At 38.0% G+C, this 110,063-nt stretch overlaps 2 protein-coding genes and 1 long non-coding RNA gene across 3 annotated transcripts in view; all 3 read right to left on the reverse strand.

The window, feature by feature from the left end:
• Positions 1-421: 421 nt before the first annotated feature.
• Positions 422-82,587, reverse strand: SLC16A10 (solute carrier family 16 member 10). Its single transcript, XM_067293849.1, has 6 exons — positions 82,063-82,587; positions 36,487-36,631; positions 31,310-31,748; positions 9,229-9,372; positions 6,521-6,749; positions 422-5,337 (listed from the first exon to the last, which is right to left on the reverse strand). Exons 1-6 carry the CDS (start codon positions 82,418-82,420, stop codon positions 5,102-5,104), a joined length of 1,551 nt encoding a protein of 516 aa, XP_067149950.1. The 5' UTR covers positions 82,421-82,587; the 3' UTR covers positions 422-5,101.
• Positions 64,012-76,448, reverse strand: LOC106489637 (uncharacterized). Its single transcript, XR_001293426.2, has 3 exons — positions 76,408-76,448; positions 65,827-66,005; positions 64,012-64,961 (listed from the first exon to the last, which is right to left on the reverse strand). It is a non-coding gene; the product is annotated as an uncharacterized lncRNA (long non-coding RNA).
• A 25,729-nt stretch (positions 82,588-108,316) lies between the features above and the next one.
• RPF2 (ribosome production factor 2 homolog) overlaps positions 108,317-110,063 on the reverse strand; it is a 15,939-nt gene continuing 14,192 nt past the window's right edge. Inside the window, exons 9-10 of the mRNA XM_067293850.1 lie at positions 109,336-109,480; positions 108,317-108,972 (exon numbers count right to left, since the gene is read on the reverse strand). Coding sequence (XP_067149951.1) covers positions 108,790-108,972; positions 109,336-109,480 — 328 coding nt within the window. The 3' untranslated portion in view covers positions 108,317-108,789. The remainder of the gene's footprint in view (positions 108,973-109,335; positions 109,481-110,063) is intronic.

The following is a 110,063-nucleotide window of genomic DNA, read 5'->3' on the forward strand; positions in this document are numbered from 1 at the left end:
CCTTCCTCCATTTTACTTCTGCTTTTTGTGAATGCAGCTCTTCTATATATTATCTATAAGTCAAATACATTTTAAAGCAATCTTATTAAACCCCAGAAGGGAAAATATAGTGGATAAAATTCGCAGAAGTATGTAAATAACTCTGGAAGCGTGTAGTTTAGGCTTGTAAAAACCATTGTGTTTAAAATGAATACTCAGTACAATTAGAATGAAATACGTTGCACCATGTATCAGTTTCGGGGTAAATGTAATAGAGATGTTCTAGTTCAAATACAGTTGTAATAAACGGCATAAGGGCTTTTATATGAGTCTACACATGAGATTCAATAATATATCGTAACACAAAATTACTTAAAAAAAAATTACAAGTTTAACAAGAGAACAAGACCTAAAAAATGATGTGTGATACCAGATGGGGCACTTAAGAACTACATTTTTATTCTGAAAAATTTGAGACTGATCACAGTTATTTTAGCACCATGAATAACATTACACATTCATTTCTTATGCTTATAACAAAGCAGAATTTTAAAGAATGGAGTTAAGGCTAGCAAAATGTATACCCTTTAATATCAAAAACAACATACAAAATGTGATGTAGTATCTTTATAGATGTCAGTGTCATCAATATTAGCACACATTTTAGTATAAAATATTATCAGTCTAATCTTAGCGTACACAGTTCTGAAACATTAAAAATGTTGACACAATATATAAGACTAAAAGGCATACTAAAAATATGCCAAAGTTTACATTAATAAAAACCTCACTCACTGTGTGGAATTTTAATGGTGCTATGTTTGTCAATAATGAAACATATGAATGGAAATTATTACTTTTTCTCAACTATTAATCTCTAAACACTTTCTCCCACATTCCAGTGCCATAGCTCCTATAGCAAATGCGCAATGTTTGTATGCCCTGGTGAAAATATATTGTATTTATATATACATACACGCATACACACACAACCTTGTAATATCAGAGGGTCAGTTCCAATAGAAGAGTTAGGATGCCTAAGAGTCAGTTTCTGAAACACCTAATTTCTAGACTGCAGTTCTCTGGAGCGCAATCCAGACCCCAGGTGTGGTGGCAGCTCTGCTCTCTGCTCAGAGAGGATGGCTGAGCCCCTCCACACGGGCTCCCACAGCGTAAGCAGTGAAGCAGGGAGCAGCCCCGTGCCCGCACAGCCAGAACATGGCTGCTCAAACTAACCCGTAAGGACAATCCTAATGATGGTGGCATCCGGAGATACTTCATTCAGGGCTGCAAGGAAGCATCTCCTGTCCCTTTGGCATGTACTACCTGATGCAAGTAACCGAGCAGGGTGTTCTGGCTTTCAGGTGATAGTATCCACCTTTCATGTAATAAGCATGTGATCCAAGCATTCATCTAGTACGTGTGAAAACGCGGTTCAGTCTCTTCTCTCTGAGATGATTCAACTTCAGTCTCCCACCTCATGAAAAAGTGCCTTATCAGGCTATGGCTATTCAAAAGTTTAATGCAGAGAGGAAGTTTGAGAAAGCAAGGCTGAAGAAGTACTATCTATATTCAATATGGTATGCATCAGCTTTTAAAGTCCAGTGTCTCTAAAGGGAATCTAGGAATGTGCATGCCCCGGCATTACGTATGAAGAGCCAAAGGAGAAAGATGCCATTATTTACCTCATCTGATACTGAATATACACTTAAAAGATGACCATGATGAAAATGATATATTAAATTATAGCACAAAGAGTAGGACTGTAAATTTCATCACAGTGGCATCTTAAATTAACCTCTTTCTACCCAATTTCTTCTGAAGCTTACCCTGAAAATGTCTATGAAAAGCACTTCATGAACTGCTCAAAAGAGGATTACATTTGGATCTCTGAACATTTTAAGAGGTTTTTTTTTGGAACTAGTTTTTTAATTTTAGAATCAATCCCCAACAAGATTAAAATTAGCATAAATTAGGTCATCAAAATATGAGTTTAGTATATTTCAAACAAATGGGTTTTCCCACCTAAAATTAAGTTTTCTGACAAAAATTTATTTACATTTATTCAGCCAAAATAAAATTGAATTTCTGGTGCTTTTCTGTTTCAGTTTTCAGAATAAACACCGCCTAAGAGGAAATTCTGTGTCATACCATGATTATTGTATTGGCTTTTTTTGTTTTTGAAAAGAGAGCTAATCTCATTTATAAAACTTCAGGCACATAAAATCCAGTATATCTCTCAATCAGTTTCTCAATAGTTAATTAGCCTCACTACTAACAATTTGAACTTTATTTCCATTTTAAATTAATCTAATTTAACTTTAGGGCACAATCTTGTTACAATCATGACCAATAAAGAGCTTTTCCTATTGGAAACTGACAGTGACGATGCCAGCAGAATCATCTCTTAAATATAACTTGTTTTCTAGCTGTTCTGAAATTTTGTTTTTTTCTGCAGTCTTTCCAATTTTACTGTTGTAAAACAAGCATTGACATCTGAAATAGGTTCATTATTCCAACATCATCACACAAACATGACTTCCTTACTCCTAACTCTGCATCCCTCTCCTCTGGCATCCCAAGCTCAATAGCTGCTTTTGACATCGTGACTCAGCCATCCCCTTCGTACAGTTGTTGTTTTTTTAATGCTGTCTTTTATCTTGTAAGCATTAACTTACATTTTTAGCTACTCCAGTATAAGAATTTGCATTTTTCTGTACATTTTTAAAGGGTTCAGCAAGAACTAATCCTTACTACTGTTATGCTATTTCTGTATCATTTATAAAATTTAACAGCAGTTATTTCATATTCTATCCCAGATCATTTATATAGATATTATAGAGCACCAGGTCAGGAAGATGCCACAGTTAGGTCGAGATGTCTGATAACAACAATTTCAAATTGCATTACTGCTAAAATGCAGCTTAATTTTTGGTTAAAAACTCATAAAGCTACAACACATGAAAAATAAGAACTGTGATAAATATTAATTTCTCATAACAAAGCAATATGAAATAAAAGGCTTTCATCACACATAACATCTTTTGCATTGCCCAGATAGATAGAATACTGAATAACACATTCTACAGAAATACGCCAAACAAGAACAGTGTAGGCTGTTAACATCATTTTTAGTCATTTGTAGTCATTTTAATTGACAATAATACTAATATTTTAAGGAAATTTTCAGAAATACTTATGACATTCAGAAGAACAAGTCCCAGTGAAACAAAAAGGGACCTCTGTTCTTAATGTGTTTTTTTTCCACTCCCAAAACGCTCTTACACCTCATTATCATTTCAGTTCTTTTAAGCCTCACTCACATGGGGCAGTGATTGAAATTCTGCAATATAAACAAGGTATGAGCTCTGGTCATCAATAATTAGGAAGCCTGCATGATTATGTTGAAAGGATTTTTGAAAATTAATGTATGTAAACTTTCTAAGTAATAGTATTGCTAACAATGTTTTGTATGACAGCTGTACATGGGCTTTCTGAGCAATTTAATACAATTCTAGAAGAAGGAAAAATTACAAAAATAGGATGTTACAGGTTCTATTTTTAAAGCAATACACCCTCTGTAGCTTATGTAAAGAACAGGTATTGTTGCTAATTAAGAAAATGCACTAAAATGCGCGTTTAGTCTTAAAATCATGTTTAGTTTGCCCTTTGCTAAAGGGCACATCTTAACAGGAAAACAAAAATTGTTGGTGTTGAATGGATCTGAAATAAAGCATGTTTAAGTATTCCATTGTACTGCTGGTTCAATATCCACAAATAAACTATGCACTTGGAAGTGTTTTATGATAAACTGAAAAGCACACTGTCCTTTTCATCTCAGGCAAAGTATTGTTTTCAAATATTTTTCAGAGAAAGAGGTGTTTCAAAAATACGGGCTTGACAAACATTATGTAATACCTAGGAATATGTAAGTAACGGAAATATTTTAGTATGTTAAGCAAGTAATAGGGTATGCAAAGTCATTTCTTTATATTTCAATAAAACATGGCGCTGTATCCTACATGCAATTTAACATAGCTATAAAGACCCATAAATAAAGCTGCATGTTCACTTAGTGCAAAAATCTTTTCAATTGTTGAATGTCATTTTAATAGCTCATGTGAATATCTCCACATGTTAAAACAACTCAATATTATTGCACTTAAAATGTATTCTTTAAAGCTGTCTTGTGTATAAGAATTAAAAACAATAAGAACCTAAAGATAAAACAGAAGAATTTTAAATTTAGTCTGATTCACAATACTGCTTCAAAGTACTGCTGTCAGTACAATTTCAAAACTATCAATTATTTTGAAGTTTAGCTGAAAATATATATATATGTTAATAGTACTGCCTTGGCAGAAAAAAACATTACAACAATCTATCATTCAGCAGCTTTACTTCTGAATGTATTTGCTTTCTGAGCTTAGGTGGCGCATATTCAAAACCTGTGCACATCACAAATTTCATCCTTAATGTTCTTTGTTCATGATACTGTGAAAAAGGTGAATCAATGCAAGAATAGGTCAATGTTTAAGCAAACTGAGCATGCTGAAGTATTAAGAGAAAATAAAACAGATGCTTTGTTTAACAATTTAGCTTTCTAATACAAAATGATTTCAGCAAGAGTTAAGGGAATCAAAAAGATGTATATGCACATTCATGATACATAATTTTGAAAGATTTTAAAACAGCACAAGAAACTTTAAAAAATAAATCAGTCATAAGAGCTACTAAATGTTCGACTATAAACACCTAAGGGTGTTGCCTGCATTGGATGGACCATAAAGTTATTGAAGAGTCCTGGGTCAGTGAATCAGAAACAGCTTTCACGCTTCCAGAAATATGTTCTGATAAATTAGAAAAATATTCTCTTCACACACAGAATCACTATGCATGTACACACTAATGCTAAAAAACTTCAAATACCTTAAAAATGTGGCTTGAAATCAAACTCAAGGACTTGTCAAAAAAAAAAAAAAAGCATTCAATGGTATAAAAGATTCTTGCAATTTGAGCAGTAGTTCAAAACTTCTTTAGTATCATAATATTTTCAGCCAAAACCTAGAAATCTGATCTAGCTTTTGTAGGAGAAGGGTAGGCTAGTAGAGGAAAGAAAGCATCAAAGACCAGATTCTGTTTCTTTGACTGGCTTTTCTGCAGCGTCTGACACGAAAGTGCTTTCATTTACCAGCATTTTCTCAGTAGTTTCTCCATCAACAGTTTTTGCTCTTTCTTTTAACTTCTGCCGTTCATGGACCCATGGGATAAAACATAATATAGCACCGCCAATAAGGGGAGGAACTCCAGCCAAGTAGAATGCTACATCATAGGTACCTAGGTGGTCACGCAGTAAACCTGGAAAGACAGAAAATGATCACTGATACACAATGGGACCTTGAGAATCTATTAAAAGAGTGTTCATTCTTTGGACTCAGAAAATTGAGGGCTGGCATGGATTACTATAATCACTAATCTGACTACTTGAAGGCCAAATACAAGCATATCTTTTTAGAAAGGCAGTCCAGAGTTGATTTAAAGGCTTCAAGTATTGAAAGAATCATGTTACCACTCAACTGCTTCATTACCATCCATTGTTAAAAATGTTTATTTTATTTCCTATTTTAATGTTGCTCATTTCAACTTCTCCAGCATCTGAATCTTGTAATCACTGACAAATTCCCACTTTTAGTAACAGCTGCCTTTGATCAAGGTGCCTCTTATTTTAGATATACTGCATATATTGCATCTCCTGGTAGCCTCTTACTTAAAAAGCAGGTTTTCCAACCTCTTCCAAATAGCCAAATGCTAGTTAAGTATCAATAGCTGAGATAGTGTATCCAGGAATCACCTAGTTAATGCTATTCTAGCTTTAAAATTTGCTCTCTATAATGCTGCATAGTTCAGTTACATCTTACTAAGTATCTTTCAGTAGCACTCACAAGACCTTAGGATAAACTATGGTCAAAAAAGATTTTAGCTTAAGCAACCCTCACCTCCCAAGAAACTTCAACTTTCATCTTTAAAAATCTGTATTTTGTCCAGCAGTCTTCCATTAAGGAATGAAACAAAAGCCAGTGCTTCTGTTTATAAAAAGCAATTAAAATGACTGGAGCTTTTACAGGCTCATCCTCAGCTTATCCTCACAACTGTTTTCACATGAGCAAGTTTTGGAATCTAGTTAAATTTCAAATTCTAACTTGGAGTCCTGTAATACAATCAACATTTAGGCTATCCACTCAACTGTATGGAAAATGTCAGGTCCTCAATCCAATCTGGAAGCCTATATTTCTTTGGAGAGGAATGGTTTACCTCTACATTATTTAATAAAAAAAGACTGAAGCAAACTTTAAACAGTAATAGTATATCAATAACCCAGGAGCAGCAGGTAAACTCATCATATATGCTGGAGCAAGGAAAGAGAAGACATCCAATTTAACTGCACTGCATATGATGTGGGAACAGAAAAACTGGCAATAACAAAACAACTCCATACAACTCTAAAAACATATTTACAGCTACAGACTTGACCTACGCTTACCTGCAATGGGTGGACCAACTGTCATAGGTATTGACATGAGTCCTAGCAGAAATCCTATGGCCTGGGAGACATCCTGAGCACCAACAAGCTCAAAGGCAATAGGAGCCATAATGCAAATGAAGCATCCATCAAACAGGCCCATGAAGAGACAGACAGCAATGAGACCTCCAAAGACGTGGCACAGTGGAATCATCATAGACATCAGGCCAATGAAGAAGAATGAGGTCACCTAAACATTATCAAGGAAAAATATAAAAACATATTTCATCAAATCAGCAAAGATAAGGAAGTAGATGAGTTTTCTTGCATTTGTAAGGAATTAAATTGTCTGCCCCTATTTCCTTTAAAATAAATATTAGTACCCTCCATGGATTACCACCATCAGAAGTTACAAACCAAGATAAAACAAACACTTAGGACTGTCATAGCATACAGTCAAAGAAACTCAACTACCCATTTCAGTTTTTTCAAATGTCTTTTTCATTATCTATCCTGCAATAGATATATAATGAAGTCATTTCCTGTGCACCGACATTTTTTTTGGAAGTTACTCTTTAGCCTTTTTACAAATAAAAGCTGCAAAAGATTAAAAATTTGATACAGCCAAAATACTCACATAATTAGGCATCTCACAGTTGTCATTAAACATTGTAATTTAAGTAAAAATATCAGTATTATTATGAGTGATTACTTCAGGCTTCATACAGGCAACAGAGGTGGGTTTTGAAAGTCTCATTTCAATTTTTTCACATCAACCCACCTTGCTGTATTTCTGTAGCCATGTTTATATTTGTATATTTATAGTCTTATCAGCACTGTATTTAAGATTATTCTTTGTTTGTAGTAAGTTAAAGGAATCAAACTCCATCTTTCAGGAAAACGAAGCAGAAGTTAATCAAAAGAAAATCAAAAAGAAAAAAAATCAAAAGAAAGTTTTGTTTGTGCATCATCCATAGGTCAACATAACACACCACCTAACCGCACAAACAGGTTTTCCAAACAAGATATCTGCATTATGCATTCATCACCTGTAGACCATTAAAACAAAAACAAGGTCACTTGAAAACTACATATCACAAGTTTTTGAAGGATAAGTGACATCAAATATATGAGTTCACTAGGAGAAGTCTGCAAGCAGACACCTGGATAAGACTTAATTTTCTGGACAGCATAAAAAATTCTTTTAGGTAATGTTATGTTATTTAGCATACTAAAGAAAACTGTTGTGAAATATCTGCAGTATGATATACAGAAATAGAAACAATTAAGGAACTGGGTTGCTTATAGAAATGTAAGGATAGAGGTGAAGGAATTCTTAGTTCTTCTGGGAATTATGTTACATAAAATATAGAAGGCTATTTAAGATGAGGAGTTTATATCTAAGAAATAATGTGGTTATCTGCAGACGAATTGTAGACAAGACATTGTTGACCACATTAGTTTTTTTTGCCATATTATGACAAAAGGAGCACTAAAAACAGAATCACTAAACTCTTCAGATCAAAAAGACAGAAAGCATTATTCTATTACTAAACATGATTTACAAAGCAGAATTCAACAAAAGAGCTCCTTAAGAAGGGATTCAGAAAAGGAAGGATAATGGTTAAATTTGCAGAACAGACTTGTTCATTAACCAGTGTAAGTTGTTCAACTGTGAGACTCAAGTTCTGAGTGGAAATACACTTTCATTTGCATTTGTCAAATTTAATTCTGAACCAATTTTTGCAAGGACACATTTCAGTGTTGCCTTTTCACTGTTTGTCCTAATAATAATGAAATTTCTTAAAAATGTAAGAATAGGTAGTGAATCAATCCAAATGAATGAGATACAGTCCCAGTCTCTTTTACTAGGGAGGCTAAATTTATGTAACTATGGCAACAAATGCTGCATGTTCAGAAAGGTTGTTCTTTTTCAGTTTTTGTTCTCAATGATGTAGTACAGGTAATAGCCATTAGATGTCGCCCTTGTCATTTCTTTTTTAAAACAAACGAACAACAGTGGTCAGTAACATGTAAGCTATCACAACTAAAGCTTTTCTAAAAATCTGCACTAAAACTACCACTTTCTCAAAAAATAATGTTTATAAGCGCGGAAGAAAAAATGTATAGCCTCCTCCATCCCCAAACTTCAGCATTTCTGGAAGCTGGAAGAACGGTAATTTATCTCCTCCCATGTGACTTTCTATTACTCTCATCATTGAAGATGCCAAGTAACCCACTACATTCAGCAAAATCTCCTCAAGTGAGCATCTCTAATATTCCGATGGCTTTATTAGCATGTGATATGCACAGGACGTACTTGCCACCTAGTTATCACCTAACAAAAATCAAGAAAAAAAGATCCAAAATCCTTAGTAGAGGCACATGAAGAAATCTATCTGTAAAAAACATGAAATCATGGGATAAATGGCAAAGCAGAATCTAGAGAATCCCCAAAGGTTTTGTCACTCCCATGCTAAACATTAATGTTTCTTTCATTTTCAACTGAGAACAGCCAGGAGGCGGTACCTACGTTTTATTAGCATTAAAAAAAAAAAAAAAGATCAGCAATAGAGATTCATGAACTTTGCACTGAAGGCCCCTTGTACCAAAAGCTGTATGTTCAGTTTCTAAAGGTTTGAAATTTCTCAAATTTGAATATCCAGTTAATTCTGATTATTTACAGCACCTGCAACCAAAACTTCCTTCACAATTGTGTGAAGACATACCTGTAAATAGACCTTTTTTGCACCAGGAATATAATCTGCAACTCTGCCAAAAATTAATCGGCCAATTCCTGAAGTAATGCCCAGACACAGCAGAAGCACCTCTTCTGGCACGCTGTCACCAAATCTGTCTTTTACATGCTTCATCTGTTTAAAAAGAGGAATGAGAAAATAAATTGGCTTTAGAATGAAAAACAGGAGAAACCTTAGAAAACTTGTATTAAACAGAAGTAATCCATGAATCTCTGAGACTTAAAGTATAGCTACAAGTAATAAACTTGCTTATTCTGCTTTTACAGATGTTAGAATAATTTTTGCACTGGCATATCAGTGTCAAGTATGACATCAGCAACAACAATCTGAAAATATGTTAGTTTATTCACAACTATTAAGGAACTTAGTTCAAGAAAACAACGCGGCTACATCTAATACAGAAATGTTCCTCCAAGCACATATATTTTACTAGCAATAGATGTAACCTAGTGCGGAATCCACAAAAGATGATCTCTAGAAGAACTGGTTGCTTCACTGGCCAGGGTATACTCTGAGGTCTGAAGGCACTGAATGATTAATGATTATCACTGCAATACTGTTCTGTGCACTAAGACAAAGATACGTACTATCAAATTTGTAACAGTTCAGGGCAGAAGCAAGAAGCAGAGGGGCAGAGAGCTGGAGATCAGACTCTAATCACTCCAGTCTTCAAAAAGGGCAAGGAAGAGGACCCAGGGAAGCACAGGCCAGTCAGCCTCACCTCCATCCCTGGAAAGGTGATGCAACAGCTCATCCTACATGCCATCTCCATGCATGTGAAGGATAAGAAGGTGAATCAGGAGTAGTCAGCATGGATTCACCAAGGGGAAATCACGCTCAACCAATCTGATAGCCTTCTCTGATGGGAGGACTGGCTGGATAGATGAGGGGAGAGCAGTGGATGTTGTCTACCTCAATTCCAGTAAGGCTTTCAACACTGTCTCCCACAACATCCTCATAGGCAAGCTCAGGAAGGGCAGGCTAGATGAGTGGACAGTGAGGGGGATTGAGAACTGGCTGAATGGCAGAGCTCAGAGGGTTGCGATCAGTGGCACAAAGTCTAGTTGGAGGCCTGTAGCTAGCAGTGTCCCCCAGCAGGCAACACTGGGTCCAATCCTGTTCAGCTTATTCATCAATGACCTGGATGAAGGGACAGAGTGCACCCTCAGCAAGTTTGCTGAGCATACAAAACTGGGAGGAGTGGCTGATACACCAGAGGGCTGAGGGACTTCAACAGGCTGGAGGGATGGGCAGAGAGGAACCTCATGAAGTTCAACAAAGGGAAGGGCAGAGTCCTGCACCTAACGAGGAATAACCCCATGCACCAGTACAGGCTGGGGGTTGAACTGCTGGAAAGCAGCTCTGCTGAGAAGGACCTGGGAGTGCTGGTGGACAACAGGTTGACCATGAGCCAGCAACGTGCCCTTGTGGCAAAGAAGGCCAATGGTATCCTGGGCTGCATTAGGCAGAACATTGCCAGCAGGTCAAGGGAAGTGATCCTCCCCCTCTACTCAGCCCTGGTGAGGCCACACTTGGAGCACTGGGTCCTGTGCTGGGCTCCCCAATACAAGAGGGACATGGAGCTACTGGAGCGAGTCCAGCTACAAAGATGATTAGGGGACTGGAGCATCTCTCCTATGAGGAGAGGCTGAGAGAGCTGGGACTCTCGAGCCTGGAGAAGAGAAGGCTGAGGGGGGATCTTATCAATGTGCATAAATATCTGAAGGGAGGTGTCAAGAGAATGGGGCCAGGCTCTTTTCAGTGGTGCCCAGTAACAGCAGAGGCAACGGGCCCAAACTGAAACACAGGCAGTTCCATCTGAACATGAGGAAAAGCTGCTTTACAGTGAGGTGACTGAGCACTGGAACAGGTTGCCCAGAGAGGTTGTGGAGTCTCCTTCCTTGGACATATTCAAAAGCTGTCTGGACACAATCCTGGGTAATGTGCTCTAGGTGACCCTGCTTGAGCAGGGGGCTTAGACTAGATGACCTTTAAAGGTGCCTTCTAACCTCAACCATTCTGTGTGACTCTGTGAGACAGTGCACAGAAGAGGGGCACTGCAGACTGACTCATCCTGTGGTCACCATGCCTTAAAGGGCAAGGGAAGAGGAGCAGGAACCCCCTGCAGTGCCCACCGTCAGAACATGCAATTCCAGGAGATGGTGCAGCAACAGCAGCAAGGAACAAGGCCAACTGGAAGGCTGATTTAACAGCCTCTTTGGCCAAAAAAAAAAAAAAAAAGGCAAAAAACAAACACCAAGACTGGCTTGATGCATTTGGATTTTTTTTTTTTTTTGGTATTCTTTCTGGTTCCAGAGCCTTGGCAGCATAAGATTTTCATTTTTTTTCTTATCAACTACAAAGAACAGAAATTACCTATACGTAAGACTCTCACACAATCACTTTTTGAAACACTGGTGGCAATACCACATAAGCTAAAGTGAGCATGAGGAGAAACAGAAATTATCTGCATAGTCCTGCAATTTCTAGGTTCTAGTTGTAAAAGTACAGACCAACCGGATTGAAAACAGCTTCTGAACAAGAAGCTGTGAAGACTCAGAGGCGTGAAGAAGCATACTGAAAAAATAGATTTTAAAGGAAGATGTGGTAACAAGATTTGAGAAACAAGGTGACCACAGGCTGACAGACATGGATAGCAAAGGCTGCACAATGATTTTTGTTACCAATTCTGATTATGTGATATCATTTTAAACTAAAAACCTCTTATTTCCCTTGTCTATACAATTGAAAACTCCAATTTTAATAAATACTTATAGAATGAAATAGTCAGTATTATTTTTTGGCCAGAGTACTACACAAAAGCAGAGCTACTTCTTCAAAATAAACAGCATTTGCTGAGTGGTGGTGATTTTCTTAGGCATATATATATATATATTTTTTAGTTTACATATCACAGAAACTCTATTTATTATTAATTTGCCAAATATAATTGATTTTGTCAGAAAGGAAGAAAAAATAACGGTTTTCTTTTGTGTTTTAAGAACAACCTCTAACTTCAGTTGAAAGACAGATGCTTGCTCTTTGCAGTTTTGAGGTTATTTTTTCTTTGCTTTTTAAGACATATTTGGGAAAAGAATCTGATTAAATTTCTCTCCTGCAAAGATATTTAAACATAAAAGATAAATTGTTTAATTCATTCCCTTTCTGGCAAAGGGGAGAAGAAGAAAAGCTGATAGTTTTCCGACGTCCATGTCCATGTGTCTGCCAACACCTGCTGCCCCAGGTGGCAAGATAAGTATAGGATTCTTCTGCCACTCTTTTCACCTGTTCCACTTTCACATTTCTGCCATGTCTAGCTTGTTTAATTAGCAGATCTGATTCATCCACTCCCCAGAGGCTCTTCAAGAGGGAAGATACAGCTCTACATCTAGGTAACTATTAATGCTGTACTTACAACTGAGTAACTGGATTTCTCAAAGCAAACTCAGAGGGTGAAATGCTGTCCTCTCTCAGATCAATGGGGTAAATACTGAATTCAATCCACTCCTTAAGTATGAAAATAACTGTTACTCCTCTTGAGCATCAAATATCTAAATTACTATTTATTTTTCAGCCTTCACTCCTCTTAAGCGCACCATAGCCTGCAAGAGAGCTTCCAGCTGGATGCAAGGAGAAACTTTTCCAGCATGAAGGCAGTGGAGCAGGTTGCCCAGAGAGGTTGGAGGTTTTCAAGACCCGGCTGAACAAAGCCCTGAGCAACCTGGTCGGATCTCATGGCTGACCCTGCTTGAGCAGGGCTTGGACTAGAGATCTCCTGAGCTCCTCTCCAACCTCAATTATCTTCTGATCCTATGCTATGATATTCAATCTCAGTGATACAGTCACTAGTAACCTCTAAGTAATAACAGCATTACTAACTGAATACCTGAAAATACATCAATTAAGAATTAATTTAGAATTATAAGTGCTAACTCATTACAGACTTAAAGAAATTTCTTGTAACCACAGGTTGTAAGTTCATTTATTTATGATTAAGTAGCTTAAATGAAATGCCTCCAGAATTCAGATTTCCCTAGATTTTTAACTCTAACAGAACTGCTCAAAAATCCCACAATGGGTAATGACTTGTGAACTTTCTCAGCCAATGTCTCATACATCAACATTCTTTTTCCATTAGAGAACTATACAGGCTATAAATATACGACTCTCTATATACGACTAATTGGTCGTCTTAGTCTGCAATTTTGAATCCAGACACCCAGAACAATTCTAGACTTATGCATAAAATTTAGCCATCAAACTAGGTATGGCAATACCAACATAATCTATTTATTTAACTGTCTATTGCTACCATGACCTTCACAAAACTATTCAGTGTTATCACAAGACAAAATGATCTTGTAAGTCCATCACTCACAGATAAAAATACATGGTTTCTTTTCAAGCTAAAGGTGCAAGAAAGGGAAAAGGCAAAGGCAAACTAAGTGCATGTCCAAATAAAGATATTAGCAACTGACAGGACACAACTGGATGGGTACACGTAGAAAAATTATACTGCTGCTCATCTACAAGAAGACAATTAAATCTTCAAAATTCCAGAAAACTAAAAGCTTGGGTTTATTTCACACACATCTCCTGAGAAAAGAACAGCCTTCCTGATGATGTACATGCCCTTCTACTCTGTTAGTGCCATGGTTTTATCAGACAGTAGCCTTGCTCCAACGAACAAGTCATCTACATGCCTGAACAAACTGATTCCTTCAAAGGCCTGGAGAAAAATCCTAACTCTTGCCTTGACAAAGATATAGCAAGAACTTTGAAGAGAACTGTCCTGAAAGGTTGAAAGTTTCAGAATGTCCTGAAAAACAGAGCACAAAATAACCCTGGGTAAGTCACTGTTTACTCTGCAACAAAAGGACTCTACAAGAAAAACAGGAAGGAAAAAAAAAAACACAGGAAGAAAGTTGGTTGCCAGAGAACAATACAGATATTTGGCACAAGGGAAAGCATTTAACGTAAATTTAATGGAAATACATTTCTGATCCAGACTCCACTGGAGAAACCTTTACTGATGATCACAAAACTAGCAATGAACCAGCAACTCCTGAAATGATCCTGACTCCTGAACATCAGCTGCACTCTGATCTTCATGAGATCTGCATATGAAATTACACTACCTATAGCTAATGTAGATCCATTTCAAAGGGAATCTGCTATCATTTTGATATAAATAAAGTAGCATTTTTTAAAAATTAAGGCTTTCCACATGACAATGAAAAATACCCATATATACCTCTTCCAGATAATTCCTGTTTACCTACCTGCCACAAAATAACAGTGATGCTTCCTCTTTCTATCTCTGGTCAATCTTAATCTATATAATTTTTCTTACATTCATCACAGTAAGATCTCTACCTTGGTTGACATATTTTACTTAAGAGTTCGTGAGAATGAAATACAGGAAGATTTCTTGCCAGAGCCAATGGGGCAGTGAACAAGGACAGAATGAAAGAAACAAGATGATTATTGTATGAAAATCAGGAAATTTTCTATTATTCTACCAACTAAAGCAGATAAAACAGAATAATTCCTACATCATTAAGATTCAGAACAAACATAATCTGAAATTCTTCAGTAAAACTGAACATAACAGTTACTAGATTAACTGTTAAGCTCCTTTAACATAAAAAAGGGATAAGAATTCAGGCTAGATTAGGGAAAATTCAGATTAACAACTAGGTAGATTTCTCTCCCCCCACCCCCAAATAGCCAGTCCTGAACAAATTTACCCCCCCAAAAAGGAATCTTAGAGCTGTTAATATTATCTTTAAGAACTTGCGGAGAACAAGTATGATCCCAGAGATCAAAATAGACAACAGATAGCACAAAACCTAAAAAGGGGAGAAAACCAGACAAGGGCTGTTAACCAATAACCAATTTTTCTACTTATTAGAGTCAGAAATGTTTTAAAAGAATTAAACCAGTTCTCAGGTGTTGAGAGGACACCTGCCAACTGAGAGGCCTGAAAGATATTAAGGGAATGGTGCAAGAAACCATGCTGGAGATTGAAAGGAGCCAGCAACAGGCAGCACAGCCACATTGCAGCATGAGACAGTCCATGACTTCTGCTTTCCTCCTCTACTTCTTTATCTCTCAGGATACTTTCAGGTCCTTCCTCCACTAATAGCTCCTGGAGATGCCAAAAGAGACAGTGGAAAGAAACAGGCAGATGAATACTGGTGGATTGACCTGGCTTGAGCAGAACCAAGACATACAGGAAAGGGCACACATCTATCAGTGGAAGCTCACAGTGACCCACGAACAAGGTTGAGGACTAAAGCCAGGGATGCATAAGAGCTGAAGTGTCATATACACATGAGGGAAGAGAGTGTTACATCTTCAAATAACTTACCTTTTAACCATTTTTTCTATTTGATTATCATTTTTGATAACAGTCCACATATTATAATATTAGTTCTATCAGTTCCTTGTGGCCCTAAAGTAGTGTTTCCTGAGCCTATCTTATTCTCAAAACTGAACTAGCCACTGTGTCCAAAATTAACAACTATTGGTGAGTCCTAGAGAGTTACAGACATGTCATGTTAACTTGAATTTCCAGAATGACAACTGAATAGTAAACAAACAAAACTATTCATAAACATCAAACAAATAATATCATAAGCTTATGATCAACATAGATTTGTCAGAAACAAATCATGCAGAACAAACGTAACTTTTCCTTATTACATGGTGGGTAGCAAATGTTGGCAATAGAGAGAAGGATAGATGAAACTTATCTTGACCTTAATTGGCCTTTTGAAATCTCTCAAACATAACAATTCTCATGAGCCAGTTTAATACATGATCTAGATGAAACAACTGCAAAGATGGATTCTCAACTGTTTGAAAAAGCTTTTTTTCAAAGAGCAGCTATTAGTGATTCACTGTAAAAACTGAAGAATATGCCAAAGAGGGCTCTGTAAAAACATGCCTCCAATCTAGCACTATGTAACATTTTCATTAACGATATGGACAGTGAAATACAGAATATATTTACTAAATTTTCAAATTACATCAAACGATGGGTATTGCAAGCCTTTTGAGGAAAAAGACTAGAATTCAACATGATCTTGGCATATCAAGTAGTGCAACACAAATAAAATTCATTTCCATAAAAACATTGTATGAGGTAAGTAATATTACAAAAAACACTACGAGATAAAAATCAGATGCATAAATAAAAAATGGGAGAATGACCAGACAACAGTTCTTTACAAAGGGTTTAGCAAGTTTAGCAGATCAAACTTCAACATGTTCCAACAATGCCACCATATTGCAAAACCAAAAAACCATAATGGAACACATCAGTTCATGAGACACATGATCTGATATTCCCATCCATTCAGTACCAGTAAGGCCTCAGATGGATTATTATGTCTCATTTTGGACATTAATCGTTACAATGTGGACCAGCTGGACAGAATCCAAAAGAAAGATTTGGCAATAAGCAGAATTTTGATATGCATAATTTATGAAAAAAGATTCAAAAAACCAGATGTCCTTCACCAAAGTAAGTCTGAAAGATACTGAGGCACTCAGAAAATGGGTAGCAAATTGTTCCTGCAATGTCAGTGACACTAGAACAACAAGTAATCAGCTTAAGCTGCAACAAAGGAAATTCTAAATCGGACATTAGGAAGCACTTTCTAAATTGCAGGACAACTGCAGGCTAGCAGTGACACTCTAAAGAGGCTGTGGAGATTTTTAATACTAGTTAAGCTACAGTTAAAATGAATGAGGTACTGGGATAGCTACAGTCTGCTTTTCTGTCATTCTGTGAAGTGATTTGATCGATGTCTACAGTACAGTCACAAACTTAACTGACTGTTATAACTTGAGGGTGGGGGGGGTTGGCTTTTTAGCTCTAGCTTGGTAAAACTCCACTGTAATTTGATTAAAAATAAGCTTATGATTGAAGGAAGCAATTTCCTGACATCACCTCTTACTTAGTTTAGAAGGAAAAAAAGAAGTGTAATATAAATTATTCTTTTCAACTCATTGTACCATTTACTAATATGATAAAATATGTTCTTTAATCAGGCTATACCATGTGTAATTAAAACAAATGTACTATATGTTATGCTATGATTAAGACATTATGAAGCATCAAAGCAATGAATCAAAATATCCTGTACAAATATGCAAAGTAACAAGAAAATACTCCAATAATCACTAATGATTAACATTGTATGCATGGGACTTAAAAAAAAAATTTGGTTAATTGTTTTAAATACAATTTAACATGGATTCTCAAGCAGCTAATAGGAATGCAGCTACTGAAAGACAACAGAACAAATTCTTCCTTTTTATAATGCTGAATTAAAAACTTATACAATGAATTAATTTTTTTCAGCATACTTAATAAGTAAAGTTGTAACATGAATTTGCTGCTACATGTCCAGTTTAGTCTTTCCCTGACTTTAAAAAAATATATCTATTGTACTATTCTGTATCCTGATGATAATGCCTTGGCCTTGACTTCTAAACAAATACAAGGTCAAACTTACCAGCCTAGCTAAAATAATAATACAAAAAAAAAATACTGATGAAGAGGAATAAAAGAGCATATGATATTTGTCCAGAAATAAATACAAATATGTCTTAATAAGAGTGTTTTTAAACAAAGAATTGTTATTAATTATAGTGCTGTAATTCTTCAGTTAAAAACCTTATTTCCTTTATGATTTTTGCCTAAGTTAGAACATTGCTGAAAGTATTAGAGAAAGCATATATTTAGTTTCTGACAATGCAATACAAATGTCATAAGCTATATAGTAACAGTCTAATTTATGTCTGGCTGAGTAACATCATGTCTCTGGAAAGTAAAGTTTTCTGTGTCTAGTCATTTCTTGCGACAAAACAAGGGGGAAGTCTCAACAACCTGAGGCAGCTCAGTCACCTCAGTTAACAGAAAGGTGTAAAGAAAATTTCATAGAACTGTTGGATCAGTATGTGCAGAGGAACACTTCAGATACCAGTTCATTTGTATTTTTAGTTTACTCATAAAAATAAAGTGATCTTTAAGACACAATAATTTATTTTCTCTTTTGCTGTGTTTTTTTCTAAATGAAAATAAAAACGTATTACACATGAACTTTACTGGGAGCTGTTTGTCTTCCGGCCTTTGGTTCCATTTCTAGCACAGAGGCAGCTTATTAGGAGAACGCACTTTTCTCAGTTCAAGTAAAAGAAAGTCATTTATCTAGCAGAACTGTGACGACACCAAGACATCTGCTGGCGCAGATATACTGCAGAAATATACATTCCAGTGGCTATTACTCTGCTAACAAGTTTTTTAGTGTTGATTTTTACCTATTTATTCAATATGGAATAAATCAATTAGAATGAATCAGTGCTGACTTCCTTCATATCCTCAAAAACATTTTGTCCTCTTTCTCCTTATGCTTTAAAAGATTTTTTTTCAGTTCAGTAGCCATCATACTTAAAAAAAACCTGATTGCTAATATTTCCACACTTCAAACACACACAAAGCAAAACTTTATTATAGAGACTATAGAGCTATAAAGCAGCAACTAGTATTCATTTTTAAAAGATTATACTGTAAAAGGGATATAAAATCTCTGTATTTTTACATCACACATCTTTTGTAGTAATCTGTACGTAATAAATACACTAAATAAATTTTTTTTCTGAACTCTTAAACTAAACTGAAATTTCACTGCTATCCGTTTTAAAAACAAGCTACATTAGGCCTTTGAGTTCAAAATTCTGCTCCTCAAGTGAAAAAGGAAACTGACTGACTGGAAGGATGACTTCTCCTGCCAAAACACACAGCAACCTAGAAGAATCTATTTTAAGTGAAATGAATTGTCATTTTTGCCTACTTCTATTAAATCAACATGAATCTACCAGTTTTGTTTACATAGCATCACCTATCACCTGCTTCTTGGAGTGCCATCTAATCACTCAGAGTGTCCACAAAGACTGGAGATAAAGGAATTTGCCTTGCATATTTCTGTAAGCTTCAAAGTTCAGTTTAATTTCGCAGGCTTCTCACAGATCAACTTAACACAAATTTAATCTTCGTAAATTACAGATGAGAATGAAGGACAATCTACAAAGCATCATCACAGGTGACCATTTTTATCAAAAACAAACATCTATGCATCAATCAAAATCTTCACAATATAGAGCATATAGAAAAATACTTTAGGCACAATATTATGCAGTATTTTTGTCAATGATCTTGAAGAAAGCAAAAGCAAAATTAAAGTCTGAAAAGATCTCAAATTTGAATTTTGGCAATATCAGGGTCAGTTCTAGAGTGATCTTGATCACATGGTAAGATAAATTTACCCAACAATGTGTTGTAGTGTGAGGAAACACAAAGCCATATTGTCTAGGCACAAGAATACATGTCACATTTACAGGAGTGTGCACTGTATTTTTAAAAACAAATCATAAAAGCATGTTTTGGGGCATAGTAGATAGCAAGCTGAATGTAAACTCTCAGTTCACTTTGTGAGAGAACATATAGGACTTGCTGTGTATTAACCAAGTAAATGGAGTAGTAAATGGAAAAGGGAAGTGTTAATAGCACTATAATACAACATTAACAAGACCTTTACTAGATCTTTACTGTGCTAGTTGTGGTATTCACACTTCACAGAAGAATGCGTTCTCTTAAGATGCCTACAGTAGCCATCCTAACTGATGGAAAAAAGATGTTCTTTGAGGTGTGATTCAGAAGCCTGAACCAGATGCTCCAAAGTGCTCTCTGAAGGACCTTCTCATTTGTCAGACCATATGAGCTAGTCAGTCAGAAAGGAAGGTGCTTCAAGTCAAGTAATGCAAGTACCCCTCAAACTGAAAAACATTCTGAAGGACAGATAAAAGAGACTTCAAGGTCTCTGGAATCTGCCCTATTGAAAAACTAAACATGTTCGTTATCTTTATTTCATGAGAGAGCTCATATTCTGTAACCACTCAGATAGGAAGATGACAAACACTGGAAGCTGGACAAAAATCAGAATAAAAATAAGTGGGGTTTTTTGTACAGTGAAAGCAATTAGCCTAGGAACAATTAAGAGTTAAATTAAAAGCTTTTGTAAAAAGTTCAGTTTCCATTTTACATAATAATGCTGTACCTCAAGACAATTTTTCAAATCAACAGTAGAATTAGCAATAAGATCAAGGGACATGACTATATGATTCATTCATGTCAGAAAAGAAAGCAGGTGTAGTAGTAGTCCCTTTTAACCTAAAATCTATGAATATACTTAAGATTTTATTTTTTATATATCTTGAGGAACAACACAATATGCAACTAACTTGATGGAGGGAGCTGACTGGTGAATAAATAGAGATCTATTCATTTACTTGCATAACTTTTCAGCCAGAAAATGTCGCAACACTACTGTCAAATCATCTGAGACAGGCTGACTTCCTTACTCCACAACAGAACTTGTGCTACCTTTATCAAGTCTTAGGACTATAAACCACAGGGTTTAGGTGGGTAAATTCAAAATACAGATTTCTCAAGCCTTTATTCAGCTGCCAAGTAATTCTGAGGGCATCCATAATGCTTTAACTTTAGAGATCTACTTGTGGACATGCTCATAACCACCTCAGCTTTGACAGGACTGAGTAAAGCGTCTGTCTCATTCCACTGGGGATACACAGAAAAACCTTCTCTCAAGAGTTTCAATCCTAGAAGGCATTCCCAAATACACTGCCATATGTCTACCAGACCAGGGTCCAGATAAAATGAAGCAGTAGTTGTATTTTCCTTTAAAACACAACAAAAAGATGATAATGATAGTGCCCCCTCCTCTTCTTTTACAGACATCTAGCCCTTACTCAGGATATAAAGGTTTATGTTCAATTCCCTTTTCTTCCTGGAGGGATCCCAAACCACATCTCCCTTTTCCTAGGAAATACTACACTCAGTAGTAATGACTTAAGTATTAACTCAATCAGCAGAAAGGAATCTGAGTAATAAACCATGGTTTGATGATTAAAGGCAACCAGGTGGAAAGGGAAGAGCTAGGTTCCAGGATTTCCTCAAAGAAAAATGCTCTTGGAGCAGAAATTGAACACGTAAAAACTGATCTGAATTTGAGTGAAGGAAAGTTCTTCACTTAATTCTGTATGAGGGTAGTAGGAAAAAGTCAATTGTGATCCCAGGTTTCTGAAGACTTGTGAAGCTTGAAGATTTTAGTTCTGTTCAAGCACCCAAAGATACGAGGCTGAATTCCACCATTAAAAATGTAAGGCTGAGTTCTACCATTAAAATAGCATTTTCTAAAAAAATAGGAGAACTCACTTTACAATTTTATTCTCTGATTTTGAACTGTATACTCTGCTTCCTATTAGAATGGTTTTTTATTACCCAAAAGTATATTAACAAGTGTGCTGTTAGAGACAGATACAAAGGAAATCATAATATAACTCACACCCTTTTCAATCTGCTAATATGGCATAGACCTGAGGAAGACTGCTATGCTCTTATCCTTCAACAGCTGTTTACTGCATATACCTGAGTACACCTACCACCTAAAATAATATTTTTTCCAGTAAATTTTTATTTACTTTTACTTCTGTAAAATAATTTGATTTCTTCTTTTCAGTTTCTATTCTTTCTATATATGATTTTTATTCTTCTTCTCCAGTACTTCTTTGGAAAATATAGCTTAAATATACTTTCATAACAATTACAAATATAAAGTAGGAAAATAATTTTCTCCCTTTTTTTTGCCCCGCCCCATATCCAAAAATGGACAATCTCATCAAGAATAAATACTGCCAGATCAACATTGAGGAATATTGGGGAAGAAATGGGTGCACAGGATAATTACAGAAGTGGATAAAGGGGGAAAATTTCACTAACCTGGGCAGTCAAACTGCAGCAGATGTTGAGATCTGAAGGGAGATAAATGCAAAGATTAGAAAAGCAAGTAAAGCACGGGGAGCCACTGAAGATCTGGGGTCTAAGAAATACCTGCTTAATAATTACATCGGACCTTTACAAAACCAGTGCCTTGTTAGTTTTTCGTGCTGGAGACAGAAATATGGTAGATAAAGTGGATGAGAAAGACGACAGTGCTAAAACTGACAGCCATGCCTGTAGTTTTAACTTTTTCAGATTATCTACCATATGGAGAAATATCTGTCTGACACAATTATCTGCTGATACTGAACATCATTTAAAAGATCTATCCTATCTTTACAAAACAGACTAACAGCAACTTCTGGGAAATAAAAGACGTAGTAGACTTCAGGAAAATGAATGACAGGGGAAAACTGAAGAATGAACAGCTTTCTTGAACAGAAGCCAAAGAAAGCAAACAAACATGGTGACGGAGGTGGGGGTTTTTTGAGTTTCAGAGTAAAAAAAAAATCTAGACCTACCAATTAACTAGACATTAAACATTATTTTACACCATATTTTTAAAGTAGCAAATTTATGAAATAATAGAAGTGGTTCACAAAAGAGAGACAGTACTTACCTTACAAAAACTGAATTTCTTCAATATGTGCTATTTGTATGTACTTCCCACTGTAGATATGCATGTGCTTTATATGTTTAGGTTTAGAGATTTTTGGTTACTAGAGTCCATACAGTACACATCATACTTTTCATCATGCTTTGCACTCAGGCATAAAGGACAGTGTTTATATATATGTTTCTACTTGTCTCCACTATGGAATCTGGGGGTATAGGATTTAAAAAAAAGGAAAGAAGTGCAGGATTAGGCATGTGCATGCCAAATGCACAGCCTGAAGAGCTGCAGTTATTGCAGGGTACCTAACTTAGTTCTACTTTGATTCCTTGAGCATATGCACATTGCACTGTGGAGAACACAAAGGAACTGCCGCCATCTATGCAGAGATGAGCACTCTTCCGAGAACAACAGCTGAAACACTGTTTTCTCAAAAGAAGAGCATCATTAGAGATCTCAAACCTGACAATAGTTAAGGAACATAGCATTTGCAGGTTGGCCTTGAGGAATTACAAAAATATCTGTGAGCAGTGTTATGGACGATGCCTCAGGTCTAGTGGGCAGAACACTAACTACCGCAGCAGGATTCATCCTGACTATCCTATAGCTTGTCCAGATACCTACATCAGATCAGATCTACTTGGAGAACCGTGGGTGGATCACTATTCCCCTCATTTTCCAGTATGGCTATAATTTTTTTTAATGACCCCAAAGCTTTTGATTGGAAGAGCGGGGAACAGGGAGCTTACAAGCAGAAAGTGGCCATTCTTCTGACTGTGCAGAATGGAGACACTATTTAGTCCTGAATAAATAAGGTCTTTCAGAAACTGAATAAACTGCAGTGAATATAGTCTTCAAAGTACATAGCAAGGGCTTTGAATACGTTCCTAGGGAAACTGCAGGTACAGAGAAACTCTTATAAGAGCTTTGTTTCTCGTTCCTCTCCAATTGAGTTGATGGCACAGGAAGACATTTTTCATTGACAAGCGTTCTAGGGGACGCAGGCTCAAACAGGTATAAGGACTAGATTGACGCTGCACAGAGGAATCAGATCTCTTATTAGCAAAACCATGGCACATCAGTGCTCCATAGTGAGAAAGAGGTGGCTAAGAAGTCAAAACAGTTGATAAAGAACAGAGCTTAAGGACAAAATCATTGCTGGTTCAGTTTAAGACAGCCCAACATGGTAAAACAATTGTCTCGCAGGAAGGCAAGGGTCTTACGCTACAGAGGCAAAAAAAACAAATCTCCTTGGCAACAGAAACCTGCATCATCTTTTATCCACATGAGCAAGCCCTCCTGTTCACTATGTTGTCTCTAAAATGAAAAAGATGACAACTTTCCTTTGCTAAAGCACAGGAACAAAATGGATGTTCCAACAGAAGATAGGAAATTTATAGCAGTAGACAGTGCTATCTTTTTGTCCGAGGACAGACTGTCTGGGCGTACCAACTAGGCCTTGCAACTTCAAGGTAAAAAACACAGAAGATCTGGAAACAGACTAAGCCACACAGAGGAGATAAAAATAAGTCTATCTGAACTGTCCAATATTGTGACGCATTCTGGAAAATGAGAACATTCATTTATATGGATAAAAAAAGTTCTTGTGACTAACAAAGTATTTAACAGAGACTCCAATTATCTCCATGTCTCTCTCAGGAATAAAAGACCTGGTCCTCATCAAAATGGTAAAGAGTTAAAACTCCACTTAGACAATCTTCTCAGATTGAGACTAATCATCTTAACTTATGTATTTTAAACTTTGCCTATGACAGCAAAAAACATTTATATATAGTAAGTGTTTGTCATCTATTCTGATGAGATATATGTGAAATAAATGATCCAGTTCCATATCTTTAAGGCCTTTAAAGTCCTGATCTCTTCTTAATAATAGAAAACATAATTTCAGCATTGCCCATAATTATCTTTAAGCCCAGAGACACGCTAGAGAAAGAATTCATGAGTTCTCAGGACAGTCCTGAGTTCCAGGACACTGTATCTGTCACCGAAACCCACAGCTACCTGTGAGCTTCCCCCAGTAAACTAATCACCAGCACCATTGCCCTGGATGTCAAGAGAGTCTTCCTCACAGACACTTACTAAACTCTTCCAGAATTTCAAGGAAGACAGAGGCACATACAACATATACTGTAGTACCTGCCTATGGACAAGGCCAACTTTCAACAGGACACATGCATCAGATACAGCCTGGTACATGGCACAATGCGTATTTTTATTGTAGTATTGTTGTATGCCAATTAGTTTTGACCTGCGAGCTTGAACAGGCTCTGAAACTTACTGGAAGAGAAGTATGTCCTGGTAAATGTGGAAACCAAAGAGGCCACAATAAATTTCATTACGCCAAGGAAAAAGGCTTAATTTCTGAGGTTTAAAATCCTACTCGGCCTTGATGATCAGGTCTCTAAATATTTCACCACTGAAGATTTTCTGTAGAGAAGATCTGTTTTTATTAGTCAGCTATGTCAAAGACCTGGGTTATAATCCTCAAAGTTGTCAATAATTCAAATGACCAGCACCCTGTATTGCTAATGGCTTTGACCTACTACAGTCTAAGAAAATTCACACCTGATAGTAGGATGGAAATGTGACAACGTGAAAGTTAAGAAATAAGAGCTAATCTCTCAATTACACAGAGCAGATTATAGTAACTTCAGTTTGGAGATGAACAGGTTTCCCCAAATCCCCCAAACCTATTCTTTTTCAGAGTGAAAAGTGAGTAATTTCCTATTTCCTACAAAACTTCCTATTGTAAGAAGATATCATTAGTAGGAGAGCTGAAAGACCGCAGAAGGGAGAATGGAAAACAGGTAATGAACTGAACCAAAAGAAGTATCCAGATGAAAGAGAGCTCAAGATAAATAGGCATGTTGGGTAATGGAGACCCAAATGCCCAAAGAGGACCAAGCAGTCTCCAAAGGGTAATGTAGCAAGGCGCTCCAAATCTCTGTCACAACTGTTTGAGAACCGAGTGGAGGGCAGGATGACCAGCCTGGTAAGAATGCTTGTCATCACCAGCACTTCTTCCCAGCCATTCCTAAAATCTATAAAAAGGGAAGGAGGCTGAATTGATTACCTCAGTGAGCAAGGAGTCGTCTTTGAATTTTTCCAAATGTAGTATCTTCCTGTTTTTTATACAAAAAAGCTCTGCACCACAAAGGCCATACATTCTGTTTTTATTTCCCAGTGAAAACCAAGGTTTCTCCTTCTACAGTGATCGCAAGTGCACAGAATAGAGTCCACTGCTGGCAGTCAGGCCTATTTACCAGCTAATATTCGCAACTTCAGATCCTTCACTCTACTATTGCAGAGTTTCCCCAAGAATCTGAAAGGCAGTTTACCAATGGAGGTAGTGAAGATCCTACATTTTCAAATGATGTAAGCTGCCAGCAGAGCCTGAGAGTCTGTATTTAAGAACTGTCCTGGAGCTGAGATATCATTTTGAAACATTTTTTAGCTGGCCAGCTGCTCTGCAAACTCCCCTTACTTTTCATTCTGTGAAAATCTTAACAGCAGAGTGCAAGCTGATGCTTTGCATCTCAGTGGCAACTTCTAGAAGCTGAGGCAGTATCTACATATTTATTCCAGGAGGTAAGCCTGTAATCCCACTTCTCTGCTCCTTGAAGGTCCAACTGAACCTATTCCTGGTATGCGAGGATTCACTGAAGCAATAAATTGAATCTTACTATCCAGCATGGAGGAGAATAAACCCAGTAGTTGAATCTGGCTACTCCCAAGGAAGTTGTTTCATTAGAAAAAAGGACTTATTCTTGGTACTTTTTTTTTTTTTTTAAAGAAGAAAAAACGCAGGTTCCCAAACATGAAGCACACGGAGGCACAGAACACACTCACTCCATACTGCTAACCAAAAATCTCTACATATGCAAACATGCACCCAACATGGACTATGAATGTGGATAAGCATCAAAAGGAAGAGTCAGATTCACGTTTTTAAGTGAATTAAGAAATAGCCAGGAAAGCAGGGTGAAAAATAATGAAAGCTATCATTTTCTGACCTATTTTGGGGGTTTTTTTGTTTTATTTTAGGAAGAGTACCATCAGCAGTATGGTAACTTTCAGATTGCATATCAATTATATTCTGCAGAGCTAGGGTGAGTAGCTTTGTATACAACTCCATAAACATATTTAAACAGTAAGTCTATTTTTTCAAATACAATTCAGGCCATACTTTACAAGTACATATTTTCATTATTAAAAAAACTTAGACTTTGTATAGGACAAAATTAAGATAGAAAGGTAAACCGTATCAATATGCATTTTTGATGCACTGCCTACCATCCAGTTTAAAAAGTAAAATGTGTAATAAATATTTGCACTAAGTATTTTGTTTAATGGTCTATCAGTGGGATTTGCCTAATGCCAACTAGAAATTGGAACGTTTGAACAAGACAAAACTCCTTTGTAAAACAGACAAAATATTTGCCTGTGGTATACTGAAAATAGCAGTAGAAATACTAAAGTTTTAAGTACACAACATTGGCAATTCAAGTCCTGATTATTCAACACAACTTTTCATCCTACATTTAAAACACAGGATTAAAAAAAATGTTAAGTACTCCAAAAAAGAAAAGACCTACCATTAGCAACAAGATGCATTCAATAATAGTAACTGCTAAACTGAACTGCACATCTTTGCTTGAAACAATGCATCTCCACTGAATTTATGCAGATACTGTAAAAATTCCAGGGCAAATTACTAAGAAACTAAAATATTGTACAGAAAATGTTAAAATGGCATTGTCAGTTCTATCAATATTCCTAATATTGGCTGAATATTGCCATCAAAAGATAATAAGACAGTACTGGTCCACATTTTGTGTGAACATGTCATAGCTGATATTGTCTTAAAATCCCATTGAACCTACCCCAGAAAAGACTGCAATGACATCATCCATTTTAAGCAATATTTCTTTTCACTAAGCTAAATAAAGCACAAAAAGCAGGAGCATCACTTTTAAACTACCTAGCATGCCTTGTGTCTCAAATCACATTTTAACAAAGCCTAATAAGCTCATATGAATTAATGATGTATGATCCTGAAAAAGGAGGTACTCTTAGCTTTCTTAAAGGGTAACGAAGAACAGCACTGAAATCCTTAATAGAAAAGACTGGCATCCCTGGAAAATGGAAGTCCTCTGTTTATTAACAGAACGAGCATGGCACGAGAAATTGCACAAAGACTGGGTACTTTCAAATCCTTTCAGATATACTTAATATTCAAACATACTTAATCATTTCCTTTAGTGAAATGGTCTGCATTAAGAACTGCTTGGAGAGATGTGTGTCAATCAGACAGATTTCTGTTGTGGACACACAATTTAAAACTGACTAAACTAGTTTTTATTTGGCTCTATATAGACATCAAAAGAAAAACTTTCTCAATTACTGGATTTAAAATTGAGAGGATTAACAACTATTTGATTTAGTAATCCCATGAATTGGCTCCTTGATATGAATGCTAGCTAGCACACCATATAATTAATTTGTTTAATTTTAGTTAGGGCTTAATTCATGGACAAGTTCTTTTCTCTTGTTTTACCAGCTTTTACTCTATCTAGCAAATATGGTGAGGCTGGTATATTTTTGAAGACCTGACTAATTGTATTATTCCAAAGCCTGAATTAAACTTTTATTTGTTTCTTATTACAAGTTTTACAACATGCATCTTCCTTTTCAATACACTTCAATAAATACAAAAGAGACAAGAGAAATCAGGGCTGGCCTCCGAAGCATTCAGAGGCCCTGTGTGGACCTCCCAGGCTCTTCTGCTGTACCAGGTCGCGTGCAGCGACTGTAGTGTGCAAAGCCTACACCCTTCCGTTACCATGGCCCCAGTGACACACAGTAGCCTGCCACTGGTACAGCCTGCGGTGCCTGTGCCCGTCTCACCACATGTTCAAGAGCATTCGACGCAGTGTCAGGGACTGCCCTTCTAGGTACAGAAAATGGGACTTGATAAATAAGGGAACCTGGCGCGAGGAATACGTGGGCATGAGGCGGCTGAGGTAGGAGGGAGGAAGAACGAGGCCAGATGTCCCGGCTTGGCCATTTTAATGGCACTCCAGGAGAACTAAGGGACACTGGTTTGCTGTTTGGTGATTCACGGGAACGCAAAGTTGAAATCCTGATTTAGAGTGGTGTGTGGGTAGAGAAGATGGCTAGGCATAATTTTCTATTTGGATAGGCCCAAGGCAGCCATTCTCAGCAGCAACAGAGACCCATATTTTTACTTTCGGAAGAATAATTTAAGACCCCATCTCTAAATCTTTCTTGGAGTGCCATATATACATTTGTTTTCTTAGGACATTTGCAACTAACAGTCTAGCAGCTACTTCAGGACTATTGTAGGCCATCCCTAATGAAGGAAAAATTTCAGGAGTTTCAGCATAATGAAAGCTGTAACTCACCCAAGTACCAAATCCTTTTTCCAGTATCACATACAATTTTCAAAACACAGTATGCAATGGAATAATAGTAACTTTCATTTTCAACAAAACAGAAGAAATTAAGCTCTAGTTCAGGAGATGTACCAGCAAAAAGTTATTTTTCTCTTATAGTCTTCCATTTATCCAGAGCTTTTGGAAGTACATAAAACATGTTTTTAATCAAAAGCAGATAAAACTAGGTTAAAACAGAAAACAAAAAACTCCCCCCCCCCCAAAAAAAAAAAAAGATCTTGAACTTCCTGCCTGATAAGTATCTACTAAAGTTTAAGCATCTGTGTTGAAGGGCAGAATCCATGCTCTTCCTATACTTTTACAAAGGTATTCTCAAACACTGATCTATTCATGCTTTCTCAAATATAGTTCCACAAAGATTATCTAAGGTTTTAAGCAGTCCTCCTAGCATATATCACTGCCTACCAAATATTAATATTATTCTGAGTGAAGACTCATTTATGTTTTCACAAAAGTAAATTCCTCTTTCAAGTGGTCAACTAATAACTTTTTCCTTTCTTTTTGGAATGATTAAATTTAAGTTAGGGGTAAGTGTGTATGCTTGGTTTCAAAAGCAAAGTTTTAGTAGAGCTAAACTCGTGAAGGAGTTTAGGTTTGTGTACAAATAATTACAGAAATGGTGTTTTTAGCTGTGAGAACACCTCATTATTTAATCGCAGCAGCAATCGGTAGGTTTACTACCAATGATACTGCCTCATTCTCTAACCCAGTGATTCCAACTCCTGCATCCTGTCACAAAGATTCCTGCTATTGGGGATAGAGCAGTCCTTGATACATACAAAATAATTATCAAGTAATTTTTTTTTAACAAACATATGACCTTCAGGTATTAAACTCTTTTCTTTCTGATCACTGATCCAAGACTGAGAATTAGAAAATTTTAGTTACTTAAACTGCCTGGCAGTTGAAATAATACTGCTGTTTATGAAATACAGGACTAATTTCCCATTTTTTTACTGGTGATTTTCTTCTAACACACGTACTTTCTTTGATTTAAAGATCAGTAGAGCTAGAGATTATTCTGTTAAATTATCTGTATGTCAAGCTTTCTGCAAGATTAGTGTACGCTTATCTACTGGGCCACATACATAAGCAAACAGAAATCTGGACACTGATAACATCTACACAGGTATTTACCCATTCTAAATATACACATGAATTTTTATTTGAATTCATCCTTTTTCTTACCATCTCTGTCATATCAAAGTGATCAGTGATCAAAGTTTGTTTTAGACTTCAAATATTTCATAGCATGGTCAAAAGTCCTGGGTGGAGAACACCTAGTAAAATGGTACCCCAATCCTCAGTGGATTCTTTGTGTATATCATAAGTTACCTAAATTGAATCAAATTTTGTATAGAAACCTGAATTTTAAATCATCAAAGGTTTAAAAAGATTATGTGAAAAAAAACAAGCTATTTTACATTTATCTTAATAGTATCTGTAAAGCCAAGAATGAAGGCTAAGCTTCCTCATGTTTTGAAAGATTTTATTTCAAAACAGTGGGAGCTTACTATACATTATTTAGGAAGATCTTCCTCTCTGGTTTACAGGAGGAGCAGAAAATTAAAGAGTAAATTGAGAATTTAGCAACAATGCACACTTTAACAAAATTATCTTCATTTAAAGGAAGAAAAATTAGAAGTTTTACCTCTTTTCTGTTATTTACTCCTTCTCTCAATTGTTCCTCTGAAATGCGGAAGTATCACTGGCAACATTTGCAGTTGAAGGTCAAAATAAACAATTCTCTTCAGCCTCTTCAGAATAGTACAGAATACTTTTCAAATGTCTCTTTCCACAGTTAAAGTATTTTAAACGTTTCTTTCTATACAACGTTAGGTTGAGAATAAGGAACTAAAATTTTAACTAGCTCTGACTGACAGCACTGATTAGAGCCCTGAAATCTCTTTTAATCACGGACAGCATCAGAATTACTGTTTCATGTTTCTCCCAACAAAACTTTCATTTTAAATATTTCTTCCTATCATTAGTTGTTTTCTTAGTCTAGGACACAAAGGGAAATAGCTGTGTTTTTAAATACATCAAATGTAGGCAAAGATATGCACTTACCAAGTGAACATAAGGCACAAAGTATCCAAAAAGTGCAGCTGGGATCCCAAATGCCCAGATTCGGTAACTTGTAACTTTGAAAACGGAGAAATTGAAAATCTTTTTCTCAGGAGGAAATCTGAACTTGCCCTTCTTCCCTTCTTCTTTGTCTTTGGCATTGGAAACGAGGGGTTTGTAGGTAAAGCCGGCCAGGAACAGAATGAACATAAGGATGCACAGGACCCTTAAGGTGTTGTACAGGCCAACCGAATCAATCAAAACTCTCAAGAGGAAAGGCAGCGACACTGTGAACAAGCTGCTGCCTGCAGTGACGATGCCGTTCACCAGTCCAAGGCGTTTCTTGAAATAGTACCCGAGAACAACCAAGGATGGCTGGTACGCAAATGAGCAACCACAGGCAAATAAAACTCCGTAGGTGAAATACAGAGGTTCAATGGTGCTATGCCAAAAAAAAAAAGTCCAAAAAAGTCATTAATGTTCTGTGCAGCACTGTATGTTCACATTTAACTATTATATGAAAAATAATCTTTCAATGAATTGAAATATTCACAGAAATTAACTGACAGTTTATATGTACTTATGGTTGAAATATACTGCATCAGTTTAATTCAGCAGTTGTTCAGCAGAAAAAAATAGAATATTTCATAAAACTTCATTGAACAGATGAAAAGAAAAATTCTGTTTAAGCAGAACAACCCCGAATACTCTGACTAAAAATAAATTTTAAAAATCACAGTTAGGGTGAATTAGCCAAATACAAGTTCAACCATTCTTGAGTTTTTCTTGTTTTTTTTTTTCCCTCTCCAACAAAAATTGTATTTTAATTTTGATTTACACACTTCTCTGCTGTGCTAGCAATTCAAACATAGTATTACAGCATTCTTCATGAGTCCAGGAAAACAAATGTATTTATATTGTCTACTCGGAAAATACAACAGCAAAAATAGTAAACATTATTAATAGTGGGAAAACATATCATCAAAATACTTTTGAGTTTGGTAATACAATGCATTATTAGCGTAAGATAGAATTTTCAGGTGTTAATTATTTTTAGACAAATAAACCCCTTTTTATTTAATATTCTAAATTCTGTTTTGATCCAGGTATTGGATAGGCCAAAAAAGTATCAGGGAAAAAAATCCATTAATAAAAAATGAAACAGCTCATATAAAGGAGGATCCTAATCACAAGGTTCTCCACCATTATCATCCACTAGCCAACACAACCGAAATGAAGCATGGTCATTGCCTGACAACACAGGTTCTGGGGCATGAAAAGGTACTTGTTCAAGAAATCTTAATAGTATGAGATAACATTATTAGTATAATTAATTACATTAGTAATGTAATGTTAATAAATCAAAGGAAACTTTTTTTCCATTTAGATGAAGAAAGAACTAACATGTCAGAAATGTTATTATACAAAATTTCTGAGGTGGCACTTGATGTTTTACTTAAATTTTTTAAAATGCTATGTTAGAAAAGAACCTTTGGTTCATTTAAAATCAGCTATACCTGCTTTCAAAGTAGCTGTTGAAAGCCAGTTAAACTGTGTTAATAAATACATTAAGCTCTTCTTCATTTGGGGGTTTTGTAAATTGTGGGGTTTTTTTAAAAGAAAAAAAGTTGAGGAAATATTTGAACAGCTAAGTAAACTGTGTCTCCAACAATTCTACATGTTCAGTAATTTTAAAATTTATTATGACACTGACCTCAGGCTTTCTATAGGACTTTTAAGCAGCTGTTTAAAGAGGCAAGCAAAACCAGAAAGGGCTGAAGCAATTTCTTGTGAGAGAACAGAGAAAAACAGCTGCAGTTAATCAATGCAATGCTCCACAGAAGCAAAATTTTAAGAACACACTGACATTAGAAGTTCTACTGGAGGAATTTAAAATTTTGCTACACTTCATCACCATCTTTGAGCTTCAGCGTTTCAGCTCCCTCCCACATTAAAATGTCACAAGAAACTTCCAGCAATCTTGCAATGACTACGAGAATACCCAAAGTAACACATTATTTTAAACAGTAGTTTAATCTCCTTTACTTTGGATTGAGTGATACTGATTATGTATCAGTTAACAGTACTTGAAAGGATGGTTCCATGAAAGAATCAAGGGATCAATCAATAAAACTCTTTTTGCTATGTTCTGAGGCCTCTGGTGGCACCATCTACGCAGAACATCATGCACCTTTACGCAAGAGAGCAGACCTGCAGTGAGGGGATTTTTATCCTCACTCTTGAGTATTTTGAACCACAGAGCATCTCCCCTGGTTCCTCCCTCCAAAAGCAGCAGCACAGGAGCAGGGGCAAATTCACAGAATCCAAAACAGCACAGAAAATTTCATCTTCTGGCCTGGATTCAAACATATCTTTCAGAAAAATATCTAAAACATTTTAAGTATTTCAGGCAGTGGTGAATCTGTAACTCTTACATTCACTACAGGGTGTAATTACCTTCCCTGTTAGTAAACTTTGTTTTAATTTAAGCAAATTTTCCCTGAAAACTTTACCCATTTGGGCTTGGATTTTCAAGGGTAGTGCTTTGTTTTGTTTTGTTTTGTCTTTCAACAGCAAAAAAATGGGTGCAAAACCTTTTTTTCCAGTCACTCACTATCTATACATGATGATCTGGTTACCTCTCAGCCTTTCTTCAGCAGCCCAAATAAAGTTAAACCCCCTAAGAGAGCCTGTTTTCCAATTCCTAAATCTTTTTTGTGATTCCTATTTTTAATCATCTCTTTAGTTGGTTCTCACAGGTTATTCCATGCAGCTGTTTTACTGAGTAGTTAATATCAACCTGATATTTCCAGCTGACAAATAGCTTTCAAGTTCTACTTCTGATGGAGAAAAATCTTTTTGTTACCCTGTTTCTTTCTTGTTACTTCATTCTTATGTCTTTTCTGGAGAATCTACTCATTACTGCCTGGGCATCTAGGAATTATTCTGTACACCTAAGGTACACTATTTTTAAGCATATGAATGAGTGTTTTATTTAAAGGGTTTTTCATCTTAGGATGTTAGCTGTCAGCACTCTGCTCTCTATACCATAATTGGCTTTGCAAACTTCCCATGCAATTGCAGAAATTCTTAGAAAATATTATTTGGCTAACACATGTCTGACACCAGGACATGTATATATTTGGCTAACACGTCTGACACCTCTCGTTCTGTGTGTTTTCATGAGAAAGAATATTTGTGTAACATATAACAGTTAATAGTGCTGATTTCTGCACTACAGTATCAATGTATAATATCGATCACATAAAGAGCAGCCAACAGAAACAACATAAGGGGAAGGACTGATTACCGTTATCAATGGAAAATGTCCAAGAAAAATAAAAACAAATGTTACAAAATGAGAGGAGGAACATAATATAGTAAGGACAAAGACCTTCTGCTTCCATCTGTAGGTTCATTCAAATAGTCTGCAGCATGAAATACATAGTAAAATATTTTTCCTGCATTATATATACTCTTACATCTCAGCTTCCTAAGAGATAAAATTCATATTAAGATATCAGTATGTAACAAAAGTAGTAAGTCATATCTACATTATCTGCTGTATGAAATTTTACTTTTAGAATATTGACCTTTTCTACATCTGACCTATGTTCACTTAATTGATAACATCACAGACATAAATCATTTTATAGTCTAAGTAACATAACAGAACGCCAAGAATACACATTAACATGGGATGTACTTTAACAAGAATTCAGTTCTCCAAAGCACACAAGTTCTCCTCAAATTCTAAAACAAAGTTAAAATAAGCTAAAATGTTTTTAAATTCTTTACAAAATAACTTCCCTTTACATGCCTCTTCTATCTTGTTGTTCCAGTGGATATCAAGGAAACACACAAGGATAACAGTATTTTGTTCAAAGGAAGGAAGCAGCTTTCCTTTATCAAGAGGTTTTATCTATAATAATGAGGCTATTTTAATACATATCAATTAACACAATATTGGGAAGTGGGGAGGAAGAAAGATTTTTCAAAGACCCATTCTTTTAGTCTTCACTTCACATGTGAATTAGACATCTCAAGCCTCTGAAAACATATATCAGGAAGATTTTTTTAAATAAAATGAATTAAGCTAAATATTTGCACTCAGATTAACTAAAGTTAAAAAAAGTCAGTAACTTGTTCAACTAACAAGAAAACAAAGCTTTCCTCTTCCCATAAGTATGAATTATTCTCAGAATACGCACAAACACTAATCTCAGCACCTAAACCAGAACTATCTGAATTTGTCTTCTCTTCTTGTAAATTTGTGAATATGTTTTCACATAAGGGCAGATATGCCCAAACTAGATGTATTAGCTTAGGCACGGTGCCACACAGCATGAATATCCATCTTCCAGATCACAGCCAGCTCACCTCTATCTGGTTCAGAGCACAGGCACAGAAAACACCTTTTTGCAAACCTGTCTGCCTAGGTATGTTTTCATCTACGTAGGAAACCCCTTCTGAATTTTGCTTCTGGTTGTCCTTCTGCTTATTCTGGTAAGGGTGGAAAAGGGCAGAGTTAGGAAGTAGAGGTACCTGCAGTTTATTCTCCTGCTCTCTCTTCCCTAACCAATTGCTAATGATAACTAAGATAAATAACTAAATTTCCTGCTTTCTCATCTTCCAGTGAGCATGTCCAACATGTCAGTTGCTCTTACATTTCTTAGAATTTCTTAGAATTTATTCTGCAAGAGTTACAAAAATGTACAAAACGAAGGGGGGGAAGGGGGAACACTCAACTACTGCGTTTTCACTAACTAATATTTTCTTAATAAAACCAGTAAGCCCTAGATATATGCCATTATATCAAAGTGTTCACCATCTCAGTGTTTGGCAATTTGACCAGTAAGAATAGTGAAAAAAACATCTAATTTGACTGGAACATTAACGCCTTCATGGAAGTTACTGTATATTTAATCAACATTAATACGGTATTTTAAAAGCAAACAGTAAATAATAATAATAATAATAATACCTATGTACCTGCTGAAATACAGCATATATCAAGAAGAGCAAAAAATACAATAAATTTATCCAGGACAATCTTGTTTAAGTGCTCACCTCATAGCATTAGTCTTGCTGTTGACACATTTAGTAGCTCCTTTTAAATAGGGATATATACTAAATATATACAAATACATACCAAAACAAAACATATATATTTTTTTTACCTTACAAAGGAACTTGAGAGGAGTCCAGCAAACCCCACTGCTGCTCCAATAACAGCTACTTTTCGGCAACCAAACAGGTCTGTGAATACACTGACTATCGGAGAGCAGAAGAAGATCATCCCCATGGACAGAGAGCTCACCCATGCTGCAGAACAGACAAAGACAACATTTTAGAAGACAAGAGTGATTAAAGCTTTCAGGTACTATTTGTTTTAATTCAGCAACATAAAATCATATACAAAGGTGAAACAATTATGTAACTATTTTAAATATATACCTAATGTGGTAAAAATTCAAGGCCCAACAGATTTATATGATCAACTAATTTAGACATTATCAACTCTAGGAATGCAATTAACGACAGAAATAATTATTATTACTTTTCTTTTTTTTAACATAATTATTCCCCCTGTATGAATACTGGTTTAGTCACAGAGGCTCTAAAACAATTCTGAAATCTATTACCACACATTTCATTTGATTTAATTCTAGACTTTAATGTCTTTTAGCAGCTCGGGTAGCTGAAAAACTAACGAATTTTTAACTTAATTATACAGAGCTAGATCATGCTACTGAGTAAACTAATATCAATTTGCATATAACTTTTATATTGTAATATACAGGCTAGGAGAATGATTTTATTTTAAAGCAAAAGAACTGTGCTAGTATAACTGCCTCCTTAGATGATGGGAAAGTATCACTGCATCTGTTACTGCTTCAGCTCTACAGATGTTGTTAAAGCTGTACTTCTTTGTTTATAAATCAATCTTCAGATCATTAAGATTCAGTTCAGGTGAGTACTCTAACGTTCCAGCCACAAAAGTGTGTGTGTGTGGGGGGGGGGGGGGGGTGTTGTTTTTAAATCCAAAGGCACAGACTCACCTGCTAAAACATCTTCAAGTTACTTGGGTAAAAAAAGTATTTGACTCATTTTGAGTTAAAATCAACTTTCTACTTCATTTTGTACAGAGTCATGTATTTAAAACCACATCATTTACCAGCTACCATCTAATCATTCTCCCAAAACTGTGTTAGTGATGCTATGCCCAAAAGTTCTTCACCCAGGGCAAGTTTCACTGTTATAACACAATATTTATAACAAACATATTTAGGTGAGTAAATGTCTCCCCCTAGATGTGCTTTTATAAAAAAAAAAAAAAAAAATCCTTGTGTAACTGGGTAGTGGGAAAAGCTCCTGATGCAAAGACGCACTGGAAAAAAATAAACTTATTTTTGAATCGCCTGGAAAATGAAAGAACTCCTTATCTAAAACAATCTGGAGTAGGTTTTAAATTTACAGAATTGTGGTTCCATTTAGAACCCCTTTCCCAAAGACATAGTTAGATAAACAATTGTGATTCAGTGACAAGGACACATAAAGTTATCTTAAAAAATACAACCAAGAGACCTATGGAAGAATATTTGGAAGGATGTATTTCATGATTTAGAAGCAGCATCATTAAGGGGCTGCAGAACCCTACCATTGATGAAGATCCCATTGTGCTAGGCACTGTACAACAGAACAAAACAAACAAGCAAACAAAAGAGTATTGTTCCTTTGTCAGAGAGCTTACAATGTAAGAGAGCTTACAATGTAAATGAAAGCCAAAAGAGAACAGATAGTTAGAGAAAGACAGAAATGTGAGTACAAGAAATAACCTTTATTTTAGGGTAAAGAATGATCTCAGTGACCCACAACCTGTTTTGTTTTTTTTTTTTGTTTTGAGGGGGGGGGTGTTTTGCACACATGATAAACATTATGGAGTTTCAAGGAACAATTTAAAGAAGAGTGAGGTACTTTTACAGATATTTATTGCAGTTCCTGGGTATGACAAACCCAGACAACACAGTCCTGCCAGCCATGCACCTCTGCAACAGAAGGGACACTAACCAAAAGGCAAAGAGAGAATTTATAAAAGATCTGGCCTTTCTCTTCCTCTGTAATTCAAGGAAAGCTCAAATGTACCCAGGGTATGGCAAAAGATGACTTAAAAGACCTCTCCTGTGTTAGAGCACAGATGGCTCCTGATGTTGCAAGACAACAGTGTACCAAGTGCAATTCATAGACAGAAGTCAAAGTAAGTAAGTAAGTGCTCTCTCGCAGGCTGGAGACCAGCCATTTGCAGAGTTGTTAGAGTCCTCAGGACTCCTCATCTCATTCTTCACCTTTCCCAGAACGAGGCATACGGAGTTCTTCTATCCAAAGGAAACTGAACACGGTAGGGAGAATGCCCATGGCTTTTCCAACATACCGTGGCTCTGTCGCACCGCACTTCCCCTGACACCACTGCATGATGTGCAGGGAAGGACTAGGAGTCACAGACTACCTATGCCACCTGGGCTATCAGCAGGGCCAAGAGAAAAAGCAGCTAGAGCTTGAGAAGCAGGCATTACAAGACGCCAAGATGCACTGTAATCAGTTAGCCTTGGTAAGAAGGTACTGAGAAACAGCTGAAGCTCCTGCCAGCCTTTCTGCCTAGGTATGAGAAGACACAAAGGTGACTGCGGCACTGATGCAGCTCAGCGGAGATTACTGGCTAAGAGAACCCAATCTCACAGGCACCCCCATCCACGGGCACAAACAGGGGAAGAAACTGGTGAGCTGGAACAGAATTTAAATAACTTGCATGAAGTCACAAAATAAATTAATTCAGAGCCACAAATACAGTCTAGTAGTCCTAATTTCCAATTAGTACAGGCTGTGATTCAAGTAGCTATCTCCTTGGTTTAATCAAGTAGTTTACAGTAATTCTTAATGTCTTATAGAGCTAATAAAATAATTAGAATATAAAAGCCTAAAGGGAAAACATTCAGCCCAAATTATATCCAATTAACAACATGCTGACTTTGTATTTTCATGTTTCCAGGTATTAATGAAAGAAATATGCCTTTCTTATCACATGATTCTCTTTTCCTCTTGTTTCAGCACTGCCAGACAAAGCCTGAAATGAAGGAAGGGTTCCACTGATTTTCAACAGAACAGACAGAAAAGAGGAAGGACCATAGCATTATCATCTGAAGTTTTTCAGAATGGCATTGCAATTAAGGAGCAGAACTGGGAGCCAGAATTTTTTTTTTTTTTTACCCAATTAAAAAATACAAAAACAAAAACACACACACCCTATCCATCCATGCTATATCCTTTACCTACCTAAAAGGAAACTGGAGTCTTTTAACTTACTTACAACTGTAAGTTCATATGAGACTCTTAGGTCTTACAGAAATGTAAATTAGAGAGATATTTTTGGCATGTATCATATATGAACAACTTCATTATTTAGCAAAAAAATGTTAAGTTAAACCTAACAAGATGCATGTTTTTTGATATTTACGGTCTTCATCCTTTGTGAAGAAACTCAGCATTAAAATAAAATTTATGATATTTTAATTCAGAACAATGCATGTGCAGATCATATTAATTTCTTCAAGGCAAACAAGTCTTGCTACAATATCTTGATCACACAAAGACATAAAATATATTCAACAGACTCAAGTAATTTTAAATTTATCTTTGCTCAAATAAAATTTTAAGCATTCTTACACTTTTTTATTTCCTGTGAAAAGGTACATAGAACTGTCTTTCACATTTTTAAATACAAATTACAATAACCATCCCAAACAAGTAACATGACAAATTACAAATGCAGCTTGCCAGAGTAATGAGAGTTCTCTAGAGCGGTTATTACATATTAATTAAAACACTTCTCCTGCAGGCTACTGGCTGCTTTCCTGGCCACATGCTGGCTATATTTCAGAGCTGCTAATTCAGATACTAATATAGCACCTAATTGCTACATATAACTGCATTCATATTTACTCATAAAACACTCTAATTGACATAAGAGAAAAGCTACTCCTTCTTTAAGGATTTAAGCCTTCCTTAGGCACTGGAACTTAAGATTTAACTCCTCAAAATATGTAATTGCATAATAATCCATTTCTGACCTTCCCTAGAAGATGTAACACTAGTTATTACTTAAGATAAAACACTGAACCAGACAGTTTAGTTTATTGATAGGATCCATATCGAAAAATCTGTTTCTACGCCATTCAAGCATATAATAGATTACAGAAGAATTTTACTGTAACCAAATTAAGAATCACAGCTCCCTCTCCTTTACTTATAACAGTTCATTACAAATACATGTAATTCAGCTGTAAACTGAATATATGTTCTATTTTTCTTAAGTTATTTCTCTGTTCAGAAATCTATGGCTACAAAACTATACCACATACTCCACAAACATGCTGCTATTTTACCATGAGTTTGTTAAAAATCAGCCATATTTTAAATAATATCTGCTGTCTTTAGCAATTTGAGAGTTTTAGAAATCATTCCCTTTTTGTTACAGTTGGATTATGTAATACACACTTTTATTCCAGACTATGAACCAACGTGTCAAATCTTTTAGTTCATTCTCTAAATTCAAACAGTAGGAGTTACATGACAATTTAACGAGAAGAACATTAATAACATATCTCATTAGAATGTTTCATCATGCATAAATTTAAATGAAGGCTACTCATCCATGGTATTTCTCCTTACATCAAAATGTTTCTGTGCATTACAATAAGAATCTCCTCTCAGTTTTATCCTCACAAATGTCTTTCAGGTGGTTGGCTTAACACAGTAATAACACCCTTCATTTTTTAATGAACTTCACAAGGTTTTTAAAGTATCTTCCCCTGGGAATTTTCTGGTTGGAGACAGGGAACAAAAAGACACCGTATGGAAGAGAAGTAATATGAAGCAAATGAAGAGAAGAATATTTAAATTGAGGTTTCAAAATCAACCTGAAAAATATTTGGTTTCCCCCCATTAAAATCACATACACGTATTCATATAAGTCAAGCACCAAACCAAGACAGCACTATAATTACAGCTCACTGCATAGACTGCAGAGTAATGTTAGGCACCACAGACACTAAGACTGCAAGTGAAAGCAAGCTTGCTAGATTCAATAGAATAGCAGATTCTTCTGCACAAAAATCTATAGCTACACTCTCTTTTTAAACATTCACAAAATAAGACTGGCCAACTATCCCCTAAATCAGTACCTCTACTCACTGTCAGACATCCCTTCCTAAAATCTGTTCTCCTGCTGTCCTATTATGTAACCAGTAGGGTAGTTCAGGCTGCACTATACTGCTATTTCTTAAAACTACAAACTATAACGATGCTGGATAATGAGAAATCAGTGGGTTAACACATAACGAACAGACACTACAGAATCAGGGACATGACTCAAACTGGTTCAGAGTCCTTTTCTTCATTTAAAAGATGGAAATAATACTACTCTCCCTTATTAAAGAAAATATGTGAAATTCTTATAGTTTGCTCTAAGAAAAGAGCACTGAGGGAACTGGCAGATGTCATTGCTAGCCACTCTCCATCATCTCTGAAAGGTCACGGAGATCAGCAGAGGTGCCTGAGGAATGGAAAAAAGCTAATGCCAATGCAGTCTTCAAAAAGGGCAAGGAAGAGGACCCAGGGAAGCACAGGCCAGTCAGCCTCACCTCCATCCCTGGAAAGGTGATGCAACAGCTCATCCTACATGCCATCTCCATGCATGTGAAGGATAAGAAGGTGAATCAGGAGTAGTCAGCATGGATTCACCAAGGGGAAATCACGCTCAACCAATCTGATAGCCTTCTCTGATGGGAGGACTGGCTGGATAGATGAGGGGAGAGCAGTGGATGTTGTCTACCTCAATTCCAGTAAGGCTTTCAACACTGTCTCCCACAACATCCTCATAGGCAAGCTCAGGAAGGGCAGGCTAGATGAGTGGACAGTGAGGGGGATTGAGAACTGGCTGAATGGCAGAGCTCAGAGGGTTGCGATCAGTGGCACAAAGTCTAGTTGGAGGCCTGTAGCTAGCAGTGTCCCCCAGCAGGCAACACTGGGTCCAATCCTGTTCAGCTTATTCATCAATGACCTGGATGAAGGGACAGAGTGCACCCTCAGCAAGTTTGCTGAGCATACAAAACTGGGAGGAGTGGCTGATACACCAGAGGGCTGAGGGACTTCAACAGGCTGGAGGGATGGGCAGAGAGGAACCTCATGAAGTTCAACAAAGGGAAGGGCAGAGTCCTGCACCTAACGAGGAATAACCCCATGCACCAGTACAGGCTGGGGGTTGAACTGCTGGAAAGCAGCTCTGCTGAGAAGGACCTGGGAGTGCTGGTGGACAACAGGTTGACCATGAGCCAGCAACGTGCCCTTGTGGCAAAGAAGGCCAATGGTATCCTGGGCTGCATTAGGCAGAACATTGCCAGCAGGTCAAGGGAAGTGATCCTCCCCCTCTACTCAGCCCTGGTGAGGCCACACTTGGAGCACTGGGTCCTGTGCTGGGCTCCCCAATACAAGAGGGACATGGAGCTACTGGAGCGAGTCCAGCTACAAAGATGATTAGGGGACTGGAGCATCTCTCCTATGAGGAGAGGCTGAGAGAGCTGGGACTCTCGAGCCTGGAGAAGAGAAGGCTGAGGGGGGATCTTATCAATGTGCATAAATATCTGAAGGGAGGTGTCAAGAGAATGGGGCCAGGCTCTTTTCAGTGGTGCCCAGTAACAGCAGAGGCAACGGGCCCAAACTGAAACACAGGCAGTTCCATCTGAACATGAGGAAAAGCTGCTTTACAGTGAGGTGACTGAGCACTGGAACAGGTTGCCCAGAGAGGTTGTGGAGTCTCCTTCCTTGGACATACTCAAAAGCTGTCTGGACACAATCCTGGGTAATGTGCTCTAGGTGACCCTGCTTGAGCAGGGGGCTTAGACTAGATGACCTTTAAAGGTGCCTTCTAACCTCAACCATTCCGTGATAAGAAATAAGGGTTTTTTTAAATGATGATTGTGTAGAACTAAATACAGGAGGAGAAATACGAATGTCAGATGTTTAAAAATTGTTCCATTCCGTTAGCGCTGTCCACCTCACATACTGAAAAGGTTTTGTGTGAAAAAAGTAGTCTATTACTATAAAATCAGAATGCAGAGTTAAGATAACAGCTTAAATACTGGCACTTACTAACTTCTGAATACACAAATTCATAGCTTTAATACTATTTAAGAGGTTTTCCTTGTATTTATAAAAATAATTGGAGGAAAAGAAAGATCAATATGTAACTAGTAACTTGGTGGAAGAATGAAGATTTATGATTTATGTAAGAATCAGGGAAGCATGTATTCTCCTAGCCTCAAACCATTAAGAGCTGAGGGACTTCCTGAGCTTTTTTTTTTTTTTTTTTTTAACAAATTTGGACATTTCAATGCATTTTTAACATTCAGGTGATTTCTCTTCCATGCTCTCCTGGAACACTTGTGTACGTTTAACATCCACAGCCTGTTATAGCAAACCATTCTCTCACTCAACTACAGGCTATGTGAAGGCCCTCCTTCTCTATTGTGGTAATTTATGTAGAAGTGTACTTTATACAGGCATACCTCATTTTATTGCGCTTCACAGATATTGTGTGGGGGTGGAGGTTTTTTTGTTGTTTGTTTGTACACAAATTGAAGGTTTGTGGAAACCCTGCATCAAGCAAGTCTATCGGTGCCATTCTTCCAACAGCATGTGCTCACTTCATGTCTCTGTGTCACATTTTGGTAATTCTCACAATATTTCAAACTTTTTCATTATTATTATATCTGTTATGATGATCTGTGATCAGTGATCTTTGATGTTACTATTGTAATTGTTTTGGGGCGCCATGAACCGTGCCCATATAAGATGGTGAACTTAATCGATAGATGTTGTGCATGTTTTGACTGCTCCACTGACCAGCTGTTCCCCCGTCTCTCTCCCTCTCCTTGGGCATCCCTATTCCCTGAGACAACAATATTGAAATTAGGGCAATTAATAATCCTACAATGGCCTCTCAGTGTTCAAGTGAAAGGAAGAGTCTCATGGCTCTCACTTTAAATTAAAAGCTAGAAATGATGAAGCTTAGTGAGGAAGGCATGTCAAAAGCAGAGATAGGCCGAAAGCTCGGCCTCTTGTTCCAACCAGTTAGCCGAGCTATGAATGCAAAGGAAAAGTCCTTGAAGAACATTAAAAGTGCTATTCCAATGATCGCACGAACAATAAGAAAGTGAAACAGTCTTATTGCTGATACGGAGAAAGTTTTAGTGGTCTGGATAGAAGATCAAACCAGCCACAACATTCCCTTAAGCCAAAGCCTCATCCAGAGCAAGGCCCTAACTCTCTTCAATTCTATGAAGGCTGAGAGAGGTGAGGAAGCTGCAGAAGAAAAGTATGAAGCTAGCAGAGGTTGGTTCCTGAGGTTTAAGGAACCAAGCCACCTCTATAAAAGTGCAAGATGAAGCAGCAAGTGCTGATGTAAAAGCTTCAAGTTATCCAGAAGATCCAGCTAAGATAATTGATGACATGGCTACACTAAACAACAGATTTTCAATATAGACAAAACAGCCTTATTTTGGAAGAAGATGCTAACTAGGACTTTCATAGCTAGAGAGGAGAAGTCAAGGCCCGGCTTCAAAGCTTCAAAGGACAGGCTGACAGCAAGAGAACTAGAACTGACAGCAAGAGGACTAGAATTAGAAGTGGAGCCTGAAGATGTGACTGAATTGCTGCAATCTCACAATAAAACTTTAATGGATGAGGAGTTTCTTGTTATAGATGAGCAAAGAAAGTGGTTTCTTGAGATGGAATCTACTCCTGGTGAAGATGCTGTGAACACTGTTGAAATGACAACAAAGGATTTAGAATATTACATAAACTTAGTTGATAAAGCAGCGGCAGGGTTTGAGAGGATTGACTCCAATTTTGAAAGTTCTGTTGTGGGTAAAATGCTATCAAACAGTATCGCATGCTACAGAAATCCTTTGTGAAAGGAAGAGTCAATTGATGCAGCAAACTTCATTGCTGTCTTATTTTAAGAAATTGCCACAGCCACCCCAACCTTCAGCAACCACCACCCTGAGCAGTCAGCAGCCATCAACATCAAGGCGAGACACTCCATCAGCAAAAAGATTACGACTCGCTGAAGGCTCAGATGATGCTTAGAATTTTTTAGCAATGAAGTATTTTTTAATTAAGGTATGTACATTTTTTTTTTTTAGACATAATGCTATTGCACACTTGATAGACTACAGTATAGTGTAAACATAACTTTTATATGCACTGGGAAACCAAAAAATTGGTGTGACTCACTTTGTGATATTCGCTTTATTGTGGTGGTCTGGAACCAAACCCGCAATATCTCCAAGGTATACCTGTACAGCAAAGGAAAAGGATGGCTTCCACAAGAAGTTTTGTTATGAGTGTAGCTAGGGAATTTGAGAGATCCTGTTTTGTAGGAAACAGAAGTGGTTGTTCAAAGTTATTTCTTGATATAATTGGCTGATCTCTGGCTAGTATTAATAATTTCTTGCCTCCATAATCACATTTACATGACATTTATTTTAACAATAGAAAAACTTCAGTTTGGTGTAGATCAAAGACTGATTTAGTCCAGTATCCTGCTTCTGACCACAAAATGCTTAGACAAATAACATAAGAAATAGAGCTAGCATACTGCAAAATACATTTTCCCTGGCTATGTCCTCCTAACATCCAGCATAAGCAGCTTAGAAACTTCCTAAGCAGAAAGCTGCATCTACATATCCTTGAAGAACATTTAGTTTCATCAAGAATTCTGGCTTCACAGCATTTTATTGTAATCATTTCCAGAACATGTACATGCACCATGTAAAAAAAATAAATTCTCCTTTGTTTTGAACCTGCTAATACTCTAATAATTCCTCTGCTGTAAGAAATACAAACTGAGCATCCCTACTCAACTTCCTCTTGCTATGATTTTTATATACCTTTATCAGAGCTGTTCATACTTGTCTTTTCCAAAAAGAATTACCATTGAGTTAGTCTGTCTTTGTATAGAAGATACTTCATACATCTCCATTCATGCTCTTCTCCCTTAGTAAGCCTTCTAAGGGTATTATACCATTTATGAGACAGGGTAGTCAGAAATGCATACAGTATTTAATGGGGGGGGGGGAGAACAAACCTACATATGTTTTTCTTTTCTTCTCTATCTCCTAATTATTCCTATGCTTTTAAAAACTTTTTTGTTTTTTTACTACTCGAGTAAAAATGTTTTTAGACCACTATCCATAATGCCTAAAAGACCTTCTCTCGCAGCCACAAATGGTAATGACTAACGTAGAGGCCATTGAGTTTTTCAGCACGTATTTGGATTATTTTCCCCACCCACCATAAGAACTGAATTGCACATATGTAGACTGAATTTAATCTGCCACATTAATGCATAATCATTCATCTATATCAGAACTTTTAGCAGTTCTCTGCAGGCAGCAAATTGCAAACAATTAATTCCAAATATTTGTTTGTCATCAACACATTCTACTAAATCCTTCTTTTTTCCATCCAATATATTTGTATGGGACCAGTGGCAATGGGGTTACTGGCAGAGACTGTCCCCCAGCCACAACCCCAGTATGCAATAATCTCTTCAACGACAACTTACTCAGTAAAACTTTGCAACTCTGCAGAGTAGAGGAACAGTTAAAGTGTACACCTTTCATTTAGACTTCTAGTAGACTATAACACTTAAACAAAATGCAACTCACTTTCTTTAAAGAATGCTCTATAGTTCATCTGAAAGCTGTTAAAACAATCAACCTCAATCTTTTAATTGTTATTTTCATGGGCAAGCTTGCTTAGCTTTCAGATCTTCCATGCTCAATGCTGTATTTTATTAACTGGTTAAGTTACTTATTTATGAATTATTCAAAAGTCATGTAGCAATATTCATTTTATTGTTGAGAGCAAACATATCTGAGAGTACTCACATGAAAGCATAGTCCCTACCCTGAAGAGTTAATTGACATTTATTCTATCATGCCACTACTTCAGAATATTTTAAGTGTTTTCTTAACAACAAGCAAGGGAATATTTGGGGGAAAACTTATCTTTATTAGACTACAGGTGATTGAAAGTTCCTTAAGCATGTGTATTGCTTCAAGATTTTTAAAGCCTGAAATAGAAAAAGCAAACTGAAGGTGAAGTTACATTGGGGGAGGATGAAACAGGCAAGCTCAGTATTCTGAAGCGCTGACTTGACCCTCAGACATCCAGGATGCACCATCACAACATAGAATGCTGGTGCACAAAGCAGAGACTCCCATGGCAGGGGTGGACAGCTGATTCATGTTGTATAACATTTTCTTGGAGGAAGACTGAATTAAAGATAATGAACTATTTGGATATATGCAAGACCCTAGGGCCAGATGGGATGCATCAGATGCTGATGTTCTATAGGGCTGTGCTCTACCACCTCTGAAAGGCTTGGGCAATAAGGGAGGTCCCAGATGATGGGAAAGGCAAATATCACACCCATCTTCAAAAAGAGTATTGATAAGAATCTGATGAACTACAGGCTTGTCAGCCAGACTTCACTCAGTCCCTGGAAAAATTATAGAGCAAAGAAGGTGACAGGGAATAGCCAGAATGGATTTAGCAAGTGCACATTCTGCCTGACAGTATTTAATATGGGGGCAAACAATAGGTTTCTATGCTAACATAGCTATATTGATTAATCTGCTATGCTGCAATGATTGACTGTGTGAGGGAAGAACAATGGATGTCATTTGTCTTAACTTTAGCATCATTTTCTACATCATCCTCCATAGTATTCCTGTAACCAGAGCTACCATGTGGCTGGGTAGTTTATAACATGGGTGAATATTGGCTGGACCACTGGACTCAAAGGCTTGTGATCCACAGTACAAAGTCCACCTAGCAGCCAGTTGTGAGTGGTGTTCTTTAGGGGCCATTACTGAGTTGATGCTGCTTCACATCTTTACCAACAACCTGCAAGATCATTGCTGCCTTTAAGCCCATGGATGACACCAAACTGGGGAAAGCAGGCAATACGCTGGAGGACAGGGCTGCCATTCAGTGGGAATTCAACAAGCTCAATGGGCCAACAAATCTCATGGAGTTCGAAGGCAAATGCAAAATCCTGCACCTGGGATGCCATAACCCCATGCACAAGTACAGGCTAGGGGTCAACTGCCAAGAAAGCAGCTTTGGAGAAAGAGACACAGAGGACCTTATAGACAACAAGTTGAACATGAACCAGCAGTGTGCCCTGGCAGCAAAGGCTAACCATACTTTGGGCTGCATTTGGAAGAGCACTGGAAGAACACTGTCAGCAGGTGGAGAGAAGTGTTTATCACCCTGCATTCAATCCTAGTGAGACCTCATTTGGAGTTCTGTGCACAGGTTTGGGTTCCCCAGTACAAGATAGGCATTGATAAACTGAAGCAAGTCCAGCGGAGGGCCACCAACACACTCGCGTATGTGCAGAGGCTAAGACAGTTGGATTTGTTTGGCCTGTTGAGAAGGCTGGGGGCTGGAGGGGAATCTAATTACTGTTTTCAAGCATTTATTACAGAAGATGAAGCTAATCGCTTTTCAGTGGTGCACAGTGCACTGACAAAAAACCCAATAAGGGGTATTCCAATTAGATATTAGGAAGCAATTTTTTTGCCATGAAGGTAGTCAAATACTGTAACGTGTTGCCCAAAGAGGTTGTGGAATCTCCATCCTTGGATATTTTGGAAAAAAAAAAAAAAAAAAAAAAAAAAAAAAAAAAAAAAAAAGAATGGACAAGGCCCCCAAGCAACCTGATACAACTTCAAGGTTCCATTTATTTTTGAGGTTAGTCCTGCTTTGCAAGGGGGGTGTTAGACCAGATGACCTCCAGAGTCTCCTCCAATTTAAGTTATTCTATGATTTTATAATTTATGGAAGAATTCCATTTTAAACCCTTGCTTCTTGAAAACGGAGTGCTGAGGATTATATTAACAAACTTTAGCAGTTCTTCAGGAAAAAAGAAAAAAAAATTAGGCTGGAAACATTGGACTGCCCAACTTTCTCTTTTTTTTTGATAATTTAGAATTCCCATTGTCAAAAAACATAGTAGTGTATTGCTTGTTCTATTCATAAAGATGATTCTATTAGAGAAAGCATGCATTTAAGGCCTAAAAGTAAATTTATGACAATGCTGCCACAGAAAATATCCTATTCTCTGAACTCAGGTTATGCAGCTATAGCCTTCAGTTTACTTACGTCCCAATGTATGGCTTGCAGACGTCTAAAGTAGGTTCTCCCTTAAAGCAATATTATCAAAAAACAGATCATTTAATTTAAATGAAAATCCTAAAATATTTTGGGCAACAACAACAAGAAGGAAGCTTTAGTGCAAGGAAATAACATCTCTTCTAGACACCAAAGCTATCTTGAATGGGCTGCAAGAATCAGAACAATTTACAGATGATCTAGTCAGAATTCCATGAACACACGCCAAGAGATCATTGCTAAGGTTTATAAATGAGGGACAAGAAGTATCTAATATGAATATAAGACATTGATTTTTTCCCCAGGAGCTGCGCAAAAGACTCTTCCTTTTTCTTGTCCCTCGGAAATAAGTCTATTATTAAATAACCTCATTACTGAAAGATGCTGGGAATTATAATTAGTTGGAAATCAAGAACTGGACCCCAATAAAGACATTTTTTAACAGACACACTATTACCGTAATCAAACTATTTGCTATTGCAAGCGTGAATGTGTAACCTCTATCTGTTTTCAGCAGACATAGGTCTTTATCAGACATAGTCTGAATGAGTTTATTCTGAAAAGATGAAACGCAACACTATTTTAAAAATATTCTTAAGTTTTAATATGCTTATGCATAGCATCTCTTCTTCAATATACATGCCCCCTGATGGCCCAAACCTGCCTATTTCAGATGGTCTGTATGTGTCATTTTGATCTTGATGCAACAGGGTATAAAGAAGCCTACACTTGCCAGTATATTGTGAAATTAGCAAAAATAAGAACATCTAATGTGAGTAAGAAACAAAATCAAGTCATGACATATACTGATTTCATCCAAGGCTTTTACACACATTTTATGTTCTCTGATATGATGTGTGACAAACACATGAAAGACCAAGTGCCAGGAGAGATTCATGTATATCCTTAACAGTGATTTTCCCCAATCTTATCATCTACCCAGGCAGGGATAGACTAGTTTTACCCTCTGCCTTCATAAGTAATGACAATACAAGATCAGAATTTCTACTGAGTCCATATGAGCATAAGCGGGGGGGGGGGGAAGGAGAGAGGGAGGAAGGGGGACGTGGTCAGAAAAATGGGTATTCATGCACTGACAAAACATCCAATATCACTGCAATCATCTGATTACTTTACTATTTAAGTTACCCAGTTACCCCCACTATAATAATGGTCACACAAGCTTAGGCAGAGTTTGGGGGGCTTTTTTGCTAGCTGTTTTTTCTCCTGCCCCTTTTTTAACAAATCAACGAAACAGATCAGTATTGGTGAATCCAAAGCAAATATTGTAGGAAACTCGTCATGACATTTTCTTCAAACTGTAGGACACAAAATAAGAATCTGAAATGGTTAAAGAAAATAAATTTCCTTATATGTAAGCAACTTCTACTACTACAGGGACTGCAGATCTTCTATATAATTAAAAAAAATAAAGGAAAATGAACTAAAGTTCAAGTTAGCAAAAGCCAAAATAAAAAATGCACTATTAGCAAAATATTTTGATAGAGACTGTAAGTACTAAACCTTCAGGATCCTTCAAAGGAAGGCTGAAGTCAATCATTAACAGAAAAACACATGCATCTGGATTTCATGGCAAACTGAGCTTGACCTTTGACACTTAATAAAGTCTGAAAATGCTGTGGTAGGAAGAACAAATAAGGAACAGATCGATAAGAAATGCCTGTAATCACTTGTTTTTCCCTTTAGAAGTCATACAAGAATGTTTTCTGCTGACTATCCGAGACAGCTTTTAAAGCACAACATAATCATATTTTTAACTAATGGTCTGAAAAAGTTTGAATTCCAGACCTGATTTCCAGCCTTGTTTTCCTCTTCCCTTCCCTGTCCTCCCCGCAAAGTAGCAATTATTTCTTTCTTTTTTTTTTTTTTTAAGTACTAAATAGTTGAACAGTGAGGATCATGTTCTGTTTTGGTTTTAGGTCAATTACATTCTGCATAAGAAAGCACTAGCCTTCAAAGATGACAGCCTTATTTGCTAGAAAGGGCTAATCCTAACTGCTCTCACAACCACACCTACATCCAAAACATATCAGCAACTAATTATGTCATTCAATGGTCTCATACTTCAACAACATAGATCAGACCTCCAGGCTCAAACCCTGAAATTCTTAATCAAGCCAATCCTTTTCCTTCCCCTGCTGCAACACCAAATATTTGCACTGGGACAGGACCTGCAAATCAAGATTGCTATTTAAAAAACACAAACATACATTTCACTTCTGCAGCATCAGAAGTCCTTGTGAGAACATGATGATGAAGATTTAGACAGAAAAGATAAAGAAATCCTATTTCACGAACAAGTTTGTTGCAATATTTGAAGTTTGGGAATGCAGTTTGCAGCCAAGCAGCTGGCAAATTAACCCTAAATTTTCACATATAAAGATCCTTCTCAATCCATCCAAGCTGTCTAAGGGACTCCATTACATTTTAGCGAATTGGTGAGCATCCTCAAACCAGATTATAACAGCATGTATTCTCTAAATACATCAACCCATGTTCTCCCTTATCTTCTGTAGGTCTCTACAGAATAATCAAATTTAATTCAAATCTTAAATCCTTATCTTCACTGTATTAAAAGGCTCAAACTGCTGTTATCTAAAAGATCACTTAATGTTATCAACCACTATTCCCCACCCACAACCAGTAACTGAGAGCACCATATTCGGGGCTTGGCAGGCTAATTACAAGTCCCTATTTGCAGCAGGGGACAGATTATTTACAGTCAAGAAAAAAAGAAAAAAAAAAAGATACACTAACCAAACCCAAAATAATGATACTGAAGAATGAACTGCTTTTAGGACAAGTCATTTAGATGCTATAACCTTTTACATAAAAAACAAAAGTGTTTATTTTGAAATAGGACATGTCAATCCAAAGAATGGACAGCTGTTCAGAGATGTGCAATTATTTAGTATTAAGAGTACAAACATTGAACTGTACAGCAAAATCCTGACTTTGCAAGTATAACACAATCTTGTGGTTTAAATTATGCAGAAAGCTGTATTTGACTTAAAAAGAAGCAATCTTTTGAAGGTAAAATAACATGACACAAATAAGTTCAGTATGCTTACCTTCTATATCCAACTATTTAAAAAAAAAGTAGTGAAGTCTTTGTGAATTTATCTATCTCATCACAAATGCATTGCCAAATGGAAATACAAGTCTGAAACTGAACTCTTAAAACGATGCCATAAGAATTAAATGCAGTTTTCACCGGCCGGGGGGGGGGGGGGGAGATTGTTACATGCATCATCTTTTATTCCTCCCCTCATCTCCCATTCTCTTCCCCGCAAATACTGAAAACTCAGTAGAGTAATAATGGCACATTAAGTTTTTCCATAGCAAAAGATGCATTATGCATTCAAGCATTCTCATTTTCAGAGGATTAACTGGAAGAAGGAAACATTTGCATGAAAAGCTTGATAGAAGCAAATGCAAGAAAAAGCCTATATGGCAGGGTAATTCACTAGTCAGTACGTGCCCTTTATATCAGTTACATGCACGTGGGACTCAGCTTGTGCACTCTGTAACCCTCACAGCCAAGTAAACCAGCCACTGTAACTTTTGATCTTGTTTCTCTACCTCATCTCTCTTCAAAGTTTTTCAGTCTGCCAATATTACTTACTGGGATAATAAACTGTGTTTTTTAATTAATTTAATGTCCAGCTACTTGAGCAGTTATTCACTTGATTTCTGGAAATCCAGATCCATGCTCTAGAAAATCTGAACAAAATTCTATTTTGCATATACAAAGTAATTTCATCTCAGATGTACAGCACGATGGACAAACCCAAATGCATTTGACTCACCGCATATGCAATATTTCACATATGCAACTAAGTCTGACATAGATCCAGAACGTATATTAACTACAGCTTGTTGAATTAGCTGTTTGCAGGTTTGGAGTTTACATCTGTGCCCTCTAGTCTAATATCCAGATTGCAAAAAATCAAAGCAAAAGATCGTGCATATTTTTGTTTCTAAATAATACCACCACGATTTTGACTAGTCTCCAGAAACTTGCTTTAACAGAAATTACTAGTTAGCACTGCAAATACTTTCCAGTGCTGACAGTTATAATTTAGATGATATTTATATTTAGTAAAGTACAGAAAAAAATGTATTTTTAAACAAAGTCTTATCAATCTACTGAATTACAGCCCCCCTCTTCCAAATACTCAAGTCTGTTTTTTCTTAGGAAACACTGCTGAGTCACAAACATGAAACACTTCGTCCTGAAAAATATTTTTAAGGGATGCATAATTATTTTGAGTTCATAATCTACAGCTGAGATTTTTAAGATTTACTGAGTTTATCAAATGAAAGCATTTTAAATTCATCTTTTGTAGTCATTTTCATACATCTATCATATTTCACTCTCGGCAACAGGTACTTCCATAGCAAATTCATCTTAAAAGACACACAAACAGGCAAATAATTTGGCTACTTGTGCATCATTTTATAATTTTAAGGTGACAGCATTTCTTCTGAGCGAAAATTCTATTTACTTCGGATATGGCACAAATTTTGCTCTCCAACATTTATCACACACATAGGTGCTTCATAGCATTTCAGGCGGTCTCCTTTATCACACTGTATTGCTTTGTAAAAGTGATTTGGTTATGTTTAAAAGACATCCCATCAGTTCTCAAAATACTGAATGTTTCTAAAGAAAATATTTCCTTTAAGTTTTCCAAATTTTATACAGGTAAAATCTAGTTGCAAAAAATAACAGAGCAGTAGTGTGCATGTAAATAAAATGCATATATAAAGCAATGATATTTGGAATAAATTTGTTGTTTAACTCAAGAAATGCATCTTTCTATTCAAACCGTATTTCCACTAGTTTATTTATTCTTTTACTTTGGGCCCACCTATTAATGGTGCTTTCCCAAAACTATGATATGTATTCTTAGCTAATAATCAAGATTAAAGTTAGCAGATACAACTTTTAAAGATGCTCCTGAAGAAAGAATCCTTGTACCAGAATACTGCTTGATAAGGATTCCACTATCTTAAAAACTGAATAAATGGTTTTACTAAGTATTTTGCTGTATTCTGGGAACTATCAGAAGTCCAAAGCGCTTATTTAATAAGCACGTACAACAGCATGACACTCTGAGCCAATCATTCTGGCGTTTAATTTCCTCCCCCACTTTTCACCAATAACTTTAGCTCTTCAGATTTCTGCGTGGCTGTATTAAAAACACTCTTTGTACTCAACATGAGCAAACAGACATACACACAATCTAGTATGAACTTTTTCTCTGAAAATAAGTAATAAACTGTTTTAATCCAGGTTAAGTAATAATAAGTTTTGGGGGGTTTTTTGTTTTTTAAATGAATGAACTGAAAAATTTAGTCCAGAAAACTGCTGTTGTCAGTCACCTCCCTAAACTATCTCATGATGGCTGGCTTAGGGAGTATCAGTGCCATACTTATTCCCTAACCATTCACTAGAGAATCTCCATCTCAGTTAAAAAGGAGCCTAAAGCCACCACACCACATACCGGTTGTGATAATCTTGTTTAAATTGAGCAAATGTAAAATATTCTTTCCTGCAGCGACTCAGCTGTTTTTGTTGTGTCAATGGCAAGAACTGGTATATGACAGGATTTTTTTCCCATAACATTGCATAATAGTGCCTTATAGAATACTATAGTAGCATAGCAGCTGTTAGTATCAATAAAGAAAAGCACTGAAGTTTTTCTGCTAAAGGATCAATCACCATGAACACTGTACTCAAATCTCTCAGAAGAGCCTGAGCATTTTAAATGCGGTTTCATTTTATCAGCTTAGAATCTAAGCACCAAGGAGCTCGGCTAACAGCATTTCTATAATCATGTTTACATCTGTGTCATCTCCAAAATAACACCCACACTAGATCATTAAAGAATTACACCAATTCGCCAACTTTGCTGTCATAAAACTTGATTATAAATGAATGTGTAAGCTATTACTTCATATTTCTAATATTAAGGGGAGGGAAGGAAAAGGCTAAAAATAATATTAACCCTAACAAAAATGATATCACATGATAAATAGTAACTGGCATTAGATAATGCTTGTGAATACTGCATATATAATACACATACACACTCCTTAGAAAACAGCTATACTACATACACAGGGCTGTTTGGTCTTCCAGAACAAAGAAAAAATAGAAAACTTCCAGCTTCTATAACGAACAGAAAAACACAGGGCTTTTTCCACTGACAAATAAATTATAATTGAGGGAAGAAAATATAGAAAAAGCAACAGAACAAGGAAAAGTATTGTCACATGTGTGAAAAAGTAGATCCACCATGCAAGATCCTGAACAGGATCTTTAAGTTCTGTTGCTCACACCCTACAGCTCTCTTGAGCTTTGCCTAAATGCCTGCTGAAGTCAGGCATCACTATTGAGCTTAACAGGCATCAGATTGTCTTCTATGAAGCTCCATTTGTGCATGGAACTTAAAAGAAAAAAAAAGAAAAAGCTATAGTTCTATTTAAAATAATATATCAGTCCTTCCCTTGAGGACCAAGCTTGTTTTTTCAAGAACTTGCACTTGACATACAAGAACAATTAGCCCTTCCGCTTGATTTGAGGAAACAGAAGCCAGTAAAAGACCAATAATACAATAAAGCTTACCCAGGCTGTCTAGACAAGACAGGGAGTTTCAATTTTAAAGTTCAATTTTAAGTCCACCATCTTAAACAAAGGACTTTTCACTTATTAGTGTCCTTTCAGAAGCAAACCAGTTCTCCTGAAAAGCAACTGTAGCACTAATTCCCAGCTCCACCACTGCTAACTAATGTGGCATCAGAAGTACTAAATTGTATTTCTGCGAACAAAGAGGGCTTCTCAGTAGCACTAAATTAATACACTTTCCCGTCTGTCAATTTGATGCACCAGAGGCTTCCCTGTCAGTTAAATTCACAAGTAGTCTTTTATATCCATAAAAGAGTTCTTACTGGTATTACCCTGGCAAAAAGAAAACCACTGCGAAGCTCTGCACTTCCTTCCAAGTGCAAGAATAGTAGTTAGGACATACAGCATGCTTCCTTGCAGCAGCTGGAATACAAATTAGAAAACGCAGCAGCTGCTCTAAACTACACTGACTAATAAACCAAAACATCCAAAAAGAAACAGGACAGCTGAAGACCAAAGTATTCTAAGTCTCTTTTCAAGATTAAATAACAGACTTTTAGGTACTGATACCCAATCAGGAATATGGAAAATCGGCCCATGCAACTTCACCTTGATGGCATAGCATGGTGTAAGAACCTAAGAAATATTTAAATTGGCATTATGCAAAAAATATTGGAAAGATTCTCTCAAAAAAGGTCCCAGCAGGTGCAATCAAAAAGTGAACCCAAAACCCAGCTATTAACATGTCTGTCTGTGAGCACAATTTGGAATAACTTTCAAGTAAGATGGCAAATAAAAATTTCAGTCTAACAAACTATACAAGTAATTATCTATTGGAAGTGTGGACAGCAACAAAAATAGTATATTTTAATTATTCTGAAATTATTCAAAACTAAAGCTTATTACCAGTGTTCCTCTAGCTCAAAAGCTTCACAAAGAACAACTATTTTAACAGTCAACAACTGAGTCAGCTCAAACAAAACCAAAAAGCAACAAGGCCTGCTTGCTTTCAATTCACCCTGTAGACAGGAGTGCAGAAAGCTGTGTTGGTCGTGCCTTAGTTCATAAAAAGCAATGGGTGCCAAAAAAAGGGAGGAGCCCTTGGCAGTTCAAACCTGGTAACTACTCTATTCAGTCCTCTAGGACTCCATCACCAGAAGAAGGTGACTGCTCTTCAAAGCTGTTCTTGGAGCCAAACAAGAGAAGGAAGGTTGGCTGGGCAATGAACGAGTACACAGAGCCCATGAGAAAAAACAGATTAGGAGACACAAGGAAACTGCAATGAACTTGAGCAGGTTAAGAGGATTTAGCAACAAGGAATTCCACATGCATGAACAGGACAGGACTCTGAGATACCAAGAATAAGAAAAGGATTAAACTGGTAAGCCCCAATGGCTAAAGCTGGTGTCACAGCAAAGTCCTGAGTTTCCTTTGGCACTGGCAAGGTGGAAAAAGCATGGAAAAGAGGGACAGAAGACTACAAAATTTTGGATGACAGGCAGTAGTTTTAATAATAATACAGACAATAGGTCTGATGCACATAGTTTGGTGATTTAAGGGGCTAATGACAAATTAGGAACTGCTAGGGTAGAACAGAGAGGAGCTGCTCCCTCCCTCTCGTTTTAAACAAATGTAGAGAAATTTTGTGATAAAAACACTAAGACTGGTATGACTGGACGATGAATGTGAACGTCTGGGTGTGGAAGCACCAGAAAGAATGGCAGAAGGGCCTTAAGAACAGCATGCGCTAATGACACCTAGATCAGCAAATCAAAGACCACAGTATATCTACATATCAGCTCCTCAAAACATCCAAATCAGGAAAACAAGGACCAGACTACAACAAGGACCATCCTACATTTATGCTAACAAAAAGACAGACTATAGACTCAAGCCATTAAGAGATAATGCTGGGAAGATGAAGAACAGGAGTGGAGCTGTAAGACAGCCAAGATAGGGAGACAAAAGACAATGAGTAAATTCTGATGACTCAGAGGTGGAATCTAATCACTGGCATCTCCTAAAGGGTTCAAAAGTCACATCCAAAGTCAGCAAGTGCCTGCCAACCTGAGAAGAACCCAGGAGACAAGATGAGGATTTGATAGCAGACATCTCTCACCCTTCATTTCATTGCAAGGATTTCTAGCCAGACCACTTAGACACGTGCATCTTGATGGTCTGACCGCAGGGCAGGCTACTTGGATACACGTGCCTCCATGCTTATGAGTAAGTGGGTATTACCCTGTGAGTGTATGAAAGCAATTTAGTTTAATAGCATCTCCCCATCTTATAAGGGCTCGCATTGTGCTTTACTACATTGTCACATAATTATTTGTCACACACATGGGGGGGGGGGGGAAGAGGGAGAATGGGACAGGTAACAGAAATGATACCACAGCAGCAAAGGAAACAGTCCACACCACTTGCCCACATCTAAAACAGGCATTAGGAAAATCACATATACTGTTCTTTCACAGACTATTTTGTTTCTGACCCAGCATATCCCACTGTTCAACTGGGAGGATGACTGGGCTGCAGGAGAAATTCCTGCTTTCCCAAATAGTATATAATACTAGTTTATTGGGAAAAAATGGATACAGCAATTTAAACATCAAACCACTCCAAATTCAGCATTCTTTCATGTCTCCAATTTAATTAATTTACTCCCTGGGTATTCCTGGCATGCAAGTCTCACAATTTAAAGACAAATTCAAACAACTCCATATAGCAACTCAGTAATGTTGCATTTTAACACATTCTCAGACAGCAGCTTATGTGGAGCTTACCATTTAGGCTAGACAATGCAAGCTACCCTCACTTGCATCCTGCAGTAATTTCTTAGGATTACCTACTCAACAACCCAATGAAACTGGCAAGAAGAGTAAAACTTGTTACAAAACAAGTGAAAACAAAAACAAAGTAAAACTTGTTAAAAGAAAACAAAGGGAAGCTAATTAGGGCAAAATCTTGATCTAATAAATTATTCTCCATGAATAATGATCAGCTTGTCAAAATTCATAATCTTTGTTCATGAAGCTCACAGCTGGAAACAACAGGGATATTTCGGGTCAAGAATGAGGTTCTTTGGCAAAAACTACACAAATAAGTTTGTGCATAGCTCCTGCCAACACCATGCTTAGCTTGAAGCAAAGCTGCTACTTTCAGGAGCACTGAACTGACTCAAATTCTTTTTAAAAAGTCTTCCTTACTAACACTATCCACTAATGAAAACAAAGGATTTTGGTAGTTCTACAACCAATTTACATTCAAGAATACATTTGATAAAAAAGTAGCATCTCAAAGACAGAGACGCAATTAGGAATCATTTTAGAAAACTAATCTTTCTTCCAGGTGAAGAAAGGCATTTCAATAATTGACTTTAGAAATAATATTTTAAAATATATATTTTATGCAGTTGTTAAGGAACTAGAATTAGAAAAAAAATTAAGACCATCTTGTTCTTTATTTTACAAGACCATCTATTTTTTATGAGGATTCTCTTCCTCCTCTTCTAAAGTTTATTGAAGAAAGCAATAAGACAGAATGGAAGGATTTGTTCACTACAATTGTCTCCTCTGATGAAAGGCCTCCTCAAAATAGATATGCAAAAGCTCATGATATTTATGCAGCTAACAGAACCTTCTAAATACTTATCATTCATCAAACAATCATGAATCATACAATTAAACATCCTTTGAATGAAAACATTTAAAAAACAGTGACTAAAAGTCATCACTCACTGAGAATATTTGGATAGGGTAAAGTAAACATACCATTCAAAATAGGCTTGATGTTAATTGCTTGGAATTTGTTAAAGCTTTCAACAAAAGATTCATCCATCACAAAAGATGCTTAAAGAAACAAAGTTTTCATAGGATAAGAGGAAAAACCCTCTGAGGTGCTAGTAACTGGCTCAAAGAAACAAGCACAGGTCAGATTCACATACAGACAGCAGTTACCAGCAACATCCTGAGAGAATCTGTGTCGAGTCCCCTTCTGTCTGATATATTAACAAATAATCTGGAAAAGGGAAGAGGACTAAAGTGACAAAATTTCTCACCTTAGAACAGAGAACTCAGGTAACTAGCTGAGAGCTATAGCATCATGGATGATATAGGAGGGTGAATATGAAATTATTTTTATTTCTCATAACAAGACAAAAACAGGGGTAGGACACTCCCAAAGTTATCAGACAGCACATTCAGAACACAAGGAAGTGAGAGTTAAACAGAAAACAGATTCAATTGTGCCTCCTTTACTACAGAGCGTTCTGAAGTCCAAAACAGGTAAGTGACTTTGAAAGAGCCAATTCATACAGGGCAGGCTTCTCTGGCTTACCAAGTTCAAAAACCACTGAATGGCCAAAGAGAAGAAGGTATACAACAGGAAGGACCTCTTTTTAATCTTTGTAAGTGTTCATTACTTATTAGTACTGGATACAGAATTGGCTTAGACAAATTTGAAGCGTGCTTATTATTTTTATGTAATTCTGTTTGCTTGTGCATGATTCATATTCATGCAATATGCAGTGTTATGTTCTCTCTTCTTCATTAAGCATTAAAGCCATATGGCTTGTTTAATGAGAGATAACATGGATGATGAGGACTTCACATTTCAAGTCTGTGGACAATACCACATTGGAAAGAGCAACCGGTACGCTGGAGGATAGGGCTGCTAAGCGCAGGAACTTCAACAGGCTGAGAAATGGGCCAACAGGAACCTCCTGGAGTTTGATGAAGGCAAATACAAAGCCCTGCACCTGGGATGGAAAAATCCCACAAACCCATACTGGCTGGGGGTCAACTGTCTAGAAAGCAGCTTTGCAGAAAGGGACATGGTGGACAAGTTGACTCTGAATCAGCAGCAAGGAAGGCCAACTGCATTCTAGGTTGTATGAGCAGGAGTGTTGCCAGCAGGTTGAAGGAAGTGGTCATTCAGCACTCATGAGACCGCACCTGGAGTAGCATTCAGTTTTGTGCTCTCCTGTACAAGACTGGCATTGATAGCAGGCGGCCATCAACATGACTGGCAGGTAGAGCTCCTGATGCATGAGGAATGACTGGGAGAACTGGATTTGTTCAGCCTTAAAAAAGATGGGTTGGCAGGGGGGAATACCTTACTGCTGTCTACAACCACCTAATGAAAGGATTTACAGAAAACAGAGCCAGTGTCTACTGCACTGCAATAAGACAAGAGGCAGGAGACAAGCTGGAACACAGGGCACTCAACTAGATACTAGGAAGCAATTTTTCACCCTGAGGGTGGTCAAACACAGCAACTTGTTGCCCAGAGCAATTGCAGAATCTCTGTCCTTGGAGATGCTCCGAACTCAACTGGACCCCAAGCAATCTGACCAGACTGAATTTGCTTCGAGCAGGGGGTTGGAGTAGATGGCCTCCAGAGAGCCAATCCAATCTAAATCATTCTACAATTCTATGAATACAGACATCACAGCTAGAAGAGTGTTGCAAAAGACTGGAAGTGAAACAAGGCTACTTTATCTAAATCTACTGCCAGTAGACTTGAAAGAAAGGGTCATAGATCTTTCTGGCAATTAATAGGACGCTCCCTGCGAGCACAGCATTATAAATTGAGTTAGTGGAACAGTTTCATGCAATTAAAATCTCCTCTCCATAGGTACCGAATACAAATAGGAAGATAACAAAAAGTAACCATTTCTTTTTCTGGCTTCAGTTATAAGTGAAACATTTTTTGGATTACCCTAGAAGTTTGTCCTAGAATGGCCCAAGTTGGTAACTGTACATAAAACATTAATTTTAATCATAGAATTTGTGCCAGGAAATTATGTAGCCGATTTACATATTTCTGTCAGTAACTTCTGATTCTCTTTGGATGAAATTCTCCTTCCACTGAAGATGCTTATTTAAAAGACAGTGGACAATAGTTTAACTCAGGTATTCCAAAAAAACTTTATGACCAAGTTTACCACCAGGACTGTTTTTCTAGGCCATATTCCTGTCACTGAGCAGATTGATAAAATTTAATCACTAGTAGTAGCAACAATCCAAATTCCTTCAAAAAAATAAATCATATGTTCAATAAAGTATCTGAACATTTGTGTCCAAAATGCAAATTACCACAGCCTCTTGCGATATTATGTTCTCAGATTGCATTCAAAAGGTAAAGTCAAACATCTTAAACAATGAAAGTCTTGGAAGCCTGAGAATATGTGAATCAACATTCTTTGATAAGGAATCTGACTTGTCTTAGATAGCAATCCAAAACAGTTATGTAATAGGTACTGATTTATTAATAACATTAACAACTATGTATAAGAAGCTCTTAAATATTAACAGAATTCCTTATCCCAGAGTTAACACCCCCCACCTCCAAAACCTAGAACAAGTTAGGAATAAAGACAGAACATCCACCATAGCAGATGCGCCACTGGAAAGTTAGGCGACGCATGGCAAAGAAAAACCAAAATAAACTCCTCATCAAATAGTATGTGGACCCGAGAAAACTTTATCTTACTAACAAAAAACCACAAAAACTTGGAAAGTGAAACCCAGCACCAGCAAGGATACCAGAGTCATTTATGCTGCATGTCACATTTGTAGTTTCATTTGGAAATCTTTGGTATCATCTGATAATTTAAGTGACTTTTATATCAAAAAAATGCAATTTCAGGACCTATGTCTTTATTATACAATGGTGCTGAACAAATGCTCTATTCTACCACCTAAGCATTTTGGTTTATTAAAATAAACCATGTAAGACTCTTATGCATACATATGTATAAGTTTTTATGCATATACCATCATCTTTGTAAAATTCAAAAGTTGAGCCATCTTGTTTTATGTTCACCAGAAATGCTCCTTCCAATGTGCAGGAAAGGTATAAAACAATTTTAATTAACTCAGAGTTCTTTTGCTCAGCAGGAAAATATGACTAATAAAAAGATATTCAGAAATATCAAATCAAGCAAGTTTCTGTTAGCAGTGGTCCAGAAAAGCAGAATGCTATTTAGGTACTTATGAACTGAAGAACAACTTTGGGAAAAAACCAACATGATTCCACTTGCTCCATTTCCGCTATTTTGTGCGCACCACAGCATCTTCAAATACTGAAAAATGCCAAGAACAAGCTGTTTTCTAGTTTCCATTTGACAACTGCATGTACATGTGACAGTGCAGGAGACCCACAAATTCAAAATCATATAAAATAGACAAAATGCACTGGTATGCCACAGTCTATTCAAACCATTTTTTAATCAAATTTAATTACTCTAGTCAATATTAATATCAAAATTCAGATGTGTAATGGCAAATACATATGATAATATTGTCCTCTCAGCCTTAATGAGCCAATTTCCACTGTCTTCAGGTTTTATAAACAGAACACTGAAGCAGTGTCATAGGAGAAAGAGGAATCTGTGCAAACAAGAGGCTGTATTTAATTCTGCTTTTATATTTTCCTAATAATGTATGTTGCGTATTCACAAACAGAAGTTTCTGTGTGCAGAAGAAAAACAGCTTTATGTTTGTGAAGAATAGAACATGAGATATTACAGCTAGTATCTGCGACATCTGACACTACACACTTTTTATCTGTACTGTTACCAACTAATGGACCTTCTGAAGGCTAAATCTTGGAGAGTGCTCCCAAAGCCTCCAAGCCACCCTCCTGCTGTCCCCAGGGCACACTACAGGCACTCTCAATAGCCTTTGGGAGTTCTGCAGAGCCATTAGCACTCCCCCACAACTCTTTTTTCGGAGGGGGGGTGGGCGGGAAAATATAGCGCTTGCTATAAGCTGTCTCAGGAGAGGAAAATATGCATATGCATACATCCTCTTTCTTAGTATGCTAACTAAAAAAACAAAAAAAACCACACAGCAGTAAAATCAATCCACAAAACAGAGTCTGATCTCATGGCTAAGTCCAAGGAAAAGCTCTTCAAGCTAAGTTTTTTTTAAAAGTATAGTTAGATCTCCAGCACTAATGGAATATCTGTAACTAGAATGTATTTAAGGTTGTGGAGAATGATACTGCTTCAGTCCTTAAGGGTAAAAAAAAATTAAAAAGGCATTTGATTTCTTGATGCATAATGAAATTCACCTGAATAGAGTCCTGTGAAGATTCAACCTTTTTTTTTTTTCTTTTATTTAACAGCATTTAGGAAAACTAGTTTATAGATGTTTTAACATGAAAATCTGTGACAACTCTAAATAGAAGTCAAGCATGACTTACTGAGATCACTTTGTCCTTACAGAACATTAATAATAATGTCATCATATGAAAAATCTGCTATACTTTGACATTTTGACAGTAATTAAAATAAATGGAAAGAGATTAAGTAAAGCCTATTTCTTTAAACTGAGGAAGTTTCAAGCAAAGAACCCACTATGAAAAGACTGTCTACAGGAAAGAAGTCCAACTCTCACTGATAGGCAGAAATTTAGTGTATGAAACAGCTACTTCCAATCTGAGTTAATGAGAGCATTGTTATCCCTTTGCCAGAACCTCAGAGGAATTTTAATCAAAGATGTAATATTATAAACACTCTAACGTACAATGCAAGAGAATCAGAAAGATAATTGCAGAATACTAATTTGACAGAGACAAATACAGATTTTACAGTGTCAGAGAAATGCATAAACTGTCCATGGCGCTGATCTACAGAAGATATTCATCAGGTTGAAAAGATCCAGGAATCACTGAAATCACTCCTGAGTTATCCTACAAAGTACAAAATGTTACAGAAATTAAGTCAACAGCAGCGCATTCTGACAGAATAACTTTTTAGGGATATTTAAGGTTTGCTTCTCTGACCATTTTGGGGCTTTGAATATTTCCAGATGGTGGGGAGGAGGGAGATTCCAGAAGTTTGAAGCAGTAAGGGAGGCCTAAGGCTACCGAGTAGGAGCTAGGCATAGACTAACACCCTCTTTGAGGCTGCTCTCCAAAGACAAAAGAGTGAAGAGGGCCAGTGATAAAGAGCACGTCTTTCAAATAGCAATACCTCACAGACATAAGTCACTAGTCACTCAGTTCTCAACAAGAACATGAGAATTTTGAAAGCTAACCTGATCAATCTTTAATTTAAACTTGGTCTGCTTCATAAGTTATACTAAAATTTGTAAGGGGGAGGGGATGTCTATCTCTTCATGCTACTTATACCGCAAGGTTGAATTGTAATAGCTAAGAATAAAAAACTGAAAGATCAGCTTCTGCTCACTTATTATTAACCTTTTTAAGTAGTTCACTAGTTCTGACAGTTCTATAAACTTACAAAACTAATTTCTGTAAGAGCTAAGATCTCCTGCTCAGAGAGCAATTATCCAAAGATTAGTGTCTGGTAATTCATTTATTCTCTTCAATGAGCAGAAATAATGGGGATTGGGTTTCTGTGACTTTAAGCAGTTCATGCTCAGTTGCTACCAGATGCTCAAAGTCATCACAATGAATCAAAGCAGGAAAATATGTTAATTGGATTAAGTGTTACTTTTACCCTTCTTTCCTTCTGATTGAAAATGGAGGACATTTTGCCTTATTTAATAAAAGGAATGCAAAAATAAATGTAATAGTGAAACTAGCAAAATACCAGAGGAGTAATTTCATTTTCCTGAATTTCTTCTCTGGTTTGAGTGCCAGCAAAGCAAAGAGTTGCAAACAACTCAGCTACAGGAACTGTAGAAACTAGTGCTTCATGTGGGGATTTGCATCAGTAAAGTATTGAGAGCACTGATACGTACAGGAAGTCAGAGACCTTAGGTCTTGCTGCTGAAGATCAACACAAACAACACAGCCACAAGAGAAAAATTTTAGAGATAAGTTGTCTATTAAACAATTTTACTTAAGGGGAAAAGTGAACAATTTCAGAAAGAAAAAAATTAAATCCTATTCAGACCATCTTCTAATAGGGCTTAATCCAGCAGCAGCTGATCATTCCAGATGCTGCTCAGTATATGCTCAGTTATAAACATAAGTTTTAAGAAAAGCAAGAAGTGGGCCTTCATTTGCATACTGAACCCTTCACTTGGGATTCACTACAGGTGGTTAAGCCAAAACCAGAGGGCATGCCGTTCCAATAATCTGCTTTCATAGCAACTGATCTATTTTCATAGAAACTGAAAGAATTGCTAGCATTTGTACTCCAAAACAAAAAAGCAGAACACCTATACAAGCCAAACAAATGACAAAACAAAATAAAAACAGTAATTTTAATACATAATATATATTCAGCACAGGTAAAATGAGACTACTGATGTGAAACATCAGGACCTTTTACATCAGTCAGCATACATGATGTCTAGTCTAGATTCAGTATTTCAAATGCAGTTCTGCTGTCTAGTTTATAACATTAACATAATCCAAAAGTATCTATAAATTCTACATTATAGCTGAATGTCTACATTATAGCTAGTCAGATAATTTACTTATAATGCAGTTTCCTTCTAAAAGAGCCTCTGAACTTCATTTATGAGTATTTAGTCATCTTCATGAGATATCACTAACATGTGACCAAGAGTCTCAAATAGCTATTAGCCCAGCCAACATTTTAAAATTAAAAAGGTAGCTGACTGGCAGGTGCCAACTGGCATCTCCCAGATACCTTGGCAGAGCATTATGCCCTGCCATGACAACTTTCACAGGAGCAATACATTGCTTCAGAGAGGCAGCAATTCTTAGTTTCCAGCGCCTACCAAATGCGGGGCTCAGCACAAATTCACTCTCCCAGAGACAGGACATAACTGACTGTGTTATCTGGCCCGTGTGTGTGGTAGAGGCTCTGGAATCCTGCTGAGGTCAGAACTGGAAGCCAAAAGGTTACAGAGGAGAACTGGGGGGTTGGAAATTGCAGTGAACAGCTCTGTATCTTGCCTCTGAGAGAGTGCTTTAGAATTCTACCAGAGTTAGGTTGGTAGATAAACTACTTTGTCCTTCCTGAGGTACCTGTATTGATTTTTTTCTTCTTCTATATAGCTTAAACTTCGCACATCAACAAACCACTAACTACAGTAATTCCTGGAAAAGCTCCCTATAATTGCCTCATAATCAGAAACGACCAAAAATAATGGAGCATCTACAGTTATAGTCTAACTACTGAGAGCTATAGAAATGAATTCAAGCATTCCATTAAATGCTGAACTACAAAATATATTTACCTTTACTTTTGAGAAACAGAATTATGCAAAAGTGTTGGCCACAGAAACTCCACAACAGCCTGTTTTCCATAAGCATATGAACTAAATATAGAGTAAAGGCTGAAGTTCATACCGCATCACACAGATGATAGTTCAGTGAATACAGCTAAGTTACTAACTACATACAGCATAGGAGCATCAAACAGTTTCATGGGTATTTTCTCTACTGCTCTTAGACTCAGATAAACCTAAAAAGGGAAGATAATAAATTTGACAACAAACCCCCTAAAGATTCAACTAACTGCATCTGTAACTGTGATCTCTTTCTACCATGAAACGGTCTGAATAACAGGGAGTGTGGATCCTGTTCCTCAGAACCAAGACAGTACAGATGTAGCACATACTCAGTGTATGACAATCTCGTTTTTGTTGTGCCTCCCAGCAAAAGTAGAATCCCCAGACTTGATGCAGGACACTTGGGGTGGGATTCAACTTGCATAATAAAGCACCCAAATGTAGATGTCTAAACATGAGTGAAGTGTCCAAGCTCTCACTACAGTCAGTGGAGATCTAGTCGGTACAGCTGAGGTAATCTAGAAAGTTAATCAGCCCACCCTAAAGTAGATGCCTGCATCTGGCCAGTAGAATATTTCTCCAGACTCCACAGAGTGGTCTGACTAAACCTTTACTGACTATAATCTGCAAGTTGAAGCCCTCTCACCTCACCAGTTCTTCCCTGGTAGAACATCACTTTCACATATTTTGCAGTGTTGGCTGGAAATGTCTGTGTTACCCAACGTTCCAGCAAAACGGACAAGCAGAGCAAAGCAAAAACACTAATAAAAACAAAATACAGTACTCATTCAGTGTGATGACCTATCATCACTGAATGATTGGTACGAACGCAATTCAGGAAGGCTATGTTGCATCCAGTACATGACATACTTTTCAGAACACACCAAAGCCCTCAGACTGTCACATTTGCTTCAGCAGTCCTACAGTGACCCAGATGAAAACAAGAAAAAGACAGAGGTGAAAAGCAGGGAGGGGAAGCTATGTATAGCTATATACCTATTTACAATTTTAGCACATGCCAGCAATAACTGGGAGCAAAAACACAACCACAATACCACCAAAATTTATATTCCTTAATTGGAGACAAGCCTATCAATAGACTAGTTCTAAAAATCCTGAGGTACCATTTCCTATCACAAAATATTTGCAATATACCTCTCTAAACTAAGTTCCTTGTTTATGGAAAAGGACCTGTGCCTGCCTAAGCTAAACCAATCGCACATAGAAAACACTTCAAAATTATAAAATGACTTTATTTAAAAGAAATTGAAGGGGTAGCTAACAACAAAAATAACTACCAAGATGAATGACAATACTATCAGCAAAGCGTAACAGTAATCTGAAATGATAAGTCAGTTTGGAAGTTGAGCTTATAGAATTGGGCAAATAAATTTGTGCGGGTGCAACATTTTCACTATATGGCATTTTAACAAAACGACATCCCACCTTCAGAATTAGCACTTTATTTTACCTTTAAGATCTCTTCTTCAACCCTGACAATTGTTGAAGGCTCCTCCTCCTTTTTTCTTCTACATTAACACTAGTCCCAAACTCTCCTTCGCTCACCTCAACTATCATTGTGTAAGCACTGCTATCCATTCCTGCCCACCTCTTAGATGGGCCCAGAGAGAAAGTAGTTCTCGTAGTAATGGCATAGGGAGGCTGAGAGAAAAAAGTTAGTTTATCACCGTTCTGATCCTTCTATTGGGAAATTTAAAGTTAAGAGAGAGCTTACAAACAAATGGAAAAAGTTATAGCTTTGGATTCCCTTGAGCATCTGCAGAGCTCTGCATGAACTGTACTGTAATTCATCCCCTGTGTTATCATCTGTACTGTTCCAGAAGAGACCAACAGAGCAGACCAATTTCTGTGATTCAGACACTACAATTTGATCTTAATGACTCAAACATCATGCTGGTTTTCTTCTGTGGATATCAAAGAGAACTAAAATCTGAAATAGCAGAGGCTCAGTGCACGTTAACAGAGATAACTGTTAAGTGTATTAGTCATATTTAGCTTTAGAGATGGCAGGTAACAGTAGTATAGACAATGTGACTAGTTTGTGAGTCTTCGTGGCTGATGCGATTATAACTGATAGTACATTCTTCTGAGGACAACCTCAGAAGTAAATTCTTTTTTTTTTTTTTTTTCTTTTAAGACTTATTAAATGTTGGATTTTGTCCATGTAAGGTTTTTTTTCCTATAGTTAGATTTTTTACAAAATATTTAAAGATAGTTTGCTAAAGTAATACATGTTCACCTAAAAAAATTTAAGAATACAATGTATAGCTGTTTTGTCACAGACCTTGATGGGGAAACTAAACTTCTACCATACAACATCCACTACAGTAAATAAAATATATTTACAACACACACGAAAGCTTAACAAGAGTCCAAGATAGTATCTGTTGCAATTATCATGCATAAAAGGAAAAACTGAAATAATGAACGATCACTTACTGGAAAGGTGATCTTGCAACATTATGCTACCAGACCTTCAGCTGGAAGACTTGAACACAGTATATTAATATATTTCTTCCTCAAAATGACAGCAAAAAAAAAAAATTAACAAACAAAAATTCTCCATAGAAATGTGAAGATTTCAAGATCCATTAAGATAAAATGGAGAAAACAGAATAAGATAGTTATAAAATATTCCCCACTACATAGCCAATAGTGTGAAATGACCCAAAAAGGAAGCAAGAGAGTTACTTAAACAACTTTCTGAAAGAATCAATCCTATTTTAAACACACTTTTTGTTTCTCTGTAATACTATTTTCACTGAAAGGAATTTTAAAAGCCATATCCTGAAAAACAAATGCACTGAATAGTGGTAATTTCAGGATTAGCATTATTTTAAATTAAAAGCTTACAGATGCATTTTGTCACTTTTTGGAAAATATTTATATAGACAGTTTTACAACTCTCAGAGGTAGCATAAATGATGCACAATATGCCATTTTCTTTGCTTAATGTTAGAAAAAGCAACAAAAAACAAAACAACAGTTAGGTCATGCTGACTAAATTTCTGACTGTGGTTACAGAAACTAACACTGTCCATATCAATTTTGTGCAGTCCTACTCCAGCCTTCCCACCAAGTCACCTAATTCTGTTGTTCCTCCCGACACACTTTTTAACGATCAGCAATTTCACTGCATGAAACTAAATAGGTTCATTAAACTGCTGCACTATGAACAAAAGATTTGGATAGGCACAGAGGTGTAAAAACTGTTGATGCTCCCTATGTCAATTTATAAAAATTAGGGTTACTCTGATAGGATTAGAAAATACATCTCAAGCTTGCACATTTTATTTAAGCTTCCAGAAAACTTCCTAGTTTTGATTTAATTTTCTACATCACTGCCTGCACCCAGCAGTGTCAGAAATTGTAAATTGGGAGTTTTAATTTCTTTCATGTCCGAAATGCAGTGTTGGGTTTTCCATTCAAAAGCTTTGGAGAGCCTAAGCTATATAAACATTTCAAAGGTAGGAAATGATCTGAAGGTATAAAAGAATAAATGGCAATTTCAAATTTGCTTTTATATGCCACACAAAAAGGCTTTTCTTTATAGTACATATCTTCAGTCTTGTCACGCACATACGAAATACCTCACACCAATAAGCAAGGGACCACAGCCAGTATTTTAGCAAATGAATTGAACAGGAATCCAAAAGTTATTGTATAAATTGTACTTTTGGATTTGAAGAAAGTATTTTATAGCAACATTACATCGACCTTCAGAGTAGGTTGTTACTCCAAACCATGGCACACACCACTTACACATGTCGAAAATATGCACCGTAGTTCAGGTTTTCTATTTCAATCTCATTTGAAGTTAATAGAATCTTTAGCTAAAGAGCCAGCACCATACCGTCTCTCCTCTTTCAAAAAAGGGAAAAAAGCATATTTATGCCATGTATGCAGCATATATAACAAACAGTATATATATGTCATTAACCAGTTCAAACCACTCCGAATCCACTAAAGTACTTTCCAGCGATGAAGCAAACTGTGACAATAAGTAGGCCTTCACTCTCGCCCATATAACCTATTGGGATTATTGTAATCCCATTCTGAAGTAAATTGCAATAGTATTCGATGTTGTAATGTTTTAACTATCTTCCAGCATGTTTAATTACACCATAGGATCATGTTAGCGTCCAATTAAGCCCAGACTGTTTGACCCAAAAGCACTCAATACCCCTGGCTGCTTTAAATGAAAGCTGCAAGCCTCTTCTGGCATATCAAATTGGTTTCTGTTTTATACCAATGTCCCTGTTATTCAATTGCACATTCTATATACTACTCAGCTGCCATCCAGACTCTGCTCTGGAGCAAACTAAACAGCTCCTCAAGAGACATCTGGATAGTACACACCTGGATCTAGAAAATAAACAAGATGGGTTCATAACAGTCAACCCAAGGACAACAGGGGGCTCTGCAGTGCCAGTATCAGAGACAGCACAGACAAAAGCCTCCAGAGATGAGGCCCATCTCAAAATTTACTAAGTATCATTTTAAATGAATATTAATGCTCTCTTCTTGTCTTTCTTTTGAATTATTTGGCTCCTAAGCAGTAAATGCAATACAGTAAGAGTTCAAGCTAGGATTTCTCCAATAACAAGAATTTTTTCTTCTTGCTGCATTAAGAAATGGCGTTTTGCATAAGAGCAGCTTACACATCAGTTTCCCTATCTTATACACAAGAACAATGTTTCTAGTCATTATAATGAACATGCAACTATGGAAGCTCTGTTCTGTTCCAAAGGAAAGGACAGGTCATTCCTTCTAGACTGCAGAAGCAGGAAGCTCAAAGATCGCAGTTTATTTTGGACATTCTACTACAGTCAGTGTTTTATGCTTGCTCAGAGTTACAGCACCGACAGAATATAAATAGTTAAAACGATTAAGTGTTTTAACAAAAACTATTAGTTATGGCATCATATTTTAACATGTAGCTTTACAATGAAGGAGAAAGATTTTAGGGACTTATCCAATTCCATTTTTACTCTATTTAGATCCTTAGGACAGAAGCATCTTGAACAAATGGTTAAAACCTGGACCATGAGTCAGAAGACAATCTCTACTGCCTTTTTTTACACGTCATTTGCAATAGCACAATAGTTGGAGATTAAGGGAATTAAATGAGTAGTTAACATGTTTTAAATTACTGATTACTCCCTGTAGTATCTTCTCAAAAGTGCAAAATAAAGTGAAAACTATTCTGGAGTAGCTTGACATGCTTAGAGTTATGCTAAGGCATAGCCCTACTGAGCAATGAAGCACAATGCAGAAGACAGCTAAAGAAATCATCAGTTCTGCTCATTACACTAAAAAGGCAACAAGAAACTTGCTTCACAACTCGCAGACACCCCCCCCACACACACACCTAAGGGAGACCAATCATGTTTCACGGGATTATAGATGTGCTGCCAGTAACTGCAAGAGACTGGGCTCAGCATTCCAATAGTCCCCTTCTCTGTGTGTGGGAACTAACACTGATCATTTTTAAATTGGTCTCATCCCTGTGAAAGGGCTGCTATTCTAACTTAGCCATTATGAACAAGTCATTCCTGTCCAGTTCCCACAAAAATTAAAGGCAGGATATAAAACAGAGCTACTGTTATTGTAACAAATTAAATTTCTAGAGGTAAAACAGACAATATAAGATCATGAGGGAATGTTTTCTCATAGCATTATCCTTTCTGCACATATTTGCTGGAGGTTACTGCAGAATACTAAGAGTGCTTTAACTGTGTTCACAAAAGAAAACAGATTAAAAGTCTGTAGAAAAATATGAGAAGAGCCTATATTATTCCTTCTGCTGCAATATGTATTAAAAGAAAGCAGTTACAATACTAGTGCTGCGTTAGCATGGATGCAAGTAATCCGTATATCTCCTTCCTTCCATGTAGTTTATAGAGCAGAAGAAATTTTAAATTGGATCATTACTCGCTGAACATTATAGACCAGTGTTTATTGAAAAAATCCTCATTTTCCTTATTAATACACACTGAAGCAAGTTACATTTTTATCAAGTTTTTTCTCATTTCAAAATATGAATTTGAGGTGCAGGATTTTAATAAGTTATTTATTCATAATTCAGACTGACTAAGCCTAAGGGTCTATTAATAACCACATATATTTTGCCAACTTCCTCTTTAGACAGCTGTTATTTAGGCTAACTCAAAATCAGGAAGGGTTTTGAGAAACCTCAAAGAACGCTAGCCAAGATGGATGAATGGGAAGAAACTGAGCAGACTACAGCGACAAATTAAACAAAATAAAGTTGAAAATTAAGGAGCAATGCACACCAGAAAGCTTCAAAGTCAACTACGTAAACTCCACAGAATGCAGGTATTCCCAGAGACATACAAAAGGCAATATAATAAAAAACAGCAAGTAAAGCATTAGAATATGTCAGTAATGCAATAGAGAGCATATTGCCATCATAACACATCATATCATGCCATAAAAGAACAGAGCTTCATTTGGAATACGACATACAGCACCTTTCTCCTCCATCTTACAGGACTGAAGAACCTTACATTATTGACATCTCACACTACTGAACGATTAGACATGATGCCAAAGGAATAACATTAACTGAGAGAATGAAAAAAAGTCCACATGGAACGAAACTGGTAGAACTTGAAAGATTTACCCAATGAAAAGGCATAAGGAGACACATGCCTGAAAAAATATATATAAATAAAAAAAAATAAAGGTAGTAGCTCTCAAAAGATGGGAGCTTCTATTTGCCCTGTCTGAAGTGAAAGAACTTCCAGATGTTCAAGGAAAGCTAATAAAAGGAAAGCTTTTCTCTTCCTTTCTCTTTCACCTACAGAATTTGAAAGTTCTTAAATAGAATCAGACTTGTATACAAATTTTAAAAAGTGTGTGAATGTGCACGCATTTATACATATGAATTTCGTTTTTTGAATTCTAAGCTTTTATTAAACATTAGACCACTTATTTTGTAGTGCATTTTTGTGTCCGTATCTACCACGTGTGAGGTTCTTACATCCTCCTATAAAAGGATCTAATATTGGGCATTTCTGGGAGTGAGGAGAAAAAGATAAAAAAAGCACTGATATATAGACTTTGAGTTCAATCCAATATGATTATTCTTATCATTCTCCCTGCATAATTCAGGTGTTCCTTCCCCATTTCTTCTGGCTTTTGTTTTGCTTCCAGTTTAATAAGTATCCTCAAACACAGCTAACTCCAAGCGGCAGCCCCAAGGCACCAGTTGAAAGTGGAAGGACAGCTGACAGACCAGCAAAACACCTAGACATGGTATCTTCAAAATGTAGATAAGGCGGAGGGAGGGGGGAGAGAGAGACCAGTTTCTTCTGTTACTTCAAAATCAAACCACATTTGAGTCTTTATCCAAGTTTTCTATCTGCAGAACAGTCTAGGCATATGATACTGCTTCTTACTTGGATTACAAATGAGTGCTCAATATACATATTTTACATACACCCTTTAGAAATTGCCGTTTAAGGATGAGACTGGGAAAAGGTCAGTTTTAACCCTATTTCAAGAACTCTCAAACAAGGCATTTCCCCAGGAATAAAAAATGAGCCACAAATAAAATTTCACTTTAACAAACCCCACCCTCCTCCCTTTTTTTTTTTTTTTTAAGATTTTTATACTATTTTTAACCTCGTGTTTAAGGGCACTTTCACTATTTACTTCGGTGACTGTAACTAGATTAGCATAGCTACAGGCAAGCACTAAGCTACATTTAGCTTTTTAGTGTTGCAACAATAGTATAATAGCTTTAACATAACTTTGTTTTTACTCAGAGGGTTACACTAACAGCTAATAATTTCATACTGTACAACATTAAATAGCATTTTAGTTTTGTCCATCTTTTCACCTCACAAGGTACAACCAAACCTTTATATTTATGTGGTTTTGACTGAAGGAAATTTTAGCCTATACAGTTTTGTCTGAAAGGCAGCAAAACAACACACAACTTGAGGCATGTACATTTAACATCCAAAATGGTAACAATAGCCAACTATCAAAGAAATCTTTAGAATTTTATAAAAATATGTTTCATCCCTGTGAAATTAAAGTACTACTTCTAAAGAAGCCCACAGAAGTAAACTGGTAAAAGCAAGCCCCCTGTCTGGCCTTGTTAACTTACTATTGATTAGTTCACAACTCCATTGAAAAATGCCTGGGAATGGACACAAGTCAAACATTTGAAAGCCAGAACTTTAGTAGTTCAGTACAACATTTTATAGTTAAGAGACATGATTGCAAATCTTTTTTTCATGCAGGAAGGGAACACAATAGAAATCTAAAGTGGATTAAATAGGGTGGTTCAATATGAGCTTAAACATTCCATACCTCAGAGCTGTACCAGAAGTACTTTAAACGCAAGGGCCTGTTAATGAACTAACTAATCAGTGTTAGTCAGTAACTCTGATGTTGCATATACTTTATTACAAGCTCCCTGAAGAACCTTATAATCATCACAATAGGGAACCAATTCTGAGTGCATCGATTTCTTCACAATAATCACCTTTCAATTAAAAAGTTGGCTGGATTCTCATCTAGAAAGCCAAATTCCTTTAGTCTTTTCTCTCACGGCTCTGGGGCCAAAGAGTTATATGTATATCACCTTCCCCTTGAATTATTCAGACTGTCTCCCACACATCAAATTTCACAGAATCAGAGTGGTTGAGGTTGGAAGAGACCTCTGGAGATCATCTAGTCTAAGCCCCCTGCTCAAGCAGGGTCACCTAGAGCACATTGCACAGGATTGCATCCAGGCGCATTTTGAGCATCTCCAAGGAAGGAGACTCCACAACCTCTCTGGGCAACCTGTTCCAGCACTCTGTTACCCTCACAGTAAAGACTTTTTTCCTCACATTCAGATGGAACAGAACCCAGGAAGAGACCCGTGCAACGTGAATTCCAAAAAGATGAAAAAGACAACTTACCTGGCAGGCACAAGGCTAGTCAGTCTGCAAGCTAGTTTTCAGGAGTGCAAGAGATATGCTCCAGAGCTGGAGGCATGAAGGGGGTGTGCATCTGTGTTTGCGTTCATAAAAATAGTATGGGTATTAACTATTCATAGTCAGAAAACTGCTACCCTCAACTTCCCTATTTGACCCAGTCATAACTTCAACTATTCCAGTATTCTTTTACACACATATTTATACTCATATAGCTAGTCAAAAGAGAACAAAAATATGACTGCAGCTGAATAAAACAAACCATTATTTTATACTAGGTTATTTGCAGCCAGTCAGCTCCCCCTTGCTGGCTCACTACATTGGTTCCAATGGTCACACAAACACAGGAGGGAAGGCAGAGAGGAGCACCAATATTCATCAGTATAAGTGTCTGTGGAACTGCATCCTTAGTTGCACTTCAATCCTAACTAGCCAAACTGTTAAACAGTAGTACACTTTCTTGGACCACACACAAGCTACAGTTGTTGTGCTCTGATATCTTCTGTGTTCCAACATTTGATTTATTTCCTCTAAAACAAATGAGAGAGAGAGAGAGAGAGAGAGAGAGAGAGAGAGAGAGAGAGAGAGAGAGAGATCTGAAACAACGCTCAAGAAGATACCAAAAGATTCAAATAAAGACTTCTCAACTTCATAAAACTGTCCTGTTAAGTTAAAAAGCCAGCCCTGACCAGCAAAATTATGTTATCATATACAGTAGTGGTTCACCAGTTTTCATCATCACTGTTCACAGAATCACAGAATCGCTGAGGTTGGAAGGGACCTCTGGAGATCATCTAGTCCAACCCCCCTGCTCAAGCAGGGTCACCTAGAGCACATTGCACAGGATTGCATCCAGGCGCGTTTTGAATATCTCCAGAGAAGGAGACTCCACAACCTCTCTGGGCAACCTGTTCCAGTGCTCTGTCACCCTCACAGTGAAAAAGTTTTTCCTCATGTTCAGATGGAAGTGTCTGTGTTTCAGTTTGTGCCCATTGCCTCGCGTCCTGTCACTCGGCACCACTGAAAAGAGTCTGGTCCCATCCTCTCGACACCCTCCCTTCAGATACTTGTACACATTGATAAGATCTCCTCTCAGCCTTCTCTTCTCCAAGCTAAACAGGCCCAGCTCTCTCAGTCTTTCCTCATAAGAGAGATGCTCCAGTCCCCTAATCATCTTTGTGGCCCTTCGTTGGACTTGCTCCAGTAGTGCCACATCCCTCTTGTACTGGGGAGCCCAGAACTGGACGCAGTACTCCAGATGTGGCCTCAGCAGGGCTGAGTAGAGGGGGAGGATCACCTCCCTTGACCTGCTGGCAACACTCTTCCTGATGCACCCCAGGATACCATTGGCCTTCTTGGCCACAAGGGCACATTGCTGCCTCATGCTTAACTTGGTGTCCACCAGCACTCCCAGGTCCTTCTCCGCAGAGCTGCTTTCCAGCAGGTCAACCCCCAACCTGTACTGGTGCATGGGGTTATCCCTCCCCAGGTGCAGGACCACTGTTCTCATCACCTGGAGACCTCTGTAGAGATCTTCAGATTATCAGATGTCTGAGGTATGGCCTGCATGAGACAAGGAAAGCAGAGTTCTCCTTCCTGCCCTATCAAACCGGTAAGTAATCCAGTTTCAATAGTCCCGATGGTGTTGACATTATTAAGCATTAAGCTAGCTCAATAAACTAGCAATCATTCAGATATCCAGATACATGACCAAAGGTTGCAGCTTACAGAGTCAAAACAAGGTAGAGATTTACAAGCACATGGATAACCAGCGTAGGCTAGTTCATGTATTGTCTTCTAACTACACTTGCTAATACAAAACAAAAATGAGGACACAAAGCACTAGGAATAGCATACAGTCACTGTGCAGGGCTATTTGTACAAGCGACAATGAACATACAGAAAGCGGCCCAGCTGAGTTACAGAATCAGCATTGTGAAATGCAGCAAAGGAGTAGCCAAACTTATAGAACTTGTACACAACAGTACTATCTCTGTTGCCACTGATCTCTTAGTGTGCATTTACCTTTTGAAAATAGGCATGTGTGCACACACAAAAACATATGGACGAGAGGCATCTACAAAAGAGTACAACACAGGGCTAAAGACGGCAAATTTCTTTAACCTAGATAACATGGGGTTGGTTCAGTGTTGCAGGTCCCTCTGCTGTGAACACTAACAAGGTGAGAAACTAAGTGCCCTTCTTGCCAGAACTTTGGCCTCATCCAATCCTTTCACTTCAAGTACTATCAGATTATAATTGCTTTTGAACTTTAGAGGTCTACTACAGATCTGCACTGTAATCAAGAACTAAGAGCCGCCTATATTTTGTTACCACTGTGTCTACTCAACTTGTTTCTCAAACAATATGAACTTAAAACAGTAAATGCATTAGTTGCCTGAGACTTCAGGTGCATCTTTTTAGAAGTTTTATATTTAAAAATGTTAGGTGCTTTTCCTCTTCTGTAAATATGCATGAATTAGCTTTTGACCAAAGAAAAAACTAGCTACACAAGGAAACTATGGAAATGCTTTCTGTGCTTATATATTGCACTGTATATAGCAAGAGTTTTTGACTAATATGATTATCAAAATACTGTATATTAGTTACATTCAACATTTTTCATCAAAAATACAAATTTTAATTAGATGCCCCTTGAATAAGTTTTTGAACCCTCTATAACCCACACAAGTTCTTCCATTAACACCCCTAAATCTGCAACATTAATTGTAGTTACTCATGTTATTTACCCAGTGCTGATGCTGCATTCTAGAGACAGCCTAGCTGCCTTGTACTTTTGCTTGTCCTGCAGATGAGGAATGGTTAGAGTTGTGTCTTGACTACATCTTTGTCCCTCCCGTCTCCCCACACTTCACCTTACATACAGATAGACATACATCTTTCTATTAAAAAAGTAGCATGTAGTATAACATACTTAATTCTTCTTTGTGAAGACAATACATGGTAAGAAACAACTGCTAACGTGTCCCCAAAGAGCAGACAAAAGAAAAGGCTCTAGCAAAACATATGCTTCTGGCAACAGCCAGAATTTTGTGGTATTCTGTATAACTGCAAGATTCTAGACACCTGGGGTCCCAAGAGAGGTTATCTGGGATATTCATGCCCCTCAAAGATCACCATTTCAGATTTTAACAAAACAGCTTTCTTTCAGAAGGGTTAGAATATTAAACTTGATAGCCTAAAGCAAATTAATGCAGCAAGAAAATTTTCACTATAAATTCAGTTTTCAATTTCATTAAAACTGACTCTAAGATCAGTTTCCAGCATCAGTTTTGAGTTATAATCACTCTAAACACAAGAAACTAACTAGATTAAGTGCTATAATCAGTACCATAGGAATGATCATGCTAGGGCTTTCCTTAACACCAAAATCATGCTGACTTTATCCCCTTAGTCATCTTTTTTGTTGCATAACATGCCAGCTACTTCATCAGTGTTCAGTAAAAACTGAAGTGCAATTTGCCATTTCTGACCATAGCTCCCCTTTATGGCAAGGTAAATATTGCATCAGAATTACTTCAGTTATGTTGTTGGAGATACGACCAAAAGTTAAAAACTGCTTGTCTGCCATTTTTGACGCAATGAAGTTCAACGTTAGGAACAAAAAACCCTGCTTGACAGATGCCACTTATCCCACCCCCCAGATTCATTAGGGTTCTAAAATGAGAGGCACCTTTGTACCTGCAGCTCTGCTGTTTACAGGAGGCACCTTTGTTACTTGTGGTCCTTCTCCTTCACATGCACACAAGTGATCTAGTCAAGGCAGCTATCTGGTGCTATTCCCCCCAACCTAAGCCCATGTGGATTCAAAAAAAAAAAAAAAAGTCTTCAGTGTTACCCAAATCAGAGCACATCTGACCAAGAGCAAAACAAAATGCAGCTGTAGCTTCTCTTTTAAAAAAAGAGAGATTTAAAAAAGAAATAATGCAGGAGGTGGTGATTGTATCCACCGGAAGTGAGGACTCTCCCTGCTCTTCTAGCAAGGATGCACAAACAACTAGGCTATGGTCTAGTTGAGCACACCCTCAAACTCTGTCACAGTGCGATTACTCTTCTGGAAGGTGAGAGATAATAATTTCCAATCCCCTTCCTGCTGATTACTTTGACTACTACGCTGTTACATAATAAGTTATGTTTTCCAAGCACAAGAACCCAATTCTGGAAGATCATTACTACAGACCCTGATTCTCAGAAAAAGCAATTACACTTCTGTACCACGAATGGATAGAATAGCAACCACATATATGTTTTTGCATTTCTGTGTGGTCAATAGCTCCCAACTGAATATGCAAATTTTTACAGCACCTCATCTGAAAAACCTCATTCTTCTCATGTAGAAGATGCCTAGGCATCTAATTCTGTTTATTCATTTCCCCTCTGTGAAGCAGGTACTGCAACACATAACTTGTAGACATACATGATTCCTATTGTTTTTAGCTCAAAAACTTTTGTTGTATATATTACAGATGATCACAAGTAATTTGAACACTGGAATGCACATCATAATGCTCCACTGTAGTTTTCTTACTCAATTCAAGCTAAACACTTGCCTAGATTTTCTACTTCAGACAGAAACATATTAATCAAGTTTCTCTTAGGGGAGGAAAACAAGCTTCTTCTCCCCCAATCTCGACTTTGGGCCCAATTTATCCTAATATCCAGAAAGATATAATTACTCTCTCAAAGGTCTGTAGCACCACTCTGTATGGTGAAAGTTTTCTGAAAATTTGCACCTTGTAGGGCTACATAGCTGGAACACTTTCTTGTTAGGAAACAGAAACATTATTATAATAATACATATTATCTTCTGTATTTCTTTAAGCTACATTCTTAAGAAAAATCATCTTCATTGTTATTCACTATAATAAACTGTTATAATTATTCATTATAATGAATGATTAATTATTCATTATTATTGCAAGACCTGAAAACTGCCTATCCTCAGTTTACAAAGTCAAAAGCAGAAGAGGCTTTTCAAAGAGAACATACATAAAATAAAACAGAAAATACACCTACCTTTATCATTCTAAACACATAAGTATACATTAATTCATAGACCAGTAATGGCAGGGTGGAGATTTGATTGTGATAATACTGTTATGTTTTTAGATTTTAGTAAACATCATTAACTTTACTGGTGAATTTTGGAACACTAGTTACATCAGTAAATCTGCATATCAAAATGCTGGTTTTGGCAACTGATAAGCCCATTCTCGACATATTTTAAGTGCCGCTATACCGCACGGTTAGTTAATTGTTTGCACTAACCATTAGGCTAGCAAGGAGGGATTGAACTTTGGGGGACCAAAATCACACATCTTTCCCATAATGCACGGTGACAGGTGTCTAAAAATACTGGTGTGGAAGAAGGCAAGAGTACACACCTGCTTCTTGCCCTGCAGCTTCGCCCCTGCAGCCCCCCGAGCGCCCCTGCCCAGCCTCTCGGGCCGGGCTGGCAGCACGAACCTCCCCGCAGAGGGAGGGGAGGGAGGGGGCGTCTCTTCGTCTCCATTAAACAAGTATTTCTGAGTCCCCCAGCCAAGTCCTACGTGCTTGTGGCAGGGGAAGGCCCGAGGCAGGAGGGGGCCGGGAGCGCCCCCCCCCCCCACAGCCCCTCACCTGTTTTGAACGCCAGCTGCTTGTCCTCGGCGCTGCCGAAGAGCTGGAGCATAGAGACGAAGAGGACCCCGCACGAGTTCTGGATGCCGAAGACGGAGCCGTTGCACCACATGGCGGCCAGCATCACCACCCAGCCCCAGCCGCCGTCGGGGGGCTCGGCCGCCGCCGCCGCGCTCCCGCCGGCTCCCCCCGCCGCCGCCAGGGCCCCGCCGCCGCCCGCCGCCGGGCTGCCGCTGCCCGGGCACCGCTCCTCGCCGTTCTCCCGCCGCAGCTCCGCCGCCGCCGCCGGGCAGGGCAGGGGGGCGGCCGCGGGGCCCCCCGCGCCCTGCGGCGCCGGCTGCTCGCTCACCGGCGCCATCCTCAGCCGCGGAGCGGGCGCCAGACCCTCCCCCGCTCGCCTTCCTCCTCCTTCTCGCGGCCTCTCGGCTGCGCTCCCCCCGCCCCCGGTTTACGCGGGGGCTGCGGGCATCCCGCGGCGCCGCGTGCCCCTGTGCGTGCGTGTGCGTCTGTGTGTTTGTGTTTGTGTGCGCGCCCGAGCCCGCCGCGCCGCCCTCCCACGTCCTCCCACCTCTCCCGCCGCGCCGAGGAGCGACGCGCTGCCGCCGCTTGATTTTAAAAGGGGGGCGCCCGCGGGGGCGTTAGCGGCACGAGGGCTTCCCTCCGCTCCCATTGGCCGAGGGGAGGGAGGCGGAGGGGGAGGCGAAGCCACGCTCCTCTCTCTCCCTCCCTCTCCCCCCCCCCGCCCTCCCTTGGCCTCTTCAGCGGAGGGGGTGGGGCAGGCCCGCGGCGGCGATAAACGCTCGTGCCGCGGCCCCTCGCCGCCGCCGCCGGGGCGGGGCGGCGGGGGCGCGCGCGAGGCTTGAAGTCGATGGTTAACGGCCGCCGCTCGCGCAGGGCAGGAGGCGAGCGCCTCGCGTGTGCGCGCACACACATACACACACGCGCTCTCCCCTCGGCAGCCTCCTCGGGGACGCGAGGAGAAAAGTAAACAAGCCCCTGGCCTTGGTCCCAAACTGAGTTCCCCGTGAGGGAGGACAGTTGCAGCCAGCGGTGTCCCGCCGCGGCTGCCCTTCCCGGGCAGCGCCGCAGCTGTGAACTCGGGGGGCGGGTAGGTCTACAAACCCTTCCTCCGCTCCGTGCCAACAACAACCCCCCCAGCCCACCCCGCAACCGCCCGGCGCGGCCCTGGCGCACCTTCATCCCCCCGCCCGCCCTCTTGGGGAGAGGGCCCGGGGAGGAGGGTGGCTGTCGGCCCTCGCCGCCGGGGCGACCTGCGCCATGGCCCTCCGCTGTCACCTCCCTGGGACAGCTTCATGCCTTCCTTTAGGCTGCCCTTCGGCACTTTGCCCACAGCCAGGAGTGACCGTAGTGAAACTGTCGTCGTCCCCCCCCACCACCCATTTTTCTTCTTCCTTTCTCTAAAAGAAGAGAAATACTGCCCTTAAGACTCCTCATGAAACGTTTCTGCCTTGCACAGAGGCATCAGCATTTCCTCTTGCCCTTTCTTCCCCACAGCCAGGGTAGTGAGAGCAGAGGGAAAGCTGAGGTCAGGAGTGTTAAGGGACAAGCTTTCTGACCAGTGATCCTACTTCCAGGCTCCCCCCCCCGCACATCTGTTTGTGTGTTCGGCAGCTACTCACCTCTTAAGCAGTTTGGGCCTGATGAGGAAGAGTAGTTTCTTGAAAGAAAATCAGCAGATTAAACCTGGATAATTCCTTCTTCCCCAGGAGACCTGAGGAGCTTGAGGCAGTTGCATTCATACACCATTCCCATTTTTTCCATCGAAACCTTGGCTGCTGCTAAATCTGTTACACCATTTGACTCTTGTGCCGGCCTGTTAAAATCTGTTCTTCCTCCCTTTTTTTTTTTTTTTTGACCCTGAATCTCTTTCTCCCTCCTACCTACCTCACCAGTGGCCACAAGAGGAAACAGAACTTATTCCAAAATAAAGCACGAGTTCATAAGACTGTGCCTTCATCTGCACAAATTACTTGGTCACTCTCCACATGAAAAGTGGCTTTTCTTTAGCCCCTGCTAAAGAAAGAAAACCATATGATGACATAATGAAAGCCTGTATAATAATGCACATTGAATAGAGATCAGCTTTAAAAATGCTTGGCTTTTGGAATTACTTGTCCTTTGAATTTTTAATTTTGTATCTTTAGAGCCCCCCAATTTTTTTTAAATAAGTTATTAAAAAAAGGTTTAAAAATATTTATAATAATAATGAAGCACATTTTATAGATGCACTAATCTTACTGCATACTCCTTTTGTCTTGTTGACCATGCCCATCTAAGTTAAACACACACGTTGCATGTACAATTACAACAGCAATAGAATACAGGAAAATTAAAAACCCATAACAAAACATAATGTAGCTGCATAAAATAAATTATAACTGTCAAAACAAACAGAGCTTTTGGCTGACCATTGTTATCCACATCTGGTCCCCCCAAGGAACAATGTTTAATGTCTATAAAAAACTGAAAACCTATCATAAGATTAAATATGCGCAGAATAATTCATAAGCAGTTTACCATGCAAAAGTTAAATGTTAACTTTCTCCATCAACTTTGTCCAAAGGCTGTTGACCAAATTTTATTCACTTTTCTTACAGTAAATAAGACTTCACCTGCCACATTGTAACAGTTTTGAATAGTTAAGACAGAGCAAACTTTTTTGGAAACAGACTGAATCTTCATTACTTTTGCCAACAATCATTAATTTAATTAAACTTGCATAGAAATAAGCAAGAGCAGAGCCATGACTGGGTCTTAGTTTGACTGATCAGAAGGAGCCCCGTTCTGCAAGCACTTAAATATATACCTAGTTTTTAGTTGGACTCCTCAGATTACTTCAAGTACTTTGTGAAATATGGGGGAGGGACATGAATTGTATAGTGTGTAGTCAAATTATCTTGAAGCAAAAACCATGCATTTTTCTATTTTTGGATAGTGTCCAGTTAAATATAAAACTAATTCCTTTTTCATATGTTTTTCAATATGATATTTATGTCTTGCAGTTTCATTTTCCTGTTTCCCATAAACACTGTCAATGCCCCCCCCCCCTTTTAAGGTAAAGGATGTGATTTTTTTTAACCATTGTGAGTGCGTTGTGTGCAACTTCTACTTCAGCTTATTTTTTTTAAAGATTGTATTTTCCAGTCGTTAAGTGTTGCTGTTTCCCTGACTGATATGAAGTAACTATTTTCTCTTTCCCCTTATATTACTGGGGAGGGGATCACAAAATCTTACTCTCCAACACCCCTGACTTTTATAAATTTGTTTTATATAATTGTTTTGCATATTCCTACAGTCATCTATATCTTATCGACCTATTGTTATTTGTCTAAAGTCAAAAAATATGATTTATATTATCAAAAATTAGAGTATGTGGGGCCTTCCTTTACAGTCTCTTTCTAGAAGTCTTAACTTAATATGTAGGGCAACTCTGTACCATTTTGCTCTTGGGTACACTCTGCTCCTATCAAAAACTAAGTGTCTTCCCTTTCAAGAGAGGTCTCTTGAGATCTGAGCTGTTTCTCTAAGTAGATCCCAAGAACAAGAACAATAAAGGGTCACTCTTCATAGTTAGATGATCTTCAATCCCCACCTTCCATAGAAAATAATTTAAAAAAGACTATTTGAAAGAAAGAAAAAAAGGCTACCAGCCACCATTGTGGTTCTGTTATTTGAGCTCTGCATGATCACAAGAAAAATAGTTTAAAATGAAGGGGAAAATGAAGGAAGACACATCAGAGAATCACCATAAAAATAGAATAAAGAGACTACAGTTTTGTTTACCGATAACTATCCATTTTAGCTAAATTGAGTAAGAATAAATTATGAGTAAGAAAAAATGAGTAAGAAAAATTTTATGAGTAAGAAAAAAAATTATGAGTAAGAAAAAAATTTTCATAAGAGCAAGACCAAAATAGAGAGAAAAGTTGAGAAATCAACTCAAATTGGGTAAGCTGAGAAATAAGGGCTCTATGATGTGAGAAATGCCTTGTTTTTGTCTAAGATTTGCTCTCATTGATAGTCAATTACTTATTCTACATATTTAACTAATGTCCTACAGTTGATACAACAAACTTGCATCAATTCTACATACAAAAGATATCTCTTTTGCTCACAACAGGCACCTGCTATCTGGATGCTTAGATAATGCATATTTTAGGATCACTATATAAAATGCCAGGGCCAAAATAGGAATTTAGCCTGTCTTCTGCAGGCTCTCAAGAGCTACGGACTAGTAAATGGCATCTTCTACAATCCTATCTGAAATTCTAGTCAACTCCTTATTAAATATTCACTCATTTCCTCACAAGCTATTGAAAATAGACCAATAAAAGGGTCCTTTGTAAAATGCTTGTCATGCCACTGTCAAAAATATTCAACCTTACTTTGTCACAGATTTGCAATGATCGGTACAACAGATGCAAAACAAAGGAAGACGAGCTCTCTACAGAAAAGGCATGAGGCTAACACAAAATTATATGACCACCTAGAGTAATGCATGCTCTTAATGATTAAGCCTTTTTGTTGTTTAATTTTCAGCTAGTATTAATAATGCACCTATTCAACAGAAGGATTTGGCCTTAAGTCAGAAAGGTGAGATAAACAGGATAACCATTAAAACACAAAAACATATGGTATCACCAACTGTGTGACGATCAACATTAGATTAAATCCCATTCAGTAAGCAGTGTTTATGCATCTCAGCCAGACAGGATGCTCTACTGATGTTTCAGACCGGGCTCCTGCTGAGAAGAAGTATGAAGTACAGGAATTGCATCTCACTACTGAAGTAAATGAGTCATGTTTTCAAAGAGACAAAGTAAAGATTTTACTTGCTTTCTGTGGGGAGCTGTGGGGGAATCTAACCTTAGTTTTAGCATTTGCAATTACTTACAATAACAGTTTCCTAAAGAGCTAGTATTTACCAAAATGTACATAAGATTCCCTCCTACTTCACAAACAGCTAGAGTATTTTCTTTTGGGTTCTTTCTAAAGAAAAGGAGTGAGAGAAAGAGCGAGAGAGGAAAAAAAGAAGAGGATAGCCTAATGTCTGGCCAGTGAAGTTGAGAGTAAGTAGCAGGCATGATTCTCCCTTCTGCATTTATTTAAAACACCAGTTCCATACTTCTCTTAACATTTTCCTCTTTCAGCTTCACCTAAAGCACAGGTTATGGCTCAGGTCTGGCTCCTTTACAGATTAGATTTGTTTTTAATTTTTTTTTTTAGTGAAGTGTAGATGAGACAGACTGTTCTCTGGGAAATATTTAACATTTGACTGCAATTATTACAGGCAGGTAAGTGAAAGAAAGGGATAGTCATTAGCTGTAAAAGCCCTCTGAACCCTGCAAATCTTTAGTTGCCCAAAGGTGTATTTTTGATTGCAGTCATTCAGGGTAGGATTCCTCTAGTCTACCTTGTAGCTATCTCCACTATGGACATCTGATCAGAGCTGATCATCTACATGCTCTTGGCAGGAGGTAATACGAAATGCTGTGGCACAATTCGTAAGATTTACTTTAAACATAAACATTTACGATGAGATAAGTCATATTAAAGGAGCCCAGATAACTGGCTTAGATGTAGATGTGAGATCTTCAGGCATCTAAAATTTGGTAAAATTAATCCCACCCTCAGATATCAAGTTGAAGAACATCTTAAGCTAATTTTTATTCAGATACCAAACATGCAACTTGTTTTGATCCTATTGCAAAATGAGGAAATATGGGGAAAACATTGTCCTAGCATGATCATTCACCTCTCTCTTGGCAGTGAAATAACTAACACTGCTGGCAACATGCTCCTTCCAGCTTCAAAGTTAACATCTCTTTCAAATGAGCAGGAACTACTTCAAGCCATTGTTTTAGGCTGTCTTCAGGCTTGGTTTGATACCATTATCCAGGTCAAGTATTTTATTTTGCATCTATTATCATAAGATCTAAGCACCTCAAAGTTGCTTCCTTTGTTTACACAGATTTAGTATCTTGCAGACCACCTTTGCAATCTCAAGAGCTCAATTTCGTTTTAAGTGAGAATTCGGAGCATCAGAGAAGAGAATGTTTTATCAAATTAACCCACTCCGACTGTTGTCTAGAAACAGATTTTGGTTGTCTACTCAGTTGCTGCTCAATTGACTTTTGAAATCGCAAAAAGCTTGAAAAGCAAAGAGCTACTACTTCCACTGTTCCTACATAAGCAACAGATCACCAAGAATAAAGTGATACTATTCTTATTTGCTTGCTTTTTAATAATGTTAATTTCTATTCAAATTAAATTAATTTTGATCGCTTATCACCACTTCCTTTTTGTCACTTTGAAAGTGCCTCTATATTAAAGGCAAGGGTTCACAGGTATTAGTGGCCCCAGTTCAAGATCTGATTTACAACACTGTCAGCATTTTACTTACTAGATAAGCAAAACTGTGCATCTAAGTGAGTCAATTCAAATACTAAGGCATATTAAAACTGTTAAGAAAGTCTTCCATGTGGAAAGTGTAATTGCCTCTGCAAATAGAATAGATTTTTGTAGAGAAATACAAACATTAAAAAAGTCCTGATATTTTAAGAGTAGTATAAGGATACTATATCAAGAAATATTTTAAGACTGTACATATTTGCCTTGAAAAACTTAAACTAGATATGACATATTAAATATATGATAAATCATGGCATGCATCATATTACCTTGCAGCTGGCATAGAGGACCTTTCTTTCATTCTATTGATCTACTGCCAAAATGTCATATTGATATAGAAAAGTTTAACAGAAAGGCAATCTTTTCCAATAATTCTTGGAAAATTGTTGTGCTAGCTCTACATCTATTTCTTAACTGTTATGTGAAATACTGGTTTTAAAGTGATATGTGCCACAGCAAAAAATATAGTCAGTTGCAGGTCAATTCAGAGCAAATGTGAAAATGATGCAAACCACTGTGTCCGACATTCTGTTTTCATGATGGTTAAAAACAAGCTTATATACTCTTTATGGTTGAGTTTTCCCCAGCTGAGAGATTAGTTTACCCACAGTTCACCCCATCTCAGGCAATATGGGTGAAACAGATTTTTAAAAAAGGTACATGGAAATGCCTCATTCTGGTGACAACAACTGTATTTTGCGAAACGATGATTGTCGTTAGAGCCATCAGCAATCACCTCTCTCTCAAAAGGAGAACTGAGTCAGTCCTTGAAGTGACTGAAGGGAAATGTTCTGGTTTCTTTTTAGTTAAATAAATCACTTATTGATGCCTTTCCTCCCAATATATGTTTACTTAGTGCTAAGTAAAAATAAACCCTACACATAAACCTACACTTGCTATTTATACTCTATTAAAAACATCCACCCTTACCAGATTAACAGAGTTATTTCTTATTTTAGATATGAAAATAAGATAAATGAATAAAGAAAAATATCATTTATATAGCTTATATTTACACTGGTCAACTTCCTAAAGGACTACTAAGTTTAACTATTATCATCTTCCCCTGTTGCTTAGGCAGAGAAAGAAAACGTGTTACCTCTGGCTATCCTCACTCACAGGGGTTACCAGGTTACCAGACTAGCTGCTCTTTCATAATGCAGCATTTACTTGAAAGTCAGATGTGTATCATCCACATGCGGTAGCTCACCAGTGCTATTTCCACTCCCTCCAAAATAGCTTTTACATTAACTCAAAGAATGACTAGGATTAACATTCCACACAAACTACTGTTTGTTTTTGTTTTACTTCCCTCTCCGGGAAACTTAAACCACGTTTCCCAAGCTGGATAAAATTAACAGTCAATTTGCCTTATCATCATTATGATCCTTCCAAACTATTTAATACAAAGACCATGAAAAGACATTCTGCATTACAGCAACATGTAATCAGAGATGTGATTCAGCCAATACAATATCACAGCTTTCAGGCAGAATTATTCAAGATAGAAAATGTCCAACTGATTCAGTTGTTCTGTCTTATATTTTAGTTACTAAGATATGACAATTAAAAAAAAAGGTGCCTTCCCTCCTCTCACCAGGGTGAAATCAAGATTATTTCAGATATGAGTTAATTCTCCCTGAGATAGTAATATTTAAAATTAGTGACACTCCTCTAAAATATTTTACTAAGCTTTCAACTCTTCTAAGCTCTCCAAGTAGCATCATCTAAACCTTTAAGAAGTTGCCAACTGTTTGAATAATACACACAGAGTACCACCAACTGTTTGAATAATATAGTACACAGAGCACCACCCTTTAAGGGAAAGATCATGTGCTCAAATGGGGCCAAATAAGCAACAAGATGATATAAAACCAAGCCACTTAAACCACATGAATGATTCCTAAATACCTGCATTTGATGTATAACCATGCACAAGGAGCAGTATTGTAGTTTTAAAATTCACTTTGCTAGAGTTTAATGCAGAATACTACTGCATACTAATAGGATTTTATATTAATTAGGCTTATGGTGCTGCTGACTAGGCAGGAAAGCTGTGTACTCTGTGCTGTACAATTCTTTTACTTGAGGTAAATTTCCTATGGAGGACAGCATGATTAATTATTAAGTAATATCAGCTTTCTGGATCACTGTCCAAACATGCCTAGTGTTCTTGCTAAGACAAAGTCACCACTGACATAAGGAGATGATCTTAAAAATAAGCTGGGACCCATATCTTTATATGAAGGATTTTTTCTGACCTTTTCTGACCCAGTCTGTTCCCAGCCATTGTAATTCTATAGTTCTTTTAATCTTAAGACCTTATGTTAATTGCACTTCTGCAGGATACCTGATGTACTGCCACCTGACAGAAAAGCAAGAGCTGAAGGGCTACAGACTCTTTCTTATACATACAGACATGTATCCCCATATAGAAGAGTTGATTTTTCATGAATTAAATTTATACATCATGGACATGTGGGAAAAGTTGGGCAAGATAAAAAAAATTATTCTGAAATAAGACTGCTCACAAATTACTCAGTTTTAACTTCATACCATCTTTTACTTTATGCTGTGTAAACTTGCACCAGCGTAATGAATGGATATAGTTAAACTGGTGCTAAATCTCAGGGTGGAAACATGGCACCAGCCCTATTAAAAAGCAACTCACCTGAATACATCCAGTCTCCTATCTGCTTCGTCTACTTGTGAAAAGTAAAGTTGTTCTTCATTCAGTGTTAGAATGGTTGATTCACTCCAATTTAAATATCATTAGCAAAATTGTTACGCAAGTTGCAATTGCCAAATCTTTATGGTTGGTAATACCTCAGCCAAAGTACACACAGCTTTATTTTCTGTTTCCTGTATGAATTTGCAAGGCTATCAGTTGGAAAACCATTTTTCGGGTTGTGCAATAAGCCCAGTCATAGCCAAGAATTAGAGACACAAACATAAACCCCTGACACGAGGATTGACGTTAGTTTTGACAATAGCACTGATACTTCAGGGTAACCTACAAGGGGATCTAGGTGCCATTTTTTTCTTATTTTGCTCTTTCTGATATGAAGGAGCAACATGAAAGGACTAGGCTTCTCACTTTCTAGCCAGGATGCATGCTTCTTATAAAGATGAGATGCAAAACTCATTTTGGGGAACAACATATGAGATATTAACTGGGAGAGCTAATTGTCCCAGCTTGGTTGATTTCTATTCCCTGGCTACACATCAGCTGGATGTGGTTGCGTTCACAACCTCAGCCCCATGCATTTCAAAGACCCACTGATGCAGATAGATCCACTGTTCCTAACTCTAGATTTCTCCAAAAAATTGCCAGGTATAGATCACACATTTAACCCCATCCTGGCCGCTGTGACTGTCTTCTGTCCCTTACCCCAGAACCAGATTTCCTAATTATTTGGACAAATTCCCTTCTGAGTCTACCTTGCTGTTTCCTAATAACATGGTTTCCTAACAACAGTTTTCAGAAACAACCTTGGTGTTAAAGCAAGAGGCACAGGCTTAGCACAGGAATTTCTTATCCATAAACACGTAAAAGTTACAGATTTGTTTGCTTTTTTAAACCAACTTTTGACCATAGTCCCTGTGGTATGCTTCAACTATTCAGCACCAGCAAATCCTGGGCTTCCTTTGAAGCCTGAGGCCAGACAGCCTCTCCAGACTTCCGGTTTGACTGGCTTGCTTCTGGTGGCATATAGTCTCTTTTACTCAAGGAAGCAGTTTCTTTTGTGACAGTGAGAAGGATTTGAACTTGTGGTTTCACAGAGCACTGACCAGTAATGATCTAAATATAAAAGTGCAGATCTGACACTTCTGATTTGTCTGCAGTAGCTCAGGAAAGGACCTTGAGTAAAAAGCTATTAATCACTTTCTCAGTCTAGGAATTCATTCTTTGACCGTAGTTTGATCGTATTGGTATGACAGAAAAGTAAAACATACTATTTCAGTCAGTTTGAAATATTGGTAGTTTAAAATTAAACCATTGTCTTCCTGAGAGGACTCCGAGTTCCTCTTCTCACTAATTTTCCTTCTTTGCTCCCTCTAGCCCTCAGTCTCATGTCAGGGCCAACTAATCTTTGAGTCAGGGAAAGCTAGGTGAATCTTGCTTCATATCCTATTTATGCTTCTCAAGGTAAAAGGGTCACCAGAGAATGATTTAAGAAACATTTTTCTCCCCCACGCTTAACTCAGGACTTCTGTACTCCTTTCTGGCCCCACCAGCATGATAGCTACAAACCACTTGAACCTCCTTCTTACCCCTTCCTCCCCCCAGAACAGGAGTTACCACTTTTGAGCCACAAACACTCACAGCACTCCCTAAATACCACATTGCAATAAGCTCCACATAGCTGTTTCACTGTGCAAATGAAAGGGGAATTAAAGGAAAGGGATAGTGGTGATATATCTGTCCATTAACCATAGTCCCTTCTTGCTGTCTTTTTACATCATCCCTGAATCATTCTCATTATTCAACAAGGAATCCAGCTCTTTCTGTAGTTTATATTATTTTGCTGCAGCAGCCTTCTCTGCTAAGCTTTTCCAGCAGTTTGTCATTAGTTACTTAAAATATCCTTAGCTGCAAGCTCTGCTTTTCTCTGAAATTAAACAACTCATTTCCCCTAGATCTGTAACAGCAACAGGAAACACACACATATATTAGCTTTTTCTTTAATTTCAACTATCCATGCTTGTGCATATCAGGACCCTTTGATGTGACCAGAAGCATTCCAGAAACAGCGCAGATTTTACAATACCTTTAAAAAAGGATCAAAAGTTCCTGTACTGTGTGTTACTGCAGCATAACAGGGGGAATTGAGTGCTGAGTGAATAAATTGTAACAATGGTAAGTGCTTTTTCTCTTTAATGTATAGCAGCACTTATTTCACGGTCTCAAAATTTCAGTATCCAATATGTTAGCGGATGACAGGAAAGCTGAGCTCAGTTTTCAGAGGTGATTTTACACTCAGCATGGCATAAAGGAGTCTCAGCTAATGCAAACTTCTGTTTCTGGAAGTTTTAAAGGCTGCCTAAAAATCTTGTTCCCTAATTAGAGATACTGAGAGCAGTAATTGCCATCTGCCGGCCAAGCCAGGAATGGTCTCTGTCCGCAATTTATTTCTTCGCTTATGTGGCTAAATTTGGAAATGGATTTGAACAGAGGAGACAGCGCAGCATGAAAACAGGACAATGCAATTAGCAGCTGAGTCTCCATGCGGAGACAGAGGCGGGCGCATACTTCTCAGTCTCACTCTGGAAAAGGATGAGTAAAGTGGGGAGAAGGAGGTGGGTTTCAGGGATCTGTGTCTCTACTATATTTTGCTGAGGTTTTGATTTAAAAATATATCAGGTAGCAAAGTGATTCTGCTCTTCTCTTCTGAAAATTAAACTTAAAATTTTATACTTTTGAGGGAAAGAGACCCTGCAGCCCTAGTTATAAAGTACCTACTGTGTCTCACAGAGTTTTTTGCTTGAGAGAGGAAAAAAAAAAACCAACCACATTTCCATTGACAAAAGAGAGAATGGAGAGGAAGCAAAAATCTTGCTGCTGGGAGAGGAAGGCCAAGTCTCTGCAAGTTTCTGTCTCCAGATCAGAGCTGGTTAGAAGTGACAGGGAGGCACCACAGTAATCCCTGCCCATTCTGATCCCATGTAGCACCAGACAGATGCAGAGTAGGTTTACTTGGCTCCATCTTCTCTGAAAACCAGCCATTAGGTGGTAGAAGGCAAAGGTTGGATTCCCCCTATTAGCGTCCTCATCTTCAGGCTGGATAAACCCAGGCCTCGGTCTCTCCCCGTGCAGCATCTGCTCCAACACCCTGACCACCCTGGTGGCCTCCCTGGACTCTCTCCACTTTGTAAATACCCCTTTTGTACTGATGAGAGCAGGGGGAAACCCAACACAGTACTCCATTTGTGGCCCCACAAATTCAGAAGAAAAGTCCCCTGTTGAATGCAGGGGAATAATCACTTCCCTCAACCTGCTGTCTATGCTCTTGCTAATGCAGTTAGTCCTCACTGCTGCAAGAGAGACTGCTGACTCATGACCATCTTGTTGCCCACCAGCACCTTTCTGCAAAGCTGCTTTTCATCCTGCATGTCCCCAGACTGCACTGGTGCATCCATGGGGTTATACCATCCCAGGTGCAGGATTTTGCATTTACATTTGTTGAACTCCATGAGGTTTCTGTTGACCGTTCAGAAGTAATTTGCCAAGCTGAAGGAATGCTTTCCAACAGATTAACTGATTTCTCCAATTTGGTGTCATCCGTGAGCTTCATGGGGGCGCAGACCATCCCATCGCACAAGTGGTTGTTAAAGAAGTTAAGCAGCATCAACCCAGTAATCCTGGGCTGGAGGAAAGCCACTCATAACTGGTTGCCAGATAGACTTTGTCCTGCTGATCACAACCCTTTGAGTACAGTGGTCCAGCCAATTTTCACCCATGTTATAATCTACCCATCCAAACTATCTCCCCAATTTAGCTAAAGGATACTGTGGGAGACCATGCAGAAAACCATGGTAATGTTAAGGCAAACAGCATCCACTGCTCTTCCCTCACTCACACGGGCAGTCATTTCAGCAGAGAAGGCAGGAAAGTTGGTCAGGCAGCATGCGCACTTGGCAAAGCCATGCTGGCTGTTCCCTGTCACCTTGTCCTTCATGTGCTTGGAAATAGCTCCCAGGAGGATTTGCTGCATTATCTTCCCTGATAGAGAATTAAGGCTGATGAGCTTGTAGTTCCCTAGAATTTTCTTCTTGCCCTTTTTTGACAATGGATATAAATTTTTCCTTTTTTCCTGAGTCAGAGACTGCTTCAAGCACCATGATTTTTCAGAGATGATTGAGAGCTGCCTCACAATGAAATTGCTCAGCTTCCTCAGATACATCCCACTTGGTCACATGGATTTGTGTATGTCCAGTTTGCCTAAGCATTCCTAATTTGATCTTTCTCTAGTGCATAGTATTTCACTCCCCAAACTCTATTACTAGGCACAGAGAATTGAGAGGCCTTAGAGTAGACCTTCCAGTGAAGATCAAGGCAAAGAAGGCATGAATAGCTCAGCCTGATCTTCTCTTTGCTGCCAGTGTACTTATAGAAATTTTTTTATTGTTGTCGCTTCACATCTGTCAGCAGTTTTCACTTCAGTTGGGCTTTGGCTTTCCTACTTCCGCTCCTGCATACCCAGGCAACGCTTCTTTAACTCCTCTCGGGTTTCTCATCCCTACTTCCACCTTCTGTACACTTCCTTATTGCATTTAAGGTCAGTTGAGAGCTCATCATTCAGCCAAGCTGGCCTCCTGCCATGCCTGCTTGACTTCCTACACCCGGGGAGGGGCTGTCATTTATTTTGAGAAGAATGTCCCTGAAGATCAATCAGCTGTCCCGTACCCCTTTGGCCTTCCAGGGCTGTGTCCCACAGGATCCTGCCTACTTGTTCTCCAGACAAGATGAAATCTGTTCTCCTGAAGCACAGGGTCTTTATTCCACTATTTGCCTTCCTTACGCCCCTCAGTACCATAACTTCCGTTATCTTATGATCACTGCAGCCAAGGTTGCCATTGACCTTCACACCTCCCAAAGTCAGTTTTTCTATGTCTGTGAACAGCAAATCTAGCAGAGCACCTTTCCTATTCATCTTGTGCAGTACCTACATCAAAAAATGTCCTTGACACTCTCCAGACATCTCCTGGATTGCTTGCACTCTGCCATGTTGTCTTTCTAGCAAGCATTAGGATGGTTTAAGTCCTCTGTGAGAACCAGGGCCTGCAATCATGAAGCTTCTTCCAATTGTTTCGAGGTTTCTGGATTTTTCTCATCTCTGCAGTGGAAATACTATCACCTGCAGAATTACCATCTCTTTGTGAAAGCATTCTTATATTTTTGAACAGGTAAGATGGCTTTAACAAATCCAGCCAAAGGCCCACCCAGTCTAGCGTTTTGTCTGGCAGGACTAAAAGCTGATATCTACAGAAGACTGTTAAGAATAGGACAAGCCTATAGTGATGCTTCCTCTTCGTAATCCCCAACCTCCAGCAAACTGAGGCTCAAGAACCTACTGAGAGTGTTTGTGTGTTTAATAGCCCACAGTGGAATTATGATAAATGGACTTATTCTATCACTCATAATATTTTCTGGCAGAATTTTCATAGCTTAACTGCATGTGTGAAAAAAATGCATCCTTTTATGTGCCACCTATCTCCTACAAGCTTCATTTGATATTCCTAAATTTACTGCCTCTTCCAATACAAGAACAATTTTTTTTTTTCTATTAACTGTCTCCATGTCATTCCTGAATTCATGGATCTCTGCCATATTCCTTTCAGCTGTATCTTTCCCAGGCTGAAGACCTGATATATAGAAGCCATCCCATATCTTTCAATTATCTTTGTCCTTCTCTGAACTACTTCTGTTACAGCCCTTTTCAAGTTGGGGAGACAGGGATAGCTGAACTGCACATAGCATTCAGAATATGGGCACGCTTTAAATTTGTACAGAATCAAAATTTTGTTTTCCATTTCATCTTCCTCCTTTCATAATAATTCTTAATATCTGATTTGCTTTTTTTGACTGTTAGTAAGCGTCCAAGTGACTTTTTCACAGAACTCTCATTCCTAGGTCTCATTCCTAAATAGTACTGGTTAGCTCAGAACACATCTTTTTTTCTTAAGTTGATGTTAGGATTGTTCATCATTGTAATAACCAACACTGAATTTAATTTGACTGGCATTAAAATGGTATTCTCATAAGATTCTTTTGGATATCTTTGTAGTTGGCATTCATCTTTACAACACCAACTTATCCAGCATCATCAGCAAACTTTGTCAGATCATTTTGTTATCAAAAGCACTGTTCAACATTGCTAGACCACAGGATCCAGCAAAGATGCAACAGAATATACATAAAACCTGATAAAAAATATAGGAAATTCCAAACTACAAGCTAAGGAAGAATTTGAATACAGTGAGTGACTGGGAAGCAAAATGGCAGGTTAAATTCAGTACTGAGAAGCATAAATGGGAAAAGAAACCCTTCTCTATATATGTAAAATGATGGTCTCTAATATGCAATTATCATTAGAGAGATCATTAGAGAAAAGAGGTCTTGGACCCATTTTGGCTACTTCTCTGGCAGCAATAGTTCACTAGACTGAAGTATCAGGCAGGCATATGGAACATTAATCAGTACTAAGAAGAGAAAATCAAAAAGAAAATGTTGTGTCAGTCATAATCAGTCAGGTAACAATATCCTGAATTCTGCATGTAGTTCTGTTCTTTGTGTTCTCAGAAAGAACAGAACTAGAAAAAGTACAGAGAAATGCAAAAGGGACAAATTAGCAGTATGATACAGCTTCTACATGAAGATCAGGACTCTTCAGCTTGGGAAAGAAATTACTAAGGAAATTGAGGCCTAAAATCATGACTGGCATGAAACAGGGGATTACTCTCAAAGAGCTAAGGGAGATCCAAGAAGATGATCAGGCCTCAAGTTTAACCCAGTAATTACTGTTTCATTCAACAAAACTGAATTATGGAACTCATCGATACAAAATGTTTAAGAGGCCAAAATGATAAACTTGTTCAACACGACAATAGGCAAAATCATGAAAGGAAATAACCCACAACAACAAAGCACAACAGACTGGAGATTATCTCCAGCTCAAGAGGTTTTTAAACAACAAGTTTCATTATACTAGGAAATAATGGGAAAGGTATTGCAATACACTGCTGTTCAGTTACCTCCTGTATTAACAGTCTTTCCCAAAGTACCTGGAACTGAGCACTTGTCCTCACTTTAAATTTCCCGGGTGAAACACAAGCACTTCCCTGCTCTCACAGATATTGCAGTTTATTTTCCCACATTTGGGGAAATTGCATGGACAGCCCACACAGCATGCAAAGGGTGAAGCTTACCTTCGGAGAAATCACTCTCCAAATCACATCATCTCAGACCGAATGATCTCTTGATCCGAGTTGAACTTGGTTGTTTCTTTGGTCTTGTGACATGGCTGAAAATTTGAAATGGGCAGGAGTCAAAATGTCCTAGTAAAGCACTTGTTTCCACTTAGCTGGATTCCTTCAGCTTATGAAAAGTTAGCATTAATGTTAGCATTGTCAGCATGTTACACTGAATATAAAAGTATGAACCGTGTCCATAGTCCCAAATCAAGTTTCTCCCTCTATCCGCAGAATTTTCTTTCAACAGGAAGTTATGGCTTTTAATTTTGATTTGGAACAACACAAGGTTTGCAAATGTTGCAATTCCATTTTTGAAACAGCTCATACTTCATCACAGACTGATTATGAAATGCCAGTGTGTTTGTCTGGAAAAGGAAGGTTCATATCACTTGCAAACATTCATCTCACTAATGCAGCAGTAGATATCTTTATTCATGTAACTGTTAATCCTTAGTGATCCCACTAAGATCTCCTCCCTCAGTAGTAAGCTAGGATGGCAGTGAGCTTAGTAGCATTTTCTAGTCCATGGAATCTGGATCCAGAAGTTCTCATATCCCACACCTGAACTATCGGTCTAAATCAACAAGCTGTTTTAATCAAGCAAGTACTTCTTGGCAAGCACAAAGTACAAGGAATAATGATCCTCCAAACAAAGGAACAGGAACGCTTGTACTCATTAAGGGTTTCCCTTGGATTCTGCTCAGCAGCAATAAGGAAAAGAGTGTTCTAGGGCAAACTGTGTTCAACACTCTTCTGCAATGTGTAAAAGCAAGTAAACAGGAGTCCTCAAAGGTTAAGACCTTAAGGCACCTTGGTTTTTTTTGTTTTTTTTTTTTTAAGGAGAAGCTATCAGGGTGTGGGAAAGCAGCGTTCAGTGTGGCTCAACAGAACCACTGCCATGCTCTGCTTCAGTATCTTGGCAAAGACTTTTTGTTTATGTTGTGTTTTTCACTTGGCCTAGCACAACAGGGTTCTGGCATCCTTCTCTGAGGAACCTAGGCATTGCTATCCTACACAAAATAAATAATTGTAAATCTTCAAAACTTGTTCTTCCAGGGGGTTAGACTGTGATTTGAATTACTGTTCAAGTACAAAAGTGGGAATACTGACCTGATAAAGACAAAGAATCTGGTGCCTATATTACAATCCCAGAATAAGCTTTAAGGCAAATCCCTTCAATGAGTCAGCTATAAAAAAAAGACTGTGTCAAGTAAACATAAAGCTTTTTTTTTTCTTTAATAAGAGTCTCAATGGGCTCTAAGACCTTTTATAAATGGAACATGATTAATGCTCCTTAGGTAGGAATGAAACATTACTTTATAATGTGACACACTTATGGAGACCCATGGGACTATGTGTGAGTGTGGGGGGACAGGTTTCTTTTGATATTGTATATAATATATGATAAAAGATCTTAAAGATCTTACTCCAGCTTTCATTTTATAACCTGTGATTCCCTCTCTCCTGCAATTAACACTTATTTTATGTAAACATCAGTCCTCATATAGGTCTCAAAACTGTTTTTGCAGATATGAATAAGTATCATATAAACTATTCTCACATCTCCTTTTCCTATCTTACAAGTAAGATGTCTAGTTCAATGCCTAACAGAAGAGTTAGAAGACCAGAAAGCTTCTGATTTCTGTTTTTTGCTGCAAGGAAACACCTACTCTGAAGTCACGTCTTAATAGTTTGCCTGTTCTTTCTTAGCACTCATTTGTTTTTCTGACAGAATTAGGCCCATGGAAACCAGCTCTTTACCCACCAGGTTGAAAAGTTCATCCTGTTCCACTTTTTCGTAGAACAACAAAACTTTCCTGTGAACTCAACTCCCAGAATCCATTACAAGTCTAGTGTAGCTGGCGCTAACCAAATGCTGGCACCATTTTAATAAAGCACAAATTTTGACAAGTTTTTTCCTTCTTCTCTGCTAGCATTTAATACACTTTTCCTCAAGGCTTACTGGTTGGTAGCATAAATCCTCGGCCACAAGCACAAATCCCTGAAGGAGCAAGATTTATCCTTGATAGAAACCTGTGCAAAAGACGATCTTCAGGATGGATTTATTGTTTTCCATGCAGCCTACATGTTGAAAAAGCATATCACTTTTCACTCTTTCTTATTATTCCTTTAACTATAATTTTTCCTTAACAGGGACAGCTTTGTCTATATGCATTCAAACAGTTCAGTCACTTTACCACATAAGCCACAGAATAGATTTCCTTCTAGGAATTGAAAGAAAAGAAATAACTGAGAAACTTAATCGCCTAAAACCTTCTTTAGAAAAGATCAGCACAGGTCTAAAATGAAATTTAAAATATTTTTCATAACTGAAGAAAACAGCTAAATCTGTCTTCAAAAGATTTGAAGATTGTGCTAAGAGGCAATGTTAGCTTTCCAAACATAAAATACTACCATGAAGTATTTCTGCTCATGCTCATATTAGAGGAAGCACAACTTAATATTTTATTCAAGTTCATTAAACAAAAGCATTCAATGCAGCTTAAAAGCCTTATTCATAGCCATAGCTCCACAGCATCCGGGGGAAAAGAAAGTCTATTATAAAATCTTCATAGCAGAGAAAATTATTCCAGCTATAATAAAAGCCACAAAAGGAGGTCTGTCAGAAGGTTACAGCACATGGAAAGCAAACCATTTCAGGAAGTTTCCCAAACATTGCTTTGAAGGTTGCCTTAAAACTGGTCTGAACAGATTACTTAGTATTTTGCTAAAGGACACGCAAATGAACTAGTGTCTCTTTTACTGCCCACCAGGGCTGGGTGTCAGGGGTCTATGTTGATCAACCTCACGATTTCTCTGATGATTGCAAAGTAAATCACAATTGCGGATGGCTCCACTTTAGTCATCTTTTTTTCTAGCCAAGCGCTGTTGCCAGCTGCTCCAGCTCCACTGTGGCACAGATAGCACAAAGCCCAGAAGCAGGTGTATGAAAGGTATCAAAAGAGACTACACAACTTGGGAACTTGCAGCTTTCAAACTTTACCTTTGATTTCAAAGCAAATTCCTCCTGAAGCACAAGTCAGGCCGTTTAATCTTTGCCGTCACATCCATAAAATGGTGTTAAAACTCATCTGCTTCACAGGGGAAGTTGTGATAAAGCTCACTGGCAACTGTAGGTACCTAAAAACATTTGTTTTCATAAGAACAGACTCAAAAAATAGAGTAATTCTCAAATCCCAGTACCATCCTACAGACATTATCCCCCCCAAAATGAAAAGAGGATTTTCTGTTTTCTGCAAACAGTCAAAAGATTCATTTTTAACTTTTTTCCTCCTGGTGCATATGAAAAAAATAAGACCACGTTTTTGGCTAAGACCATCACTTAACTACATGGAGACTTTAGCAGCAATACAAGCATCAGGAGTCCCCTCACCTCTCCCAGCCTTTTGTATCCTCCCCAGCACTGCCTCAAAACTCTGCCCAGGTGTGCTGTGAACTGTTCTAGCCTCAAAGCAAAGAGCTGCCCCCTTCTGCCTCCCCCTTCTTTTTCTTTTGAGCCAGTTCAGTTCCCCAGTCTGGTTGCCAGCCCCACAAGCAGCTGCGTCCTCCCTACACCAGCGTTGCCACAGAAGCCCTTGTACTTTTGCACTGTTATCTGTAAAGTGCTGTTCTTTTGTTTTAGAAATATTGCTACATATGATCTACTGCCTTTGAGAAGCTGGAGGAGGCTAACGGCAAGAGGGGTGGGTACCTCTCCACCTAGAAGGAAATGCTCAGCAATTGCCTGATCCCTGATTCTCTGTTCCGATGAGCCTTTCTGCTCCCCTCTGGAGATAGGGGCACTCAGAGCACAAACAGAAACCCCTTACTCTTCAACTACAGAGTGCACTCGATTTAATTAGCCATTTGCCTTTCTGTGCTACAATAACCTTGAAGCCCCTAGTTATCTCAGGTATTTTCAGAAAAAAACAAAAAAAACACAAAAACCCACAAATTTGAGCCTAAGAACAGATGTCTTTTCAGGGCATAAAGAAATAAAGTCCCACAAATCTCGTCTTTCTCCTCCAAGGACTTCTTGAGTGTTAAAAGCCTGCCTAATATTTCATGCAAATAATCCTAATGAGTAGAGAATTATTACTGTGTGCGAAGTAAGCTAACAGGAGCTGAAACCTACCACCTCTTATGAATTAAAAGCTCATTACTGTTTATTGGCATGCTGCATGAGCACTTTGGAGTGCTTCATGAATTCTTTATAATAATCTGTTTTCAATTAAAAAAAATTAAATGGTTGTGATGGGAGATGAATGTAAGTTCTTACTACCTTGCACTTTTGCAGCAAAGCATCCCAATATAAAGTTATTGACTTGACAGAGCGGATGTGAGTGCCACCTTTTCTGCAGTGAAGCTTGCCAAACATCTATTTGTTCATAACAACCAGGAGTGCTCAGCTCTCCTTAAGGAGATGTTCAGCAGTTCGGTGTGAATTCACACTGCTAAATGCCTTACATTTCTTTGTTGCACTGAGAATAGTTTCTGCAAGAGCATGACAAAAAGAAATAAAAAAGAGAAGAGACATTTTGCCTGAATCTTTTCTTCCACTTCACTTCTGTGTTCTCTTCCTCATTTTCCCCTGAAGAGAGGAACTTTTGAGTGTAAGAGCTCAATTTCAACTGGAGAAAAATATTAGCAACTTGCAATTAAAACTGAAAAGACATAACTACTCCTGGGCTTTTTTAAATTAGGAAGACAGATACCCCAACTTAGTACAAGGAATAGGTCTTTCTACCTGAAAAACAGGAGGGGAAGGAAGAGGCTTCCAACCCGTCTTCTGATGACAGCTGGTGTTAGGTCCCAGTGTGCCTATCTAGGGCTAATGTAGACAGTCACAACTGCAGCAATAATTCACCAATATAAAGCACCATCAGTAAATCTCCTGCCTAAAGCCCAACAGCAGCAATCAATGGTTTAACATATGCAGGAGATTGGAGGGGGGGGGAAAAAAAAAAGAGAGAGAGAGAGAAAGCAACTTAAAGTAGCCTTAGAATTGATCCTCCAGGCCTCTGTCCTAAGCACAAGCCTTTCCACTGCATGTGTGCTGAGCACAGGATCATCTGTGGCGGAGTCCATGTTAACATCAGGAAAGAGGGAGATAAAGACAGATTTTTAAATTCATCTTACTTTGCATTACATCCTCATGTATGTGAAAAATCCAGCTGTTATGTATCACTCAGATCTTTGCAGGCAACGCAGCACAAGGCAAATCGGTGTAATCCACTGGAAGGAGATAATCAGCTGAACAGCCATTTCTGCATGTGCTGAGCACTAGCCTGGTGTCCCTTTCCCTGGGGCTAATGGGTCAATGCTCTTGCTTGCATCCTCCCATTTAGGTAACAGCTGGAAAAATGGGGCTGTTTAGGCCTTTCCTGCAGGTTTCCCTGCCTGAACACGTCTAATATTGGGGTTGACAGGACAGCTCGTAATCCCATCTTGTCTTTCGATTCTGGTTCCTGACCTCTGGCTTTTGGGTTTGACTCCTGATTTCTTGTTTCAGTTTCTGTTCTGTGGCTTTCATTAACCACCTTGACTCTTACAGTGATCAGCTGGATGGGGAATTTAGCAAGCAGTGGTCAGTACGGAACACAGAAGATACCTGTGAAAGATGGGGAAAACCAAATGTATGTTCACTGGCAGAGCAGAAAGAAGGGATGAGTAATCAACACCATCAAGAGCAATAAAGGACAAGAAACTACTTCTTGCCAGCACAAAGAGATGGTGTGGACAAACAGTAAGAAATGGGTCACAGAAGCTGTGTTTAGTTTCAGGGATGTGGAAGTAAAGGAAGTAAAGAGGATAAAATCATAGTAATCAAAACAAGAGACATTTAGGGCCCATATAAGCATATTTTAGTGTCATGAAAGGAATGAGAAACCTAGATTTTATAGGTGTTGTATCACAGGAAGGATTACGGTATTATCAAGGGTGAAACATACTGAGAATGTGGGGGAAAGTCATTAACTATACCTGCTTTCCATTAATTTCAGCTCAAAACTTAGCCTCTACTTGCCATGAGTTACTTTGTGTTTATCTCAGAGAAGCTACAAAAAAATGAAGTTGACAGAATAAGACTGAAAGTCAAAGAAAATAGGAATGAGCAAAGAACAGATGACAGAGCAATCAGTGAGCACAGTAGACCTATGCTGATCTAGAAAGTCCTAAAGTAGATGATTCCCATGTTGTGTAGGATAAGACTTAATCCAAAACTACCTATAAATTTCCCCTCCTCCAATCTCCATCTCCATTTCTTTGCCCACACAGCACTAAGGTCCACCACTTACCATAATCTCTGAAATAATCAATTCCCGACCTCCTTCAGTAGGTCTCGCAGCAAAGCCATCTCCTCCCAAGCTGTCTTTGCCAGCTCATCTCCTCAATTTTCTGCATAAATGCATGACAGTAAAGGTCTTCTTCCTGTACGTGTTAGCTCTATCTTTCACTTTGAAATACTAAACCGTTTAGGGCAATCCTCTAAAGGCTTTGTATTTAGGAACTGCATGTCTCCCCTTGCTTGTATATTTTTAGGAAACCTGACTTCTGGTACAACTGACCTATTTCTCAGCTATGTCTTTCGATTGCATCTGGGATATGTCAGCACTGGTAGAGGTAGTTTAGCAATGTCCAAGAGGAGATAAATTGCGCTGGCAACAGAAGAACTATCTGCACCATATTCTACGTGTAATACACATGTTAACATGTATTATGTATAGCTAACATTTTCCACTTCCTTCTCTTTAATATTTAAAATGTCTCTGTAATACAATTCTGTTCTAGTTTCCTTATCCTGCCTATGTTTGATAACATCTGGAATAAACCATGGTCCTCTCAGCCTTTTTTCCTGTTATGTTCAAGTTTCCTCCCTTCAAACTCTTTTCTAACTCTCCCCAGCTGCAACCAGGTTAGTGGGGGAGGGAAACCCATGACAGTCAAACATAGAAAGTACTTAGTGAAAACAAACAAGGTTGCTAAGGAACAGTAAAGATAAACTCAAACCCACAAAATCCAGGAAATAGAAGGGATTTCATACGCTCCTCTTAAACACACGGCTCATTCCCCTCTGTGCTCACTCTGTCATTTTATGTTACCACAGAGCTAAGGCTGGGATTATCCTTGCCCAGGACTGATTCCCAAAAGCATGGGAATCGCAAGAAGCTGGTACATAGTGTTGTTCAGTAACATCTACCTGTCTCTCTTCCTACTTTTTTAAAATTGTACCGCACAAAAAGAGCCAAGTAAATTCATAGCACAGGTAAACTATAAATTCTCTGTATATCATTAATTATGTTACCTTTAATTATGGTAGCCTAGTTAACAGTAGCAATGAAGATGCCAGCAGCACAGGCTGCCAATATAAGCATACAAACTGAGGGTCCCTAGAGGGCACAGATCGTATACCCCCTGCCATTGCCATCATGCCGGCTAGACTAAGTGCAGGTTTGAGTACTGCTTTGTCACCGCCCCTCCATTTTACTGCACAGACACAGCCTCAGGAGTCACACTCTGCCTGCAGGGATTCTCCTCCTGGGACCAAACTCATTCCTAGGCTCAAGCCCCTAACGAAAGCTACCCCAGTGTGTTGGGAGGTGAGAGGAAGAAGGACAAAAGGAAAGGGCTGAACATGTCCATCATGCCTTGCCCACGCCACAGGGACCCTGCAGCCTGGCAGGCTCTGGGAGGAAGGGGTAATTCAGGCAACTTGAGCCCCTTTCATCAGCCACGCTTTGAGCGCAGCAGGTTCTGTTCCCCAGCTACCCTGCAGCACCTGACAAATTTCCTCACACTTTGAAAAACTGTGAGAAATAAGAGCATGCCACTAGAAAGGTGTTATATTTAGCTCCAGTATCTCCATTCACCTTGAGTTAAATCAGATACTCAAAATGTAGCAATCAGCTCTGATGCAGAGGTGCGGTTGTACATGCTGTACGATTTGAAATCACATTAGCCACCACTCTTGTGGCTTAATCATTGCTTCACAGCAAGGTTGAAACTGCCCTGAAAGAAAAGTGGTGAGCTCAGTTGCTAATTTGGCTCTATCCTGTTTTCTCACATGGGATCAGAGCGGTTCATACCTTCCATGAGAACAAAGCAAGCACTTCCACTTACTTCCCACTTAAAGTTTGCACCAAAATGCCGCTGCTTTGATGAATACAAATAATTTATTAGAAACAGAGCAAATTCGAATCTTTACTAACAACATAACTTGAAAGTGATTAGTATGAAAAAGCACAGCCAACCCTATATCCAGGAGACTTTCCTCTTGCCTTGCATAGCTAATTTTTTTTTACTGGTAAAATATAGTCATGTGATGGACAATATACAAAGAATAAAAGGGTATTCACAAAAAACAGACATAGGTGTGGGACACCAGGCACCTCAGGGTCCACCTCTGGTCAGTAGAGACGAAAGAGCCTGCAAAGGGTGAGTTAGTGCACCTGGGTCCTCTGGTGAGTGATTTCCTGTGCTCAGGGGTCCTGCATGTCTCTCGAGCTGGGCAATATCCACAGGGGCAAGAGACTCAGTTGTGAGCCAGTGCAGCCCTCACCTGTCTGAGCTTCCTCTTCCTGCAAGGAGCAAACCAGCAGCAACACTGAATGAAATCAAAAGCAGAATGCAACAGCCTATCTCTGAGAATTACTATCAAATAATTAAGTCTCACTTTTTGCATGAAGATGTGACAGGATGTTGATTCAGATTATTTCCATGACAAACAGTTTTTAAACACCAAATTAAGCACCAAAACTAGCTTCCAAACCAGGAAGATTATTATTGACCAGAAGTTCTTAAAAGGCAATATGTCTTCTATTACCAAACGTAGCTTTCAGCCAAAAGTGTAGCAACTTGTATTTTGCAAAGATATAGTGGGAAATGCAAATAGGTAACTTATGCAATTAGCAATTTCTCAAGCACTTGGTTATAGACTGGAGAAAAGGAACTAGAGACAGCAGTACAATTTATTTTGCATAATGATGCAAAATAAAAATATTTTTAGGTAATAATTTGAAGACATATATATGTCTTAACTATGTTTCCTCAAAAAGACCCTAAATCCTTGAAGCCCCTTGGTTGTCACACTGCTAATTTTATCAAACCAGCACAGCAAGAGCATCACGTGGCATTTACACAGCTACAATTACGACTCAGCTCTCACATAAGGAGAGCAAACCTGCCCAACAGCTTCCATTGGGGATGCAGTAGACAAGTAAAAACAACAAGCCACCTACGTGTTGAATACACTTTGAGAAAACCAACAAGAAAAGATGAAGTATTAAAAATGTATAAATTGTGTTCAGGATATACACTTTCATCATTAATTATGCTGCAAGCATAGAGTAATAGCTTCCAAAGAGACAAACAGAAGAAAAAAAGAGCTAGTTTTTTATGTTCCAAGATTTAGAACAACATACTGAACTCTGAAACTGTTTTCCCCTTTAGCTGAGTCTAACTGACTCTTTGCCAGCTCACTTAATCACATTGACTCTTGGGCATAAACTTAGGAGGGAGGCAGATCTCAAATCCAGGTAAGACTTGTACCTTTCATAGTTTTTTCACATTCTGTAAAAAGGAGCACGGTATACTTAGATTAGTAAAATGACTAAGTTACCTTTGCCCCTTCCATTCTAGGCACAAATCAAGCATTAAAGATTGAAATTCAAACCATAAAGGTTTCATTTATGCCCAAAGCAAACATCAGGTACTTTGCTACCATAGTGATGAACATAGTAAAAACACCTTAATCACTCCTGATTCTGCAAGAGTAAAGTAGGGCTTGGTGCAATAGTTGAAGACAGAGTCTGGCCTCTGACACAGGCACATATATTTTAAGAGTTCACACTTAAAGAAAATGTTTTATAGTTTATTGAGTATTGCAGTTGTGCAAAAACTGAAATACATAAACAATAAGTGAACCCCGAAGTCATGTTGCTTAAACTATGCATATACACTACTTTGGTCCTGGACAGAATTTTTAAGATGAGTTGATTGACCGAGGGTTTCCAACACAACAGCCATAAAGCTGTTTGGGAAATGAGTCACCTGCTTGACTAGCATATGTTTGCTAACACCAATAGAATAAATATTCAGCTTTGGAAAATCAAGTGAGTTGTATCACATCACTTCTTTTAATAACCAAGTTCCACTTTAAAGCTCAGTGTTCCTATATTCACTTTCAAATGACAAGTCATTAAAAAGAATTTTTTATAAAACTAAAGCCAGTTGCAGCTGAATCTTCCATGTCTGACATAGGTATATTACAGCATATATACTAAATTTGAAGGTATGAAGAGCTTTCAGAGCTGTTCCAGATGATCAAGCTGATTTTGTTTTCTTGGGACTAATCCCACCATCTTCTTCAACTGACTTCTCTGCTGGCCTCTTTTTTAACCCTTTCATTTTCCTCGTCTGTAGTTTACCAAGATCTTGCTTCTGCATGTGGATTCGACCATAAGCTGTACCAAAGACATCATGGGAGATATTCTTTTTCTTCTTAGCCTGTAAGATAAGCACAACATTAGCATTCCTGAGGAGAAAGTGGCAGTAGCTCTCACTAGAGACCAGATATCTGGCCTCACCACCACCACATTCACCAGTAATTAAACTTCCAAATTAAGTGTCTAAAAGCAAGGCTGCATACATTGTTTCCAGCTTAGAGATTAAGACTTCTCCCATTCTTACATGTTTTCAGAGGAGTGTTTTTATGCCAGCAGATCACCACCACAGTGATGTGGCTTTAGAAATATCAGCTGACCTGTACAGAAGCAAACTTTGGTTGGTTATCATACAATAACTAATACTTCAGCTCTTGATCTTTTTACAGATCTATCTATGATGTAATATACACCCTAAGGTACCTACCTTCAGGGCTTTGGGTTGTTTTAAAGACAGCTTATAAAGGTCATCTGAAGCTAAGTGTGTTCTCCTCATAACCAGATCTAATGAAGGTCCCATCTCTTCCAGTTCAATTCTTGGTATTTTACAGCCAGATTTCTTCAGAAGCACTCTGGAAGAGAAAAGCAACCAAAATCAACATTGCCCTCTGTGATAAATCTATATCTGCCTTTCTAAAGGGCAAGTTCAATCCTGTAATTGAGAAGACAATCAAAAACAATCGCTACTGCTGATTATTGAGAATTAAATCTGTTCCATCACAATTTGAATGCACCCAAAATCCAACCCGGATAAGGTCACTTTTTTAATAAGATCAGTACTATCAGTACTACTATCGAAACTCAGCTCCAGTACTCTAAAAGCTGTATCATTCTGCAAATTCAGAATAGCCCTCTGTGTATTATAGCTTATAGCAAAATATCCAGAGCCCTAACCCAGAGGGTAGCTTTTTTTCTTTTTTAGTGTTTTTAGAATGAGACTGTATTAGGTAAGAGTCATTTTATTGTAAGAGAAATTATAAAGTAGCATGGAACACAAGCTATGAATGCTCACAGCCTGCTAAGGAAAAGCTGTGAGCCATTAGAGTGAACACCACTGATTGGTGATCAGAGATACTGCCTTGTCCTGTCTTTTCACAGAATCACAGAATCACAGAATCACTGAGGTTGGAAGGGACCTCTGGAGATCATCTAGTC

This window comes from Apteryx mantelli, chromosome 3, assembly GCF_036417845.1.
Source record: "Apteryx mantelli isolate bAptMan1 chromosome 3, bAptMan1.hap1, whole genome shotgun sequence".
Lineage (NCBI taxonomy): Eukaryota > Metazoa > Chordata > Aves > Apterygiformes > Apterygidae > Apteryx > Apteryx mantelli.

Coding starts and splice junctions, on each gene's coding strand:
- SLC16A10 (XM_067293849.1), bottom strand. CDS start 82,420: ATGGCGCCGGTGAGCGAGCAGCCGGCGCCGCAGGGCGCGGGGGGCCCC. Junction 36,632..82,062: donor GCAGCTGGCGTTCAAAACAG/GTGAGGGGCTGT, acceptor TCTGTTCTGCAG/CATGGGTGAGCTCTCTGTCC. Junction 5,338..6,520: donor AGTTGGTCCACCCATTGCAG/GTAAGCGTAGGT, acceptor CTGTCTTTCCAG/GTTTACTGCGTGACCACCTA.